General features: G+C 42.8%; 2 protein-coding genes and 1 pseudogene across 3 annotated transcripts; 1 reads left to right on the top strand and 2 right to left on the bottom strand.

Annotated features, from left to right (window-relative positions):
- Window positions 1-60,038: 60,038 nt before the first annotated feature.
- Window positions 60,039-85,175, bottom strand: LOC311144980 (mevalonate kinase-like; annotated as a pseudogene). Its single transcript has 10 exons — window positions 85,097-85,175; window positions 70,800-70,963; window positions 70,309-70,456; window positions 69,338-69,493; window positions 66,571-66,674; window positions 66,155-66,200; window positions 65,602-65,692; window positions 63,862-63,980; window positions 63,500-63,653; window positions 60,039-60,190 (listed from the first exon to the last, which is right to left on the bottom strand). The product of its transcript is annotated as a mevalonate kinase-like (transcript).
- A 364-nt stretch (window positions 85,176-85,539) lies between these two features.
- On the top strand, window positions 85,540-91,133 carry LOC311144583 (corrinoid adenosyltransferase MMAB-like). The gene is made up of 9 exons (XM_084180615.1): window positions 85,540-85,698; window positions 86,062-86,126; window positions 86,212-86,305; window positions 86,393-86,450; window positions 86,540-86,612; window positions 86,717-86,814; window positions 90,260-90,324; window positions 90,439-90,498; window positions 90,596-91,133. Exons 1-9 carry the CDS (start codon window positions 85,592-85,594, stop codon window positions 90,678-90,680), a joined length of 705 nt encoding a protein of 234 aa, XP_084036741.1. The 5' UTR covers window positions 85,540-85,591; the 3' UTR covers window positions 90,681-91,133.
- Window positions 91,134-97,398: 6,265 nt separating this feature from the next.
- On the bottom strand, window positions 97,399-115,692 carry LOC311144770 (ubiquitin-protein ligase E3B-like). The gene is made up of 28 exons (XM_084180875.1): window positions 115,634-115,692; window positions 114,971-115,134; window positions 114,596-114,765; window positions 114,372-114,483; window positions 114,103-114,162; window positions 113,888-113,992; window positions 113,678-113,774; window positions 113,473-113,558; window positions 113,279-113,361; window positions 112,878-112,983; window positions 112,589-112,709; window positions 112,199-112,376; window positions 107,057-107,226; window positions 106,688-106,855; window positions 106,419-106,590; window positions 106,089-106,207; window positions 105,819-105,933; window positions 103,955-104,054; window positions 103,735-103,854; window positions 103,361-103,537; window positions 102,976-103,086; window positions 102,631-102,768; window positions 102,212-102,277; window positions 102,072-102,130; window positions 101,296-101,478; window positions 100,874-100,985; window positions 99,853-99,945; window positions 97,399-99,658 (listed from the first exon to the last, which is right to left on the bottom strand). Exons 3-28 carry the CDS (start codon window positions 114,754-114,756, stop codon window positions 99,467-99,469), a joined length of 3,204 nt encoding a protein of 1,067 aa, XP_084037001.1. The 5' UTR covers window positions 114,757-114,765; window positions 114,971-115,134; window positions 115,634-115,692; the 3' UTR covers window positions 97,399-99,466.
- Window positions 115,693-121,865: the final 6,173 nt, after the last annotated feature.

The following is a 121,865-nucleotide window of genomic DNA, read 5'->3' as shown; positions in this document are numbered from 1 at the left end:
TAAAAAATAAAATAAAAATTGTGCACTGAGCCTTTACTAGTATTAGCCGCCCGCCTATTGCGTGGGCTAACATATTTTTTCAGCATCTCCGCTTTGGCAAAAAAAGTAGGTGTATAATTAAGAACAGTATCTTGCAGGATTCAATAGTTGGAATTGTAAGAGTTGTTGCCCTGTCCCTTTCTCTTTGATTGTCATTCTAATGGAATCCAGAAAGAACAAAACCTTGTCCTCAAACATTTACATCAAAAGGTGCAAAGTTATGGGCAAAGACACAAAACGTCCACATCAAATTACATTTATTTATTGATCAAATAACATGGAAAACAACCACTTTTTGTGCAATATTAATTTACCATCCTTACAAACCACTTAATGTAAATGTACGTTACTGTATTGTACATAGGCTGGTCATCTAGAGTTGTACCTGTAGTCTTTCCATCACCGTGAAGAAAAACAAGTGGTTTGTGATGATGTGGCTCAGTTGGTAGAGCATTGCGCTTGCAATGCTTGGGTTGTGGGTTTGATTCCCATGGGGGACCAGTACGAAAAAGTATGACAATGTATGCACTCATAAGATAAGAGCATCTACTAAAATGGAAAAGGAATGAGTTAAAATGCCACTAAGTTAAAATGTTTTTCACAAAAGTAGTGCACTGGGCCTTTACTAGTCATGTATTAGCGGACCGATATAGACGTCTTCAGCGCAGGCAAAGAAATCGTGTGCCCCCTCACCCGCAAACTACTTCCTGCGGCTATGCCCACTGAAGGCCTAGGTCCTATAGCCACGATTCGCCACTGGCTTTTTTCATTGTCTATAATAGATATAAAGACTGGGGCACAGCCATGGGTGGGCCTGGGAGGGCAAAAGCCCACCTACTTGGGAGCCAGGCCCACCCACTGGGGAGCCAGGCCCAGCCAATCAGAATGAGTTTTTCCCCATAAAAGGGCTTTATTACAGACAGAAATACTCCTCCGTTTCATCAGCTGTCCAGGTGGCTGGTCTCAGATTATCCCGGAGGTGAAGAAGCCGGATGTGGAGGTCCTGGGCTGGTGTGGTTACACGTGGTCTGCGGTTGTGAGGCCGGTTGGACGTACTGCCAAATTCTCTAAAACGACGTTGGAGGCGGCTTATGGTGAAGAAATTAACATAAAATTATCTGGCAACAGCTCTGGTGCACATTCCTGCAGTCAGCATGCCAATTGCGCTCTCCCTCAAAATTTAGACATCTGTGGCATTGTGTTGTGTGACAAAACTGCACATTTAAGAGTGGCCTTTTATTGTCCCCAGCACAAGGTGCACCTGTGTAATGATCATGCTGTTTAATCAGCTTCTTGATATGCCACACCTGTCAAGTGGATAGATTATCTTGGCAAAGGAGAAATGCTCACCAACAGGGATGTAAACAAATTAGTGCCCAAAATTTTAAAGAAATAAGCTTTTTGTGCGTATGGAACATTTCTGGGATTTTTTATTTCAGCTCATGAAACATGGGACCAACACTTTACATGTTGCGTTTATATTTTTGTTCAGTACAATAGTGAACGCACAACTTTCAAATAATTCCTCCCACTCTTTACTACCAGAAAACTCTGATGAGTTTGAGGATATTTTTCAACTAAAGTAAAGACAAGTAATGTTATGAGTAAATAGGCGATAAGATATGAATGATTCATGAAAGGAGTGTATATATTTGGCCTGGCGAAGCGGTTTTATGCTCTGACTGAATGGAAGCTGATAGTTATTGTATGAGTTTTTTACTCCTCTGGTCTCGGCTGGTCTCTGGAAGAAATTACAAGTGCTCTCTGTCCGAGACTGAGTCAAGAACCGAGTAAAAATGTATCAGACACTGAGACAAGACCGAGACAATAATGTCTCGAGACCGGACTCGTCTCGAGTACTACAATACTTATCAACATTACAAAATAACAAAATAGTAAAAAGTGTTAATCATTCATTAATCATATATCAATATTGTTTAAAATTTCCTCTAAAAGGCGGTTGTAAATTCCACAAATGTTCTCCTTGTTAGATGCTTACAATTATGGTTCAGAACCCTGAGGCCTACGAGTCCACAAACCCAGTCTGAAAGAGAGGAGAAATCTCCTATCATATCAAGTGAAATTACTCGGAGCTTTTCTCAGCCTAATCCGATAAGATATAGATCAGCAGAATAGATTGGCTTTTTTCATTATCTGTTTGGAGATCTTGGAAAGCATTGGGTAGATAATTTGCTATTGTTTCCTGTGACCTCCCCAGATTTAAATGATCTTTGGCTACATGTCAACCCAATCCTCATGTTTAGCAGAGAGTATACATTTCTCAGCGCTGTGTACATTTTAGGACATTTTCCGCTCTAAGCCTCACCCCTACTTGAGTCCATCGTGCGAGGCTTGAGGCTGAGGATGTCCTAAAATATACACCATATCCCAGAGCCATTCATGACAACATACATTATTACTGTCCTATATATGTTTGCTGTTATATGAGACTGTAAGAAGATGTCTGCATTCCACATGAAGGGTATGAATTGAGCAGGTAGAGTGACCTATTGACCTTGTGGGTGTTTGGTAGACAGGCGGACAGAGAACCAGTGTGATGTATGAAGAGGTGGGGAGAGGAGGAGGAGAAGGAGGAGGAGGAGGAGAAGAGGGAGGAGGTGGTGGAGGAGGTGGAAGAGGAGAAGGGGGAGGAGGTAGTGGAGGAGGAGGAGCAGGAGCAGGGGAGGAGGTGGAGGAGGATAAGGGAATGATAATGAATCATAGAAAGTGGAAATTCACTTTCAGCTGAGTGAAATGTCATGGCAAATGATTCAAAACTCAATTCACAATTTAAAGACCAACTGAACGTAATAAGCAACTTCTCCTTTTGAAAACGGCCTATGTGGCATCGATAATGAGTCAGAAACATTTATTCTAGTGTCAAAATTGACTACAAAGTGAAAATAGGATACTTTTGGTCATAAAGTCAGTCTCATCCAAAACTGAGATTTGCGAGATAATTAGGAAAAAATTGTATGTCACGGAATGAAGGGTAGCGTAACAATTTTCCTTAGGTTGGGTTTATTTCTGGTTTTATTTGTCACATGCACTAGTACAGTGAAATGCTTAACTTGCGAACCCTACCCGACAGTGCAGCAATATAAAAAAAAGTATAACTAATAATAAAATATAAATAAATAAAAACCAGAGAAAAAATAAATGAGAGGCAGCATTTTACAGGGTCAGTGCCAGCACTAAATGTACAATGTGCAGGGATACTGGAGTAGTTGAGGTAGATATGTACATGTAGGCAGGAAAAGTGACTGGTAGCAGGATAAATAATAATAATAATAATAATAGTAATCAGTATGGCAGCAGCATAAGTGGTGGATGGGTGTGTATATGTAAGTGTAAGTGTGTGGGTGTAAGTGTTAGTTTGTGTGTGTGTGTGTGTGTGTGTGTGTGTGTGTGTGTGTGTGTACAAGAGTGTCAGTGTAGATGTGATAGGTGGATATACAGTTGAAGTCGGAAGTTTACATACACCTTAGCCAAATACATTTAAACTCAGTTTTTCACAATTCCTGACATTTAATCCTCTTAGGTCAGTTAGGATCACCACTTTATTTTAAGAATGTGAAATGTCAGAATAATTTATTTCAGCTTTTATTCCTTTCATCACATTCCCAGTGGGTCAGAAGTTTACATACACTCAATTAGTATTTGGTAGCATTTCCTTTAAATTGTTTAACTTGGGTCAAACGTTTCGGGTAGCCTTCCACAAGCTTCCCACAATAAGTTGGGTGAATTTTGGCCCATTCCTCCTGAGAGAGCTGGTGTAACTGAGTCAGGTATGTAGGCCTCCTTGCTCGCACACACTTTTTCAGTTCTGCCCACACATTTTCTAGAGGATTGAGGTCAGGGCTTTGTGATGGCCACTCCAATACCTTGACTTTGTTGTCCTTAAGCCATTTTTCCACAACTTTGGAAGTATGCTTGGGGTCATTGTCCATTTGGAAGACCCATTTGCGACCAAGCTTTAACTTCTGACTGATGTCTTGAGATGTTGCTTCAATATATCCACATAATTTTCCTTCCTCATGATGCCATCTATTTTGTGAAGTGCACCAGTCCCTCCAAACAGTTTCATCAGACCAGAGGAACCAAAAAGTACGATCTTTGTCCCCATGTGCAGTTGCAAACCGTAGTCTGTCTTTTTAATGGTCGTTTTGGAGCAGTGGCTTCTTCCTTGCTGAGCGGCATTTCAGGTTATATCGATATAGGACTCGTTTTACTGTGGATATAGATACTTTTGTACCCGTTTCCTCCAGCATCTTCACAAGGTCCTTTGCTGTTGTTCTGGGATTGATTTGCACTTTTTGCACCAAAGTACGTTAATCTCTAGGAGACAGAACGCGTCTCCTTCCTGAGCGGTATGACGGCTGCGTGGTCCCATGGGGTTTATACTTGCATACTATTGTTTGTACAGATGAACGTGGTACCTTCAGGCGTTTGGAAATTGCTCCCAAGGATGAACCAGACTTGTGGAGGTCTACAATTCTTTTTCTGAGGTCTTGGCTGATTTCTTTTGATTTTCCGATGATGTCAAGCAAAGAGGCACTGAGTTTGAATGTAGGCCTTGAAATACATCCACAGGTACACCTCCAATTGACTCAAATGATGTCAATTAGCCTATCAGAAGCTTCTAAAGCCATGACATCATTTTCTGGAATTTCCCAAGCTGTTTAAAGGCACAGTCAACTTAGTGTATGTAAACTTCTGACCCACTGGAATTATGATACAGTGAATTATAAGTGAAATAATCTGTCTGTAAACAATTGTTGGAAAAATGACTTGTGTCATGCACAAAGTAGATGCCCTAACCGACTTGCCAAAACTATAGTTTGTTAACAAGAAATGTATGGAGTGGTTGAAAAACGAGTTTTAATGACTCCAACCTAAGTGTATGTAAACTTCCGACTTCAACTGTACATGTAAACAGGGCTGAAAAGTGACTGGTAGAAGGAATATATACTTATGGTAAATGGCATATTATATTATTATATTATTTATGGTAATATACTAATGGTATATACAGTACATGTAAACGGGAGTCATAGTGACCAGTAGCAGGATAAATAGATAGATACTAATGGTAATGGCAAACAATAATCAATGAACAGCAGCATAGTGGTCAGTGGCGGCTCCTGAAAAAATTCTCAGGGGGGGCAATTCTTCTGATGATTTAGGTGACCTACACACATTTTAAAAAAGATATGTCCAGCAACAACATGAAGACAGGGGCAGCATATAAGTCAATACCAGAAGCATTTATTGACTGATCTCAAAAGTGTTGGCTTACCAGGGTTGGTGGAGCCCTCAGTTTCATCTTTGCCTCGCAAAGCTAACTCAAACACTCCGCAAAACTTCACACACTGGATTAGCCGGCTGAGGATGTGGCGGTTCTTGCTAATGTCGTAGTAAATATATTTGTTATAGTGAATATGGAATATGATATGTTGAGTAAAATGTTGTGCTAAGATCTATTTAGGTCAGGAGCTGGTTATAAGTTCTGTTCCTATCCAATAACAATGGACAAAAGGGTCCTATCTTGTCAGCCTTGTCAGCAGGTGGCCAAGGACAACACCCACGCCATAGGCCTCTCAGTTCTTCCAACTCACGAGTTCTTGCTCTGAGGACACACACACACACACACACAAACACACACACACACACATCATCACTGTTAAACACACACACACACACACACACACACACACACACACATCATCACTGTTAAACACACACACACACACACACACACAAAAATCCCCTCTCTTAGGCTGAACATTTGAAGACAGAGAACCCGACTCAGAGCCAATGCAACAGTGACAGTAGCCTGGAGGGGACCTCGCCCAACTCATCAGGACCAATCAGAAGATCAGAACTACTAGATTCAACCTACTTCATTTATTGCATAAAATGTCTGCACACAATGTTTCGGGGCTCTCTTCAGATAATAATAATAATAATAATAATATGCCATTTAGCAGACGCTTTTATCCAAAGCGACTTACAGTCATGCGTGCATACATTTTTGTGTATGGGTGGTCCCGGGGATCGAACCCACTACCTTGGCGTTACAAGCGCCATGCTCTACCAGCTGAGCTACAGAAAGTGGATACTCATGGATGCGCATCGCAATTGTAAAATGTCAACACAATTGGAGACACCACGTCATTTTTGGAGACATGTTATTGACAGTAAACTATTGTAGATGCGACTGCTAACTAAATAAAACATTTTAGCTGGCTAGCTAATCATCTTAGCTAAATGTGGGGCAAACAATTCAGTTATTTACCGTTAATTTGAGGGATTGGGGTGAAAGAAATCGAGTTACATAGTGATACTTTACGATATACTGTATTGACAATATCGCAATATTTTAGCGCTAGTTGGCTGTACCTGCACCAAAACACCATTATTGTTCCTTCATAGCTTGTTCTCAATCTTTTCACATTGGGAGCCAATTTGTTTTCAGCACTTTTATTTCCATGACTGATCAAAACTCGTTCTCATGGCTTTCTGATCCCTCTGCAACAGACATATGGTGCGCAATAAAATCACAGTATCGAATCGCAATACGTATAGAATCATGAGACTCGCAATGCTGATGCATATATCTTATCGTGAGGTTCCTGGCAATTCCCAGCCCAAGTTCATTTGCCACAACAAATCTCTTCGCTAGCAAACGCGATGTCTTCTCCAAAACGGCAATGTGTCTCCAGCAATGTTTACTTTTTTGACGTTCTATGGCATCTCCACTTTCCAAGCATATATGACCACATGTAATATTTTGGTAAGTGATGCAAATAGTGAACTATGTAGGGCCAGGATGTAAAATATATGTAGCTGCAGCAATTTCTCTTATCTGATATGGTAAGTAATGGGGCTTAATTTATAGCTCCCTAAGAGTTTGACGAACGGGTCCGTGCACGCGATTCCAGATATCTTTAACTCTGAATAAACTGCCTTTATTATACCATATCCACCCTGTCCAAAGTCTCTACTTGGTCTCAGTTCTCCAGTAAACGTGTGATTATCAACACTAACCTCATCGTTGTGGCGGCGGACAGCTAGCCTGTATCCCTCATCAAGTTGAGTGGCAATGTTATTTTTCCGTTCGTACCAATTTTTGGAAAATCCTCGGGTGTAGGACTTTCCGCCTTTAGTAGAAACCTGTTGAATTATTAAATTTGGTCTGGGAGGTCCTAATTGTTTCGTTGCCAATTTATCTTAATTTGTTCGCCGACAAAAAGGAACTTCTTTCAAAGACACAATCCGCTCTTTTCTCAGTTACGTTCATGGTTACGTTATGTTACGTATGACGAAAGCGCGTAAGTGCAAGCCCTCAGACACCCATAGAGATTGTATTGAAGGCTCTGAAATTTGAAAAAAATAGATTTTACATTAGAGGCTATGAGAGACTTCTGGGCGATTTTCAACCTGACTGAAATCGCCCCAAAAGGGGGGGGAGCCATTTGAAGCACGACTTTAGCCTGATTCGACATTTAGTGGCAGTGTGGCACTGTGGCAGATCAGACGTATAGATTACAACACTGATAACTACTGTTGCCGTGATATAATTGATTAGAAAAAAAATCCCTTCCTTTTCCCGTTTGGCAGTGCGTCGCCCATATCGCCCTATTGAACAGGCCGCCCCTGATAGTGGTAGTAATAAATCTAATCAATAATCCATGAGAGGCCATGCCAAATTGTTTCAGCTCCTTGGTCTTGCTGACGTTGAGGGAGAGGTTGTTGTCCTGGCACCACACTGCCAGGTCTGTGACCTCCTCCCTGTAGGCTGTCTCATCACTGTTGGTGATTAGGCCTACCACCGTCGTGTCATCAGCAAACTTGATGATGGAGTTGGAGTCATGCGTGGCCACACAGTTGGGTATTTGGTATTTTATTAGGATGTTGCGAAAGCCGCAGCTACTCTTCCTGGGGTCCACACAGAACATGAAACATGACATAATTCAGAACATTTATAGACAAGAACAGCTCAAGGACAGAACTACTGTACATTTAAAAACGGCACACATAGCCTACATATCAATACATACACACAAAATATCAATTTCCAAATGTCTGAAGGTACCATGTTCATCTGTACAAACAATAGTACGCAAGTATAAACACCATGGGACCACACAGCCGTCATACCGCTCAGGAAGGAGACGCGCTCTGTTTCCTAGAGATGAAAGTGCAAATCAATCCCAGAACAACAGCAAAGGACCTTGTGAAGAAGCTGGAGGAAACAGGTACAAAAGTAGCTATATCCACAGTAAAACGAGTCCTATATCGAGATAACCTGAAAGGCCGCTCAGCAAAGAAGAAGCCACTGCTCCAAAACCGCCATAAAAAAGCCAGACTACGGTTTGCAACTGCACATGGGGACAAAGATTGTACTTTTTGGAGAAATGTCCTCTGGTCTGATGAAACAAAAATAGAACTGTTTGGCCATAATGACCATCGTTATGTTTGGAGGAAAAAGGTGGTAGCTTGCAAGCTGAAGATTACCATCCCAACCGTGGGGTGGCGTTATCATGCTGTGGGGGTGCTTTGCTGCAGGAGGGACTGGTGCACTTCACAAAATAGATGGCATCATGAGGAAGGAACATTATGTGGATATATTGAAGCAACATCTCAAGACATCAGTCAGGAAGTTAAAGCTTGGTCGCAAATGTGTCTTTCAAATGGACAATGACCCAAGCATACTTCCAGAGTTGTGGCGAAATGGCTTAAGGACAACAAAGTCAAGGTATTGGAGTGGCCATCACAAAGCCCTGACCTCAATCCTATAGAAAATTTGTGGGCAGAACTGAAAAAGTGTGTGTGCGAGCAAGGAGGCTTACAAACCTGACTCAGACACAACCAGCTCTGTCAGGAGGAATGGGCCAAAATTCACCCAACTTATTGTGGGAAGCTTGTGGAAGGCTACCCGAAACGTTTGACCCAAGTTAAACAATTTAAAGGCAATGCTACCAAATACTAATTGAGTATATGTAAACTTCTGACCCACTGGGAATGTGATGAAAGAAATAAAAGGTGAAAGAAATAATTCTCTCTACTATTCTGACATTTCACATTCTTAAAATAAAGTGGTGATTCTAACTGACCTAAGACAGGGAATTTGTACTAGGATTAAATGTCAGGAATTGTGAAAAACTGAGTTTAAATGTATTTGGCTAAGGTGTATGTAAACTTCAGACTTCAACTGTACATATCTCCCCTCTCAGTTCCCACACACGGCTAAATACTTTTCCCAGGCTTAGCCAGCGCACAGTTGAATGGTACAACAAGTCCTGGTGCTCTGCCTCTGTGTCATTGAGCAGCTGAATGAACTGACGATGGTTAAGCCCCCTTGCCCGTATAAAGTTGACAAGTTTTACAACCACTTGGACAACATTTTCCAGCTTTAACACACTTTTACACAGGGCTTCCTGATGAATAATACAGTGAAGAAATATAAATTATTATTTTACTTTGTTTTGTAATCTTTTTAGTAGGCCAATGTTTTTACCGGTTAGATTTGGTGATCCATCTGTTGTGACGTTTGTCAGTTTGCTCCACGGTAGATACATTTTTTCCAAGCAGGCAGACACCCTGTCATATAAGTCAGAGCCCCTGATTGATCCCATCATTGATTCCATCGCAAGAAGTTCCTCTGTTAGTTCAAAGTTCTCATTTATTCCTCTGACAAAAATTAAAAGTTGAGCGGTGTCTCTGATGTCAGTACTCTCATCCAGTGCTATAGAAAAAAGATCAAAGCCATCTGCTTTTTTTCTTCAACTCTGAGATTAGCTCCTCACCTATCACTTCCACGCGCCTGGTGATGGTTCTGCATGATAAGCTAATTTTCTCGAATTGGCTTTTACTCTCAGGACAAAGTATACCAGCAGTCTCCACCATACACTCTTTCAAAAGTATTTTTGCTGTCCATTTTTCTTTAAACACACGACATTCAGAGTCCACTTTTCTAATTTTCACAGCTCTCATTTATCACGTCAAATGTCATCAAGCATGAAGTGGCTATGATGACTGAGCGCATTCTGAATCTGACTGTAGGCCCAAATACAGAGCGCACTGCCAGGCTACAGCGCCATCTATTGGAGGTTGTATGTATATCATGGAATTAGTAATTTTACGCCAAAAATCGTAACTCAAATATAATATTTTATACATGTAAACAATGTCTCGCGGGCCGGATTGAAGTGCCCGGCGGGCCAGATACGGCCCACGGGCCGTACTTTGCCCGCCCTTGATCTAAGGTAACGTCAAGTAATTTGGTCTCCTCAACTTGTTCAACAGCCACATCATTCATTACCAGATTCAGCTGAGGTTTAGATGTTAGGGAATTATTTGTACCAAATACAATGCTCTTATTTTTAGAGATGTTCAGGACCAGTTTATTACTGGCCACCCATTCTAAAACTGACTGCAACTCCTTGCTAAGGGTTTCAGTGAATTCATTAGCTGTGTTTGCTGACACGTACAGTGCATTCGGAAACTTTTTCCACATTTTGTAACATTACAGCCTTATTCTAAAATTGATTAAATCGTTTTTTCCCGCTCATCAATCTACACACAATACCCTATAATGACAAAGCAAAAACAGGATGTAAGAAATGTTTTTTATTTTTTTTATGCAATATTAAATTTTTATAAGTATTCAGACCCTTTACTCAGGACTTTGTTGAATCACCTTTGGCAGCGATTACAGCCTCAATTCTTCTTGGGTATGACACTACAAGCTTGGCACACCTCTCAAGCTCTGTCAGGTTGGATGGGGGAGCTTCGCTGTACGGATATTTTCAGGTCTCTCCAGAGATGTTCGATCGGGTTCAAGTCCGGTCTCTGGCTGGACATTCAGAGACTTGTCCCAAAGCCATTCCTGCATTGTCTTGGCTGTGTGCTTAGGGTCGTTGTCCTGTTGGAAGGTGAACCTTCACCCCAGTCTGAGGTCCTGAGTGCTCTGGAGCAGGTTTTCATCAAGGATTTATCTGTACTTTGCTCCGTTCATCTTTCCCTCGATCTTGACTAGTCTCCCAGTCCCTGCCGCTGAGAAACATCCCCACAGCATGATGCTGCCACCACCATGCTTCACCGTACGGATGGTGCCAGGTTTCCTCCAGACGTGACGCTTGGTATTCAGGCTAAAGAGTTCAATCTTGGTTTCATCAGACCAGAGAATCATGTTTCTCATGGTCTGAGTCCTTTAGGTGTCTTTTGGCAAACTCCAAGCGAGCTGTCATGTGCCTTTTATTGAGGAGTGGCTTCCGTCTGGCCACTCTACCATAAAGGCCTGATTGGTGGAGTGCTGCAGAGATGGTTGTCCTTCTGGAAGGTTCTCCCATCTCCACAGAGGAACTCTAGAGCTCTGTCAGAGTGACCATCCCCCTGACCAAGGCCCTTCTCCCCCAATTGCTCAGTTTGGCCGGGCGGCCAGCTCTAGGAAGAGTCTTGGTGGTTCCAAACTTCTTCCATTTAAGAATGATGGAGGCCACTGTGTTCTTGGGGACCTTCAATGCTGCAGAAATGTTTTGGTACCCTTCCCCAGATCTGTGCCTTAACACAATCCTGTCTCGGAGCTCTACGGACAATTCCTTCGACCTCATGGCTTGGTTTTTGCACTGACATGCATTGTCAACTGTGGGACCTTAAATAGACAGGTGTGTGCCTTTCCAAATCATGTCCAATCAATTACATGTACCACAGGTGGACTCCAATCAAGTTGTAGAAACATCTCAAGGATAATCAATGGAAACAGGATGCACCTGAGCTCAATTTCGAGTCTCATAGCAAAGGGTCTGAATATTAGGTATTTCAGTTTTTTATTTGGAATATATTTGCAAAAATGTCTGAAAACCTGTTTTCGCTTTGTCATTATGGGGTATTGTGTGTAGTTTGATGAGGAAATTGTTTTATTTAATACATTTTGAATAAGGCTGTCACGTAACAAAGTGTGGAAAATGGGAAGGGGTCTGAACACTTTCCGAATGCACTGTATATGGTTGAATCATCAACATACATGGACACACAGGCTTTGGTAAATGCCAGTGGCATGACATCGGTAAAAATAGAAAAAAGTAGAGGGCCTAGAAAACTGCCCTGCGGTACACCACACCCTACATGTTTGACATTAGAGAAGCTTTCATTAAATAAAACCCTTTTTTGAGTTAGATAGATAGCTCTGCATCCACGATATGGCAGAGGTTGAAAAGCCATAAAACATATGTTTTCTCAACAACAGGTTATGGTCAATAAAATCAAAGGCTGCACTGAAATCTAACAGTACAGCTCCCACAATCTTCTTATTATAAATGTATTTCAACCAATCATCAGTCATTTGTGTCAGTGCAGTACATGTTGAGTGCCCCTCTCTATAAGCATGCTGAATGTCTTTCACCTTTCTCTAGACTCCTCTAGATATGACAGATAGGAGTGGCCATAGAGTCAGCTACCATCCTCAGTAGCCTTCCGTCTAAGTTATCAATGCCAGGAGGTTTGTCATTTTTGATCGATAACAATAATTTTTCCACCTGTCCCACACTAACTTTACAAAATTCAAACTTACAATGCTTTTCTTTCATTATTAGTTTGTTTATGCATGAATACGATAGCTCACTGTTCATTGTTGGCATTTCCTGCTTAAGTTTGCCCACTTTGCCAATGAAGTAATCATTCAAATAATTGGCAACATCAAACGGTTTTGTGATGAATAAGCCATCTGACTTGATGAAAGATGGAGTTGAATTGGTCTTTCTGCCAATAATTTCATTTAAAGTTTTTTTCCATCATTCTTTATATCATTGATCTTGGCTTCATAATACAGTTTCTTCTTCTTTTTGTTAAGTTTAGTCACATCATTTCTGAATTTGCAGTAAGTCAGCCAGTCAGCTGTGCAGCCAAACTTATTAGCCACTCGTTTTGCCCCATCTCTTTCGACCATACAATTTTTCAATTCCTCATCAATCCATGGAGCCATAACAGTTCTAATAATTGGAAGAAGCAATTTCATAAATCTATCAAGTGCAGCATCTGGATGCTCCTTATTAATCACATCAGACCAACAAATATGTTTTACATCATCCCCATAAGAGTCACAGCAAAAACTTTTGTATGATCTCTTATATACTATTTTAGGCCCAGCTTTTGGAACCTTGGTTCTCCTACAGTGCCTTCGGAAAGTATTCAGACCCCTTGACTTTTTCCAAATTTTGTTACGTTACAGCCTTAACCTAAAATGTATCAGCAATCTACACAAAATACCCCATAATGACAAAGCGAACACAGGTTTTCAGACATTTTTGCAAATGTATTCAAAATAAAAAACAGAAATACCTTATTTACATAAGTATTCAGACCCTTTGCTATGAGACTCGAAATTGAGCTCAAGTGCATCCTGTTTCTATTGATTATCCTTGAGATGTCCACCTGTGGTAAGTTTAATTGATTGGACATGATTTGGAAAGGCACACACCTGTCTATTTAAGGTCCCACAGTTGACAATGCATGTCAGAGCAAAAACCAAGCCATGAGGTCGAAGGAATTGTCCGTAGAGCTCCGAGACAGGATTGTGTCGAGGCACAGATCTGGGGAAGGGTACCAAAACATTTCTGCAGCATTGAAGGTCCCCAAGAACACAGTGGCCTCCATCATTCTAAAATGGAACAAGTTTGTAACCACCAAGACTCTTCCTAGAGCTGGCCGCCCAGCCAAACTGAGCAATTGGGGGAGAAGGGCCTTGGTCAGGGAGGTGACCAAGAACCCGATGGTCACTCTGACAGAGCTCTAGAGTTCCTCTGTGGAGATGGGAGAACCTTCCAGAAGGACAACCATCTCTGCAGCACTCCACCAATCAGGCCTTAATGGTAGAGTGGCCTTTGGGACAAATCTCTGAATGTCCTTGAGTGTCCCAGTCAGAGCCCGGACTTGAACCCGATTGAACATCTCTGGAGAGACCTGAAAATAGCTGTGCAGTAACGCTCCCCATCCAACCTGATAGAGCTTGAGTGGATCTGCAGAGCAGAATGGGAGAAACTCCCGAAATACAGGTGTGCCAATCTTGTAGCGTAATACCCAAGAAGACTCAAGGCTGTAATTGCTGCCAAAGGTGCTTCAACAAAGTACTGAGTAAAGGGTCTGAATGCTTATGTAAATGTAATATTAACTGGGGATTTTTAAATATAAATTAGATACAATTTCTTACAACTTGTTTTTGCTTTGTCATTATGGGGTATTGTGTGTAGATTGATGAGGGGAAAAAACAATTTAATCAATTTTAGGAAAAGGTTGTAACTTAACAAAATGTGGATAAAGTCAAGGGGTTTGAATAGTTTCTTAAGGCACTGTATAGCCACTATATTGTGATCACTGCATCCAATGGGTATGGATACAGCTTTAGAACAGAGTTTTACAGTATTAGTAAAAATGTTATCAATACATGTGGATGATCTGTTCCTGTAGTGTTCGTAAACACCCTGGTAGGTTGATTTATAACCTGAACCAGATTACAGGCCCTGGTTACAGTGATAAGCTTCCTCTTAAGAGGACAGCTTGATGAAAACCAGTCAATAATCAGGTCCCCAAGAAAGTAGACCTCTCTGTTTACATCACATACACTATCTAGAATTTCACACATATTATTTAGATACTGACTGTTAGCACTTGTTGGCCTATACCAACACCCCAAAATAATAGGCTTTAGATGAGGCAGGTGAACCTGCAGCCACAGTACTTCAATAACACTTGACATGAGATTTTCTCTAAACATTACTGGGATATGGCTCTGAATATACTGTATATAGCAACACCACCCCCATAAGCATTCCTGTCTCTTCTATATATGTTATATCCTTGAATTGCTACTGCTGTATCATCAAAATAATTATCTAAGTGAGTCTCAGAAATGGCTAATATGTGAATGTTATCTGATGTTAGCAAGTTATTGATTTCATGAACCTTATTTCTAAGGCTACATACAGTCAGGTCCATAAGTATTTGGACAGTGACACAATTTGCATCATTTTGGCTTTGTACGCCACCACAATGGATTTGAAAGGAAACAATCAAAATGTGCTTTAAGTGTAGACTTTCATCTTTAATTTAAAATTATTGTATGAACCATGTAGGAATTACAACCATTTTTATACATAGCCCCCCAATTTTAGGGGCTCAAAAGTAATTGGACAAACTAACATAATCATAAATTAAATTGTGAGTTTTAATACTTGGTTGCAAATCCTTTGCAGTCAATGACTGCCTGAAGTCTGGAACCCATAGACATCACCAGATGCTGGGTTTCTTCCCTGGTGATGCTCTGCCAGGCCTTTACCGCATCTGTCTTCAGTTCCTGCTTGTTCTTGGGGCGTTTTGCCTTCAGTTTTGCCTTCAGCAAGTGAAATGCATGCTCAATTGGATTCAGGTCAGATGATTGACTTGCCATTGCAGAACATTCCACTTCTTTGCCTTAAAAAAGTATTGGGTTGCTTTCGCAGTATGCTACGGGTCATTGTCCATCTGCACTGTGAAGCACCGTCCAATGAGTTTTGAAGCATTTGGCTGAATCTGAGCAGATAATATAGCCCTAAACATTTCAGAATTCATCCTGCTGCTTTTGTCAGCAGTCAAATCATCAATAAATATAAGGGAACCAGTTCCATTGGCAGCCATACGTGCTTACGCCATAACACTACCTCCACCATGCTTCACAGATGAGGTGGTATGCTTCGGATCATGAGCAGTTCCTTCCCTTCTCCATACTCTTCTCTTCCCATCTTTCTGGTACAAGTTGATATTTGTCTCATCTCTCCATAGGATGTTGTTCCAGAACTGTACAGGCTTTTTTAGATGTTTTTTGGCAAACTCTAATCTGGTCTTCCTGTTTTTGAGGCTTACCAATGGTTTACATCTTGTGGTAAACCATCTGTATTTACTCTGGTGAAGTCTTCTCTTGATTGTTGACTTTGACACAGATAAGCCTACCTCCTGGAGGGATCTGGCCAACTGTTGTGAAGGGGTTTTTCTTCACCAGGGAAATAATTATTTTGTCATCCACCGCAGTTGTTTTCCTGTTCCTGAGCTCACCAGTGTGTTCTTTCTTTTTAAGAATGTACCAAATAGTTGATTTGGCCACACCTAATGTTTTTGCTATCTCTCTGATGGGTTTGTTTTGATTTTTCAGCCTAATGATGGCTTGCTTCACTGGCAGTGACAGCTCTTTGGACTTCATATTGAGGGTTAACAGCAACACATTCCAAATGCAAATGCCACACTTGCAATCAACTCTAGACCTTATATCTGCATACTTGTAAATGAACTAATGAGGGAATAACACACACCTGGCCATGGAACAGCTGAGCAGCCAATTGTCCAATTACTTTTAGTCCCTTAAAAAGGGGGGGACCACATATAAAAGTGCTATAATTCCTACACCGTTCACCCAATTTGGATGTAAATACCCTCAAATTAAAGCTGAAAGTCTGCACTTTCAGCTCATATTCATGATTTAATTTTAACTCCAATATGCTGTGGTAGACAGCTAAAATAATTAAAACTTGGTCAATGTCCAAATATTTATGGACCTCACTGTATATTAATATGGGCTATTTCCAGCCCTTTCCTGGATAGCTTCTCAGAGATAGACATAATAAGGGGGCTAAGCACATACCCTTGGGGGGCCCCCGTGCTGGGGATTAGCGTGGCGGATGTGTTATTGCCTACTCTTACCACCCTGGGTCGGCCAGTCAGGAAATCCAGGACCCAGTTGCAGAGGGAGGTGTTCAGTCCCAGGGTCCCGAGCTTGGTGACGAGCTTGGAAGCAACAATGGTGTTGAATGCTGAGCTGTAGTTGATGAACAACATCCTCACATGGACCTTTAATTGCACATCTAACGAGTGAGGAATGTGCCGTCTAATGTGCCGGTCTAGCGATGGTTCTGTACTGCTGCTGCTCATTTCATAGCAAAGTTTGCAAATAACAAATAATAGACACAAATAATATACTTCTGACACATAAGCCTACTTTGCAGTTAACATTTAATTGAGAAGGTTTTGGGGTATTTCTGTCAACCCACAAGACGGTTATCACATCAACTGGCTACACACAGAGTGATAGACAAACGTGCGCACCACACAGACAGACAGGGGCAATATTGCTGGAAATGAATTGGCAGATATTGTGTTAGGTTTGGCTTTTAAGCCAATAGTGGCTAAACAGGGAGGGATAATGTCAAAGTTGCGTTGATTAGATAGTAGATGGGAGCTTGCGGTGTTTGATACTTGTGAGATTTGTTTATGACAGGTTGCGGTGGAACACGTGAAAATTGCATGTCCTTTCAGAATTGTTTGGCGAGCTACTCATAGGTTGGCTGCGTGCAACTGGTAGCTTGTGATCGACCTGTTGGAGACCCCTGCCTTAGAGTTTTTGGGAACAGCAATGATAGTAGTCAGCTTGAAACGTTTGGATTACAGACCGGGTCAAGGAGAGGTTGAAAATGTCAGTTATGATGCCTGCCGGCTGGTTTGCACATGCCCTGAGGACACGCCCTGTAATACCATCTGGGCAGATCATCGTTGGGCAGATCATGGCTTCCTTTGTAGTCCGTAATGTACTGTAGTCCCTGCCACATGCGTCGAGTGTCAGGGCCGGTATAATAGGATTGCACCTTCTTCCGATATTGTCCTTTTGCCTGTTTGATGGCTGTGCTGAGGTTGTAGCGGGAGTTCTTGTACCCGTTTGTGTCCTCAGCCATAGCCTCTGGATTGGCTGCGATAGCCCTGTGAGGGGTAGCTCTGTCCTTTAGTTTAGTGCGCACCTCGGTGTTAATCCAGGGCTTTTGATTGGGGAAGCAGCAAACCTTCACTGTGAGGACAACGTCAGAGATGCATTTCCTGATGAAGCCGGTGACGGAGGTGGTTAGCTTGTCGATGGTATCGGTGGAGTCCAGGAACATATTCCAGTCAGCGCTAGCAAAGTAGTCCTGCAGTATAGCCTCTGGTTCGGTAGACCCTTTTTCTACGGAGCGCGTCATGGTTACTTCCTGTTTGAGCTTTTGTTTGTAAACAGGAAGCAGGAGTATGGAGTCGTGATCTGATTTGCCGAAGGGGGAACGAGGGAGGGCCTTGTATGCTTGCTTGTGGGTTGAGTAACGGTGGTCTAGGACTTTATTGCCCATAGTGGCAAAGGAGAGGTGTTGATAGAAATTGGGCATCACGTGTCAAAGTGATGCAGAATTAAAATCAGCAGCAAAAAGAAAAGCAGCTTCCGAGTGCATACTTTCCTGCTTGTTTATAGCCTCGTACAGTTCGTCAAGATTCTGTTGCCTAGTCACTTTACCCCTACCTATTAGGGTTGTCACGATACCAGTACAGCGATACTCTGAAATACCGTGGCAAGGAAACAAAACAGCATTATGATGTCACCTAGAGTCACATTTGTTTATTTTGAAAGCTATAGCTCACACAATTTTACATAAAGTAGTTTTTATAGGACCGACCATAGAGTTTAGTCTAGTCTAATTCGTGTTTTCTTTTTTGCCATGGAAAATCTGGTATCGTAGCATCGTGATACTGGTATAATGACAATCCTACTACCTATATGTACATACAGTTGAAGTCGGAAGTTTACATACACCTTAGCCAAATACATTTAAACTCAGTTTTTCACAATTCCTGACATTTAATCCTAGTAAAAATGTCCTGTCTTAGGTCAGTTAGGATCACCACTTTATTTTAAGAATGTGAAATGTCAGAATAATAGTAGAGAGAAAGATTTATTTAAGCTTTTATTTATTTCATCACATTCCCAGTGGGTCAGAAGTTTACATACACTCAATTAGTATTTGGTAGCATTGCCTTTAAATTGTTTAACTTGGGTCAAACGTTTCAGGTAGCCTTCCACAAGCTTCCCACAATAAGTTGGGTGAATTTTGGCCCATTCCTCCTGACAGAGCTGGTGTAACGGAGTCAGGTTTGTAGGCCTCCTTGCTCGCACACGCTTTTTCAGTTCTGCCCACAAATGTTCTATAGGATTGAGGTCAGGGCTTTGTGATGGCCACTCCAACACCTTGACTTTGTTGTCCTTAAGCCATTTTGCAACAACTATGGAAGTATGCTTGGGGTCATTGTCCATTTGGAAGACACATTTGCTACCAAGCTTTAACTTCCTGACTGATGTCTTGAGATGTTGCTTCAATATATCCACATAATTTTCCTTTCTCATGATGCCATCTACAGTGGGGAAAAAAAGTATTTAGTCAGCCACCAATTGTGCAAGTTCTCCCACTTAAAAAGATGAGAGAGGCCTGTAATTTTCATCATAGGTACATGTCAACTATGACAGACAAAATGAGAAAAGAAAATCCAGAAACTCACATTGTAGGATTTTTAATGAATTTATTTGCAAATTATGGTGGAAAATAAGTATTTGGTCAATAACAAAAGTTTCTCAATACTTTGTTATATACCCTTTGTTGGCAATGACACAGGTCAAATGTTTTCTGTAAGTCTTCACAAGGTTTTCACACACTGTTGCTGGTATTTTGGCCCATTCCTCTATGCAGATCTCCTCTAGAGCAGTGATGTTTTGGGGCTGTCGCTGGGCAACACGGACTTTCAACTCCCTCCAAAGATTTTCTATGGGGTTGAGATCTGGAGACTGGCTAGGCCACTCCAGGACCTTGAAATGCTTCTTACGAAGCCACTCCCTCGTTGCCCCGGGCGGTGTGTTTGGGATCATTGTCATGCTGAAAGACCCAGCCACGTTTCATCTTCAATGCCCTTGCTGATGGAAGGAGGTTTTCACTCAAAATCTCACGATACATGGCCCCATTCATTCTTTCCTTTACACGGATCAGTCGTCCTGGTCCCTTTGCAGAAAACCAGCCCCAAAGCATGATGTTTCCACCCCCATGCTTCACAGTAGGTATGGTGTTCTTTGGATGCAACTCAGGATTCTTTGTCCTCCAAACACGACGAGTTGAGTTTTTACCAAAAAGTTATATTTTGGTTTCATCTGACCATATGACATTCTCCCAATCCTCTTCTGGATCATCCAAATGCACTCTTCAGACGGGCCTGGACATGTACTGGCTTAAGCAGGGGGACACGTCTGGCACTGCAGGATTTGAGTCCCTGGCGGCGTAGTGTGTTACTGATGGTAGGCTTTGTTACTTTGGTCCCAGCTCTCTGCAGGTCATTCACTAGGTCCCCCCGTGTGGTTCTGGGATTTTTGCTCACCGTTCTTGTGATCATTTTGACCCCACGGGGTGAGATCTTGCGTGGAGCCCCAGATCGAGGGAGATTATCAGTGGTCTTGTATGTCTTCCATTTCCTAATAATTGCTCCCACAGTTGATTTCTTCAAACCAAGCTGCTTACCTATTGCAGATTCAGTCTTCCTAGCCTGGTGCAGGTCTACAATTTTGTTTCTGGTGTCCTTTGACAGCTCTTTGGTCTTGGCCATAGTGGAGTTTGGAGTGTGACTGTTTGAGGTTGTGGACAGGTGTCTTTTATACTGATAACAAGTTCAAACAGGTGCCATTAATACAGGTAACGAGTGGAGAACAGAGGAGCCTCTTAAAGAAGAAGTTACAGGTCTGTGAGAGCCAGAAATCTTGCTTATTTGTAGGTGACCAAATACTTATTTTCCACCATAATTTGCAAATAAATTCATAACAAAAATCCTACAATGTGATTTTCTGGAGAAAAAAAATCTCAATTTGTCTGTCATAGTTGACGTGTACCTATGATGAAAATTACAGGCCTCTCTCATCTTTTTAAGTGGGAGAACTTGCACAATTGGTGGCTGACTAAATACTTTTTCCCCACTGTATTTTGTGAAGTGTGGAAGCACTGCAGCAAAGCACCCCCACCGCATGATGCTGCCACCCCCGTGCTTCACGGTTGGGAGGGTGTTCTTCGGCTTGCAAGCTTCCCCCTTTTTCCTCCAAACATAACGATGGTCATTATGGCCAAACAGTTCTATTTTTGTTTCATCAGAGCAGAGGATATTTCTCCAAAAAGTACAATCTTTGTCCCCATGCGCAGTTGCAAACCGTAGTCTGGCTTTTTTATGGCGGTTTTGGAGCAGTGGCTTCTTCCTTGCTGAGCGGCCTTTCAGGTTATGTCGATATAGGACTCGTTTTACTGTGGATATAGATACTTTTGTAACCGTTTCCTCCAGCATCTTCACAAGGTCCTTTGCTGTTGTTCTGGGATTGATTTGCACTTTTCGCACCAAAGTACTTTCATCTTTAGGAGACAGAACGCGTCTCCTTCCTGAGCGGTATGACGGCTGCGTGGTCCCATAGTGTGTATACCTGCGTACTATTGTTTGTACAGATGAACATGGTACCTTCAGGCATTTGGAAATTGCTCCCAAGGATGAACCAGACTTGTGGAGGTGTACAATCTTTTTTCTGAGGTCTTGGCTGATTTCTTTTGATTTTCCCATGATGTCAAGCAAAGAGGCACTGAGTTTGAAGGTAGGCCTTGAAATACATCCACAGGTACACCTCCAATTGATCAAATGATGTCAATTAGCCTATCAGAAGCTTCTAAAGCCATGACATCCTTTTCTGGAATTTTCCGAGCTGTTTAAAGGCACAGTCAACTTAGTGTATGTAAACTTCTGACCCACTGGAATTGTGATACAGTGAATTAAACAATTGTTGGAAAAATTACTTGTGTCATGCACAAAGTAGATGTCCTAACCGACTTGCCAAAACTATAGTTTGTTAACAAGAAATTTGTGGAGTGGTTGAAAAACGAGTTTTAATGACTCTAACCTAAGTGTATGTAAATATAGTATATAGCAGTCACGATGAAAACTCTCGGGAGGTAGAAGGGTCGGCATTTGACCATCAGATATTCCAAGACTGTTTTCATCAGCGTTGTAAACATTGAAATTAGGGTAAAACATCAACTTAAATACATTGACTTAACCTGACTAACAGGTTGTTACAATCAATCTAATTTCAATATAATCATCAGAACTATGTATACATTGACATTGTGTAGAAAATTCCACATAGAAATGTCAAAAATAGTTTTCATCTTACACTGAACAAAAATATAAACGCAACATGTAAAGTTTTTGTCCCATGTTTCATAAACTTAAATAAAATATCCATTAATTTTCCATACGCACATAACGCGTATTTCTCTCAAATTCTGTGCACAAATTTGTTTACATCCCTGTTAGTGAGCACTTCTCGTTTGCCAAGATAATCCATCCACCTGACAGGTGTGGCATATCAAGAAGCTGATTAAACAGCATGATTATTACACATGTGCACCTTGTGCTGGGGACAATAAAAGGCCTCTCTAAAATGTGGTTTATTGGGATGTCTCAAGTTTTGAGGGAGCGTGCAATTGGCATGCTGACAGTTTTTTTTCCCACCAGAGCTGTTTCCAGAGAATTGAATGTTAATTTCTCTAACGTCATTTTAGAGAATTTGCCAGTACGTCCAACCAGCCTCACAACCGCAGACCACGTGTATTGCGTTGTGGGGGCGAGCATTTTGCTGATGTCAACGTTGTGAACAGAGTGCCCCATTGTTGAGGTGGGGTTATGGTATGGGCAGGCATAAGCTACGGACAACAAACACAATTGCATTTTATCGATGGCAATAAAAGGCCACCCTAAAATGTGCCGTTTTGTCACACAACACAATGCCACAGATGTCTCAAGTTTTGAGGGAGTGTGCAGTTGGCATGCTGACTGCAGGAATGTCCACCAGAGCTGAATGCACAGAGATACCGTGACGCGATCCTGAGGCCCATTGTCGTGCCATTCATCCACCGCCATCACCTCATGTTTCAGCATGATAATGCACAGCCCCATGTTGCAAGTATCTGTACTCAATTCCTGGAAGCTGAAAATGTCCCAGTTCTTCCATGGCCTGCATACTCACTAGACATGTCACCCATTGAGCATGTTTGGGATGCTCTGGATTGACATGTATGACAGCGTGTTCCAGTTCCCGCCAATATCCAGCAACTTCGCACAGCCATTGAAGAGGAGTGGGACAACATTCCACAGGCCACAATCAACAGCCTGATCAACTCTATGCAAAAGAGATGTGCCGTGCTGCATGAGGCAAATGGTGGTCACACCAGATACTGACTGGTTTTCTGATCCACGCTCCTACTTTTTTTTTTAAGGTATCGGTGACCAACAGATGCATATCTGTATTCCCAGTCATGTGAAATTCATAGATTAGGGCCTAATTAATTTATTTCAATTGACTGATTTCCTTATATGAACTGTAACTCAGTAAAATCTTTGAAATTGTTGCATGTTGTGTTTATATTTTTGTTAAGAATATATTCAATATGCAGTTTATTGGGTGGTTGAAATTAAGTAGAATTTTAGATTTGAAAGGGACATTTTATTTGACCTTGTTTCAATGTTGACAGTGAAATTGTATGTTTGAATCAAAGCCATTGTTTCAACATCATGCTATCAACCTAAATAAAAAGGTATATTGAAATAAAATGTGAAGCCACAGTCCAACGATTTCTGCCTGAACAGTGACTCCTACTGGAATATGAGGGCTAATGCACTTTAGTGAGAACGAGTCTAACAAAGGACACCATCATTTCAATGTGTAGCTAGATATACTATCATTCATCCATGGTTGATTGGATCTTTGGAAGTTTAGAAGTACCTTTAGCCCTATAAATAGGATGCCAAATTCATGATATTAATAATACACTTTTACCTTTGGATGTTGTCTATTCTTTACATTGTTTGTCAACTACTGCTTTAGACTGCCTACTATTGCACAGTTATGCTGCAATATCGTAGAGAGAGTTGCTGAAAAAATAACTAGCCAATGTTTGCAATGATGAGAAAATAAAAGCTATTTCTACTGCCTGTATGTGTCTTGCTTGTGTTCAATCTGCTTGCCTAAATATACTGTTACAACAGACAACAAAGTTTGTAAGGAACATGTCAATGACTTTTGTGTAGGCTACAACATGAAAAAAGAACATGAAATGGCGCTTGAGGCACGGAATGCATAGTTCGAACATGTCGACCATATCTTTAGTGTACAACGAAGTTTCCCCCTCCATATCAATGAGAGGGAAGCGGCAGTGGAGCAGTGGGAGCACTGAGCAGAAGCTATGTAGGCAGCAGAGTGGGCATCAGCTACGTAAAATAATTACCTGCACATGCCAGAAATCTCCGTATCAATAGCCACGTCAAGTCGGCATCCAGAAAATCCGGAACAGCAGCCACTAAAAAGGGCCCGACATTAACTGAGTGACAGCCAAAACTCAGGCGACTTGTAATACACCGAGAGAGAATAGGCGCATTTACCAAAGAAACGAGGGCAACTGCCATTTCATCCGGCAATCATAGTTTTTCAAGCCGGTGCTCAAATTTTCATTTAGCCCAGCACCATCCCCCACTACACCCCCTGTCCCCAGAGTTATTAAATCAGCAGGAAGCAGTGCAGCTCTGTCACACGCTGTATTAGAATGCCAACCCCCCTCCCATTACCAGGTGCAGTGCCTGTGATTTAAAGCTTTGATTCTGTTAAAATGACAACAAAGGCGAGCCCAGCGCTGACGCTCCCAATTCATCATTTCCTGCTTGATAAGAGTGGGGATTAATGCGTCTAATGCGGCGGGCGCAGGCAGTCATCCATTCTAGCCCAGAGAGGGTCCCTGGAGGATGCTGGTAAAAAGGGAGAACACCTGAAACACCAAGCTGGCGGAGTGTAGAGTCAGGATGTGTCTGAAATGGCATCCTATTCCCTATAATGTGCACAACATTTGACCACTTCCCGCCTAGGGAACATTTCAGACACCCTCAGAGCGGGGCTGATCTCAACTTTACTCTCTCTCTCTCTCTCTCTCTCTCTCTCTCTCTCTCTCTCTCTCTCTCTCTCTCTCTCTCCTCTCTCTCTCTCCTCTCTCTCTCTCTCTCTCTCTCTCTGTGTGTCAGTCAGTCAGTCAGTGGCGTGTATTCTTTGTTTCATAATTTTCCTTCAATTCGCAAGAGGCTGAATGTATCTCTCCGGAGAAAGCATCCAAGTGAGAGAAACAGTGCCCCTCTGTCTAGGTCATCTATCTGATGCTGTCTGGTCCAAAAGAGTATGAACCAGACAGTCGCAAACATTAACTTGCTTGACCATGCTGTAGGTCATGTAACTGTTTGTTATATGCAATATGCTTTGTGAACTTCACCGGAAAGAGGTTGCTCTCCAGTTCTGTGATTAAACAAAGATGTGGTTGAATTTATTCGGCCACTGTGTTTTCTTATTGTCTCTGCCTTTAGGCCTATATATCACGGTCGCAAGGCATATGAACTAACAAGTTACAGAGCAAGCAACACAATTATTACAACACATATGGCATATGTAATATGGCTTTTTTTTCTGGCTTCCACAGTGATCTTACCCACGCACCGCTACTGCTCTCACTCACTCTCAGAGCCTGTTCGTCCTCCCAGCTCCCTGGGATGCATGGTGGCGTCCTCCTCCAGAGGGCCAGCGCTCTTCCTGCCTGCCTGCCCTGTGGCCTTTCCTTGGCCCCCATCCCAAGAGCAGATGGTCAGCGGCCTGGGGTGAGGTTTGACCTAAAATGATGAAAACGCCAAATTCAACCAGCACAGGATCACCCCACAAACACACACAAACCCTCTCCCTCACCAGGACTCCTCTCTGAAGGGTGAAAGCATTTTGTGGAGTAACCCCTTTAGTTGGCCATGTGGCACTGCTCCCCCTCCCCCTGTCCTTAACAGTTCATTATGCATTCACTCCAAATTTAATTTAACATATCCTGTCTCCCTCCATTCCCTGCTCTACTCCCCCTAACTTGTGCAAACGCATCAGCGATGGAATGAGAACGATCCATTATCCACATGTGCCTGAGCAGAGCGAGCTGTCTGTCCCAGCTGTTTCTCCCTGTCGCTCTGAGCATCACGTTATTACACACTGAACCGGCTCCAAACACGCTACTCTCCAGCATGATGAGATGTCAACTGTTGAATTGACAAAAATAGACTGGGTGCAACCTGAAATTGTCTGCCACCCCCCTCCCTCTTTCTTCTCCCTGCCCCGCTCTGCTCCCATTGTGCCAATGAGAATATCACCTAATTGCATTACTGCAGAGAGCAATGAAGGGGATTGGTTTAAGCAGAGCTCGTCTGAGTGCCCACGTACATTATCAATGGAATCTGTGATTTCCAATGTGATTCTCACAGACGCCTTAGTGGAACAATCATGTACACACAGTGTGGTGGCATTATCATCTAATAGTGCTGCTTTAATGAGGCTGCGGAAACAATGGAGCGTTAAAATCAAACTGGGTTAGCGTTATGCTCCTCAAATGTGCTATTCCACAAAAGCCCATTTTAGGGCTCACATGAATTTTTTCATAATGATAAAGAAGAACGGGGGGGAAATGGCAAGAAATAATGTACATTAATGATGCAACAAGAAATAAACTAGTGTCATGGAACAAATGGGAGGATTAAGCAGTACAATATTGTATTTGAAGGTCTGCTTAGATATATTTTATATTTGAGATTCTTCAAATAGCCACCCTTCGCCTTGATGACAGATTTGCACACTCTTGGCATTCTCTCAACCAGCTTCACCTGGAATGCTTTTCCAATAGTCTTGAAGGAGTTCCCACATATATTGAGCACTTGTTGGCTGCTTTTCCTTCACTCTGTGGTCTGACTCATCCCAAACCATCTCAATTTGGTTGAGGTCGGGGGGTTGTGGAGGCCAGGTCATCTGATGCAGCACTCCATCACTCTCTTTCTTGGTAAAATAGCCCTTACACAACCTGGAGGTGTGTTGGGTCATTGTCCTATTGAAAAACAAATATATATTGATTTGTTTAACACTTTTTTGGTTACTACATGATTCCATGTGTTATTTCATAGTTTTGATGTCTTCACTATTATTCTACAATGTAGAAAATATTAAAAAGAAAGAAAAACCCTTGAATGAGTAGGTTTTCTAAAACTTTTGACCGGTAATGTAGTTTGTTAACCATTCAATTAAGTATATACATGTACATGGCCTGCTTCTCATTATTAATATTTTATAACAGGTCCTTAAGCTAGAGATGTCTGTTTTTGTGCATTGGCTGCATCTCAATCCACCGCATCTGTCAATGTCGGCCTCACACATCTGCAGTGGAAGGTGGCAGAGCTAGAGCGGTCTTTGTCAGAGCAGGAGACATACCGAAAATCGCTCTTCTCATGAAAACATCTGTAGCATCCGAAAGGTTTGGTGTTCTCAGTTTTGCTCTACGACCCCAACAAAATCGGTACCGCCGATGTGCCAACTTCTATCTGTAGCGTCCAAACGGTTTGGGTTACACACTAATATGACCCCACCATTGAAAAGGTGGCACTCTCATGAACACGTACGTCAGTTGTTTTGCTCTACAGCCTGAATTTAAAATGGAATAAATATATATTTGGGGGGCACTGGCCTACACACAATACCTCATAATGTCAAAGTGGAATAATGTTTTTAGAAATTTTTACAAATTAATTAAAAATGAAAAACTGAAATGTCTTGAGTCAATAAGTATTCAACCCCTTTGTTATGGCAAGCCAAAATAAGTTCAGGAGTAAAAATGTGCTTAAGAAGTCACATAATAAGCTGCATGGACTCTCTCGGTGTGCAATAATAGTGTTTAACATGACTTTTGAATGCCTCGCAAAGAAGGGCACCTATTGGTAGATACCAAATAGCTGCCAAAGGGGATGTATTGACTGTGAAAGCTTATGTAAATTAGATGTTTCTGTATTCCATTTTAAATACATTTGCTAACATTTCTAAAAAACATGTTTTAACTTTTTTGATTCTGGCTGTAACACAACAAAATGCGGAATAAGTCAAGGGGTATGAATACTTTTTGAAGGCACTGTAAGTCAAAACTGTAACTCGGCCACTCAGGAACATTCACTGTCTTCAGTGTAGATTTGACCTTGTGTTTTAGGTTATTGTCCTGCTGCAAGGTGAATTCATCTCCCAGTGTCTGGTGGAAAGCAGACTGAACCAGGTTTTCCTCTAGGATTTTGCCTGTGCATAGCTCCATTCCATTTCTTTTTTATCCTGAAAAACTCCCCAGTCCTTAACGATTACAAGCATACCCACAACATGATGCAGTCACCACTATGCTTAAAAAATTGGATAGTGGTACTCAGTGATGTGTTGTATTGGATTTGCCCCAAACATAGCACTTTGTATTCAGGACAAAGTTAATTGCTTTGCCACATGTTTTGCAGTATTACTTTAGTGCATTGTTGCAAACAGGATGCATGTTTTGGAATATTTTTTATTCTGTACAGGCTTCCTTCTTTTAATTCTGTTATTTAGGTTAGTATTGTGGAGTAACTACAATGTTGTTGATCCATCCTCAGTTTTCTCCTATCACAGCCATTCAACTCTTTTAAAGTCACCATTGGCCTCATGGTGAAATCCCTGAGCAGTTTCCTTCCTCTCCGGTAACCGAGTTAGGAAGGACGCCTGTATCTTTGTAGTGACTGGGTGTATTGATTCACCATCTAAAGTGCAATTAATAACTTCACCATGCTCAAAGGGATATTCAATGTCTGCATATTTATTTTTACCCATCTACCAATAGGTTCACTTCTTTGCGAGGCATTGGAACACCTCCCTGGTCTTTGTGGTTGAATCTGTGTTTAGAATTCACTACTCGACTGAGGGGACCTTACAGATAATTGTATGTGTGGGGTACAGAGATTAAGGTAGTCATTCAGAAATCATGTTAAACACTATTATTGCACACAGAGTGAATCCATACAACTTACTATTTGACTTGTTAAGCACATTTTTACTCCTGAACTTATTTAGACTTTCCATAACAAAGGGGTTGAATACTTATTGACTCAAGACATTTCAGCTTTTCATTTTTTATTAATTTGTAAAAAATTAGAAAAACATAATTCCACTTTGACATTATGGGGTATTGTGTGTAGGTCAGTGACCAAAAAAAATCTCAATTTAATCCATTTTAAATTCAGGCTGTAACACAACAAAATGTGGAAAAAGTCAAGGGGTGTGAATACTTTCTGAAGGCGCTGTACACACTACACATATAGTATAACATCTGAATAATTCAAAAATAAACCTATTAGATGAAACAGGAATGATATCCCTCAATATTTCAATGTAATACTAGGGGTGAAACAGTGGAACTAAGGCAACACACCCTCTCCCTCCTCCCTCTGCAGGACAAGTATTTCCCTCTGCTCTAAACACACTATTGGATTAGAATGTGGAAATTAGGGGGGGGGGGGGGGGTTGTTTAACCTATAGGGACCAGGTTGTGTTCTGTATTGGTATTCTGTGGGCCTTGGGGATGCCTATTCTCTAGTCTACACGATTTCTCTGACTTACCCTTTTATGGTATTGGCCTCTGTGTAAACCAACCAGGGATGTGTTTCAACTTATTTCGCTCGACCACCAGGCCCCTACCCAGCCACCTAGCCGTGAGACAGTAACAATAGTACAAATCTTCTGTGAGTGAACGAACAACGTTCGTCAAATGAAGCACTTAGTTGAAAGAAGTAAAGTAGCACATTACTGTTGCTACAAAGCTTTGGGGAAATTCCCTGGTCTCCCCACATACAGAAGTGTCATACTACTTCTATTTAGGGGTAGCTTACATAGGAAGAGGCTTGAACACATCACATGAAGATCATCAATCTGAAATCTAAAAACAAGTTTATCATTCTAAAAGACTCAAATCTAAAGTAGTGGGTATGTTAGTTCACAGTAATTGTTTCCTCCAAAGAGCTGGGAAAGATATGTGGTTAAAACTAGGGCAGGGAATTGCCAGGGACCTCACGATACGATATTATCATGATACTTAGGTGCCGATACAATATGTATTGCGATTCGATACTATGATTTTTATTGTGATTCGATGCTCCAAACATATTGCTCACCATATGTCTGCTGCAGAGGGACAAGAGAGAGCTATGAAAAAACGAGTTTTGATCAGTCATGGAAATAAAAGTGCTGAAAATAATATTGCGATATTGTCAAAATGAGACGATACGATACATCGTCAAAAATTATATCCTGATATGTAACTGTATCGATTTTATCCCCCTCATCGCTAATGAGGCCCCGTGTAGCTCAGTTGGTAGAGCATGGCGTTTGCCACGCCAGGGTTGTGGGTTTGATTCCCACGGGGGGCCAGTATGAAAAATGTATGCACTCACTAACTGTAAGTCGCTCTTGATAAGAGCGTCTGCTAAATGCCTAAAATGTAAATGTTAAAACAAATGTTTTTATACGGATGTGGGAGATCTGAGTGTGCACTCTTTCAGTTCCCCCACAGCCCATATTGGCTCGCTCAGCAGCTCAAGCTGGAAAATCTGAATTAGTTTCCTACTCATCTTGCATCACATGCACTCCAAAGCTTTTAGTTGGAATTGTAGTGGGTTCATTTCAGAAGCCACTACAGTAATAATAATACAGTATGCTGTTCATGGGTTCTGACGGATATGTACAGTGTGTGTGTGTGTGTACATGTCTGTGGGTATCGGTGTACGTGTGCATGTGAGTGTTTCGTGTGCCTGTTTCGACCTGCCCTCTCAGTGGCCCCACTCCAACACAGACGCCGTTGGGTCGTTCACAAACTAAGGAGATCCAACAATAAGACAGGCGGTTTCATCCCAAAGCCAGGTTAACGTTTCAGTCCATCCTCCCTCCCTATCTTTAGTGGACGTTGGAATGATGTAGAATTGGTATTCCTATTTGTGTAAAGCATAAGTACATCTAGTGATTCTCTGTGGTGCTTGTTTCCACTCACAAACCCCCTAAATTACAGCTACCCCAATTCCCTCTCATCTAGTCTCTGTTCTTCTGTGTATTGTATTTTCAAGTGGTTTTGCAACATATAGTAAATAGAAAATATAGGGTGTAGTGTAGCAGACGTTGTGAGCATCAGACAATACTCAGTGGGTAAGGATAGGTCGTTGCATGGGAACTGGGTCAGTATCCGAGTCCACCGGGATGTGTCTACTGTTTCGAGTGACTATTGATTTTCTGACTAAAGCAATGGCTTCATTAATCTCAGCATTAGTCTGCCATCTGACACTGATGGCTGGGGGGGGGGGGGGGGGGGGGCATGCAGACAATAACACATTTCACTCAAAGATGTTATTGGACGTATTAAATCCAACAGACATTTTACAGTGTAAAGTATTATGCACATAAGATTTAGAATAGATCTCGGGCTGATTTCCTCTTCTTCTGATGCAGAACGGTGTTCAAAAAGAAATCCGGCCAAAAACAATATCGACTAAGCAGAGCCAAAAAGGAGATTTGCAAAATAAACAAAACCTAAAACCCATAACGTAAAACAATGTCAACATTACCCCTGCCTTAGCACGCACAAGCATAAACAGACATTAGCCTCAAATTCTCCTTCAATTTCAACTTAAACTGAAAGCCTGCTTTAAAAAAACAACAACAATGAATTAAATATTATTTTCCCTTTAATCCGGGGGCACCAGTTTAGCAAAAAGAAAAGCAAGACCATGGGAACGCACTGAGGAATGAGACGGCTCACTCTATCCACCGATCCCAGCAAACCACAAAATAAGAACAAAGAGAGAGGGAGAGAGAAGAGAGAGAGAGGGATAGGAAAGGGGATTTTAGATTTATATTAAAACTGCAAATAGCTGTGAAAGATTAGTGACGGGCAGAATGAGGTGACAGCAATGGGATATGTGAAATGTGGATTGTCACTCGTTTTTTGATAGCAGTAGGGTTGGCACGCATCAACTTGAGTGTAAATATGCAACGCACACTGAAAAGCCTTGACAAGTTTCTTTGAGGCATTTTTTGGTGACTGAATAGAACACTAATCGGGATTATGAATTACATAGCGCTGCTCAAACAGCTGGCATTGGGAGCTGATGTATATTTTGGCAAGATACTTCAAGGATGGATGTCTCTGTGTGTCTATGTAATTACTGAGATCTGTGCCTTTGGAAAATCAGCTTGGTCAGATTTTTTGCTTTTGTTTTTAACTGATATTCCACTGACTGACTATATAGTGAAACTCTAAAATGAATCACTAATTAGATCTAGTTCATGACTCTGTCATTACAATGTAGGATTTTGTACAAATTCAAAATAAACATCTCAATTTCCCTTTGTATTTTCAGCCTAGCAATGCAAAGCATCCTGAGATTTGCGTGGGCGTCCTGTGCCTTACACTTCTTTAAACTGATCACCATGGTCATCACAGTCTGTGCAGTTTGCTCTGTTGTCAGAGAGGCGTTTCACTCTGCAGCATTTGTCAGGATTATACAGGGGTAATCCCCAACCAAACTCTAGAGGATGTAATTTGGAGATATGCGCTGGCAACAAAACTGTGTCGGCTTACCCCCCAAAAAAACCATCTTCCATCCCATCTCAGTCTAGATCCATGCCCTTGCCAGGCCTAAAAAATGTCAGTGATAAAAAGTAAAACATTTAAAAAGATGTCACAAGTGGAACTGTCAACTGCCCTTCAACCCACTCTCTCATCCCTCTCTCGCAGTCTCCCTCCCACCCCTCCCCACACCCATACACTCCCTCCTCCAGGCAGGCAGACAGGCAGGCAGGAGGGAGGGAAAGAGAGACACTCATGAAGGGGGGGGGGGGCAAGAGGCCCCGTCGCTGACATCCATTCCAATAATCCTCAAAACTTCACCGCCCGACATTAAGTCCATCGCATGTGTTCCACATAGGGGCTGCTCTGTGGTCCCTGCCCCTCTCCCAGACAGCCCTGTGCCTTTATCACACCCCGGCCCCTCTGTGACAGACAGCGCTGATCTCCTCAGCAGCACTCCTCTCTCTCTCTGCCAGTAAAAGGACAGCCAGTGGAAGAAAGCCCCCCAGGGCCCACTGAGGATGGCCTCATGAATCAAACATGTGCCTGAAGCCTCCCCTCTTATCGCCAAGGTCAGTGCAGGCATTAATACGCCGTGGCTTGGGGGAGCTACCTACTGTGACCTCCCATGGCTTCCCCCGAGCAGAAGGGCACAGTCCTCAGGAGCTGGAGTCAGCCCTGAGAGTGCCTCTCTCCACCACAGTCACTTCATATTACATCCACACAGAGAGAGTGGGAAGGAGAGGGACAGAGAGAGAGGGTGAGAAGGGGGGTAGAGAGAGAGAGAGCAGAGAGAAGAGGATAGATAGAAAAAGGAAGAATATACAGAAAAACCAAAAGAATGAAAAGGAGAAGCAAAAGCAACTAAAAATGTCCTCCTCAGTCCAGGGTAGCAGGCAGGCAGTAACCCATGGGTAAAATCGACTGTACACAGACCCTTTCAAACATCACCAATCTTCATCGGCCAAACGGGGGGTGATATATGTGACTGTCTGCCAACGTAAATTAGACAGTCCAGCCCGCTGTGTGGTAAAGCATGACGGGAGCCGGAGAGTGCACTAACTCCGGCGGCCCGGTGCCATGCGCACCGGCTCCTCCCGGTGCCTTCTGCCGGCCCATAAATCAACGGCTGGGTGAAATGAATCGGCGGCCATCAGTGCTGGACGCACCAGCTGGCACCGCCATCACCTGACCAGCAGGAAGCCTGTGCAGAGAAAGAAAAATGAGGCGAGGAGGCCGACGGAGCCGAGCCTCTGTTCTCTCTCATTAGTCTACTCTGGGCCTCCTCCTCCTCCTCGCTGAGGAGAAACTCGGGCTGCTCGCCGCTCACTCTTCCTCCAACAAAAGGGCACCCAGATTGTATTTCAGAGTCACTCGAGGGAAGGAGGAAAAACCTCCCGAAATTATCACCCCTGTGCTCCCCAGTCTTCTATGTAGAGAGGCCTGTCTGCTGCAAGACAGCATTTCACACGTCTTAAGTAAGAAGTCTGGAGTCTGGGAGACAGCAGGCTAGGGGAAAAGCACGGGGCCTTCAAGGGGGACGGACCTTCAAGCTTTGTATTCACAGTGATTCTAATGGGGTTATTTTACAGACAGTAACTGCTTGACCCAACTGGGGATTCCGCTCTGCATTCAGATGAACGTTAATTAATAGATTTTTTTCGCTTCGCAATTTTGCTGTGTTGCAGGTGGAGAGCCCACTTATATGCTGACCACTGTGATTATGAGGAGCCGAGTGGGTGTCAGAAGCGAGGCACTCATCAGGAAAACGGGAGGAAAGTACATCAATATACAGCCCTACAGAGAAAGTAGCAGAACCCTGAAACAACACTAACTTTAACCTCTTTGATGGGTGATGATGCCATGTCTGTACCCATGAAAGAAACCCAAATGATCAGAGAAGACAAACACCATTATCTTTTCCACATGACTTGCAATGAAACTGGGTTTAAAAAATGTTCTTTCAATTAGTCAGAGTTAGCCAGAGGCGTCTAAAATTGACAGGTTGACATTTATTGTCATGAATCTTGCCCTGGAGGCATAACTGAACAATTGTCGCTAGATGAGCCAGCTGCAAAGTCAAAATTGTCTATATCGTAAATACAAAAATGTGCTTTTTGGTCTTAATTTAAGGTTAGGGTTAGCAGTGTGGTTAAGGTTAGGTTTAAAATCAGATGTTATGACTTTCTGGGTGTGCTAGCTAGTGACCACTCTGCAGAGCTGCCTCCAGGTCAAGATTCACAACGATAAATGACAACCAGCCTAAAATTGCAATTAAAATTTGACCGGTGCTACTGTATGTTACTCATCGTGACTGACACAGCCAATTTCCTGTAGTCTCCACCACACACCACCAGTAGTTTTAACCTAATTTCCATCCTACTGCACTGGTCCTCTGGAGCACCCAGTCTATCACTGTCTGGATGAGAGGATTAGCTAGTCTAGCCCCCTCTCTCCTCCCAACCTGGACTCGGAGGCAGACCTAACATAGTAAACATCCATTTAGTATGATATGTTAAGTTTCGTATGGTATGTATTAATTTGTGGATCTCCATCACCCATTTTGTATATGTTACAAATTACAATTCGTACAATATTTTATGAATTTGCAATACGTATGATACAGTGCATTCGGAAAGTAATCAGACCCCTTGACTTTTTCCACATTTTGTTACGTTACAGCCTTATTCTAAAATGGATTAAATCATTTTACCCCCCTCATCAATCTACCACAATACCCCATATTGACGAAGCAAAAACAGGTTATTAGACATTTTTGCAAATTAAAAAAATAATAATAACGGAAATATCACATTTACATAAGTATTCAGACCCTTTACTCAGTACTTTGTTGAAGCACCTTTGGCAGCGATAACCGCTTCGAGTCTTCTTGGGTATGACGCTACAAGCTTGGCACACCTGTATTTGGGGAGTTTCTCACATTCTTCTCTGCAGATCCTCTCAAGCTCTGTCAGGTTGGATGGGGAGCATCGCTGCACAGCTATTTTCAGGTCTCTCCAGAGATGTTCGATCGAGTTCAAGTCCAGGCTCTGGCTGGGCCACTCAAGGACATTCAGAGACTTGTCCCAAAGCCACTCCTGCGTTGTCTTGGCTGTGTGCTTAGGGTCGTTGTCCTGTTGCCCCAGTCTGAGGTCCTGAGCGCTCTGGAGCAGGTTTTCATCAAGGATCTCTCTGTACTTTGCTCTGTTCATCTTTCCCTCGATCCTGACTAATCTCCCAGTCCCTGCCGCTGAAAAACATACCCACACCATGATGCTGCCACCACCATGCTTCACCGTAGGGATTGTGCCAGGTTTCCTACAAACGTAACACTTGGCATTCAGGCCAAAGAGTTCCATCTTGGTTTCATCAGACCAGAGAATCTTGTTTCTCATGGTCTGAGAGTCCTTTAGGTGTCTTTTGGCAAACTGCAAGCGGGCTGTCATGTGCCTTTTACTGAGGAGTGGCTTCTGTCTGGCCACTCTGGCCTGATTGGTGGAGTGCTGCCGAGATGGTTGTCCTTCTGGAAGGTTCTCCCATCTCCACAGAGGAACTCTGGAGCTCTATCAGAGTGACCATCGGGTTCTTGGTCACCTCCCTGACCAAGGCCCTTCTCCCCCAATTGCTCAGTTTGGCTGGGCGGCCAGCTCTAGGAAGAGTCTTGGTGGGTCCAAACTTCTTCAATTTAAGAATGATGGAGGCCACTGTTTTCTTGGGGACCTTCAATGTTGCAGAAATGTTTTGGTACCCTTCCCCAGATCTGTGCCTTGACACAATCCTGTCTCAGAGCTCTACGGACAATTCCTTTGATCTCATGGCTTGGTTTTTGCTCTGACATGCACTCTCAACTGTGGGACCTTATATAGACAGGTGTATGCCTTTCCAAATCATGTCCAATCAATTGAATTTACCACAGCTGGACTCCAATCAAGTTGTAGAAACATCTCAGGGATGATCAATGGAAACAGGATGCACCTGAGCTCAAGTCTCATAGCAAAGGGTCTGAATACAAAAATTTCTAAAAACCTGTTTTTGCTTTGTCATTATTGGGTATTGTGTGTAGATTGATGAGGAACATTAAAAAATATATATATTTCAGAATAAGGCTGTAATGTAACAAAATGTGGAAAAAGGGAAGGGTTCTGAATACTTTCTGAATGCACTGTATGCTATGAATTCCAATTTCTTGTGGCTAACGTTAGCTAGGTGGATAGGTGGCTAACATTAGCTAGGCTAGTGGTTAGGGGTTAAGGTTAGAGTTAGGGTTAGGGTTAGGGGTTAAGGTTAGGGTTAGGGGAAGGGTTAGCTAACATGCTAAGTAATTGCAAAGTAGCTAAAAAGTAGTAAGTAGATGAAAAGTTACTAATTAGCTAATTGCTAAAATTGGCACTATAGCTCAGACACACCAGTAGGATTGTCAAACGTTTGCCTGTCAACAGTACTTAGCATCTATGAACAGAGGGTCGGCAGTCAATCTCTTTCGTGTTCACACAGCAAAGACCTTGAAGTCGTCAGCCACTCAGCCTTTTTAAAATACTCCAAACCAGAAGGTGGCAGTAGCGTTGTTTGGCAATGCATGTCCGTGTGTGTTGCTTTATGGTCTAGTCAACGTTAGCTAGCTTGCTAGCGGCGCTAATGTTGCTACTGTTGTAGAAAGCCTTTGTTGATATTAGCCAGATGGCCACAGCTAGATAACTAGCTAGCAAGATGACAAAGAGATAATTGAATTCACTCTCCATAATCGCATACAGCCCAAAAGAGAAATGTTTAGCTAGCTGGCTAATGTTAGCATGATTCACTAGCTAGCTAGCTGTTGTGCTAGCTAGGTAAAGTAAAGACATTGCATTGACTCTCAGCAGCCAGCTACAGGCAGCTGCTTCATGGAAACGAATCCATTGTGATTGAATTACAATGTTACTAGCTACAGTGGCCAGATAGCTAGCTTGGTAAAGCATTTAGTGTTGTGTGCATTGTGTTGCACTCACCACCCCATTCGTTTCAGAAATGTGTGTGACTGCCTTGCTTGGTTAGCAAGCTAACGTTAGCTAGCTAGTTAAGTAATATTATTTTTTTTTATTTTTTTTAATAAGCTAGTGCACATTATCAAACCTAATGAAAAAATCCTTCTTCAAGCACAAAACTCCTTAGCTAGACATAAAATACTTAAAGACTTGCTCTAGAAAAAAATATGTATTATGCGGCTTTATTGTTTTAGTCAGAACAATTCTGATTAAGAGGGTGGATTAAACTGGAAAAAGTGCCCTATTTTTTCATTTTTCTTGTCGGCTCCCCCATGTGGAGGTTCGTGCTCTCTGATTGGCTCAAAGTCAAGTTGTCGGCCACTGACGAGCATTGCGATTCTACAAGTAAACACAGCAGGTACGTATTTTGTTCTAGCAAGAGAAGGAATGGCCTCCTACTGTGATAAGTACCTATCGGCAGTCTATCGGCAGTCAGATTCTTGGTGTGTTTCATGCTTTATACGCCCACCCATCTTCCCCCGACCAACCTCCCTCCTTTCGTTTTTGGCTTAAGTAACCTCTGTCTTACGTAACCATACCAAACGTAACATATCATACTAATTGGAGGGTCACACATTTATGTTTACTATGTTACGTCTAGTCTTTGAGGCAAGGCTGCTCTTCCTGCTCAAATGAATTTGCCTGTCATGGCCACCTCATGATGAATGGTAGGAAATGTGAGGTAAATGGACTCTGGGATCAGTTGGGGTGGCAAGGTGAAGTCCGACCTGGCAGACTGCCCCTGTCTTCCACCTCACCTCTTCATCCACCCACGCCACTGGCCCAGGCAGTGACCCCCTGTGGGGTTTCCAGGTGCACATCTAATACACACACCTGCAGCCCGCCAGCACGCCAGTCAGCCAGCCTACCTACATCATCAGCCGGGCGTCTGTTTTGACAAGGTGCCTAATTTGATCATCACGTCAGGGTTGTGGGTTCGTTTCCCACGGGGGGGCCAGTATGAAAAATGTATGCACTCACTAACTGTAAGTCGCTCTGGATAAGAGTGTCTGCTAAATGACGTAAATGTAAGTCTAGTGTCTATTGCTCTCCCATCCATATCAAAGGTAGTCAGACCTAACACGAAGTATCCTGCACCTGCCTGAAAAGCAATGCACATTATATTTTTGTCACCAAAGCCCCATATACTACCCACCACTGTGACCTGTACGCTCTTGTTGGCTGGTCCTCACTACATATTCGTCGCCAAACCCACTGGCTCCAGGCCATCTATAAATCACTGCTAGGCAAATCCCCGCCTTATCTTAGCTCATTGGTCACCATAGCAACACCCACCCGTAGTATGCGCTCCAGCAGGTATATCTCACTGGTCATCCCCAAAGCCAACACCTCCTTTGGCTGCCATTCCTTCCAGTTCTCTGCTGCCAATGACTGGAACGAATTGCAAAAATCTCTGAAGCTGGAGACTCTTATCTCCCTCACTAACTTTAAGCATCAGTTGTCAGAGCACCTTACCTATCACTGCACCTGTACACAGCCCATCTGAAATTAGCCCACCCAACTACCTCATCCCCATATTGTTAATTATTTTGCTCATTTGCACCCCAGTATCTCTATTTGCACATCATCTCTTGCACATCTATCATTCCAGTGTTAATACTAATTGTAATTATTTTGCACTATAGCCTATTTATTGCCTTACCTCCATAACTTTTGCACACACTGTATATATATTTTCTGTTGTATTTTTGACTTTATGTTTTGTTTTACCCCATATGTAACTCTGTGTTGTTGTTTTTATCGCACTGCTTTGCTTTATCTTGGCCAGGTCGCAGTTGTAAATGAGAACTTGTTCTCAACTGGCTTACCTGGTTAAATAAAGGTTAAATAAAAATAAAATATATATATATCAGCTTATATCGGCTTTTTTCATCACACTAAAATATACATTATATGAAACCACACGTCTGTCTTTAAGGAAGCTACAGTACAAATGAGTAGAAACAGTAGCTTAAATACAGTATTATCTAGACCAGAGGTTCTCAAAGTGGGGTCCGCGGACCCCTGGGGGTCCTCCCGCGAAGGTACTGCAGGGGGTCTGCGGCCAGATCTCAAAATGTATAAAGAAATATATATAAATGAGGGAGAGAGAGAGAGATTTATTTAAACAAATTTAATGAACAGATTAAATGACTTTTGGCCAAGGGTTCTGTGGAATGTGTTTAAAGTGTGTAATACAATAAAATACAATACAATACAATGTAAAGAATACAATGAATTCATCTACATGTTATGTTCTTAACCTTGGGCAACATGGGCCTGGGAGGCTCACAGGGATATTGGTATCCACAATACTCCACCAAATGTTTTATTCCCCCAAAAATGATATAAATATTTGTTTACATACAGTGGGGGGGAAAAGTATTTAGTCAGCCACCAATTGTGCAAGTTCTCCCACTTAAAAAGATGAGAGAGGCCTGTAATTTTCATCATAGGTACACGTCAACTATGACAGACAAAATGAGAAAAAAAAATCCAGAAAGTCACATTGTAGGATTTATAATGAATTTATTTGCAAATTATGGTGGAAAATAAGTATTTGGTCAATAACAATTGTTTCTCAATACTTTGTTATATACCCTTTGTTGGCAATGACACAGGTCAAACATTTTCTGTAAGTCTTCACAAGGTTTTCACACACTGTTGCTGGTATTTTGGCCCATTCCTCCATGCAGATCTCCTCTAGAGCAGTGATGTTTTGGGGCTGTCGCTGGGCAACACGGACTTTCAACTCCCTCCAAAGATTTTCTATGGGGTTGAGATCTGGAGACTGGCTAGGCCACTCCAGGACCTTGAAATGCTTCTTACGAAGCCACTCCCTCGTTGCCCGGGCGGTGTGTTTGGGATCATTGTCATGCTGAAAGACCCAGCCACGTTTCATCTTCAATGCCCTTGCTGATGGAAGGAGGTTTTCACTCAAAATCTCACGATACATGGCCCTATTCATTCTTTCCTTTACACGGATCAGTCGTCCTGGTCCCTTTGCAGAAAAACAGCACCAAAGCATGATGTTTCCACCCCCATGCTTCACAGTAGGTATGGTGTTCTTTGGATGCAACTCAGCATTCTTTGTCCTCCAAACACGACGAGTTGAGTTTTTACCAAAAAGTTATATTTTGGTTTCATCTGACCATATGACATTCTCCCAATCCTCTTCTGGATCATCCAAATGCACTCTAGCAAACTTCAGACGGGCCTGGACATGTACTGGCTTAAGCAGGGGGACACGTCTGGCACTGCAGGATTTGAGTCCCTGGCGGCGTAGTGTGTTACTGATGGTAGGCTTTGTTACTTTGGTCCCAGCTCTCTGCAGGTAATTCACTAGGTCCCCCTGTGTGGTTCTGGGATTTTTGCTCACCGTTCTTGTGATAATTTTGACCCCACGGGGTGAGATCTTGCGTGGAGCCCCAGATCGAGGGAGATTATCAGTGGTCTTGTATGTCTTCCATTTCCTAATAATTGCTCCCACAGTTGATTTCTTCAAACCAAGCTGCTTACCTATTGCAGATTCAGTCTTCCCAGCCTGGTGCAGGTCTACAATTTTGTTTCTGGTGTCCTTTGACAGCTCTTTGGTCTTGGCCGTAGTGGAGTTTGAAGTGTGACTGTTTGAGGTTGTGGACAGGTGTCTTTTAAACTGATAACAAGTTCAAACAGGTGCCATTAATACAGGTAACGAGTGGAGGACAGAGGAGCCTCTTAAAGAAGAAGTTACAGGTCTGTGAGAGCCAGAAATCTTGCTTGTTTGTAGGTGACCAAATACTTATTTTCCACCATAATTTGCAAATAAATTCATAAAAAATCCTACAATGTGATTTTCCTGAAAAAAGTAGTTGACGTGTACCTATGATGATAATTACAGGCCTCTCTCATCTTTTTAAGTGGGAGAACTTGCACAATTGGTGGCTGACTAAATACTTTTTTTCCCCACTGTAAATGCACTGTAATTTAAGCTTTAAAACTGTTTCTCTCTGACAAAATGGTCAGATATGGATGATCTTAGCTTTAAAGCTGCAACAACAAAAAATGTCTCTGCCCCATGACAAAATTTGTAGAATTGCAGGAACTTAGCTTGGAAAATGCATCATTTTCTCTCTGATGCCAAGATGGGCCTTTAAAATTGATTCCCAGGGCCCTGAGACTTTGTTCGTCCTGCCATGCACTGCCAAAGTCAGTAAAACTCCTTATATGCTATTTGTATCTCACTCGCGTTGTATTCTGATTATGAAGGGTTCCCTGATTAATTTGCTATCACAAAAGGGGTCCCCAAAAAGTTTGGGAACCTCTGATCTAGACCGTAGAAAGTTGCTCAACTCCACTCTTGAACCAGAACCTGCACTTACAGGAGTCATTGAATATGCCGATTCTCCTTTAAGCCCAGGAAGCAGTCATTCAATTTGCCATTCACCAGCTTTTCAAGCTTAATAATGTCAAAATATGAGTTTTGCTGAGCACCTATCGTCATTACTGCCGTCACGGCCGGTATATACTTCCAAAAAAGGTCCAAATAAAACTGGAACTGAAAAAAATCATTTTCTGGAAATAATAGGTATTGTTTTTGACCAAGTGCACGTGCCAAATCCACCTCTCCTTCACCTCCAGGTCAGCTGATCCAGCAGCAGGCTGATCCATTTTTGACCTGCACTGTTGGAGCTCGGCGCATGAGAATTCACTGTACCCTACGATTACATCTGCGACCCTGTGCATGTGACTAATAAACTAATCTAATCTAAGGAAAGGTCATTGATTTTATCCAGAGAGGAAGAGGCGAAAATAAGCCCAATGCGTTTCTATGGACTTATTTTGAACCTAAACTTGTCACTGGCCTTCCCACCTTTGGGACAACGACTCCCATTGTTAGAGCGGAGACAATGAGAATCTCAGTTTTATCACCCACAACCGTGTATGAACATCATATCAATCTGTTATTTTACCCACGCTATTCGGAATGCAATAATATTTAATGTGAGTATATTAAGTAGACAATATAGGGATTGTATAATTCTATATAGGCTTTATTTAGTGTATTTTAATTCCATTACTAATATTGCAGGAGGTGCAGAAGAGGTGGATTTGGCGAATGTGCACATGGTCAAAAACAATACATTGTTCTTTCCAGACAAGGCATTTTTTTGGTTGCATGTAACTTTTTATTTATACTTTTTTTGGAAGTACATACCACCCGTGACGGCAGTAATGGCGATAGTTGCTCAGCGAAACTCCATTCTTTGGTGTGTACCGAACGTATTTTGACATTATTAAGCTTGAAAAGCTGGTTAATGGCAAGTTGAATGGCTGCTTCCTGGGCTTAAAGGAGAATCGCCATATTCAAAGTCTCCTATGAGTCCAGGTTCTGGTTCACTTCTCTTCTTCCCCTCTCATCTTGACTAGTAGACGAGGCTCAGCAGCGACCAAAAAACTGCTCTAATTTCTTGTGGGTCCCTGGTCTCTGCAGCTGTTGCAGTCACTCCCTCCCCCTTCCATTTCAACTGTAATCATGTAGCCATGCAAATGCTGTGCGGTGAGAGATTTGCGTTCCCCTCTCCGGAACATTATTCCCAGCTGCCGGAGCCCTTGACTTGACCACCCAGGGGAGGGGAGAACGGGAAGTCATCAGCACGATCACAGCCCAAGCGGGTGCACTCTTCATACCGCCAGGCAGCCGCTCCAACTCGTAAAGTCCTTGACGACTTGACTAAAACATCCAATTTGCAGTCAGACCCCATTTGGAAATGACAAATAGAAATCAATCAAGTTTTTAAAATATAATTTATATGCTTGTTTGGCTGACCGAAATGGTACCGGAGAAAAGGGAACCTTTTTCTCACATTGCGCTGCTATTCTACCCACATATCCAGATATTCATAATTCATCATATTCGATCCCTGACATCTGCCGCTGATTGTGTTGGTGGGGCTGGCTGGAATTAGCAACTCCTGGGAGCCGGCGCTAATGTGCCGGTGGGCATGCTAGCACGCGCACCCCAGCAGGGAGGGAAGGGGGTTGGGGGGGCCTTTCACACTCCTAATGTGTAATTAGGAGCCATTTTGGAGCACTGCCTTCCACCACCGAAATTAGCTGCCTTTTATTAATCAGGCAGGCCAGCACAATGGCACGCTGGGTCCCCCTATAATCTAACACCAAATGTTGTTCTTAATTACAGGGCTGGGGGAGAGGCAGCAAGGAAAGGGCTGGAGCTCTTATGTGTATGCCTCTCCCCCCCCTATATTCTGCTTCCCAACGCTATGCAGAACACACAAACATCCGATAGACTGAACACACACACACTCCATACCCAGACATACAGAAAGCAAAATGAACCTCACACATGCATGGTCCATGCATTAAACACATTTGCATGCGTTGAATGGCAGCTCCACTTGTGAATGAGATCTTCATATACAGTCAGGTCCATAATTATTGGCACCCTTGATAAAGATGAGCAAAAAATAAATAAGACAAATACTGAGCTATATTTCATGCTCCAAAAAAATGGGGAAATTATATTATTTTATACTACTACAATTGTTCAGAGAAAGAAATGTTGTTTAACAAGTAATATATACAGTACCAGTCAAGAGTTTGGACACACCTACTCATTCAAGGGTTTTTCTTTATTTTTTACTATTTTCTACATTGTACACATATGGAATCATGTATTAACCAAAAAACTGTTAAACAAATCAAAATATATTATATATTTGAGATTCTTCAAAGTAGCCACCCTTTGCCTTGATGACAGCTTTGCACACTTTTGGCATTCTCTCAACCAGCTATATGAGGTAGTCATCTGGAATGCATTTCAATTAACAGGTGTGCCTTGTTAAAAGTTAATTTGTGGAATTTGTTTCCTTCTTAATGCGTTTGAGCCAATCAGTTGTGTTGTGACAACGTAGGGGTGGTATACAGAAGATAGCCCTATTTGGTAAAAGACCAAGTCCATATTATGGCAAGAACAGCTCAAATAAGCAAAGAGAAATGACAGTCCATCATTACTTTAAGACATGAAGGTCAGTCAATACGGATCATTTCAAGAACTTTTAAAGTTTCTTTAAGTGCTGTCGCAAAAACCATCAAGCACTATGATGAAACTGGCTCTCATGAGGACCACCACAGGAAAGGAAGACCCAGAGTTACCTCTGCTGCAGACGATAAGTTCATTAGAGTTACCAGCCTCAGATATTGCAGCCCAAATGCTTCACAGAGTTCAAGTAACAGACACATCTCAACATCAACTGTTCAGAGGAGACTGTGTGAATCAGGCCTTCATGGTCGAATTGCTGCAAAGAAACCACTACTAAAGGACACCAATAAGAAGAAGAGACTTGCTTGGGCCAAGAAACACGAGCAATGGACATTAGACCGGTGGAAATCTGTCCTTTGGTCTGATGAGTCCAAATGTGAGATATTTGGTTTCAACCGCCATGTCTTTGTGAGACGCAGAGTAGGTGAATGGATGATCTCCGCATGTGTGGTTCCCACCGTGAAGAATGGAGGAGGAGGTGTGATGGTGTGGGGGTGCTTTGCTGGTGACACTGTCTGGGATTTATTTAGAATTCAAGGCACACTTAACCAGCATGGCTACCACAGCATTCTGCAGCGATACGCCATCCCATCTGGTTTGCGCATAGTGGGACTATCATTTGTTTTTCAACAGGACAATGACCCAAAACACACCTCCAGGCTGTGTAAGGGCTATTTGACCAAGGAGAGTGATGGAGTTCTGCATCAGATGACCTGGCCTCCACAATCACCAACCTCAACCCAATTGAGATGGTTTGGGATGAGTTCGACCACAGAGTGAAGGAAAAGCAGCCAACAAGTGCTCAGCATATGTGGGAACTCCTTCAAGACTGTTGGAAAAGCATTCCTTATGAAGCTGGTTGAGAGAATGCCAAGAGTGTGCAAAGCTGTCATCAAGGCGTGTCTACTTCGAAGAATCTCAAATATAAAATATATTTTGATTTGTTTAACACTTTTTTGGTTCCTACATGATTCCATATGTGTTATTTCATAGTTTTGATGTCTTCACTATTATTCTACAATGTAGAAAATAGTAAAAATATAGAAAAACCCTTGAATGAGTAGGTGTGTCCAAACTTTGGACTGGTACTGTATATATATTTATATTAAGATAGGGGTCAAAACGATTTGCACCCATTTTCAGTGCTCCAGTATCCTACACTTGCGAGAATAACGACACTGACAGTTTTTCTAAAATGTGTGCGTGGCCAAAGAGCTATATTTTCATGTCATCTGACCATAGCACTACCTGGAGTTTGATAAACGGCATTGGGACTTGGATTGGAACCGGTGCTATGGTCAGATGACATGAAAATAGAGCTCTTTGGCCATGCATACCAGTGGTGGGTTTGGCGTTGAAAAACAGAAGCATATGCAGAAAAGTACCTAATACCTATGGTAAAATATGGGGGTGGATCTTTGATATTATGGGGCTATTTTGCTTAAACTGGTCCTGGGGCCCTTGTTAAGGTCAACGGCATTATGAATTTTACCAAGTACCAGGACATTTTAGCCAAAAACCTGATTGCCTCTGCCAGGAGGCTGACACTTGGCCGCAAATGCAAATGAATCTTCCAGCAAGACAATAACCACAAGCATTAATCAAAATCCACAATGAAATGGTTAACCACAAAATCAACATTTTGCAATGGCCATCTCAGTCTCCGGACTTAAATCCCATTGAAAACCTGTGGTTTGAATTGAAAAGGGCAGTCCATAAGAGCAGACAAAGGATATCAAGGATCTGGAAATATTCTGTATAGAGGAATGGTCTAAGATCCCTCCCAACGTGTTCTCCAATCTATTGAAACATTTTAGAAAAAGGCTATGTCGTTATCCTCGCAAGGGGACAGTGCTAGAGTATTGAAAACAGGGTTGCCAATAATTCTGACCCCTATCTCTTGGAGATAGTTTATTACTTGTTAAACAAAATCTCTTTCTCTGATCAATTGTATTAGTATAAAATATATATAGTATACAATATAGCTCAGTATTTGGTTTCTTTATTTCATAGTCTGTTTTGCTCATCTTTATCAAGGGTGACAATAATTATGGACTTGACTGTATATGTGATGTGATTACAAGTACTGGGCATCCATGTTTACTGTAAGTGCTGTGACCCTGACTGTGTGTGCCCATCAATGCTGATGCACTCATGACTAGTGATGAGTACAAACATGTGTGTGTCTTCTAGGCTCATGTGGGATACATCGAGTATATTCCTGTAGCAACGGGGCCCAGTGAATAATTAATGGACATGGCAAAACATTACCATTCCAGGAGTACTTCAGTCATAGGGGGAGAGCTAGGGCAAAGTTGGAGTGGCTGGGTCACTCAAGGACATTCAGAGATTTGTCCCGAAGCCATTCCTGCGTTGTGTGCTTAGGGTCGTTGTCTTGTTGGAAGGTGAACCTTCGCCCCAGTCTGAGATCCTGATCACTGGAGCAGGTTTTCATCAAGGATCTCTCTGTACTTTGCGGCGTTCATCATTTCCTCGATCCTGACTAGTCGCCCAGTCCCTGCCGCTGAAAAACATCCCCACAGCATGATGCTGCCACCACCATGCTTCCCCGTACGGATGGTGCCAGGTTTCCTCCAGACGTGACGCTTGGCATTCAGGCCAAAAAGTTCAGTCTTGGTTTCATCCAACCAGAGAATCTTGTTTCTCATGGTCTGAATCCTTTAGGTGCCTTTTGGCAAACTCCAAGTGGGCTGTCATGTGCCTTTTACTGAGGAGTGGCTTCCGTCTGGCCACTCTACCATAAAGGCCTGATTGGGTATTACGCTACAAGATTGGCACACCTGTATTTCGGGAGTTTCTCCCATTCTGCTCTGCAGATCCACTCAAGCTCTATCAGGTTGGATGGGGAGCGTTACTGCACAGCTATTTTCAGGTGTCTCCAGAGATGTTCAATCGGGTTCAAGTCCGGGCTCTGACTGGGACACTCAAGGACATTCAGAGACTTGTCCCAAAGGCCACTCTACCATAAAGGCCTGATTGGTGGAGTGCTGCAGAGATGGTTGTCCTTCTGGAAGGTTCTCCCATCTCCACAGAGGAACTCTGGAGCTCTGTCAGAGTGACCATCGGGTTCTTGGTCACCTCCCTGACCAAGGCCCTTCTCCCCCAATTGCTCCGTTTGGCCAGGCGGCCAGCTCTAGGAAGAGCCTTGGTGGCTCCAAACTTCTTCCATTTAAGAATGATGGCGGCCACTGTGTTCTTGGGGACCTTCAATGCTGCCGAAATGTTTTGGTACCCTACCCCAGATCTGTGCCTCGACACAATCCTGTCTCGGAGCTCTACAGACAATTCCTTTGACCTCATGGCTTGGTTTTTACACTGACATGCACTGTCAACTTATATAGACAGACAGGTGTGTGCCTTTCCAAATATATGTCCAATCATTTGAATTTACCACAGGTGGACTCCAATGAAGTTGTAGAAACATTTCAAGGATGATCAATGGAAACAGGATGCCCCTGAGCTAAATTTCAAGTCTCATAACAAATGGTCTGAATTCTTACGTAAATAAGGTATTTCTGTTTTTAGTTTTTATACATTTGCAAACATTTCTAAAAACCTGTTTTCGCTTTGTCATTATGGGGTATTGTGTGTAGATTGATAAAAAAAATATATATACAGTGGGGAGAACAAGTATTTGATACACTGCCGATTTTGCAGGTTTTCCTACTTACAAAGCATGTAGAGGTCTGTAATTTTTATCATAGGTACACTTCAACTGTGAGAGACGGAATCTAAAACAAAAATCCAGAAAATCACATTGTATGATTTTTAAGTAATTAATTTGCATTTTATTGCATGACATAAGTATTTGATCACCTACCAACCAGTAAGAATTCCGGCTCTCACAGACCTGTTGGTTTTTCTTTAAGAACCCCTCCTGTTCTCCACTCATTACCTGTATTAACTGCACCTGTTTGAACTCGTTACCTGTATAAAAGACACCTGTCCACACACAATCAAACAGACTCCAACCTCTCCACAATGGCCAAGACCAGAGAGCTGTGTAAGGACATCAGGGATAAAATTGTAGACCTGCACAAGGCTGGGATGGGCTACAGGACAATAGGCAAGCAGCTTGGTGAGAAGGCAACAACTGTTGGCACAATTATTAGAAAATGGAAGAAGTTCAAGATGACGGTCAATCACCCTCGGTCTGGGGCTCCATCCAAGATCTCACCTCGTGGGGCATCAATGATCATGACGAAGGTGAGGGATCAGCCCAGAACTACACGGCAGGACCTGGTCAATGACCTGAAGAGAGCTGGGACCACAGTCTCAAAGAAAACCATTAGTAACACACTACGCCGTCATGGATTAAAATCCTGCAGCGCACGCAAGGTCCCCCTGCTCAAGCCAGCGCATGTCCAGGCCCGTCTGAAGTTTGCCAATGACCATCTGGATGATCCAGAGGAGGAATGGGAGAAGGTCATGTGGTCTGATGAGACAAAAATAGAGCTTTTTGGTCTAAACTCCACTTGCCGTGTTTGGAGGAAGAAGAAGGATGAGTACAACCCCAAGAACACCATCCCAACCGTGAAGCATGGAGGTGGAAACATAATTCTTTGGGGATGCTTTTCTGCAAATGGGACAGGACGACTGCACCGTATTGAGGGGAGGATGGATGGGGCCATTTACCGCGAGATCTTGGCCAACAACCTCCTTCCCTCAGTAAGAGCATTGAAGATGGGTCGTGGCTGGGTCTTCCAGCATGACAACGACCCGAAACACACAGCCAGGGCAACTAAGGAGTGGCTCCGTAAGAAGCATCTCAAGTTCCTGGAGTGGCCTAGCCAGTCTCCAGACCTGAACCCAATAGAAAATCTTTGGAGGGAGCTGAAAGTCCGTATTGCCCAGCGACAGCCCCGAAACCTGAAGGATCTGGAGAAGGTCTGTATGGAGGAGAGGGCCAAAATCCCTGCTGCAGCGTGTGCAAACCTGGTCAAGGCCTACGGGAAACGTATGATCTCTGTAATTACAAACAAAGGTTTCTGTACCAAATATTAAGTTCTGCTTTTCTGATGTATCAAATACTTATGTCATGCAATAAAATGCAAATTAATTACTTAAAAATCATACAATGTGATTTTCTGGATTTTTGTTTTAGATTCCGTCTCTCACAGTTGAAGTGTACCTATGATAAAAATTACAGACCTCTACATGCTTTGTAAGTAGGAAAACCTGCAAAATAGGCAGTGTATCAAATACTTGTTCTCCCCACTGTATATATATATTTAATCCATTTTAGAATAAGGCTGTAACGTAACAAAATATGGAAAAAGTCAAGGAGTCTGAATATTTCCGAATGCACCACAGATAGTGACATATAGTGCTTATTCTGAATCGCTAGCACCTACAAAAATACCTCCCACCAACCTCTCCCAAATGCCCTTCATTGCACTGCATCAGAAAAACACCATCCTCTCTTTCATTCCGAGAAGAGCATCTGATTGCTTTCAACAGGCAGGCAGTGGATGACACTGGCCCTTCCTTCATCCGCTAGCTGCACTGCAGTGAGCGGTGTCACATCACAGAGGTCAATAATTCCTGTAAAACCTATAGTCTGCATCTCAAATGGCACCATATTCCCTACATAGTGCACTATATAGGGAATAAGGTTTTATTTGGGACATACCCATAGTCTGCTTTGGGATTCATCAGACAGCTCACGTGACAAGAGAGCCTCTCACTCAAAGCATTATTGACTGGGTGAAAAGAACTGGGAGCAGCGTGTCAATGAGTGCCAGAGGTGTCTCTGGTATTATGATCACAATGGAGTGCCAATGGAGCAGCTGCAATCACAGAGAGCACAGGGACTAGGAGGATACTGGTGTAGAACGACGTTATACACTAAGCATATGCAGGTATAGAAAGACCAAATTGTAAAATAATAAATAAAATAAAATAATAAAGATCTGGGTCCGTATTCACAAAAAGTTTCAGAGTAGGAGTGTTGATATAGGATCAGATTTCCCTTTTAGATCATAATGAATACAATTATATGGACCTGATCCTAGATCAGCACACCTTCTCTGAGACGCTTTGTGAATACAGGCTCTGCTTTTCCCTCACCAAGAAAGAAAAAATACACGTTATAACATAGTTACTTTCTAAAATGGTCAGAACCCATAGTTTATAAGCATGTTCTGTAGGTCTATATAGATTTGCAAATACTTTGATGCTGTGATCAGGGTAGACTTTCCAGCAAGTTTTAATATTGCATCGACTGTAGTGCTTCCAAGTGTGCCCCCATATTGTCACCCACCTCAGGTCTCCTCAGGGTTCCCTGGTAAGGCAGGTAAGGGAGAAAAAGGTCTGGGCTGTCTCTCTGACTGTGAGCCACTGGGGATCGGAGGCAAGCTATGCGACCGACGGTGCTCTGAAGCCTGAGTGTGACACCTGGGCTGTCTGTCACAGGGCGACAAACCCAGGCTTATGTGGCACATGACAGGACAGCAGTTGAGGCTGCTGCACTAGAAATAAAGCCCTGGGTGACAGCGTGGAGGAGGTGCACGCGGCTAAACTCCATAACAACCCTGCCTCGACCACTGGAATCCCAGCCTCTCTCTCTCTCGCCTTCTCTCTCTCTTAAAACATGTCAGGTTCCTGCTGGGTTCAGGCCCACAGCCATAGGCGTCTGAAGGGACTGCCTGTGAAGTGTGACTGGCTCAGAGGAAGGGAGCTGTTGTGCTGCAGTCAGACAAAGAGAGCTTCACGAGGAAACTGAGACGAACGGGCTCTTAAGATGAATTTCCCTCTCCGCATTACTAAACTAAACTGATATCCAATTATGTTCCCCACATTGACAGGCTAACCGAGCGGTGGCGAGCCGCTCCAGCTCTGCAGCCGGCACAGCGTGGGCCCGGAGTGACAGAATTGGCCAGGCGCGAGGCAGGACCTTGAAACCCCAGGACCTTGAAGGAGATGTCACGAGGAGGCCGAAGTAAGTCAGCCAATTGACTGAGCGATGGTCCACACGCTTGTCTGAAAGCATGACATTGCCGACGGGGGAAAGACACAATTTTATCATTCAGTACCATTCGCACCCTCTCTCCCTGTCAAGCATGCCATATGTCCCCATCACAGGTTGCCCTGCTGGCTTATCGAGTGTGACAGGGCTATTCACACAATGCTCCCAATCAGACAGAATCTTCTGCAGAAAGAAAGGGGGGTAACGAAAACGCTGCCACCATGGCACAGTGACGGGCTGTCAGACAGAGGGCACCAACCTCCACAGGGCTCTGGCTGAGGACCTGCCAGCTGAGGGAGAGGGGCAAAGGTCAGGGGTCAAGATTTGAAGACACAAGGTACACAACCACACGCACGCACACACACACACACACACACACACACACACACACACACACACAGTCAAGTCACTGTATAATGGGTTCATGTGAGGGCATGCGTGTGTGTAACAATGGCACTCTAGTCACCAGTCCATTTTCCTAACCACTGGACCATACCAGCCCTTTAATATGCTTCATACCAATCTTTCTACATGCTGGGATAACTAAAGGTCAAACATCAAGGAGGGAAACTTAAAGGATTGTATCAGGATGCTATCTTCCTTTTCCTGGGTTGTGGGAAATGTTTACTTTGATATTAAATCATCCCTGCGGTGCTTAGCCAGACACAATAACACTGCAGATTAACATATTCCCCCGATGATTATATGCATGGACAAACAAATCAGAGAGCAGAGCAAGAGGGAACATAGAAGAGAGACAGACGTTGGAGAGACAGTATCACCTGATCTGTCATATCTTAAAAAGCGGAGGGATGTGTCACCTCAAGTCTTCAAAAAAAGAGAGCGATCGAACCCTCCTGGCACATTTTGATATGAAAGGTTTCTGTGAAATGATTGCTAATCTATGCAAAAAAGCAATCAGCGACTCATTCATAATGCATGAAAAAAAAAGAGATATCAATTTTGCAACGCTTTCAGATTATTAGATGTTATCATGAATGCAGCGGATGAAATATGAACATTCCTACCTGTCCCATAGTAATTACATGAGCGGAGTGGTCTAAACAGGCAGTGGGAGAGAGAGAGAAGGGTTGGGGAGAAAGGGGAGGGGGAGGGGGAGGGGGGGGGAGAAAGTAATTGTGTGTGTGTGTGTGTGTGTGTGTTTGTGTGTGGCCCCCAGTGGAGCACAGAACAGCGGGATATAGGGATGTGGACACAGAGCTTGTAATGGGGATGAATGGGTTTCCCCTTTCTATGATCCAGTTTTGATCCCCCCCCCCCTCAGATCCCCCCCCCCCCCTCAGACCACTTGCAGACAGTCTTAGCAAAATTATTGCTTGAGAAAGTTTTTGGATAAAAAGCTATTTTTATCAATTTTAACGGAAATCTATTACTGTAAGGTACTTAATTTTGAAATGATTTTATATTTATAAAAAAATGGCTCCATTGGGCCTTTAATGCTGTCTTGACATAGGGTTTTTATTGTCCATCAATCACACTGTGGTGGCACGTGATTAAATATGAATATCATCCTCTACCTTTCAAAACCTCGGAGACAATCTGAGACACACAGCAGGATTCAATGAATTGTCAACCACCACAGGGAAAATTATGAGTGTATTTTCAACTCAAAAGGCAGTTCAAAGTATGCATGTTAGATAAGCTGTCTCTTATTAAATGAATGCTAATCAAATTTCTGCTTGGATATTTTGGTTCTTTAGAGCCAATTGTAACTGCATTGAGTTCTTCTTAACGCGGGGTGGTAGCATGACAAAATAATTGGCATCAAAGTTTGCGTCGCTGGATTTAGAATAATAGATTCAATGAAGTGTACATATTTCTGATTGAAGCTTAATAACAGAGAGATCAAGATAAATCACTTAAATTGATTGAATAATATCACAAGTGAGCAAGTTCAATATTCACCCAAATTCTAAAGTAGATACCATTAAATTCTACAGAAGACAACCACACAACCTGAAAAAAATCATTATTGGCAAAGTTTTGGGGGGGGGATTTCGACAGGGTCAGTTCATTTAACCATAACAACAGGAGCATAGCTGCTTTAGAGTTGAGGTGAACTTGACTCGTTCAGTAGAAGCCTTAATATATATTTTTTAACAGAGCTGATGATGAGTTAGCCTTGAGCGGCCCATTCTACGACACAGACAGGGAATAAAATACAGCCTCAGTACATCCTCGCACTCTTTTTAAAAAGCAGAGTAGCCAGATTTTTCTAAACTTCAATGTCAAGACGTCACCTGAAAGCTGCTGACAGATTCCACGTTACTACATTCCCGGCAACTTCGCCATAAGGGATTTGCTCTTAAAACAAGCAGAGCAGGGATGAGGGGTGGTATACAAATCAATGAGGCTCTTGAAAGGCAACAAGAAAAAGCGAGGCCTTAGCCTGCAATCAAAGAAGAGAGCTGCTCTCTGCACTAAGGGGATGACGTACTACTGTTCAGGTGTGCTTCACTTCTTCACACAATCAATTACCCGATCGATGCAATGACATGATACAATTCCATGATGGAATATGGTATGTGGAGTGGACAACAGTCATGTACTGTGGTGGATCAACGCTCTCTATATTGATGTGGTTCTGGTAGCTCTGTCTAGGTTGAACACAGATTAACTCTAGTACTCATGTGATAGTCACAAGAGTGACCCATTGCTTTTCCACAAAGTGGCACCAAGCGCGGGGCGTTTTGTCACAGATTCCACCACACCCCGCTGGCCTTAATAGGGTCAGCAGACCCCTGCTTTCACCACAGCCAGTTGCCCCCTGCCCCCCTCCGCCCCTGTCACTTCCCCAAATGGGCAACCTCCCCGCAGGAGGGTCACAGAGAACGTAATGAGTGAGAGAGGTCGCAGGGCAGACCCGCGAGGGCTTTCAGAGGCTGAGGTCTGTCAGCCCTGTCTGTCGGTCTGGAGGGGGTGGGAGAGGATGGCCATGGGGCCGGCTAGCACACACACACACACACACACACACACACACACACACACACTATCAACTCTCACCCTGACATATAGATCTACTCATATACTGTATTACACAAAATACACATAAACATATGCATGTAAATGACCACATACTGTACTCAAAATCTCCAACTAACATATACTGAACAAAAATATAAACGCAACATGCAACAACTTCATTGATTTTACTGAGTTACAGTTCATATGAGGAAATCAAGTCAATTGAAATACATTCATTAGGCCCTAATATATGGATTTCACATGACTGGGAATACAGATATGCATCTGTTGGTCACAGATACCTTAAAAAAAATTAGCCACACAATGGGCCTCAGGATATCATCACGGTATTTTTGTACAGTCGTGGTCAAAAGTTTTGAGAATGACACAAATACTAATTTTCTGCTGCCTCAGTTTTGATGATGGCAATTTGCATATACTCCAGAATGTCATGAAGAGTGATCAGATGAATTACAATTAATTGCAAAGTCCCTCTTTGCCATGAAAATTAACTTAATCCCAAAAAAACATTTCCACTGCATTTCAGCCCTGCCACAAAAGGACCAGCTGCAATCATGTCAGTGATTCTCTCGTTAACACAGGTGAGAGTGTTGATGAGGAAGGCTGGAGATCACTCTGTCATGCTGATTGAGGTAGAATAACAGACTGGAAGCTTTAAAAAGGAAGGTGGTGCTTGAAATCATTGTTCTTCCTCTGTTAACCATGGTTACCTGCAAGGAAACACATGCCGTCATCATTGCTTTGCACAAAAAGGGCTTCACAGGCAAGGATATTGCAGCTTGTAAGATTGCACCTAAATCAACCATTTATCGGATCATCAAGAACTACACGTTTTGTGTGTATGGAACATTTCTAGGATATTTTATTTCAGCTCATGAAACATGGGACCAACACTTTACATGTTGCGTTTATATTTTTGTTCAGTGTAGATACCGATATAATGAACTGCGAAGAAAAACATGCATATGCAAATATTAGTCATGGTCAAGAACTAAGTGACATCTTGTCAGTCAGTTCCAATTGTGTGTTGAAAGTGAATGGATCTTGACAACATTTCACCAGCTTGTTGAGACCAGAGGGATGATGGTGCCACAGTGATCATGATTCATGACCACTCCATTTCACACACAAAATTAACCATTGCATTATTCTTACATGAGCAGCAAGATTTCTGTATTCCTTACTACTCTCCCACAATGATTCAAACTGCACATTATGAAAACACACCATCAAAAAAATTACAATTTTACATCTCTCATCTCCTGGGACAACTCTTTTAGGCTTGGGTAGTGTTTTCATTTCATCTCCAGTGCTGACATTCTCCCTCTATCCTTGACCCCCTTTCCGTGCTCCCTCTGTTATCTGAAATAATGTCAGGGCCTCCTTAGAATCTATTCATCAGAGCAGAAAGAAGCGGTGCGCTGACATTGATAAAAAAAAAACATCTGTGCCACAGGGGTAAAAGAGAGAGGAGAGAGAGCGATAAGAAAGAGGGTCTTCAAATGAAACGGGCGTGACTGGGCTGCTTTCTTCCTCTTGGCCCCCCTTGTCAATGCCATTTCAATTGAAAAGCGCAGTGGTACTTAAATTGCAGCGGGGGTTAGGGGCGACTGTGCTGAGCAGTGGCGGGGGCTGCCCTGACATATAGATGACACAATTCAGGGGGACGGAAGGGGCGACAGGCGGAAAGGGGGGGGGTGTGGTGGTGGGGGAATCTGACAAATGCTGTTCATTCATACACAATGCCAGGTCCACACTACTCAATCTTCATGACATTTAAAATAAAATAAAATGGAGATTCAAGACTCAGACATCCCCAACTGACCTTTTCGAAAATGAGAGGTTTTCTATATTAGGCTAATCCATATTTTACTGTATATGCAGCATAGGCAGAAAAAAAGTATGTTATGCTTAGGGGATGATTTGAAGGTGTGTGTGTCAGAACAAATGTAAGCGTGAGTCATTGCACGCCACAGAGCTGTTGATCCACAGAGGGACAGTATTCCAGAGGCTCCCTGAAAAGCCTTCCCGATCCAGCCTTCCCTTCCTCATGTCCTACACCCCCTTTCTCACTCAACATTAAAAATGATCAAAAACAAACTAAGACCAATTACTTTCCTACCTTTGAAAAGACATCACGAGAAACATGGGATGCATATGTACTGCAATACATTTAGCAATTCAAGATTCACTTTTCCCCTATGACAATTACAGTGGGTATCATAAGTATTAACCTCCCTTGGATTTCTTCACATTTTATTGTGTTACAAAGTGGGATTAAAATGAATTTAATTGTACTTTTTTGTCAATGATTTACACCAAACACTTTAATGCCAAAGTGGAAGATTTTTTAAAACATTTTTTAAAGATGAATGAAAAATCACCCACAAGTCAATTCACCTTTGGCAGCGAATACAGCTGGTAGTCTTCTTGGGTTAGTCTCTAAGAACTTTACACACCTGGATTGTGCAATATTTGCCCATTATTCTTTTCAACATTCTTCAAGCTCTGTCAAGAGATCATGACTAGACAGCCATTTTCAAGTCCTGCCAGAGATTTTCAAGCAGATTTAAATCGAAACTGTAACTTGGCCACTCAGGAACATTCTGTTTTCTTGGTAAGCAACTCCAGTGTAGATTTGGCCTTGTGTTGTATGTTATTTTCCTGCTGAAAGGTGAATTCCTCTCCCACGTCTGGTGTAAAGCAGGTTTTCCCCTAGGATTCTTCCTGTGCTTAGATCCATCCCTTTTCCTTTTATCCTGAAAAACTCCCCCGTCTTTACCATACTTGAAAATAAGGAGGCAGTTATGCCAAAAGTGTACTCCTTTGCCGTGTTTTTCTTTTTTCAGTATTACTTTAGTGCCTTATTGCATACATCCTGTTTTGGAATAAATTTGAATTCAGTATATTTATGCTTCTTCTAGGTCATTATTGTGGAGTCACTACAATGTTGTTGATCCATTGTCAGTTCTCCCATCACAGCCATTGAACTCCGTAGCGGTTTTAAAATGACGATGGTGACATCCCTGAGCAGTTTCCTTCCTGTCATGCAGCTCAGTTCAGAAGGACAACAGTATATTTGTCTGGGTAGTTTAATAAATCATCCACAGCATAATTATTAACTTGACCATGCTTGAAGTGATATTCAATGTCAGATTTGCTATTGTTGCCCATCTACCAATCACTGCCCTTCTTTATGAGGCTTCCTGGTCTTTGTAGTTGAATCTGCACTTTCAATTCTATACTTGACGGAGGGACCATGTAACTTTGTGATTTGTGAAGTCAAATTTGACTCCTGAACTAATTTAGGCTTGCCCAAACGAAGGTGAATACTTATGTGACGACTACATTTTAGTTATTTATTTTTTATTAATTTGTAGAATGTTCTTTTCACTTTGACAGAGTATTTTGTGTAGAGCAATGACAAAAACAAAAATCACAAATCTATTTAAATCCCAGCATATCATGGTTCATATACACTCAGCGGCCAGTTTATTAGGTACATACATTTTGTACCGGGTCGGACCCCCCTTTGTTCGGGCATGGAAACATTACTCAAATGATGTCAAGGGACCTAACGTGTGCCAGGAAAACAATCCCCACATTACACCACCAGCCTGTACCGTTGACACCAGGCAGGATGGGACCCATGGACTAATGCTGCTTATGCCAAATCCTGACTCTGCCGTCAGCAACAGGAACCGGGATTCATCGGACCAGGCAAGGTTTTTCCACTCCTCAATTGTCCAGTGTTGGTGATCTCGTGCCCACTGGAGCCTCTTCTTGTTTTTTGCTGATAGGCGTGGAACCCGGTGTGGTCGTCTGCTGCAATTGCCCATCCATGACAAGGACCGACGAGTTGTTCATTCCAAGATGCCATCCTGCACTGTTTGTGGCCCGCCTGTTAGCTTGCACAATTCTTGCCATTCTCCTTCAACCTCTCATCAACGAGCTGTTTTCGCCAACTGAACTGCCGCTGACCAGATTTTTTTTGTCGCACCATTCTCGGTAAACCCTAGACACTGTTGTGCGTGAAAAGCCCAGGAGGCCGGCCGTTTCTGAGATACTGGAACCGGCGCGCCTGGCACCGATGATCATACCATGCTCAAAGTCGCTTAGGTCACTCGTTTTGCCCATTCTAACACACTCAAACAATAACTGAACGCCTCGATGCCTGTCTGCCGGCCACGTGGCTCACTGTCTGTAGGAGCGAACCATTTTCTTGGAACGGAGTACCTAATAAACTGGCCACTGAGTGTATATTACAACTGTGAACACCAATGTGAAAGGCAGAGAAGTAGCCTACTTACCAATAGTTATTTTTAAAGGCCTTGCAATTCTTGGTCTGTGGCATGATGTGTCACACATATTTGATGACCAAAGAAAATCAGAGAAAGGCTGTCATTTTCAAGTTCATACTCATCTCTTGGAAAGGAGAGCTTGAGGAGCTGTCTTCAAAAGATGGTCTCTCACCACCAAAAATATGGAGGAATTACATTTTCGCTTTGGACCTTGAGAAAACAATTACCTGCTATGCTTCTTGAGAAAGTGGTTTCCATTTTTATTCTATGAATTCACTATAACTAGTCTTGGATGGAGGCCAAGTGTGCAATAGCTCACTTAAAATAGTGCAATAGCTCCTTCGAGATAATACACACATCACTTATATGTGACACAGAAAATGATGCACAGTTTATTTTCAGTTTTAAAAGGATTGTTTAACAAGTAATGCATTGGCATTGTATTGACACCTAAAGCAAACACTGAATGACAATCTCTTCGCTCTGATTCGCTCAGTCTGTTATGAGAGGTTAGTCAATTCTTACATTTTGCTGCCATCTATAGGACAAATGGCTCACAGCACCCTAATTTGAAATGACGAACAAGAAGTCAACCAAGGTATTGATATTCAAAAACAAGGGTATCTCCCAAACGGAAGAAAAAAAACAGGCGACCAACTTTGAGTTTGATGCACTGCAAATATTAAAAACAAAAACACACTAGAGTCAAGGTCGGTCGCCTGTCTTTTTTCGATGCGGTTTTGACTTATTTTTTAATACTAGTTGTTCCTGCCAAAACCAGCACCTAGACACAATGCTATGCACTGGGTTTATCTTGCTTTTTTGTAACATCTTCTTTTGAAGTTTCATGATAAGCTCATGCTAAACCTAAAACAGTTTAAATCCACATTTGTAAACAATCATTTCTGAAAACTAGAAAACCACTTATTTCAAAGGGAGGTGTGATCACCTGTCTAGTGCCCCTACAATCTTAGTTCCATGACCTCATGAAATGGCAGAAAAAGAAATGATGAGTGGGTGATTAGCAATTGTCCTCCCCTGAAACAAAGAGTCTGTCTTGACGGTTGGTCGTTAGAGAAGCGCTATTAGCATTTACACATGTCCCATACTGTATTGTGTTGTAGCCAACTCTTCTATTGGTCGTTGTCAGGCTTTAACAATAGAAGACTTGGTAGGGCAGAGTCATGGAGCAAAGCGCCACCTGTTCACCCATAGGAAGGACACACCCATGGCCAGTGGGTCTCAGTAACGTGCTAAAACCTCCAGGACCTCCTCTTTCACAGCGAGGGGAGAGTGCTGCTGCACGCCTGCTGCACCGATACTGGTCTCCCAGCAGTCATAGCCACAGTCTCTCAAGTCCTGGATAGTGTCCTGGACCACCAAGCACTCCGTTTCTACCAGAAGAAATCACAAAGTAAAACAAACAAAACAATCACATACAGTGAGCTACATTCAAACACACAACTCCTCCGTTTTTACCCCTCCGTTCGTGCCTACTGTGCTAGAGGATTTGTTTACATCTGCTGAGGTTTTTACCTAATTCATCTCTGAGAATGACTACGTCTGCTACTCAAATGGCACCCTATACCCTGGACGCACCCTAGAGCTCTGTGCTGGGACACTTCCACTAGGAGGTGGAGGGTGAGTGTCTGATGGCCGCTGTGAGAGCAGCTCACAAAGCCCTCTCTAGCAAACAGCAGAAGGGCACACACCAGGGGTGCCAAATAATGGGACAAAACAAATAACTGGATTTAAAAATGTGTAAAACACAGGTTAGGGCTAAAACACTTAGGGTGTGAATGTGTCAAATAAGGGAGAGCGGAGAGCCTCTCCATGCAGCAAAGGAAATGTTTGCATGACCAGGGCTTTGAGAAACTGACTTTGGAGGAGGGCATTTAACCTGAACCGCCTCAGGATATCTGTGGTCATGTGTGGCTAATGCTGGGCTTCTAAAGTCTTAACAACTTGGACATGCCCACATCTCCCGATTTCCTTGTCCCAAATCTTTCATTCCATCCATCCTCAACCCCAGGATGTGGGTGCTCACATTACACAATGGTCCCCTAGTTGATCTTGCCCTACGTTTTTTGGTTGTCATACGAAAAAAATGCCGTCACGCAAACAGCGAGCTGCTTTATAAGTGTATACATTATTATGTGCTGAAACGTCAAAAAGAGATATGGATAGATCTGCAAATGGTTGGGCAGACGTGGACAATTTTACTTATATTCTACAGAGGGAATTGGAGGTGAAAACGTTTAATGTTGAAAAGACAGCTGCATTCTCTCCACAGCTCCACCAATCTGTCATAATTATGGCTAACCCCCGTCTATTTAAAAAATGTCTCTTCTTAAAATATTATTTGAAACCTAACCACTGCTAACATTATGCCTAACCTTAACCCTCTAGAGTCTACGACCGGTCTAAGCCAGGGGAGCGGGGGTTCTAAGCTAACATATGGAATGTTTTAAGATGGTCATACCAAGGATCCTTCAGCCATTTGATTTTGAATTTTAAGATCCCTTAAGGTATCAAAAAAGTATATAAAAAATGTTGGGGGATTAAACATTGAATTTGGCATTACTGCTATTAGCCAATAGAAACGCATTGAATAACAGATTCACTACATGGAACAACAGATAGTCCCCAAAAAAATCAAAAGGGAGTTTGTTCTGAAGTGTCTGTCCTATATCTGAAAGATCAAGAAACTATTATTATAATTTATTTTAGGCACTAAACTATCTCCATATATACTTCCATATTTTTTTAAAAACTGGCACTGGGGGCCTTCAGATGAGTCTTGTGAGCATCCTAGGGAGAACACCATTGTGTTCGTGAGAGTCTCAGCTTTCCACAGAGGGGTCATATTAGTGTGTATCCCAAACCGTTCTGAAGCTACAGACAGAAGTTGGCAGAAGAGCCTGTACCAACTTCAGACGAGTCTTGTGAGGCTTGTGGGGTTCTAGAGCAAAACAGAGAACATCGTGTTCGTGAGAGTCTCAGCTTTCAATAGAGTGGTCCTAATAGTTTCCAGGCCAAACCCTTCGGACGCTACAGACGTTTTCGTGAGAAGACCAATTTTCGGGATGATTCATGGTCTGAGACAAACACCACTCTAGCTCTGCCACCTTTCACCGCAGATGCGGAAGGGCGATATCCGCGGATATGGTGGATTGAGACGCGGCCCATGCACATATCTCTAGCTTAAACAGATGGATTTTAATGGGGATTAAAAATTAAAAATTAAAAATATTTCATTGTAGGCCAAGGGTTAAATGAAGACAAAAATATAAAAATAAAAATGTACAGAAATGTATACAATATAGACAATTTTGACTGTGGCTGTGGTAACTAGTGACAACCTGCATGTTGTTGCTTTCCTCTTAGCCATCATTGTTTTGGTCTCACATGCTGAGTGCTCATTGGCTATTAGAAGTAGTCCTTGTCTAATCGCGTCGTAGCACTGCTCATACTACAGGATGCACAACAACATTTCGGGCATGTCAGAAAATTATCGGGACAGAAAAGCCATCATCGGTGAGTCCTTGATCCGCTCAAACTACGCAAGTCCCGACGTACTGATCCTAGTCCAAGTTCATAGGGTTTCACCCTGATCATGAAAATTCGCATGGGATGGCAACAACTTGGCAAATTTGTGGTGAAATCGTGTAGTGTATGCCCGGCATAAGTTGGGAAGAGCGTGGCACTAGCAATGCCATGGTTGTGTGGGTTCAATTCCCGTAGGTGTCAAATATACAAAACAATTTATGCTCTCACTGTCTGTACTGTGTACAGTAAGTCGCTTTGGATGAAAGCATCTGCAAAATAGCACATACTGTATTATTAGTAATAGTAGTATTTATTTAGCTGAAGAGCCAACTGTAAGCTAAAGTACATCTCTGTGGAGAAAAAAACATTACAATGCTCATCAGCAAAGAAATGATACATATTTAGCACGTCACCAGACAGTGGTGGATTTGAACAAGGCAGGAGGATAGCAGGTTACTTTGCTGCATGCTCGTCCCTGCTCTACCTCAAATCAAAGCCTTTCAGCCCAAAGCTGATCTGAGAGCACTGGGGAGGGAAAACAGACACTTGAGTAAACTTTTTGGAAAACAGCTTCAAACCACAAAAATGTGCAACACTTGCTTGCTAGTACAACAAAGCATATCAACATCAGTTGGGGATATATTTAGGAGATCTTTAGCTGATTTAAAATTCAATGTGTTACAGGCTGCAGGCATAAACAAAGAAGGCAGTGGATTCAGACAGGTTCTCTGCCCGTTTTGTTTTTGTGGAAGATAGTGACAAACAGGATCCTCTTGTCGTACTGAAATAGCCCCACTTCTCTATGCCGTGGGTTTGACACTACAGAGATGAGGATGACTATGGTAGAGATTTCCAAGCAGGAAAGAACCCCCCCCCATCTTTTGGCTCTCCGTCCAATCAATACAATGGAGCCAAATCTACTGAAGTTTCGCCATACAATCAGCATGCAGAAGTCATTTCACAGATCTCGCACTTTTAAAAGGTCACACGATTCATTACAAATAGAAATGGCAACTGGGCCGTCAGCAACTCTCTAACCCAAAATGAAGGTGAGGACCAAAGATGATGGCGATGCGTGTAACAATAAATAGGGGCATCCCCACTTGACTACTGTAAGCCAGATAGGGAGGTAAGTAGATAGTGAGCTACATTACCTGGTCTAAGCAGGGTGATGCCACAGCCCCCTCCGCCGGCACCAGTCAGCTTGCTGTGTAGCCCTCTTGCCAGGGTGACCCGGCACAGGGTGTCCAGGGCCGGGTGTCCTACACCCATCACGTTCAGGTGGTGCTGGTTGATGTCAATGAGTTCCTACAGGAGACAGAATAGCAGCTGTAGTTTTTATTGTTGCATGAAAATACTATTTTGTTCTATATTATGTATTTTCATGCAGCTGTAGTCTTTACCATGTGTAAGAGGAAGGGAATCATTCCTACACTGTGTCACACTGATAGTGTGTCTGCACCACCAGAACACACTGTCCATAGGCAACATGTGTGCATGTGTTTCCATACCGCACCTCCAGGACATTGTAGTGCTGGGTGTGGGGGTGTCGCTGGCCATCTCTGATAAGGTCTGCTCGCAGGTGCAGGAGACTGCATTCACAGATTCCAGTACAGGTTTTATAATAGAGGGAAACTGGGGGGAGAACAGCAAATAAACATAGAATTAATACTTTTTACAAATAATTGGGAATTCAATGTAAAGGAATTTAACAACACTAAATATACTAAAGGAAGTCAACAGTGCAGACTAAAGCAGCAAATGTCCATATCATCTCATCTAGTGATCATATTCATTAAAACAGTCTGTAGATACTGTACAGCAGCAGTGGCACAATAAGCCAGTCACTCAGTGCTGAGTGAAAACATTGCTCTCCCCCCCCCCCCAATCCTAACACTGCCAGTAACACCACCTATGTCGATCTAACGGTACTGCACCCCTTTAGATTTGAACAAAACCTTCCAAACATGTTTGCCCCTGGTAGAAGTGGTCAGACAGTGACTTTATGAACCTGAATGCCCAAAACATTCAGGAGATTGTTCACCAGTTTTGCATACCCCACCTTACCATGAGACATCCATGTCTTTATCACTGAAAAGATAAACGGTTGAGTTTGATAGCATTTGAAAGCTTACAAAAAGGGTTGTGAAATAATTTTAGAATTTCTAGATAATTTTTTTAATAAAAAATGTATGTGTGTTGTCATCAGTTGAGACACAGCATTCTCTTGAATACAGGGTGGGTGTCATTTCAGTCATAGAAACAGAATTCATAGAATGGACCTATTTCCATATAAATTACTACCAGAAAGATAGTCGCCAGTCCACCCACCGTCGAATGTCAACTTGAATGGGAAAGTCTATTCTATAATCTATAGTTCTATGATTTCAATAGGTTTCCTGTGGAAGATTGACAGTTAATTTTAAAACAATGGATATTCCCACTCGAGTCAACATTCTCTGATGTATGGACCTCCAACCATCTTTGTGGTACCATTTGAAAGTAGACATTTAAATTGTATTGACTTTTTTTTAATTATATCAGTCAAAACATGACACCCACGCTGTATTCAAGAGCATGCTGTCTCAACCAATGGTGGACACATCCCAAACACCTCTGATGATGTAAAATTGGGTCTAAGCTACAACAGATATGAACATGAAAAAAAATCATGTTTTTAGATAATTGATTTTAAAAAGGTACAAAAAAGACTTTTTACAAATATTTTTTGAAATAAATTATAAAATAGTTTGACAACCCCGTTTGTAAACTTTCAGATTATATCAAACTCAACCATTTCTCTTTTTCAGTGATGAACACATGGTAGGGTAGTTTACGCAAAATGGGTCAACTTTGAGCACCTCTATCTCCTGAATGTTTGGGCATTCACTTTCTGACCACTTCTACCAGGGGCAAACATGTTCGGAAGGTTTTGTTCAAATCAAAAGGGGTGCAGTCAGAAAGTGATTGAAATGACATGGAATGACCCAAAGGCACTCAATGCCTTTCCCATACAAATGAAAGCACTGGCGATTACATTTACATTTGAGTAATTTAGCAGACGCTCTTATCCAGAGCGACTTACAGTTAGTGAGTGCATACATTTTTCATACTGGCCCCCCGTGGAAATCGAACCCACAACCCTGGCGTTGCAAGCGCCATGCTCTACCAACTGAGCTACACAGGGCCCTAATTACACTAATTACAGGGCTGGGGAGGTGAACACAGGGGAGACAAGATGGCAGCCATTTAGTACCTTGTTCATTTTGTCCTTCACTCCAGCAACAAGTACCTTGGTGCTGCGAGGGACCTTGGTGTTTGTGAGTAGGATCCTTAACATTGGGACCCTGCAAATGGGAAAATAAAAAAGGCAAGTTAGCAATATCATACCACATGGTGCACCTGTAATTGTTCAGGTGTTGTTATTGTTTCCCTCATATGAGTGGCAATAGTAGAGTGGAGTCCATAGAGAGCGAGCATTGCCTATCTTTTCCATTGATCACTTTTGTGACAGCAGGGGCAACGCCATGGAGGGCCGTCTTCATTCTAAAGTAGTCCATTTCAACTTCACTTGGGGATTTAATTCCACCTGCCGTGCTGGAATGTTCGCTCAAGTGTATAATTCATTGGCTGATCCCAGCCACTGACCTGGATGACATTCTGGGATCCCTTCCCAACCCCAGTAGACTACTTTAAAATGATGCCTGCTATCACAGTCTGTAAATCTGTCAATGTAAATTAGGCCCATTGAGCATATTCACTTGACTTAAATGGAAAGGGGATTTGTTAAGCTAAACACTGTTCAATACCTGCTTATGGGTGTTATCTTCCCAGACTGGTATCTCAATATGCCACCTAAAAGAGTCAAGGCAAAGTGAAAGAAATGGGCATTAGATGAAAATAAAGAACACAAAAGAGCAAACATTTTCTGACCGCAGCCCTCGCAACACACAAAGGACTACTGCAGCACATTTCCCCTCTGTTTCCTGTAATATCCGCATAAATAACGTCTGCCTTCTCGCAGAGATCATTAAACAAGATAAATCCCAACAATACTGTGAGTTTTGCAGACAACAAATGTTGCCAGATTGTATCATATCATTCCATTGTATTGTCCACATACACAGTTGCATCATTCATAGCATCATACATCACAACACAAAGCTGTATGGTACTGTGGTGTCTGTGCTGTTGCGTGCACAAGGCAGAGGGATCCAGGTCTTACCCCATGTCCCCACAGCGTTGTCCACCCCTGACGGGTTCCCATGGATTATCCTCTCACCCTGAAACGCCCACCTGTCGATCAGCTCCATCTCCACCTCACCCCACCTGTTGAAACATAATGAAACATAATGAAATCAAGGAGAGATGATTACAATGAGGATTTACACTGGGCATTCAAGCCCTATCTGCATTGCCCTGCTGTCCCTCACTCTGTGCTTGTGATGAGCCCAGCCCCACCCATACTAACATGTGAGGACATCAGTAACAAAGTCCTAACTGATTTTCAGAATCCTCCAGTGGCGGCAGTACCCAATACATTTAGGATAAATCGGGATCTGAAAACTATCTAAATCTGTGAAGATGACTGTAAAACAATATGTAGGACCCACTGTACTAACACTAACTCAACATAATGGCAAGAATTCTGCTGGAAAAACATTGTACCATTTTTCATAACCCTAAAACTACAGATGAATTACTCATGCTGGGGAAACTGTGGCCAAACGGAAGCAAATCATATATAAATCAATATATTAGGACATACTAGTTACTGTGAGAGAACCATGCATTGTCTGACTGTCTGGAAGGTGGAATAACATATCCCAGGACTCTGCTAGTGGTGCAAGTACTCTAAATAAACTACAGTGCATGCAGACTAAGACAAATTGTTCCAATAAACAACATTTACATTACATTTACGTCATTTAGCAGACGCTCTTATCCAGACCGACTTACAAATTGGTGTATTCACCTTATGATAGCCAGTGGGACAACCACTTACAAAGTTTTTTATTGTTTTATTTTTGTTATTTTTTTATTTAAAAAAAAAACAATTTTTCCATTATAATTATATATATATATATATATATATATATATATATATATATATATATTTTTTTTTTATATATATATTTTGTGGGGGTGGGGTGGGGGGGGTAGAAGGATTACTTTTATACTATCCCAGGTATTCCTTAAAGAGGTAGGCTTTCAAGTGTCTCCAGGAAGGTGGTCAGTGACTCCGTTGTCCTGGCGTCATGAGGGAGCTTGTTCCACCATTGGGGTGCCAGAGCAGTGAACAGTTTTGACTGGGCTGAGCGGGAACTGTGCTTCCGCAGAGGTAGGGGGACCAGCAGGCCAGAGGCCAGAGCACCATGGTCTTGTAGCAGATGCGAGCTTCAACTGGAAGCCAGTGGAGTGTGCGGAGGAGTGGGGTGACGTGAGAGAACTTGGGAAGGTTGAACACCAGACGGGCTGCAGCGTTCTGGAGGAGTTGTAGGGGTTTAATGGCACAGGCAGGGAGCCCAGCCAACAGTGAGTTGCAGTAATCCAGACGGGAGATGACAAGTGCCTGGATTAGGACCTGTGCCGCTTCCTGTGTAAGGTAGGGTCGTACTCTGCGAATGTTGTAGAGCATGAACCTACAGGATCGGGTCACCGCTTTGATGTTAGCAGAGAACGACAGGGTGTTGTCCAGGGTCACGCCAAGGTTCTTTGCTCTCTGGGAGGAGGACACAATGAAGTTGTCAACCGCGATGGCGAGATCATGGAGCGGGCAGTCCTTCCCTGAGAGGAAGAGCAGCTCCGTCTTGCCGAGGTTCAGCTTGAGGTGGTGATCCGACATCCACACTGATATGTCTGCTAGACATGCAGAGATGCGATTCGCCACCTGGTTATCAGAAGGGGGAAAGGAGAAGATTAATTGTGTGTTGTCTGCGTAGCAATGATAGGAGAGACCATGTGAGGATATGACAGAGCCAAGTGACTTGGTGTATAGAGAGAATAGGAGAGGGCCTAGAACTGAGCCCTGGGGGACACCAGTGGTGAGAGAACGTGGTGCGGCGACAGATTCTCGCCACGCCACCTGGTAGGAGCGACCTGTCAGGTAGGACGCAATCCAAGAGTGAGCCGCGCCGGAGATGCCCAACTCGGAGAGGGTGGAGAGGAGGATCTGATGGTTCACAGTATCAAAGGCAGCAAATAGGTCTAGAAGGATGAGAGCAGAGGAGAGAGAGTTAGCTTTAGCAGTGCGGAGAGCCTCCGTGACACAGAGAAGAGCAGTCTCAGTTGAATGACCAGTCTTGAAACCTGACTGGTTTGGATCAAGAAGGTCATTCTGTGAGAGATAGCAGGAGAGTTGGCTATAGACGGCACGCTCAAGAATTTTGGAGAGAAAAGAAAGAAGGGATACTGGTCTGTAGTTGTTGGAGGGATCGAGTGTAGGTTTTTTGAGGAGGGGTGCAACTCTCGCTTCTTTGAAGATGGAAGGGACATAGCCAGCGGACAAGAATGAGTTGATGAGCGAGGTGAGGTAAGGGAAAAGGTCTCCGGAAATGGTCTGGAGAAGAGAGGAGGGGATAGGCTCAAGCGGTCAGGTTGTTGGGCGGCCGGCCGTCACAAGTCGCAAGATTTCATCTGGAGAGAGAGGGGAGAAAGAAGTCAAAGCATAGGGTAGGTCAGTGCGAGCAGGACCAGCGGTGTCATTTGACTTAATAAATGAGGATCTTCTTTTCAAAATTGACTAAGTCATTCACAGAGAGGGAGGAGGGAGGGGGAGGAGGAGGAGGATTCAGCAGGGAGGAGAAGGTGGCAAATAGCTTCCTAGGGTTAGAGGCAGAGGCTTGACATTTAGAGTGGTAGAAAGTGGCTTTAGCAGCAGAAACGGAGGAAGAGAATGTAGAGAGGAGGGAGTGGAAAGATGACAGGTCAACAACAATTTAAATGTTGCAATGTTATTAGATCTAGTAGACAATTTGTTGTGAAGTCATTACCTGGCTGTGCTTTCCTGGTCACTCAGTTGAGAAGGGATGGTTCCACTGGCAGAGAGCAGAGCTGCAGCCAGGCACACAGAGTAGGCAGCACTGGACCCCAGACCCACTCCAGTTGGCAACTCTGACCACACAGACACCGTCAGGCTGGGTATCTCCCTGAGATTGAACAGAACCATGAACCAAATTCAATTACTGCAAACATTCTCAGTTTAGATGTGCTTATATCTAGGAATAGGAATGTAGTATGATTTTATTCAGCCTATTTAGATAGGCTAGGGGGAAAACTATATAATTTGGGTGAAAAAGATACAATAAATAAACACTTTCCATGAAATCACTTTAAAACTGTGCTATTTTTTTGTACCTACTACTGTTTGTAAGAAGCTTTTGGGCAACCATCTCACACAAAAACCTTATACTTTGCAACAGCTCATACAGCAAAAATATCCAGAAAGCACACTTCCTGTGATCTTAATCAAACTGGCCAAAGGACCTAGGCACAGCAGTCCTTCTCATTGTGAACGACTAGTGTGGTGTACATATGTGCATGGGTGTGAGCTGAGTAGACTTGCTCCGCTGTCAATGTCCATGACAGTCAGGCTCCTTTTGGGAAGACAGGAAACGAGGATGCTCTAAACTAATTGTGGAGCTCCCCTCCCCAGGGACAAACACTTCCAGACTTGTTAAGGCTGCAGCGTTGGCCCAGTGCCAGCCTCTAATTAGCGGCTGTCCGTCCTGTCAGAGCCTGTCCACTCCTCTCTCAAACACGCTAGCCTAGCAACGCCCACGTCAACCCCGATTAGGCCTACTCCTTAGCATCTGCCCAGCTCCCAGCTGCCCAAGTCTTCCTCACTAGCATGGGGTCTGTCATGTTCATTAGGGCATTAGAGATTTGGTTCTTGGGTGCCAAGATTAGTATTACCCTATGTTAACACTCCTATATAATTCCCTCTATCAATTTTCAATCTTACCCTGACCCAGCAAAGACGGAGAGGTAGATGTAGAGGAAGGCTAAGATGGCCATGCTGCAAGTATCCAAGGTTCCATTTGATACACCAACAAAGTCATGCAGCCTCCTGACAAGCTCAGCATCAAGCTCATTCACATTCGTCAGCTCTGCTGTAAGCAGAATTACAAAAATAGACAACATTACCATAGAAGAATAAATCAAAGAAAACAAACACAATTATATTTTGAGCTGTTTTACAACTTTGCCAATAGTTTTGGGGTTCAAGTCCAGTTCAGGCTCTCTCCCAAATTCCCTACATTGTTGTCAGAAGTGGAATGGAGCTGCTGGGAGGCCATTATGTGCCATAGCACGGACACAAGGATAGCACTTTCCAAGGGGTAGTGTAGCAAACTTAGTACAACAAGCCTCTTGGTGTAATGGCTAAGGTGTTGGACTGACAGTCACAGGGACCAGGGTTCAAATCCCACACGGGCTACCCTTCAAATTCACTACAGTACATTTCAATCCTCCAGCCAGAGAGGAAGCAGCTGCTTCAACTCGGTCACATCCCAGCTGAGGAAAGTGTTGATGTTGGGGAGATTGATGCAGACTTTACTGGTGGATGTGGCTTGCAACCGTAGGTATGTGCACAGGTTCAAACTCACAGCCAGAGCCCCCTAGCAGGGGTTGGAGAAAACAGACCTCTGAATTATTGTTGTCGTTACAGTCAAATCAATTTCATTTCAACAACCAATCTTCTTTCAGTGCAAACATAGAATAGAATAGACTGTCTGTGTCAGTACTGGGGGTCATATGATGAACAACTCTCATGAATACATGAGTGCATAAAGATGTTGTATTAGCCTGGGGGCAATTCCACAGTAACAAAATTGTGCTCAGACTCAGGTTGTTCACTTAAAATGTAACCTATGCTAAATAAAAACCATTGTTTTCTAAGTTTAACAAACCATACAAATCTATGCACAATGACTACTTTCAACAATTTACACTGAACATTTTACAAAAGCACATTTACTAGAAGAACTGCGCAGATGCAACTTTTGGTAACAGAATTTCAGTAAAATCTCCCTCCGTTTTTTGTGACAATTTTACAAAAACTCTTAAATATCTGCTCCGAATTAAGATTCAAATATGTCTGCAGAAAGAATTGGGTGTCAGCTATGATATGACACCTTGACTTAGAAAAAAAACTATTTTGGTTATTGAACTACAATAAGTGAACTGGATTTTCACCCGGTAACAGAATTGCGGTAAAGAATTTCATCATGGGTCCCTGATCTGTACTACACAGAAATGAATAATTATGGATATGAAAGTCATGCTCTTCATGGGGATGTATCCTAAATAGGTACACAAAGGCAGAAATATGCAATATCCTTATTTTGCATATTTGGGTATTAGTTTAATGAGTTCTGCCACCAAACAAGACCAAATGTGGTTGGTAAGGACAAAATCTGAACCAATCATAGACGTCTATATGTTTCACAAGTTTGGACAGCACAGTATAGATCAGTACAGTAGAGTAGTAAAGTACAGTAGTAAAGTACAGTATAGTGTACTCAACTCTAGTGGGCTCTACTGTGTACTAGGGCTGTGACGTTTAAACGAAATTTGGATCGTTAACGTTTAGAGAAAATCCCTAACCGATCGTTTTTGTTTTTTCACAAAATTAAAATCACAGTGCAGTTATCACAAACCTACCACTAACAGGTCCCGATCATCATCATAAACAAATACCTAATGCAACAATGCTGTAACGTTAGAAGATATGTATCTTTCAAATTATTTGCCACGGATAGTCGGTAACATTTGGAAAAATGGCAGAGAGTGAGACACTGAAACGACAGCAGCGAAGTCCTGTATGGGAATACTTTAAGAAGTGAAATGAGAAGGTGGTGAAATCTGTAAACTTTACGAGGTGAAATTGGTGGTAGTGGTAGTACCGATGCAATGCTGAAAGGGAGTCAACGTGTCTACCAACCCGTTGCTGGCAGCAGTGCAATAAGGGACGAGAAAAGAGTGACAAAATCACAGCGCTGATTACAGAAATTATTGCTATTGATATGCAGACATTGTCAATGGTAGAGGATGACGGCTTCAATGCCCTACTGGCATATCTAGAACCAGACTACAAGATGCCGAAAAAACGTGACGGCCCGGATGGGGAAATTGTACAATGATTGCTCAGCAAGTACAAAGCGCGAGCTCTCAAACACCGTACGTGGCGTTAACAACAGATTGAACACGCTGTCTATGAACACGCTGTCATGCATCACTGCAACGAGACATCACATAGTCCCATGTACTGACAACTGAGAACATGGAGGAGAGGCACACAGCAGGAAACCTAAAACGGCATTAACTACCATATTTGCTGAGTGGGTGGGAGACAGCAGTAAGAGTGCAGTCTGGTAGGTAGCCAGGACTTCGGTAGATTGAACTGCATTGCCACCTAGCGGTCATTCAAATCAAATCAAATTTTATTGGCCACATGCGCCGAATACAACAGGTGCAGACATTACAGTGAAATGCTTACTTACAGCCCTTAACCAACAGTGCATTTATTTTTATATAAAAAAGTACAATAAAACAACAAAAAAGTGTTGAGAAAAAAAGAGCAGAAGTAAAATAAAATAACAGTAGGGAGGCTATATATACAGGGGGGTACCGGTGCAGAGTCAATGTGCGGGGGCACCGGCTAGTTGAGGTAGTTGAAGTAATATGTACATGTTGGTAGAGTTAAAGTGACTATGCATATATAATAACAGAGTAGCAGCAGTGTAAAAGGATGGGGTGGGGGTGGAAGGGCAGTGCAAATAGTCTGGGTAGCCATGATTAGCTGTTCAGGAGTCTTATGGCTTGGGGGTAGAAGCTGTTGAGAAGTCTTTTGGACCTAGACTTGGCACTCCGGTACCGCTTGCCACAGTCTATGACTAGGGTGGCTGGAGTCTTTGACAATTTTGAGGGCCTTCCTCTGACACCGCCTGGTATAGAGGTCCTGGATGGCAGGAAGCTTGGCCCCAGTGATGTACTGGGCCGTACGCACTACCCTCTGTAGTGCCTTGCGGTCGGAGGCCGAGCAGTTTCCATACCAGGCGGTGATGCAACCAGTCAGGATGCTCTCGATGGTGCAGCTGTAGAATTTCTTGAGAATCTGAGGACACGTGCCAAATCTTTTCAGTCTCCTGAGGGGGAATAGGCTTTGTCGTGCCCTCTTAACGACTGTCTTGGTGTGTTTGGACCATGATAGTTCGTTGGTGATGTGGACGCCAAGGAACTTGAAGCTCTCAACCTGTTCCACTACAGCCCCGTCGATGAGAAATTTTTTCTCCCCTGTAGTCCACAATCATCTCCTTTGTCTTGGTCACGTTGAGGGAGAGGTTGTTATCCTGGCACCACACGGCCAGGTCTCTGACCTCCTCCCTATAGGCTGTCTCATCGTTGTCGGTGATCAGGCCTACCACTGTTGTGTTGTCGGCAAACTTAATGATGGTGTTGGAGTCGTGCCTGGCCATGCAGTCATGGGTGAACAGGGAGTACAGGAGGGGACTGAGCACGCACCCCTGAGGGGCCCCCGTGTTGAGGATCAGTGTGGCAGATGTGTTGTTACCTACCCTTACCACCTGGGGGCGGCCCGTCAGGAAGTCCAGGATCCAGTTGCAGAGGGAGGTGTTAGTCCCAGGATCCTTAGATTAGTGATGAGCTTTGAGGGCACTATGGTGTTGAATGCTGAGCTGTAGTCAATGAATAGCATTCTCACGTAGGTGTTCCTCTTGTCCAGGTGGGAAAGGGCAGTGTGGAGTGCAATAGAGATTGCATTTTAACTGCCATAAATGTTATTCATGTCATTATTAATGTTATTCATGTCATTATTAATAGGTTTTACATAATATCATTATTATTTGTACAACTTGTATTTTGAATATTGATTTTGCTTGTATTTATGTGATAGGAACTATCTGTACATTCTATGTTGTGTTGGGACGCTTTTAGTGGTGACAAGTTCCAGACATCGCGGTAAAGTAGCGGCGGTAAAGTTTAGTACTCTGAAAGATAAGTTAAATTAACGCCGTGTTTATTTACAAGTATTCTTGTTTCTAAGTGGACCCATTTCCCTCTCAGTTGTGTGCAGCCAGCGAGGTATGTTCATTATGTTAATTATTTGTCGCACATATTTACGTGCAAGGTTTCTGTAACGTGAACGCCAACTTGTTTTTTGTGCATGTGTTGAAATGTATTTAAACAGTTCGACGGTGGATTGATGACGGTGGAGAATTTAGTAGAAGAATAAATCCATCAGTAACCAGAACAGCGGCGTCGTGTATTTCCTGGAGGGAGTGATAGTCGAACTCGAGTCTGCGTGATCGTTTCCTGACCTGCTCTGCAAGACGGCTCGTCAAGACGGACTCACAGATAAGCCACTGGTCAGTGTTAAAGGACTCACACAAGTTCATCCGTTTTTTTTTTCATGAAGACGTCCGTAAGTCAGACACTTAAGTTTGTGTTCTGAAAAGGTGACACAAGGATTGGAAAATATAAAGGACTTCAAAGGGCTGTGTGTAGCCAAGTAACATAACAGTGTGTAACAAGATATTAAGAGACATTAATGTAAGTGATTTAGCGATATTGATAATTCTTTATTTCATTGAATATAAGTCATTGATTTACTTAAGAAGAGGATTTATGTTTGTGCATTTAAGAAAGCTGTTATTTTGAGTGATTCTGCAACATTTCAAAATCTTTATAATGCCTGCCTTTATTCTGAAGGGTTAATTTCAAAGACAATAACTTAACTTGGCATATTCTATTCTCTTGAGTATTTATTTTTGTAAAATGTTTGTTGTAAACTCTACTGTTTATTTAAGACAACTGTCTTGTGTACAGGTTACTTTCAAATAAGTTAATATGTCACATAGAAGTAAAGAGAGTCAGTGTAAAGGATCACTCGTAGAGCCAGTAGAAGAGACAGAGCAGACAGATGAGTCTAGCGTTGTACAAGAAGCAGTACAGTCTGAAGAGCCTCGACAGAGTGGAAGAGCCCGTACATAAACGGAAAAGGGAAAAGAATTTCAGAAAGAAAAAACAAAAGAACTACTAATTCGCTTTGACAGCATTTATGAACGCTGGAAAGTTTTAACTAAGGTGGCTAAGAAATCAGTTACAAAACAAGATCCAAGCAACATCCTACACGAACACAGCAGCACTATTCAAAGAGAGTTATCTGAACTGAATAATGTTTATGAAGAATATCGCAGGATTGACAGCCCAGCTCACGAGATGCGCCGCAAGCTGGATAAATGTATATCAGTCACCAAGATTGTTGTACACAACGCGCAATCTCAAATTCAAGGAACAAAGGAGGAACTGATTTGGCCGGATGCAAGCTCCGTATTCGAATCTACGATTTCCAGTGTGTCATCTCCAGACTTTAAGTCTTCTAAGGCCACTTCCATTCGCTCTAATGTATCCTCAGTTAAACGACAAGAAGCCGCTGCTGAGTATGCAGCCACAAAGGCTGTGTTGAAGATTATGGCTGAGCAAGAGTGCCACCAAGAGAAACTCCAAAGACTTGAAGTTGAGGACAAGAAGATAGTTGCAGAGCAAGAAGTAGCTGCAGTAACTCGTCGTCTTCAAGGCGAAAGAGAAGAGACTGAACGCAAGATAGAAAAGGAGAGACAAGAAGCTTTGCTCTTAAAGAAACAGCAAGAAGAGAATGCTGCAAGGAAAAGATCTGTAGAAGACTTAAAAAGAGAGCTTGGACGTTTAGAGGAGATAAAAAGACTGAACGCGGCCAGAGCAAGGCTTCAAGTCTATGACGAAAATGAGTTGTATCCAGACCAAAGGCTTACTCCACATAAGTCTGAGCTGCCTACATTTGAGCAACTAATTGATCAGGTGAATCCTGTGTATCAGCACCCACAACCACTAAGGGATGTGGCTCCAAGAAGTGTGCTTCAAAACGACACAAGAGAGCTTGTGAAAGTCCTGGCTGAGGCTATATCAGCAAATAGGCTTCCCATTCCAGAGCCTACAATTTTTAGTGGGGATCCACTCAAGTTTAACCATTGGAAGTCTTCCTTTCAGACACTGATTGAGAGAAAAAATATTCCAGCTGCAGAGAAAATCTTCTTCCTTCAGAAATATGTGGGAGGAGCAGCTAAAGAAGCAGTAGAAGGTTATTTTCTGATTTTCTGATTTTCTGAAGATTCATATCATGCAGCATGGGACCTGCTCAAGGAACGTTATGGTGAGCCGTTTGTGATTGCCAAGGCCTTCCGAGACAAATTACATGCTTGGCCAAAACTAGCTCCTAAGGAGAGTGCAGACTTAAGAAAATGTGTAGACTTTCTACGTAGTTGTGAATTCGCTATTGCTCACAATGAGAGTCTAAAGGTTCTTAATGATGATATTGAGAATCAAAAACTAGCTGCCAAACTACCCGACTGGTTAAGTAGCAGATGGAACCGAAGGGCCACACAATACCAACTGGAACACAGAAAGTTCCCAAGCTTTAACTATTTTGTGACATTCCTGTCGATGGAAGCTAGTATTGCGTGCAACCCTATAACATCCTACAACGCATTACGACAAAGTGAACCTGATAAAGCAAAGATCAAGAACCAAACTGTAGGTGCCAAGATCTTCACAACTAACATCAGTGAGAGGAACATAGTCACATGTGTGTTATGTAAGAAATTAGGACACAGTTTACACAAGTGCTTCAAATTCATTGAAAGGACAGTCGCCGAACGAGTCAAGTTCATTCAGAATGAAAGACTGTGCTTCGGATGTTTAAGTCCTGGCCATCAATCCAAGAGCTGCAGTAGCCGGATGGTCTGTGACACCTGCTCAAAACGTCATCCCACATGCCTACACGAAGATCGCTCAAAACAAGAACCAAAAGGGGAAACATCTAAAGACATAAGTTATGGCAAGGAAAGAAAGCTACTGTCAACACAAGAGGTTATCAAGGAAACCACATCCAACAGAGTTGTGCAAGATGGCAATACTACACAGACTTCAGCGATAGTACCTGTCTATGTGTCAACGCAAAGTGATTCAAGTAAGGAAGTTCTTGTCTATGCTCTGCTAGATTCACAAAGTGATTCTTCCTTCATTCTTGAGGAAGTAGCAAACATTCTAGATACGAACACGGAACAAGTGAAGCTGAAACTATCTACAATGTCGTCAAAAAGGACAATTGTACCCTGTAAAAGACTCAAATACCTACAAATAAGAGGTCTATTCTCCTCTAAGAAGATCACAGTGCCAACAACGTACACTCGTGAATTTATCCCTGCCAATCGGACACACATTCCAACTTCAGAGACCGCTAAAGCATGGCCTCATTTGGAGCATCTTGCAGAACACATTGCACCGCCAAAGGAACGTGAAATTGGTCTGCTAATCGGATACAATTGCCCACAAGCGCTAATGCCCAGAGAAGTCGTATGTGGAGAAGAAAACGAACCCTTTGCTCAGAGAACTGATCTAGGTTGGAGCATAGTGAGTTATGGTGACCCACAAGAGCACTACAGTGATGCAATTGGAGTAAGTCACCGCATCATTGTAAGGAAAGTGACACCTGAACCCAAACCAACAATCAAGCTCAAAGGTGAAGTTCACTATGTTTGCAAGACTCAGATCAAGGAAATGATCAGTCCAAATTATGTAATTAAGGTACTAGAATCTGATTTCAGTGAAAGAGTTGAAGAAGATGCAACCGTCTCTCAGGAAGATCTCCACTTCTTGACTAAGCTGAGAGATGAAATCAAACACAAACAAGATGGTCATTATGAAATGCCCTTACCTTTCAAACAAGACAGACCAAATCTACCCAATAATAAGTCATGTTCTGTTCAGCGTCTAAGAGGCTTGGAACGAAGGCTCAAGAGAGACCAGAAATACTGCTCAGACTACATGAACTTCATGAAAGATATCATTGCTCGTGGTGATGCTGAGAAGGTTCCCGAAAAGGAACTCAACAATCATCCAGCCTGGTATATTCCCCACCACGGGGTATACCACCCTCAAAAGCCTGGGAAGATACGCGTCGTCTTCGATTGCTCAGCAAGATTCCAAGACACGTCATTGAATGACCACCTTCTTACTGGGCCAGAGCTCACAAATACCTTGGTGGGAGTTCTCTGCAGGTTTCGCAAGGGCCCAATTGCTATTATGTGTGATGTGGAGCGAATGTTCCATCAGTTCCATGTAAGACCGGAAGACCAAGACTACCTGAGGTTCTTATAGTGGGAGAATGGTGACCTGATGTCTCCGCCATCAACTTTCCGGATGAAAGTCCATCTGTTTGGGGCAGCCTCCTCACCCGGCTGTGCCAATTTTGGTCTCAAACATCTAGCCGCTAAAGGTCAGGATCAATTTAACCAAAACGCTGTTAAATTCATCCAAAGGAATTTTTATGTTGACGATGGACTGGTGAGTGTAACGTCTGATGCTGAGGCAATTCAACTCATCAAGGAAGCAAGAGGTCTTTGCAGCACAGGCAAGCTAAGACTACATAAGTTCGTCTCCAACAGCAAGCATGTATTGAAATCAATACCAAAGGAAGAGTGCGCTGAAAGTGTCAAAAACCTTGATATGGCTTTGGGAGAGCCACTCATGGAAAGAGCTCTCGGAGTGCAATGGTGCGTGTCCTCTGATGACATTCAGCTCAGAGTTACAGTCAAGGAACACCCGTTGACCAGAAGAGGAGTGCTATCAACAGTAGCTTCCATCTACGACCCATTGGGGTTCGTAGCCCCATTCATTCTCCTAGGAAAGCAGATATTGCAACAACTGTGTCGAGACAAGGCCGGTTGGGATGAACCACTCTCAGAGGAGCTCAAGACACAGTGGGAATCTTGGCTACAAGATCTACAAAACTTGTCTAATGTAAGGATCAGAAGGTGCTATATTCCAGCAAACTTCATAGATGTCAAACAGTACGAGCTTCACCACTTCTCAGATGCCAGCGTCACAGGCTATGGGGAGTGTACTTATCTCAGAACAATCAACACCAATGGGGATGTCCATTGTTCGTTAGTCATGGGGAAAGCACGTGTTGCCCCCACCAAAGTGACCACAATACCACGCCTTGAGTTATCTGCAGCAGTGGTAGCAGCAAGGACAAGTGTTAGGGTTAGGGTTAGGGTTAGGGTCTTCAAGAACATTTTTGGACAGACTCAAAGGTTGGCCTTGGATATATAAACAATGATGCAAGACGATTCCACGTCTTTGTGGCTAACAGAATCCAAAGAATCAAGTCCACTACAGATTCAAAGCAATGGCGATTTGTACGTTCTGAAGATAATCCTGCGGATCATGCTTCAAGAGGCCTAAAGGCAGATCAGCTTGTAGCTTCAACTTGGTTTAATGGGCCAGATTTTCTGTGGAAAAGAGAGCTGCCCATAGAAGACGTCAAAGTAAGTGAGGTCATTGACAATGATCCAGAACTTCGAAAGGCCCAGGTGCTCAACACAAAAGCAAAAGAGGACAGGACATTGTTAGACCGCCTGACAAGGTTTTCTGACTGGAAAAGAGCCGTCAAAGCTATTGCTCGTCTTAAGCGCCATGCTAAGCAAATCAAGGGTCTCAAACTTAAAACAAATGAAGCCACAAGTGTTGAGGAAAGACAGGAAGCAGAGCTTTTCATCATCAAATTGGTTCAAACGGAAGTATTCAGCACTGAAATCAAAGGTATAAAGCAATGCAAGGAAGTAAAACCCAAAGACAAAACAAACAAGCTACACAAACTAAGTCCCTTTGTCGATGAGTACGGTGTGCTCAGGGTTGGAGGACGTTTGACAAGATCTGCCCTTCATCCACATGTAAAGCATCCTGCCATTGTACCTAAGGCAAGTCATGTGTCTTCTTTACTCATCAAGCACTACCATGAAAAGGTGCATCATCAAGGAAGAGGAATAACTGTCAATGAATTGCGATCCAATGGTATATGGGTTACAGGTTGCAGCAGCGCAGTTGCCTCGCACATCTACAAATGCACAACATGCAGAAAGTATAGAAGGAACACACAGGAACCAAAGATGGCAGACTTGCCAGACGAGAGACTGGAAATGACCCCTCCATTCACATATTGTGGTATAGATTGCTTCGGACCATTCTATGTGAAAGAAGCGAGAAAGGAACTGAAAAGATATGGTCTTCTTTTCACTTGTATGTGTTCTAGAGCCATACATATTGAAATGCTTGATGATCTAACTACAGATGCTTTCATCAATGCACTGCGTGCATTCATTGCAATACGTGGAAATGTAAGACAGTTGAGATGTGATCAAGGCACCAACTTTGTTGGCGCTAAAGGAGAGTTCATGAATGCAATGAAGGACCTGGATCATGAACAGGTAAAGGAACATGGATGTGAGTTTGTTATGAACTTCCCATCATCAAGTCACATGGGAGGTGTATGGGAGAGACAAATTAGGACCATCAGAAGCGTTCTAACAGCGATCCTTGACCAATCTGCTAGAAGACTTGACAGTGCATCACTTAGAACCTTCCTGTATGAAGTGATGGCTATCGTAAATAGCAGACCTCTGACAACAGAGCACTTAAATGATCCAACAAGTCTTGAACCTCTCACTCCCAACCATATCCTCATGATGAAGTCAAAGATAACAACTCCCCCTCCTGGTCAGTTTGTGAGTCAGGATCTCTACCTCCGCAAGAGATGGCGACAGGTACAGTTCTTGGCAAACGAATTCTGGACACGGTGGAAGAAGGAGTACCTCCTTAATCTTCAGCAAAGACAAATATGGCAAAAGGATAAGAGAAATACGAAGGTTAATGACATTGTCATCCTACAAGAGGACTGCTCTCCACGAAATCAATGGAGATTAGCAAGAGTAGCACAGGTGTACCCTAGCACTGATGGAAGAGTCAGAAAGGTAAAACTGTTAATTAGTGACTCAACCTTAGATAACCAGGGAAAACGCACTACAAAGCCAGTCTATCTTGACAGGCCTGTATACAAGACAGTTTTACTGCTTGAAGCAGAATGAATGTTATGGTTATTTTTGTGAGGTGAAATCCCAAAGGATGTGATTTGGTGGGAGTTTAACTGCCATAAATGTTATTCATGTCATTATTAATGTTATTCATGTCATTATTAATAGGTTTTACATAATATCATTATTATTTGTACAACTTGTATTTTGAATATTGATTTTGCTTGTATTTATGTGATAGGAACTATCTGTACATTCTATGTTGTGTTGGGACGCTTTTAGTGGTGACAAGTTCCAGACATCGCGGTAAAGTAGCGGCGGTAAAGTTTAGTACTCTGAAAGATAAGTTAAATTAACGACGTGTTTATTTACAAGTATTCTTGTTTCTAAGTGGACCCATTTCCCTCTCAGTTGTGTGCAGCCAGCGAGGTATGTTCATTATGTTAATTATTTGTCGCACATATTTACGTGCAAGGTTTCTGTAACGTGAACGCCAACTAGTTTTTTGTGCATGTGTTGAAATGTATTTAAACAGTTCGACGGTGGATTGATGACGGTGGAGAATTTAGTAGAAGAATAAATCCATCAGTAACCAGAACAGCGGCGTCGTGTATTTCCTGGAGGGAGTGATATGCATCATCTGTGGATCTGTTGAGGCGGTATGCAAATTGGAGTGGGTCTAGGGTTTCTGGGATAATGGTGTTGATGTGAGCCATGACCAGCCTTTCAAAGCACTTCATGGCAACAGACGTCAGTGCTACGGGTCGGTAGTCATTTAGGCAGGTTATCTTAGTGTCCTTGGGCACGGGGACTATGGTAGTCTGCTTGAAACATGTTGGTATTACAGACTCAGTCAGGGATATGTTGAAAATGTCAGTGAAGACACTTGCCAGTTGGTCAGCACATGCTCGGAGTACACGTCCTGGTAATCCGTCTGGCCCTGCGGCCTTGAGAATGTTGACCTGCTTAAAAGTCTTACTCACATTGGCAGGACCATATCTGAATTCATGTCATTTTATGATTTTTCTTATGGTTTAAATTATTAAAAAAATTGATGTTTAAACATTAAGAAAAATTGTACACTTGTCACATCCCTACCACAGATTGAACAATGAGACAGATATTTCACTGTGATGTATAAATGTGAAGCATCCGCTTGGCATTTCCACTCACTAACAAATATGGTAGTGAGAGGAAGCCCACTGGCGGGCAGGGGGAGAAGATGGAACGAGATGGATTTTGTCCGACATTCTGCACATTTTCTTATCGATTAAACATTTGCTCTCAATACAGTTCTGTTCACAAAACTATAATATGTTATGAACAGAGTGCACTAAGTTTTGTAGAATTTACCCTTTCGCGCTGTGTAGATGGAGTGCAAAGGCTAATTAGGTTATTGCACATGTGCACTTCACAATGTACTGTACTGAACTTTATTGTACAGGACTATACTCTACTTTTCTTTACTGTAGTCTACTGTGCTCTACTGTACTTTTCTTTACTGTACTGTCAGGATACCAGAATTTTGACTTCGATACCAGGTTAAGGTTTAGTATCACGACACTCGATAAAAAAACGATACCAAGGCAAAAAAAATAACGCATATTAGCCAAAGTCACAGAATGGCACTTGTAGCTCAGTTGGTAGAGCATGGTGCTTGCAACACCAGGGTTGTGGGTTTGTATTCCCACGGGGGGCCAGTATGAAAAATGTATGCACTCACTAAACTGTAAGTCGCTCTGGATAAGAGCGTCTGCTAAATGACTTAAATGTAAATGTGTCCAGACAGAAATTCAGCTACTGCTCTGGCAATTGTTGGGCATCTTTTGAGTTCATTATTATTATAATTTTTCTGAGAAAGCCATGTATGCATTAGTGAATTGTTTTTAACAAACTACATAACAACACAATAGTCATCATTTATACTGAACAAAAATAAAACGCAACATGCAACAACTTAATTGATTTTACTGAGTTACAGTTCATATGAGGAAATCAGTAAATGTATATAAATTCATTAGATCCTAATCTATTGATTTCACAAATGGGAATACAGATATGCATCTTTTAGTCACAGACGGAGATGGAATTAAATTGACAAAATGTAAAGTTAAAGGAGAAGGATAGGCTACAACGACCATGAACCAACAGGTAGGCTGCTACTTAATATTCTGAATGGAGTTGTTATTTGTAACTCTAGAATTAGAAAGTGAATGCACTGCAGCCTCGGTTAGCCTACCTAGCTAACTTCTCCCGGTTTGATGCAGTCGAGACAGATACTACGTAATCATACGATGAAAAATAATCTAGCTATGGTAGCGATTAGTCTACTATAGCGCGAGTCAGCTTGGTTGGTTGCTGTCTCATCTCTCGCTTCTTCCTCCCCGTGTCACTCGCTCACAGTACGGCCCCTCCCTGCCTGCTAGAGCGGCACCTCTTTCCCTCCTCTCGCGCTCTATCTGCTCCCGTTAATTAAAAACAATTATTTTCTGCTGCTTCCCTCATTCGGATCAGATCGGACCGGGTCTGGATCCGACCAGGTCTATACAGAATGGGTCTAGTTGTCCTCGGGTCCGTTCGGAACGGGTCTCTATATTAAATGTATTTATTTATGCATATCGGCTATGGGTGGGAAAGCCCCAGGTCCATTTTGGAACGGATCCAACTTAGAATTGTGATGAGTCATATATCTGGGGAAGGGTATACAACAATTTCTAGAGTGTTGAACATTTCCAAGAGCACAGTGGTCTGCATCATTGGGAAATTGAAAAAATATGTCACTACCCAGACTCTGCCTAGAGCTGGCCATCCGACCAAACTGAACCGGGCAAGAAGGACCTTGGTCAGGTAGGTGACCAAGAACCCAATGAACACTGACAAAACTACAGAGTTCCTTGGCTGAGATGGGAGAATCTGACAGAAGGACAACAGTCTCTACAGCACTTCACCAATCTGGGATTTAGGGGAGAGTGGTCAGCCAGAAGCCACTCCTGAGAAAAAGGCACATGACAGCACGCCTGGAGTTTACAAAAAGGTATGTGAAAGACAGGTAAAATATTCTGGTCTGATGAGACAAAAATGTAACTCTTTGGCCTGAATGCAAAGCCCATCTAACGCCATCCCTACTGTAAAGCATGGTGGGGGCAGCATCATGCTATGGGGATGCTTTTCAGTGGTATGGACTGGGAGGATAGAGGGAACAATGTCTGGAGCCAAATACAGACAAATCCTTGATGAGAAACTGCTTCTGAGTGCAAACGACCTTAGCCTGGGCCAAATATGTACATTCAAACAGGGCAATGACCCCAAGCATACAGCCAAAGCAACGCTGGAATGGCTTCAGAACAAGAATGTTTAAGTCCTTGAGTGGCCCAGCCAAAGCCCAGACTTGAATCCCACTGAAAATCTGTGGAAAGACTTCAAGATTGCGGTTCACCGCCGCTCCCCATCTATCTTAACAGAGCTTGAGAAAATGTGCAAGGAAGAATGGGAGAAAATTCCCATATCCAGATGTGCAAAGCTGATACAGACATGCTCAAGACGACTCAAAGCTGTAATCGCCGCCAAAGGTGCTTCTAGAAAGAATTGACTCAGGGGTGTGACTACTTATGTAAATGATATTTCTGTAATTCATTCTCAATAAATTTGCAAAAATGTCTAAACATGTTTTCACTTTGTCATTATGGGGTATTTTGTGTAGATGGGTGAGAAATTATATTGAATCCATTTTGAATTCAGGCTGTAACACAACAAAGTGTGGAATAAGGCAGGCCCTAGCTAGGTGGTCCACTGATGATACTGTAACTAGAGCTCAAACGTTACTGTTGCCATGCACGACAGCGTGTTCTCCGTGGAGGATAGCTTTCACAGGTGCAGACATTATACATTCCTTGATTTGCATTCTGATAGCAAGCTAGCTTCCAGTTAATTCGCCAGGAGAACGTTCTGTAGCTATTATTATTAATACCTCAAACACTCCGAATGATGAGGGGTCGTCTATACAAAATCCCAATGTATTTTTAAAAGGGATAAAACGTCATTATGAAGCTGTCGCCACTTAAATAGCTAGCAACCATAATAAACTTGGAAACATCATGCCACAGTTAACTGTCAACACAACGCACGCAGCCAGCGGGCCATATCTCTGCTTCATGTCCAATCAGCGCTAGAGGTAAGACGTACAGATATTTTGCTAGCCAATCAACATCCTACTCTCTCCTTCGTGCCATTGGTCGTGCGATAAGATGTCCAACCCACTCACATACGGATACCGCTGATAAACAAGAGGCACAACGCGCGTTTTTATTTTACGTAAACATGGCTTCAATGATTACCAAACCATCTCACCTACGTTCTATCCTAGCAAGGACTGGCAAATGTTTAGCTGTGAATTGGACAAAGACATCATTTGGATCAGAAAGAAGGTAGCTGTATGGACCTTGCTTCTTATACTAATATGATATCTTGTTTGGTTGGTAGCTAGCTAGCGATGTGTCACAGTTATTTGACACACAGCTAGCTAATTAGCTACACATCAGTGGAGCCATTACAATGAGTCAGTCCTCCAATAGCTCCTCCCATCAGCCTCCTCTGCTTCACATGTAGTACTAGTCACACAGGTAGTGGAAGAGAATGGGATGAATAAGAAACACACCTGAAATTATTGTAGATGACAGCTAGCTATGCTAGCCAATAATGTTGCCTACAGACAGACAGCTGAAATTATCTTGCCTGCAGTGATAGCCAAGCTAGCATAAAGCTCTTGATTATCTTTTTCTCCTGGAAAGTTATGCCTCCAAAACTGATGGAGAAAGCAGGATCCCCAAAATATACACCAAAACTGGTGATAAAGGTGAATATGCAAGCAAGTCATTGCACATCATATGGTCATTTCAACGAAGAACGCTTTGCTTATCATCTTCCTGTCATTGCCAAAGGTTTCTCTAGCACTTACACTGGAGAGAGAAGACCCAAGGAAGATCATGTGTTTGAAGCATTGGGAACAACAGATGAATTGTCATCAGCAATAGGGTAATGTGATGTCCATTCCATCTATTAGGTATAATGCTTTGTTTCCCCTGACTGAATTTATTAACTGTCTTGTGTTGTCTTCTACAGCTTGGCCAGAGAATTTTGTATCGACAAAGGCCATACATTCACAGATCAGCTAGACAAGGTCTGAGTTTGAACTTTTTCATTTCATTTTGGGAGAGTAATGATAAACATGTTATCTTTTACTCAATGTTTACCCTTCTGATCCCACAGATTCAGTGTGTATTACAAGATGTGGGATCCAACATTGCCACACCTCGGTCATCTGCAAGAGAAATTCATATTAGTAAATGGCTTTCTGTAAATCATTTTGAAGAATCATTCCACACAGCTTACCCCAGTCAGTGGTCTTCTCATTCTCCTTATACTCTCTCTCACTCTTGCCAACAGAGAAAACAAAGTTCAGTTCCCAACCAGTGGCAGACCTGGAAATCTGGATTGATGAGTTCACAGAGAAGCTACCACCACTGACAAACTTCATATTACCTGTAAGCACTCACCCACTGGATGAACCTTTTAGAAAACTGAACTTTTATTTATAATGTGATGTGGAATTTTGAGAAAGGCTTACAGTTTCATATTCCAAATACATGAGCTAACAATACTTTCAAGGTAAAACAGCATGAGGCAGATGAGGTACTGTAATTGTATATGTGAATCCATGTGTAAAGCAACTCAATGCATGTGTATGGACTTGTACTACAGTGCATTCGGAAAGCCTTATTCTAAAATTGATTAAATTATTATTTTCCCTCATCAATCTACACGCAAAACCCCATAATGACAAAGCAAAAACAGTTTTTTAGAAATTTTGGCAAATGTATAAAAAACTAAAGACGGAAATAACACATTTACATAAGTATTCAGACCCTTTACTCAGTACTTTGTTGAAGCACCTTTGGCAGCGATTACAGCCTTGAGTCTTCTTTGGTATGACACAAAGCTTGGAACACCTGTATTTGGGGAGTTTCTCCCATTCTTCTTTGCAGATCCTCTCAAGCTCATCTGTCAGGTTGGATGGGGAGCGTCGCTGCGCAACTATTTTCAGGTCTCTCCAAAGATGTTAGCTAGGGTTCAAGTCTGGGCTCTGGCTGGGCCACTCAAGGACATTCAGAGACTTGTCCCGAAGCCAGTCCTGCGTTGTCCTGTTGCAATGTGAACCTTCGCCCCAGTCTGAGGTCCTGAGCGCTCTGGAGTAGGTTTTCATCAAGGATTACTCTGTACTTTGCTCCGTTCATCTTTCCCTCTCCTGACTAGTCTTCCAGTCCGTGCCACTGAAAAACATCCCCACAGCATGATGCTGCCACCACCATGCTTCACCGTAGGGATGATGCCAGGTTTCCTCCAGACGTGACGCTTGGCATTCAGGCCAAAGAGTTAAATCTTGGTTTCATCAGACCAGATAATCTTGTTTCTCATGATCTGAGAGTCCTTTAGGTGCCTTTTGGCAAACTCCAAGCGGGCTGTCATGTGCCTTTTACTGAGGAGTGGCTTCCGTCTGGCCACACTACCATAAAATAATAATAGTGCTGCAGAGATGGTTGTCCTTCTGGAAGGTTCTTCCATCTCCACAGAGGAACTCTGGAGCTCTGTCAGAGTGACCATTGGGTTCTTGGTCACCTCCCTGACCAAGGCCCTTCTCCCCCGATTGCTCAGTTTGGCCTGGCGGCCAGCTCTAGGAAGAGTCTTGGTGGTTCCAAACTTCTTCCATTTAAGAATGACGGAGGCCATTGTGTTCTTGGGGACCTTCAATGCTGTAGAAATGTTTTTGTACCCTTCCCCAGATCTGTGCCTCAACATAATCCTGTCTCGGAGCTCTACAGACAATTACTTAGACCTCATGACTTATGCTTTGAGATGCACTGTCAACTGTGGGACCTTATATACAGTGGGGAGAACAAGTATTTGATACACTGCCGATTTTGCAGGTTTTCCTACTTACAAAGCATGTAGAGGTCTGTAATTTTTGTCATAGGTACACTTCAACTGTGAGAGACGGAATCTAAAACAAAAATCCAGAAAATCACATTGTATGATTTTTAAGTAATTCATTTGCATTTTATTACATGACATAAGTATTTGATCACCTACCAACCAGTAAGAATTCCGGCTCTCACAGACCTGTTAGTTTTTCTTTTAGAAGCCCTCCTGTTCTCCACTCATTACCTGTATTAACTGCACCTGTTTGAACTCGTTACCTGTATAAAAGACACCTGTCCACACACTCAATCAAACAGACTCCAATCTCTCCACAATGGCCAAGACCAGAGAGCTGTGTAAGGACATCAGGGATAAAATTGTAGACCTGCACAAGGCTGGGATGGGCTACAGGACAATAGGCAAGCAGCTTGGTGAGAAGGCAACAACTGTTGGAGCAATTATTAGAAAATGGAAGAAGTTCAAGATGATGGTCAATCACCCTCGGTCTGGGGCTCCATGCAAGATCTCACCTCGTGGGGCATCAATGATCATGAGGAAGGTGAGGGATCAGCCCAGAACTACACGGCAGGACCTTGTCAATGACCTGAAGAGAGCTGGGACCACAGTCTCAAAGAAAACCATTAGTAACACACTACGCCGTCATGGATTAAAATCCTGCAGCGCACGCAAGGTCCCCCTGCTCAAGCCAGCACATGTCCAGGCCCGTCTGAAGTTTGCCAATGACCATCTGGATGATCCAGAGGAGGAATGAGAGAAGGTCATGTGGTCTGATGAGACAAAAATATAGCTTTTTGGTCTAAACTCCACTCGCCGTGTTTGGAGGAAGAAGAAGGATGAGTACAACCCCAAGAACACCATCCCAACCGTGAAGCATGGAGGTGGAAACATAATTCTTTGGGGATGCTTTTCTGCAAAGGGGACAGGACGACTGCACCGTATTGAGGGGAGGATGGATGGGGCCATGTATCGCGAGATCTTGGCCAACAACCTCCTTCCCTCAGTAAGAGCATTGAAGATGGGTCGTGGCTTGGTCTTCCAGCATGACAACGACCCGAAACACACAGCCAGGGCAACTAAGGAGTGGCTCCGTAAGAAGCATCTCAAGGTCCTGGAGTGGCCTAGCCAGTCTCCAGACATGAACCCAATAGAACATTTTTGGAGGGAGCTGAAAGTCCGTATTGTCCAGCGACAACCCCGAAACCTGAAGGATCTGGAGAAGGTCTGTATGGAGGAGTGGGCCAAAATCCCTGCTGCAGTGTGTGCAAACCTGGTCAAGACCTACAGGAAACATATGATCTCTGTAATTGCAAACAAAGGTTTCTGTACCAAATATTAAGTTCTGCTTTTCTGATGTATCAAATAGTTATGTCATGCAATAAAATGCAAATTAATTACTTAAAAATCATACAATGTGATTTTCTGGATTTTTGTTTTAGATTCCGTCTCTCACAGTTGAAGAGTACCTATAATAAAAATGACAGACCTCTACATGCTTTGTAAGTAGGAAACACTGCCGATTTTGCAGGTTATCAAATACTTGTTCTCCCCACTGTAGACAGGTGTGTGCCTTTCCAAATCATGTTCAATCAATTGGGTTTACCACAGGTGGACTCCAATCAAGTTGTAGAAACATCTCAAGGATGATCAATGGAAACAGGATGCACCTGAGCTCAATTTCGAGTCTCATAGCAAAGGGTCTCAACACTTATGTAAATAAGGTATTCGTTTTTTGATTTTAATACATTTGCAAACATTTTGAAAAACTGTTTTTTACTTTGTCATTATGGAGTATTGTGTATAGATGGATGAGGGAAACAATTTAATCAATTTTAGAATAAGGCTGCAACGTAACAAAATGTGGAAAAAGCCAAGGGGTCTGAATACTTTCCGAATGCACTGTATGTAGTGGTGTTATTTATAAGGTCCCTTTGTGGGTGAAGACATTGTCTATGCATATTGGTTTTATCTTAACTTCTCTGTCTGGTTACATAGTCTGGAGGAAAGAGCAGTGCGGCCCTCCACATAGCACGGACAGTGTGTCGCCGAGCAGAACGCAGGTCAGTTCCAACGAATCATAAGGTTGTTTAGACCCACCACGGTAAAACATTGTGATCCTGAACATAGCCACAGAAACAGCCATATTAGCCATAACACTTGTCTTATGTTTCCAGCGTTTCCCCTATTGTACGGTCAGGTGAGGCCGATCCTGATGTTGCCAAATATTTGAACAGGTATGTTCCTTGTATAAATGTGCAGATGTATTATCATGCGTTTTTAAGAAAGTAGTGTACTCTTGCTGATAAACATTTACCTCACGTCTTCCCATAGATTGAGCGACTACCTGTTCACAGTGGCCAGGTACACAGCCATGAAAGAAGGCAACGAGGAGACAATCTACAAAAGACCTGAGTGACACACGTCTACACATGAAAGAACAAACCGGGGACCTTTGTGGAACAACCTTTGTTCGGCTTCCAGGTTGAATTAATCAGTCATCGGCATTGGTTTATGTGAAAGACAGTTCAATGGATCCAAGTTTAAATACTGTATCTCATGATGGAACTTTTCCTAGATTTCACATAAAGACTCGAATCCAAGTTCGACTTTGCTGGAGGCAAAATCTAAACGTGCTGACACTTTACTTTTAATGTCATGATTTCTTTATCAAGTATTCCAGAGAGAACTGGATGACTAGCTTTTATCTATCACCCAGCGTCAGAAAGGACACATTTCTAATGAAAACTTTAGATGAGACTCCATATTGAATGATAATAAACCTATATATTTGTATAGCATATAAGATAGCCCATTTGTAGAAATGCTATGATCTGATGCTGCAGTAAATAAATAAAAATGTCAGCACGTTACCACATTGTTCTACATCTCAAACGTAAAGTGCTGAATGTCATATTGAAGACCTATCACAGCTGGTTCTCAGAACTGTATTGTAGGTTCAGATGTCATTTCACACAGGGCTTTCCAACATCGCTTCGTACAGCTCAGCCCGGCTCAGTATTGTGAAAAGGGCGCCGTCTTCCAATTCACACACAGTCACAGTATCTGGCACCAGCCCTGGCTCTTCTGGGAAATGCTACTGGCCCAGGTCATAAGAGACAGATTGTGGTCCTCATATGGCAGGTAACACAGGTAGGTGACACACTCGATGCACATGCTTCTGAGCAGGCATGATTTCCTGTGTGAGAAGGTATCAAAGCTATTGCGCCCATGGTAGGAACTCATTCTACTGGCACCTGTCAAGTGGAGTTAAAAAAGATGGAGGATTATTGCACTTAACCCTCATTTGCTCCAGGGTCACTGTACTACTATGGCTGACCCTGTAAAACACATTTCACTGTATGTGACAATACAATATATATTTTCTATTATATATTTATTAATGTACTATGGTGCTGCTTACCAGACCTTATTATGGAAGTCCAGGGTTGTCCAATAAGATATTTGTTTTCTGCTGCAAAAACGTTTTGCCTTACTGAACATGACCCATGTCTCCGCACTGAGAAGAGATGAAGACCCGAGGCAGCGATCTGACCCAGACTGTTCTAGAACCTACCTACGCCCCGAAAAGGCAGGACCACCATCAGGCTCTGCAGGACCCTGTCATTGGAGCAGCGTATAGTATGTGTATAATCAGTGCCTTTTCTAGGAACAAGCGGCCGCTAGCAAGACGGCAATCTAGCAAGACGGCAATATTTTATTAATGTAGTGTTTCCCCTCTAGAAAGCTATGACCTGGAATTGTTTATTTACGTATGTCTTTAGAAGAAAATAAAAATCTACCCATATGATCTAGTACACAAAATAATAAAACATATACAAATATGATTTTAAAAATTGTGAATGAATAAGCCTTTCATATTTTATAATAATACACCACATGACCAAAAGTATTATGACACCTGCTCGTCGAACATCTCATTCCAAAATCATGGGCATTAATATGGAGTTGGTCTCCCCTTTGCTGCTATAACAGCCTCCACTTTTCTGGGAAGGATTTCCACTACATGTTGGAACATTGCTGCGGTGACTTGCTTCCATTCAGCCACAAGAGCATTAGTGAGGTCGGGCACTGATGTTGGGCGATTAGGCCTGGCTCGCAGACGGAATTCCAATTCATCCCAAAGGCGTTAGATCGGGTTGAGGTCAGGGCTCCGTACAGGCCAGTCAAGTTCTTCCACACCGATCTCGACAAACCACTTCTGTATGGACCTCGCTTTGTGCACGGGGGTATTGTCATGCTGAAACATGAAAGGGCCTTCCCCAAACTGTTGGCACAAAGTTGGAAGCACAGAATCGTGTAGAATGTCATTCATTGTATGCTGTAGCATTAAGATCTCTCTTCACTGGTACTAAGGGTACTAGTCCGAACCATGAAAAACAGTCCCAGACCATTACTCCTCCACCAAACTCTACAGTTGGCACTATGCATTCGGGCAGGTAGCGTTCTCCTGACATCCGCCAAACCCAGATGAGTCCGTTGGACTGCCAGATGGTGAAGCGTCATTCATCACTCCAGAGAACGCGTTTCCACTGCTCCAGAGTCCAATGGCAGCGAGCTTTACACCACTCCAGCCGACGCTTGGCAATGCGCATGGTGATCTTAGGCTTGTGTGCGGCTGCTCGGCCATGGAAACCCATTTCCTGAAGCTCCCGATGAACAGTTATTGTGCTGACGTTGCTCGGTAGTGAGTGTTGCAACGGAGGACAGACAATTTTTACGCGCTAAAGCACTCGTCCGTCCCGTTCTGTGAGCTTGTGTGGCCTACCACTTCGCGGCTGAGCCGTTGTTGCTCCTAGACGTTTCCACTTCACAATAACAGCACTTACAGTTGACCGGGGCAGCTCTAGCAGGGCAAACATTTGACGAACTGACTTGTTGTAAAGGTGGCCTCCTATGACGGTGCCATGTTGAAAGTCACAGAGCTCTTGAGTATGGGCCATTCTACTGCCAATGTTTGTCTATGGAGATTGCATGGCTGTGTGCTCGATTTTATACACCTGTCAGCAACGTGTGACTGAAATAGCCAAATACACTAATTTGAAGGGGTGTCCACATACTTTTGGCCGTGTAGTGTACATACATATACGTACACACTGAGGGTACAAAACATTAAGAACACCTTCCTAATATTGAGTTGCACCCCCTTTTGCCCTCAGAACAGCCTCAATTCGTTGGGGCATGGACTCTACAAGGTGTCGAAAGCGTTCCACAGGGATGCTGTCCCATGTTGACTGCAATGCGTCCCACAGTTGTGTCAAGTCGGCTGGATGTCCTTTGGGTGGTGGACCATTCTTGATACACACAGGAAACTGTTGAGCGTGAAAAACCCAGCAGCGTTGCAGTTCTTGACACAAACCGGTTCCTCTGGCACCTACTACCATACCCCGTTGCCCATTCACCCTCCACACATTCTAAAAGATAAGTCTTCATGCAGAGATCCCCCAGCCTGGTCCTGCAACACATAGACAAAAGCCAGTGTATTCTTATGTGTAAACCAAACAAGTGATGTAGTTACTGTAGTAGTCCATAACAAATCATAATTCAGTACACCTTCTGCGTGTTAGGCGACCTTTCCTCTTGCATGCATAGCATGCTCTTGCTTTCCCACTAATGCTGTAGAATGTTTACCTCTCGAACAGGCTTACAGATATAAGCCTGCTGAAAAGTTTGTACTAAACAGAGGTCAGCCCCTGGGCGGTAAGCATACCATTAAACCCCCAGTATCAGAGGGAAATGACTCCAAATCAGGCAATGAATAAGTAAATCAGTCAAAGATGTGATTGATATATAAAGAAATTCAAGTTGTTCGATCTGGTCTCCTTAACTTTCTGAAAGTAATATTGATCTCAAAGATGAACAAAGTTGAACAATATTCCTTGAGCTGGAGTAACAAAAGTAAATCAATAAAACATTACAGATTGTTATTACTACCAAAGTAATTAAAGTGAATTTTGACAGCAACTATCGATGCGTCTGACTAGTTTTAATGCACTTACCTCCGCATCGCTTTGAACCAGCGCCTTGGAGAAGGACTTGGAAGGGTACTCATGGTTTTTGAGATACAATGATCGTAAAACAAACTATTGTTTATGAAAAGGATGCACTGATATTCATGCTCACGACCCAAACTTCAGAGTCGACTGACAGATTGGGGTGCTTCGGGCGTGCGCAGTATAAACCAGCATGTGACACAATCAAACTTTGCAGATAGTAATGTCATTAATAGAGAACTGACCATGGAGAACGATAGAAGTTTCTAGTGGCCAAAAGGCAATTTTAGCATGGGCAGCGCCACTGAAGGCTTCCACCATTTTAATGTAGTCAACTGGGTGGGACTTCCAACTTCATTGGCTGATCCCTTCTGAATACCTGGTTGGAGTCATGTCCAACCGGGTCATCAGGAAGGATCAGCCAATCGTGAAGAAGAAAATGTACTACTTTAAAATGGAGATAGCCTCAATGGCGATGCCCATGGTGTGTCAGATGCTATAATGGCAGATACAAAGATGAATCCTCGCTCTATGGGACTGACACAGGACCCCATGACAGAACCTGTTCTTCACAACTGTTATATCATTATTTAATTAATAAATACCGCTCTATACAGAGCTTGTCCTGAAGTGAGAGAAAATAATAGCATTCCTGAAGAAATAAAACCAAGACACTCACTTTAGTTGATAAGTAAAGTTTTTAGAATAATTATGGTTAACATGACAACAATTATGTTATTGTTTTACAGCAGAAATTGTATCTTACACATGGACATGTTTTACATGGAAATAGAGTTTTCAATAACCTGTATTTCACATAGTGCAACCAGTTTCAAAGATACTTTTAAAAAATTGGGAGGGGACAGTACTTTCATAGGAGTATGTTGCACATTTCCTGGATTTCTTTTCTTCTAATTCATAAAAAGATATAGCAAGATTTCATGACATCATTTAAAACTGAGGCGTGCCCTCTAACACCAGACAGAGCTTGTGAGGTATCTTCCAGTCTTCTCTGGGACACTGAGCATTTCCATTCCATTACTCATTTTTAACCCATTTCAGGCTGTTGAAACAATTTATTGAAAGAAATTATGTGTAACCTTTAGTCAGACTGGCACCACTGAAGTCATCCCTTATGAAAAAAATTGCAGTCAGATTGCAGTATAACTGCAGTATGCTGCAAATACTGCATTTAAAATAACACTTTTTTTACTGCAGTAATGTTGCAGTGTAACAGCAGTTCACTGCACTTATTCTGCAATTACTGTGTCCAAAATACCAGTCGACTGCAGTTACTGCACTTTTACTGCAGTTTCAAAACTGCAATCTTTTTTTGTAAGGGATTGAGCACTGATTAGTCCTTGAGAATGAAGGAAATATTTCGCAGTGATCCCAACAGACTGAAAATTGAGTTAAGGTCTTCCCATACAGTCACTAAGACAAGTTGTCATTTCGATTTGTCAATGAGATTGATGGCATTCATAACTGGGGGGGGGGGGGGGGATGCCTGTACAGGTAGGTTGTACCCCATAATATTACTATACACAGACAAATAGATCACAGATTTCAGTTCATGGGTAGATTTTAGATAGCAAAGCAATACAAAACCATATAGAACCTTGTTTAGTGGCCATAAAATGCCTGTATAATCATCAGAAATGTGTTTTTCTGTTAACTAGTGGCCAGGATATACAGTACCAGTCAAAAGTTTGGACACACCTACTCATTCCAGGTTTTTTTCTCTTTATTTTTACTATTTTCTACATTGTAGAATAATGGTAAAGACATCAAAACTATGAAATAACACATATGAATCAGGTAGTAACCAATAAAGTGTTAAACAAATTCTTCAAAGTAGCCACCCTTTGCCTTGATGACAGCTTTGCACACTTTTGGGATTCTCTCAACCAGCGTCATGAGATAGTCACCTGGAATGCATTTCAATTAACAGGTTTGCCTTGATAAAAGTTAATTTGTGGAATTTATTTCCTTCTTAATGGGTTTGAACCAATCAGTTGTGTTGTGACAAGGTAGGGGTGGTATACAGAATATAGCCCTATTTGGTAAAAGACCAAGTCCATATTATGGCAAGAACAGCTCAAATAAGCAAAGAGAAACGACAGTCCATCATTACTTTAAGACATGAAGGTCAGTGAATCCGGAAAATGTCAACAAAGTTTCTTCAAGTGCAGTCGCAAAAACCATCAAGCACTATGATGAAACTGGCTCTCATGAGGACCGCCACAGGAAAGGAAGACCCAGAGTTACCTCTGCTGCAGAGGATAAGTTCAGTAGAGTTAACTGCACCTCAGATTGCAGCCCAAATAAATGCTTCACAGAGTTCAAGTAACAGACACATCTCAACATCAACTGTTCAGAGGAGACTGTGTGAATCAAGCATTCATGGTCAAATTGCTACAAAGAAACCACTACTAAAGGACACCAATAAGAAGAAGAGACTTGCTTGGGCCAAGAAACACGAGCAATGGACATTAGACCGGTGGAAATCTGTCCTTTGGTCTGATGAGTCCAAATGTGAGATATTTGGTTCCAACCGCCATGTCTTTGTGAGACGCAGAGTAGGTGAACGGATGATCTCCGCATGTGTGGTTCCCACCGTGAAGCATGGAGGAGGAGGTGTGATGGTGCTTTGCTGGTGACACTGTCAGTGATTTATTTAGAATTCAAGGCACACTTAACCAGCATGGCTACCACAGCATTCTGCAGCGATACGCCATCCCATCTGGTTTACGCTTAGTGGGACTATCATTTGTTTTTCAACAGGGCAATGACCCAAAACACACCCCCAGGCTGTGTAAGGGCTATTTGACCAAGAAGGAGAGTGATGGAGTGCTGCATCAGATGACCTGGCCTCCACAATCACCCGACCTCAACCCAATTGAGATGGTTTGGGATGAGTTGGACCGCAGAGTGAAGGAAAAGCAGCCAACAAGTGCTCAGCATATGTGGGAACTCCTTCAAGACTGTTGGAAAAGCATTCCTCATGAAGCTGGTTGAGAGAATGCCAAGAGTGTGCAAAGCTGTCATCAAGGCAAAGGGTGGCTACTTTGAAGAATCTCAAATATAAAATATATTTTGATTTAACACTTTTTTGGTTACTACATGATTCCATAGGTGTTATTTCATCGTTTTGATGTCTTCACTATTATTCTACAATGTAGAAAATAGGAAAACAAAGAAAAACCCTTGAATGAGTAGGTGTGTCCAAACCTTTGACGGGTACTGTATAAGATACATTATTAATGGTGCTTAAAAAGTCTTAATTCCTTCTTTTTTTTTTATGACCACAACCAGATCCATGTCTATGGTTCTGACAACCACTCAGTGCAAACATGTACACCCCTCATGAAACAGGTTCGCATTAAATACTGAATCAACCAATAGGCTATTACTTTTTATCAGCCTGTTCATCTTTCACATAATTAAAACTCAACACCCTTTGCTGCCTTGTCTCCAACCACCTTGACATTGGAACTACATGTCACTAACAACTCCGCCAAATTGTCTCTTTTTATTTGACCCTGTTAATGCAACCTTTGCATGGTATAATTATTTCCGATCCTTCGTTTTTTTTTCTCTCACAGAAAGAGCAGGGTTTTCTGTGCAAGAGAGAGTGGGTAAGAAAGGAGAGGGGAGATAGACACAAAAGCAATGCTTTCAGATTCAGATGATCAACCAACCCATGACATATAGTATGGTTTGCTCCCTGTGTAACCCCTTTCCACATGGCTGTAAGGTCACCAGACACAAGGGAGAATCCTTACAGGCTTGGCATGCACAGCCAGTGAGAAATGACACCAAACCTTCCTGAGTTGGTTGGTTCAGTATGGCGGAAAAGGGAGCATGGGAATTCAATTGTCTGTAAGCAGGCTCAAGTCCTTATAAATACCTTGTCCTATGTGTTTATGGCTTGATTCCATTCCAAGAGGCATGGCCAGTCCTAGTGGATATAGAGAAATGTTCATGATTGACTTCACTGTAACAGATTAGTTTGGGAATGTCACAATTAAGGAAATACAAAGTGGGAAAAAACAATGGTTGTCAACGTGTCTGCTGTAGTTATATATGACCCAGATATTTCACAGCAAATCATATAAAACATTCCAGAGCCACTGTATTATCCATTTTCAAACGCAACAAGAAAAGAGAATCCGGAACCATGACAGAAGATAACGGAACATCTGGTATCAAATAACAGCATGGAGTTTAGTGAAAGTATTGATGGCATCACTTTGGGTCACAAATGCATTGTTGTGTAACATGAATTCTAATTTGAATACATTAGAGAACAGAGACATACAGGCTCCAAAGCTTTTGTCAGGTGACTGACTGTAGTGTGTGTATGAGGAGAGAGAGAGACAGATCGTCAGGACAATATACAGATATGAAACAGGCGTCAACACGTGACCACATCTCCGTGGTCAGAACTTGTTGTTGAACATGAGGCAGTGCTTTGTTGTCCCTTTATAAAAAGGTGCTTTCGTCATGTTCAACAAGGTTATTAAGACTCACCGAATGACAGCGGAAAGTTGCTTGGATAACATCCTATTCCAACAGGTAGAACAAAGCTTCCTATGATTTTGCTCCAGTGAGGAGTCTATCGCGTGTAATGGCTTGCATTGCATCTATATTGCTTTCCAGTTCGTTTGACGTGGGAGTGCTAGATCCAAGTATCGTTCTGTTAAGCCTGAGAAGAAATAGTAAGACATGGAGCCATTTTAGTTCAGCAATGTGTTAGGTTACACATTCCTCCTTGTTATGATTATTAGCATGGGGTTGGTTTTCGGGAGTGTTAGAGTAGAGCGTGACCGTTCCAATTGTGCTGCTCCCACAGTTTCTTTAGCTACTTGTCTATAAAAAAGTAAAATAAACTCGCATAGGCAATGACTGCCACTGGTCAGAAAATAAGTTAACATGGTTGCACAGGCAGCAAATAGGCTTCATAGCCCTTGGGGGTGAGTGTTTCCAGAATCCAGACTGATTGGAGTAAAAGAAGGTGGAGCTCTTCTGGTTTCCTAGGCTGGGATAAAGGATTTGTTTCGCCTTCAGCTTTGGTGAATTTCCACTGACTTGACCGGCTGCCGCCCCTAGCCTGGGTAAGGAGGGCGCTCTTTAGTTGTTTGTCCTTTAGTTTTGCAGGCAGCAGACCACAAGCAGGGGGGAGTTTATTTTAGGAGAGCTCAAAACCTGTGTTCATACTGATGGCGTAGCGGAGCTTGTCACGCAGGATGCTCTTCTTGCTGTAGTTAGGCAGCTTGAGCAGGTTGAAGCAGGTGGACGAGGTGGGGAGGCGACCGCCAGGCTCCTTCTTCCGGATGGTGAAGAAACCCCGCAGGACACTTCCCAGGGTGTCCCCCGTGTCCTAGAGAGAGACAGGCGACAGGAGCGCACACACATAAACCCACAGAGAACCAAAGTAATCCCAAGGGACTGACTTCCCAAAGCTATGTTCTTCAACTAAAAGGCCAAAGTGTAATGGAGAGTAATAGGCGTGCTGGTGTCGCGTACTGTATAAACATCTGGCTTAAGACTTTCCAATGATCCAAGTGTTCTCACCTGATCGTCGGACACCTCCACACAGCGAATGGAGAAAGGGGGCTTGAGGTAGGCAAAACCCAGGAGGGGTGGTCTTGAACAGCTGGTGACAAACTGTAAAAGTAGAACAACAACAAAGGACGATCCCATAACAGGTCTATACAAGTGTAAGTGCGTTCTAGAGCAGGGGTCTCAAACTGGCAGCCCCGCAAGCCGGCGTAATGCAGTTAACGCATGAACAGTAAAATAACATTTTATACTGAACAAAAATCTAAACGCAAATTGCAACAATTTCAAAGAATTTACTGAGTTACAGTACATAGAATGAAAATCAGTCAATTGAAATGAATTCATTAGGCCCTAATTTATGGATTTCACATGATTGGGCAGGGGCGCAGCCTTGGGTGGGCCTGGGGAGCCAGGCCCAGCCAATCAAAATGAGTTTTTCCCTCCACAAAAGGGCTTTATTAAAGACAGAAATACTCCTCAGACGATCCATCAGGTGAAGAAGCTGGGTGTGGAGATCCTGGGCTGGCATGGTTACACGTGGTCTGCGGTTGTGAGGCTGGTTGGATGTACTGCCAAATTCTACAAAACGACATTGGAGGCAGCTTATGGTAGAGAAATAAACATTAAATTCTCTGGCAACAGCTCTGGTGGAAATTCCTGCAGTCAGCATGCCAATTGCACGCTCCCTCAACTTGAGACATCTGTGGCATTGTGTTGTGTGACAAAACTGCACATTTTAGAGTGGCCTTTTATTGTCCCCAGCACAAGATGCGCCTGTGTAATGATCATGTTGTTTAATCAGCTTCTTGATATGCCACACCTGCCAGGTGGATGGATTATCTTGGCAAAGGAGAAATGCTCACCAACAGGGATGTAAACAAATTTGTGCACAAGATTTGAGAAAAATACGCTTTTTGTACGTATGGAACATTTCTGGGATCTTTTATTTCAGCTCATGAAACACGGGACCAACACTTTACATGTTGCGTTTATATCTTTGTTCAGTATAGTAACATTTGGGGGTTGTTATTACCTTGAGGAACATGGCCCTTTCCTCAGAGGAGAAGTCACTGGACAGGATGTCCCACAGCCAGATGATGACCCGATGGCTGCTGTGGAAACCTCCATAGTACACTGTGTGTTTCCTGCCAACAGGAGAGAGAGAGCGAGAGAGAAAGACAGAGACAGAGAGACAGACAGAGCGAGAGAAAGAAAAAGAAAGAGGGCAGGAAAGAGAGAGTGAGAGAGACCATGTCAGCAAGCACCTTCACCTTGGCTTTACAACCTTACAGTCAACTCATTGTCTGTTACCCAATCAAATGGGACATTCAAACCATTTGGACACGGTGGATACTAGGATTTCAGGATTTCCCTCAAATGTTTGGGAACTGGCAGGTCGAAAAGCTGTCAAGTGGAGGAGCTGATCGGGGGAAAAGAGGGTCGAAGGTCACGCACTTGAGGTCGTCCAAGTCTATCTCGGCGTTGTCCCCGGAGACGAGGCGCTGGACCTCGGGAGTGGAGAACATGTGCAGCCACTCCGGGTTGATGATGCTGCGGAACCCTCGGATGAAAGCTGCCGTTTGCTCTTTTATCTGCGTGTGCATGCGGAAGTGCGCCATCAGGTGGATGTAGCTGATCCTGCAGCACGGGGAAGGTCAAAGGTGAGTTTAAGTCAGACTCGGAACACCATGGGTCTCAGGGTTCTCCCCAGCATTTTTTAACAAGGTGGTGTTGCCGAGTACTGCAGGGCGAGACCCGGCGGGGGGCAGTGAGATTTGAGAATTGTTTTAACACCTATAACTGCCATTTCCTGCAATCTAGAGCCAAACATTTCCTTTTTTATTTTTTCATAGTGGAGGACAGAATGGAGCATTCTTTGGGGAGAACCCTGGGCCTGTCTAGAAACAACCATCCAGCCCTTCCTGCCTAGGTACTTGTGGAGAACTGAAAGGTTTTGATAGGTATAATAAGGAATATGCTAGTACATTTACCTTGCCCTGTGATAGGCTTGGTAGGACATACACCATATTGCTTATACCTATCAGATCTCCAGAAGTGTCAAAGGGCCGGGTTAGGGGTTGTTTCTGGACGGGACCCATGTCATCATCCAACCCAACTTGTTATAACTACCTGGACAATAAATAAATATTGTATTTAGTGAACGAGGGTGTGAACATCAAAATGACATCAATAAATGTTTGTTCTAGATACTGAATCTGCATCTTGCTCACTTGTTTTCATTGGTGACCGTCATCGTCTTTCCTCCAGGAATCAGCTCATGACAGACCAGCTGCGATGACACGAAGACAGTATTAAGAGACGAGAGTAGAGTTCTGTTTTTCTACATTCAGAAAAAAACTATAGCTTCTACCTGTCCCATAACATCCTCGTCATACGATAGCGTCAGTCCCAGATCACCAACATCCCCGTCGTAGCGCTGGAAAAGGACAAGACGAAGATAAAACAACTATTTTGAGTCGACTTCCACAACTTGGAGTGATATTGATCACAGAAAGTAGCGACGGATAACAGCAAAGCAAAAACAACTTCGCAAATCAAAATAGCGGTAACCATAAACCAGGGTCGTGTTCATCAGGCACCAAGCGGAATAAAACAGACTGAAACAGGGAGAAAGGACCACCTGGACTTATACAATAAGAAACGCTCCCTTTCATTTTCAGTTGCAAATTGTTTTGAGACGTTTTCCGTTGCGTGCTGTAATGAACACGATCCCAGGGACTACATGACTATCAGTGTGTGTGTGTGTGTGGGGGGGGGGGTCTTTCTGACCTTGATGGAGGTGAGGTTCTTGTAGAACTCAGAGTCCAGGGAGGGCAGTTCGTCGATGGAGCTGTAGAAGGTGCTGTGGTGGTGACCCATGACCTGGCTGAGGAAGAAGGAGGCGAAGGGTACGTCTACCACGATACCCTGAAACACACACACATTGATCTCATGGACTATCAGGCTTTGCATCGATAGCTCCATCTATAAATTGTGGTTACATTTCTCCAGACCCATCCATCAGCATTATAGGGGAAAAAGTGGCGAGTTGGGCTTGTGGCTTTAAAATGAGTCATTCTTGTTACATATATGGTCATTTCACATGAATAACATCCTCTGTGAGCGCAGACACACCTCATACATGGCTTTGCCGAGCATCTTCCCCACAAACTCAAAGAGCTGCAGGTGGTTCTCGTGGATGTAGGACGTAGGGGAGGGGTACAGTCTCTCGTTGCCACTGGTGGTCTATTGGGGGGGGGGGGGGAGAGACATCAGCAAAATCAGCAGCAGTAGTAGCAGCATTGTTCACAGAAAATGGCTAAAAGTACCTTGAGAGACTATTTGAAATCTTTCAAAGACTATGACCGTTAGCTTTAGCCAGGTGGTGCCAGGTGGACAGGGTATGCACTTTTGAGACTTGTCTATTGGTTCCAGTACAACAGGCAAGCTCCATCAAGCACAGATACAGTATAACAAAATTATTTCAAAAAGTATTTGAAGCAAGGTCTGGAGAGCAAACCTTAAAGAGGTTGAGTGCCGGATTGAAGACTTTCTTGATGATCTCTTCCAGGAACTCCTTGAAGACGCCGTCCTGGTCGATGCCGGCCTCGTCCACACCCAGGTCATTGACAAACTTCACGCGGATCACACCTTTGATGGAGTTGACGGGCAACCGGCGGAGCTGGTCGTAACCATCCTTAAGAGAGAGTTCAGACACAAAGAGTTTGGGTGATCAGTTTGGGCTGCAGTCACAGCCACCATACCTGACTGTATTTGACATCAGGCTCTGTGCCAATATGTACCCATGCATACCACTGTTTTGAGAATGCATTCTTAGAGAGATATGCTAGTGTGGGGGAAAACATGCAAAAGCTCGATACATCCATTTCATACCTCTAACATCCGCGAGCGGCGAATGGTGATATGGGTGACATGCGGAGAGGCGGAGCTGGTCTCCACCAATCCCAAGGTTTCCTTCTCCTTGGTGACAATGTTCCGGAACAGCAGGACCCTCTGAAGTGGGGAGGACGACGAATGGGAGTGAGACACTACGTGCATATTGGGTATAGTGAAACTACAACTACAGATCAATATGATTTCTGTGCCGACTCACGTTTTTGTGTGGAATGACGTGTGGGATGTACTGAAGTAACAGCTGAGCTCTCCTCTTGCCCTTCTCCAGTTCTTGGAACAAAAGGCTCGGCTTCAGATCCCTGGACACAAGGGGTGAACGAGTGAGTCAGTGAGTGTACCTTTTCCAACATCACAATTGTCTCCTACAGATCAGACCTGGGACAAATACAGTGCCTTCAGAAAGTATTCACCCCTTGACTTTTTCCACATTTTGTTGTGTTACAAAGTGGGATTAAAGTGGATTTAATTGTATTTTTTGGGTCAACGATCTACACAAAATACTAATGTCAAAGTGGAAGAAATATTATTTTAAAATATTAAAATTTATGGATAATAAAACACTAATATATCTTGATTAGATAAGTATTCAACCCCCTGAGTCAATTCATTACAGCTGTTATTCTTTCTGGGTAAATCTCAGAGCTTTGCACACCTGGATTGTACAATATTTGCATATTCAAAAAATCTTCAAGCTCTGTCAAGTTGGTTGTTGATCATTGCTAGACAGCCATTTTCAAGTCTTGACATAGATATTCAAGCAGATTTAAGTCAAAACTGTAACTAGGCCACTCAGAAACATTCAATGTCGTCTTAGTAAGCAACTCCAGTGTATATTTGGCCTTGTGGTTTTAGGTTATTGTCCTGCTGAAAGGTGAATTTGTCTCCCAGTGTCTGTTGGAAAGCAGACCGAACAAAGTCATCCTCTAGGATGTTGCCTGTGCTTAGCTCTATTCCATTAATTTTTTTCCTAAAAAAACTCCCTAGTCCTTGCTGATGACAAGCATACCCATAACATGATACAGCCAACACCATGTTTGAAAATATGAAGAGTGGTACTCAGATGTGTCGTGTTGGAATTAACCCAAACATAACACTTTGTATTCAGGACAAAAAGTGCATTTCTTTGCCACATTTTTAGCAGTATTACTTTAGTGGCTTATTGCAAACAGGATGCATGTTTTGGAAATATTTTATTCTGTACAGGCTTCCTTCTTTTCACTCTGTCAATTAGGTTAGCATTAGGAGTAACTACAATGTCGTTTTAAAATCACCTTTGGCCTCATGATGAAATCCCTGAGCAGTTTCCTTCCTCTCCGGCAACTGAGTTAGGAAGGACGCCTGTATCTTTGTAGTGACCGGGTGTATTGATACGCCATCCAAAGTGTAATTAATAACTGCACCATGCTCCAAGGGATATTAAATGTCTGCTTTTTTTTTTTTTTACCCATCTACCAATAGGTGACCTTCATTGGAAAACCTCCCTGGTCTTTGTGGTTGAATCTGTGTTTGAAATTCACTGCTCGACTGAGGGACCTTACAGATAATTGTATGTGTGGGGTACAGAGATGGGGTAATATTTAAAAAATCATGTTAAACACTATTAATGCACACAGAGTGAGTCCATGCAACTTATTATGGGACTTGTTAAGCACATTTTTACTCTTGAACTTATTTAGGCTTGCCATAAGAAAATAGTTGAATACTTATTGACTCAAGACATTTCAGCTTCTCATTTTAATGAATTTGTAAAGATTTCTAAAAACATAATTCCACTGATATTATGGGGTATTGTGTGTGACACAAAACCTCAATTTTCAATTTAGTCAAATACTTCCAAGTACTGGAGTTGGGCCCAATATGGCTTGCCCGGCGTACAGGGTGGTCAAAGTTGGCACTAACATTCCATTGGTTCCATTGTAGTGGGCCAGCTTCATCAAGCGCTCCTCAAGTATTTGACCGCTACTGATCACTAGGATCACCTTAGCAGGTATTGGGCAGTGCAGACTTCTAATTATGGGAAGGATTAGGGATTAGGATAAGTATGTTTCCGGAGGGGCACTTACTTGCGCAGCCAGTTGTCATCAGGGGAGAACCTCCTCCTGCAGTCCCGCTCGTAAAGCACCATCAGCCAGCCGTGAACGCTGTGGAACAGGTCCAGCTTCTCTCCCTTAGCATTCTCTGTCACAGACAACAACACACTAAGGTAATGCAAACACTCACCTACCCTATCCCCAAGCCATTTCTCATGGTGCCGGAACCTGGGATTGGCAATTCTGTCTATCAAATCGCCTTCGAGTTTGACAAGAGCTCAACAGAGGGAGGAGGAGACTCACCTAAGATGCCGTCCCAGACCATCTTGTAAACAAACGTGTTGAGAAACGAGGAGATGGTGACGAGCTCTTCCGTCTTAAACGAGATCTGCTCCTCATAAACCTCAATGTCATCCAGGATCCTGTGTAACACACCAAGGATGGTCAGCAAATAACATGTATAAGTAAGCACAGAGATCGGATATTGTATTTAGGGCTAGTTTCCTGGACACATTAGTACTGAAAGAGGTTCTCCATTGAAAGTGCTTCTTAGTCTAGGACTGGACTTAATCTATACTTGGGAAACCAACCCATACTGTATCAAGTTATATGGTAGCAGTTTATGGAGCTCACGTGATGAGGTGTCTGGAGCAGTCGCAGAACAGCATGAGCATGGCCAGCAGCTGCTTAGACTCCTCTGTGTCGTTGTTCAGGCACTCCATGAACAGCTTGAGCCCTCCTTGGGGTCCTAGCTCGCAGATGAAGGCCCACAGCTTAGGCAGCAGGTCGTCCAGGTAGGTTAGGCCTGAGGGGGACAGCACCGGACACAACATGAGAGAACATTAATGTGTGTGTGGGTGTGTGTCTGTGCCTGAGTCAAATGGAACTAGGCAGAGACCCACCAGTGAGGATTTGCAGTCGTATCTGGGTGAGCGTGGTGAGGGCTGTCTGGTACAGTACACAGATGCTGCACACTTTCTGAACCTCAGCGGAGTCCACCCGTCTCCCGCCAACTGGCTTCAGGATGTTTCGCACTGAGGCAGACTTCTGAAATGCCCGCTTGAAGAGACCTAAGAGAAAACCGATCCGATAAGGTTAGTTCATTGATAGGGTTCGTTCATTGTTTTAAAACACAACTATCTGGATCAATCGACAACAATCCAGGTGATAATACATCTGATAATGGTGTCAAAATAATTAACCCTTGACATTAAACAATTAAGTGCCTGGGGGGAAAACACAAGAGAAACTGAAATACAAATTTGACTTACTCTTCACTGGCAGGTTGTTTTGCGACGTGGTAGGCTGTGGCTGTGGTGGAGGCGTGGGCTCTTGGGTCTCCAGCTTTTTGCTAAGGACGTCACTGAAGAGCGTCCGGATCACAGGCATGCCCCACAGGTACTGCAGCTGCTTGGTGACCAGTGGCATGGACTCATTCAGACTGGAGGGATGAAGAGAAGGTTGAGTGGGGCAGGAAGGGAAGGTTGTGTGTGTGTGTGAGAAAGAGAGAGTGAGTTGGTCCCCCCTTTGCTGCTATAACAGCCTCCACTTTCTGGGAAGGATTTCCACTACATGTTGGAACATTGCTGCGGTGACTTGCTTCCATTCAGCCACAAGAGCATTAGTGAGGTAGGGCACTGATGTTGGGCGATTAGGCCTGGCTCTAAGTCAGCGTTCCAATTCATCCCAAAGGTGTTTGATTGGGTTGTGGTCATGGCTCTGTGCAGGCCAGTCAAGTTCTTCCACACCGATCTCGACAAACCATTTCTGTATGGACCTCGCTTTGTGGACGGGAAAGTATTGTGCATTTGGAAAGTATTCAGACCCCTTGACCTTTTCCATATTTTGTTACGTTACAGCCTTATTCTGAAATTGATTAAATCATTTTTTTCCTCATCAATTTACAAACAATACCCCATAATGATGAAGCAAAAACAGGTTTAGACATTTTTGCAAATGTATTAAAATAAAAAAACTTAAATATCACATTTACATAAGTATTCAGACCCTTTACTCAGTACTTTGTTAAAGCACCTTCGGCAGCGATTACAGCCTCGAGTCTTCTTGAGTATGACGCTTCAAGCTTGGCACACCTGTATTTGGGGAGTTCCTCCCATTCTTCTCCGCAGATCCTTTCAAGCTCTGTCAGGTTGGATGGGGAGAGTCGCTGCACAGCTAATTTCAGGTCTCTCCAGAGATGTTAGATCGGGTTCAAGTCCGGGCTCTGGCTGGGCCACTCAAGGACATTCAGAGACTTGTCCCGAAGTCACTCCTGCGTTGTTTTGGCTGTGTGCTTCGGGTCGTTGCCCTGTTGGAAGGTGAACCGTCGCCCCAGTTTGTGGTCCTGAGCGCTCTGGAGCAGGATTTCATCAAGGATCTCTCTGTACTTTGCTCCGTTCATCTTTCCCTCGATCCTAACTAGTCTCCATGTCACTGCTGCTGAAAAACATCCCCACAGCATGATGCTGCCACCACAATGCTTTACCGTAGGGATGGTATTGGCCAGGTGATGAGCGGCGCCAGGTTTCCTCCAGACGCGACGCTTGGCATTCAGGCCAAAGAGTTCAATCTTGGTTTCATCCAACCAGAGAATCTTGTTTCTCATGGTCTGAATCCTTTAGGTGCCTTTTGGCAAACTCCAAGTGGGCTGTCATGTGCCTTTTACTGAGGAGTGGCTTCAGTCTGGCCACTCTACCATAAAATAATAATAATCATAAAGGCCTGATTGGTGGAGTGCTGCAGAGATGGTTGTCCTTCTGGAAGGTTCTCCCATCTCCACAGAGGAACTCTAGGAAGAGTCTTGGTGGTTCCAAACTTCTTCTATTGAAGACACAAACCTGTCTCGGAGTTCTACGGACAATTCCTTTGACCTCATGGCTTGGTTTTTGCTCTGACATGCACTGTCAACTGTGGGACCTTGTATAGACAGGTGTGTGCCTTTCCAAATCAAGTCCAATCAATTGAATTTACCACAGGTGGACACCAATCAAGTTGTAGAAACATCTCAAGGATCATCAATGGAAACAGGATGCACCTGAGCTCAATTTCGATTGTCATAGCAAAGGGTCTGAATACTGTAAATAAGGTATCTGTTTTTTTATTTTTAATACATTTGCTACAATTTCTAAAAACCTTTTTTCGCTTGGTCAGTATGTGGTATTGTGTGTAGATTGATGAGGGAAAGAAACGCTAGAATAAGGCTGTAACGTAACAGAATGTGGAAAAAGTGAATGGGTCTTTCCGAATGCACTGTATGCTGTAGCTGGAACTAAGGGGCCTAGCCCGAACCATGAAAACCAGCCCTAGACCATGATTCCTCATCCACCAAACTTTACAGTTTGCACTCCGTATTCGGGCAGGTAGCGTTCTCCTGGCATCCGCCAAACCCAGATTCGTCCATCAGAATGCCAGATGGTGAAGCATGATTAATCACTCCAGAGAATGCGTTTCCACTGCTCTAAAATCCAATGGTGGCAAGCTTTACACCACTCAAGCCGACGCTTGGCATTGCGCATGGTGATCTTAGGCTTGTGTGCGGCTGATTGGCCATGGAAACCCATTTCATGAAGCTCCAGACGAACAGTTGTGCTGACGTTGCTTCCAGAGGCAGTTTGGAACTCTGTAGTGAGTGTTGCAACTGAGGACAGACAATTCTTACGCGCTTCAGTGGTCCCATTCTGTGAGCTTGTGTTGCCTACCACTTCGCGGCTGGGCCATTGTTGCTCCTAGACGTTTCCACTTTACAATAACAGCACTTACAGTTGACCGGGGCAGCTCTAGCAGGGCAGAAATTTTACGAACTGACTTGTTGGAAAGGTGGCCTCCTATGACGGTGCCACGTTGAATGTCACTGAGCTCTTCAGTACGGGCCATTCTACTGCCAATGTTTGTCGATGTTCTCGATTTTATACACCTCTCAGCAACGGGTGTGGCTGAAATAGCCAAATCCACTAATTTGAAGGGATGTCCACAGTTTTGTATATATAGTGTAGCTGAATAAAATAAAGGATATTTTCTCCAAACAATTTGACGGAGTGCGCACATGCGGCTATTCTGTGTTGAGCGGTTAACAAAGAAACAGGTCCTCCTACATTTAGAGTTATTTATGCAACTTTAGTTATGATACAAACGTTGGGCTATATGTTTAGATTTTTTTATACATTCTAAGGCTGCTTGATGCAACTAATTATGATTATTTTTTGCATGAAAGGCATGAGCTCTGCTTTATTTAGTTTTTTGCTCAGGCTGCACACACTTCATCAGTCTCTCATTCACAATTTGACAAGCACTTGATAATGCCTAGAATTTCCCGGCGGCATCCCCTTTGTGTGGCCGTAATGAAAAGAATCCATGCCTTTTGCGGCCAGTGGCCGTTGTGCCCTTGGGCTGAATATAATAATTATAATTCCTTCTCCCAGCTGAGTGCTCCGAAGCACCTCTCACTCACGTGGCTCTATCAGATATCGCAATTCTTATTAGCCAATGCCCGTCACGTGATCAGGTTCTTCTCACAGGCTACAAGTTAAGACAGACACATCAGGGACGCAACTGCACGCGTCCTTATCAAATTCCGAGGCGCATATTGAAGATGTTGGAAGAACTTTTCGTCAGCCAACAAGGCCTAACAAACAGCAAAAGCACTAGCCTATGTCAATCTACTATCCCCCATAGTACAAACAAGTATAACAACTTGTCCTTCTGTGCCAGAAATAAATATTCCAAACAGATCTGGAACAGTTGTGGGATGCGATAGATCCCAAATTAATACAACCACTAGCATCAAACATTTTTTTTAAAGCAATGAGGCTGATGCAACAGATCAGAATGTTTAGCTCAGGGATCATCAACTAGATTAAGCCGCGGGCCAATTTTTTCTTGAGCGGAAGGTTCGGGGGGCCAGAACATAATTACAAATCATTTGTAGACTACAAATTGACCGCAAGAAGCCCAAACCGATATAATGTTTGACTAAAACATAATCATTTCAAACCTTGCTTACATTTGTATACGATCACGTGTCGCTCTATTATACGTTGGAATACTTGGGAACAGACTTCTTAAATTAAAATCACTTGGAGCTGATTTCCTGGTGTTTTTACAGTCTTATGTCCAACAATTAATAAAAATTTAAAAAGTTTGTATTTTTTTGCTCAGAAAACCTGGGGAGCCAAATAAAACCACCCACGGACCACCAGTTGGGGAACCCTGGTTTATCTTAAAATGTTGATAAATTATTAGGCTATTTCTTCACATTATAAGCACAGCAATGCGCACACGGCAGTAGGCTATAAGCGTGAATGTCAATTAATTAGCGGGAAAACACCATTCTCAAAAGTGGCCGCAAACGCGATTATGAATGTAATGCTTTATTATAAAGGTTCATTTTTATGGTGACAATTATCTTCCCCAAACTTGAAACTCACACACCGCCTATGTATGCCAGTTAGGCTCTACACCCCTTGTAAAGCAGATTAATGTGCTTAATTTTAAGAAGTTATTTGGCCACTTTAGTTGTGATACAAACCTTATCAAAACATATAGGCCTATGGGCTAGGCTACATGAGGTGTGCGACTATGATTTGAAAAAGTCGTTAAAAAAGGCATGTGTTGTTTGTTGCCTTACTGCACACAAGCAGGGCATTATTCACAAGTGATAGGCTAATATTGTCACCCATCAGACTATTCTTGATTTAATATTGTATTTACATATACTAAATAATATATATATGTGTGAAATTTGTTTTGATTTAGAATGGACCATTATCATGCACCTGTCTCGAAACAGGGGCATGGGAAAAAAATACATCTATGCACTTAAATAGCGAATGGAGGACACTTTTCCCGTGGTTCATTTTCATGCCAGCCAGGTTGGCTATACTCCTGTTGTAAAGAAAAGCAATGTGCTTAATATTAGGAAAGTTGAGAAATGAATATTGTAAGCCTATAGAAAGCTGATGGGATCCTCCTCTTTTTAATAGAGGCCATGAAAACTCTGTTTTCTCAATTGCATAGCCTATAGAAATGTTGCGCAACATGAGCCCTCATGAAGTGTTTGATTAGATTTTCGATTACATTTGCATTGATGTCAGAGTGATTAGAGGGACAATAGAGTGCTGAGTACCAGGCAGTTAGCAAGTTTGGTAGGCTACTAATGACCATCAGCAGCATCAGAGCTTGGAGAAGACTAATTACTGTGACTAAACGGTCACGTGGAATTTGACTGCGGTCATGACTCGTGACCGCCGGTGTGGCGGTAATGCGGTTACCGTAACAGTCCTAGTTGAGATCCCATTTCGGTTTGTGCTGTTTTGCTCCTATGGTCATTGTCATGATTTTGGGATGACAACAACCATAAGAGTCGGCAAGAGAGCACAAACCGATCTGGGATCAGGCTATGAGGATGTCTCACTGACCCATAGTCTACGGTTTGGGAGAACCAGCCCAGGACGGGGTGCCAGTGGGTGAGGTTAGATTTCTTCTGGGACACGTATCTCTGGCAGTAGGACAGCATGTCCGTCAGGTCCTTCACAAAGTGGTTGGCCTCCTCCTCCAGTACTTTCTCGTTGAGGTAGCCCAGGTGAATCAGGTTACCTACAGTACAACAGGATGAAACAGAGGCCACGCAGAGCAGCAACCCCAAATAACTGATTCAGTATGCTTCCCACAGCACCGCACAGAGAAAGACAAGAAAGAGTGAGACAAAAAAAGGCAACTCAAACATGAACACTCACAGTAGTCTATAGTAAAGAATAAAAAAAATATTGCCATAGAATAGATATGCGAGTCAGTTTAAACAGCCCTACCCAGTAAGCACAGTGTGTGGCTCCCCTCCAGGCAGACACAGATGTCGACACACTGCTCCTCGCGGCTAAGGAACAGGATGAACTTCCTCAACAGGTCGTGGGTCTGGATGGTGGTCATGCACTGCACAGAGACAAGGACACACTCAGAGGCCTTGTCATTGTACAAGCTATTATATATGTCTATACAATAAAGACCTAGGGTGTGTCTGAAATGGCACCCTATACCCTAGATAGTGCACTAGGTAGAGAATAGGCTGTAATTTCTTCATTTTGAGTGTTTAGCGTTTACCTCTGGGGTGATGGTGTAGATGTGGGAGACGACTGCTGGGACAGACATGATGTGGATGAGGAGAGACCTCAGCAGGTTGTCAGAGAAGTGAGCAGCAATGACAGGTCTGTAAAATAAAGACAAGTTACACTAATGGATCCCAAGACTTCTTCAGCTCCAAGCATTCTAAAGAGGTAACCAAGCAGATCATACACTTTGATAAGATAGGACTTCATATTCCATTAAGCTAAGACACAATTTTATTAGATTTTTTCTACAACAAACCCAGTTACAGAGGGAAACGTGAGCAAGCAGAACCGTAGGTATCTACTACAATAGAACTGCCCCAGGCTCTAGTGATACAGAGACAATTGATCCGTGGTGGTCGAATGGGAATGAGAGAGCTTCCAGTGGCCACTCACCTTAATGCCAAAGTGAATACTGCTGTGAGTGTGCCCTTGGTAAGAGAGGGCCTGGAGCGTGCCAATCCGTTGGTGAGTAGAATCTACAAGTGAATTCAAAATTGCAGAAACCACCAATAAACGTCAGCAACGTCATAATAATCGTTCTGAAAGCCCTGGTGAAAAGATGGAAGATGTCGTATGTGTCACAGTACCTGCAGTATTGAATAAAATCCCTTTTGATTGAGATGCCCCATGATGTTCTCACAGATCCGGGTCAACGCTGGTCTGAGGGCCTCGCCTACCACAGAGGGAGATTTTTGGGGGGAGGATTACACTTTATGTATTTTCCTTTCAACATCAAGACACTTATATAGAGGATGTGTGTGCACTGCTGCAGTGGTTTGACCTGAGACCGACCTTTCCCTCTCACTATCTTCCAGGTTGATGTGTCTGTGAAGGTCACCAGCATGGTGAGGTACAGAGTCACCAGCTTATTGTCCTGCATGATGTCAGGCTACAAGAGAAAGAAGGAAGGTGGGGGGTAAAGATACAATTATAACATTTCAATATTTAAAATGATACACCTGTTATCTTAAAGAAGGTTATTATCAGAGCATTCAGATTTACCTTTAATTTTTTCAGGAACTGACAGGAGACCCACAGAACATCTTTAATCTGCTTGATCCAAGGAATGGTGAGGTCTTTAGAAAGGGCTAATGACACATACCAAACCTGATAACAAAGAACACAATAAATTACTATATATCAAGTCAGAGTCAATCACACTGAGTTAATTAAAAATCTGTTCTCACTGATGATTCCTTAATTATAATCATACTCACTTTGGGCTCATTTTCAACCTCCATACTGCCAAGAATGGAGCGACAAAGCTTCTCAAACATCTGTAGTTAAAAGCATCATAGCTTGTTAGTTATATGTACACTAAGCAATCTGCACTAAATCTCAAGTACTATATTGATATGTAATCATTCATATGCCTTTCAATTAGTAAATAAATAAGAAACATCATCCAGTAAAAGACGATTAATAACAATGTACAAAACATACATTCAAATCAGTGAGGGTAAAGCGTAGGTGTTAAAGAACTTACCAGCTTATCATCTTGGCAAAAAATGAATAACAACTTCCGTGCAATTTTAAAAATGGATAGTGCGTTTCTTTTTGTGGTCCCGGCATCTTGGAAAAAGTCATCAACTTCTTTCCTAGTAAGAAAAAGCGAATTCACACATTACTTCAAAGGTTTATTCACAAACTAGTCTCAAGAAAGATTATGTCTACTAATGCATAACGGCAAGCATTGCTTGTAAAGCAAACCTTATTTGTTTCTGGAGTCTGCAGCGACAGAGGAATCTCCTAACCAGCGCTTGAATTAGGGTGGCTGCTCGGTCCCTTTCTTTGTACCCCTTCCTCTCCTCACGCGCCTGCCTGGCTTTGTCCAGGAACTCAGACTTGGAACTCTGAGTTGCACTAAACATTGTGAACCCCTAAGGTCAAGCAAAATGGACAGACTTAGTTTATGCAAAAACATAGTGATATATATATATATATATATTCATTCATGGTCAAATTAACACATCTATATTCTCTGTGGGAAAAGGGGAGGGGGAAGAACCATACACTGTAATAGAATAAGAATACATTCAAATGAAGGTAATGACATCACACATAGAAATCAATGGCGCGTTATACCTGTGTTTCCTCTGGTGATCTTGCCTAGACCTTTGCAACTCAGTATGCGCTATGCTTCTCCAGTCATTTGAACATCCTCGAGATCCAACTTTCAAGACACCCTTCGAGAGCTATAGCTAGCTGCGCTTCGGTTAGCCCAGCAAAAGCTGCTCAAATTGTCATCTCTAGGAAAATAACAATTTAAATAACATATGTAGCATTAACATGTTAGCACATCATTACAACTTGAGACCACTTTAACTAGCTAACGTTAGCTAAATTCGCTAGCTAGCTAAATTGACGATGTTGTCTGGTCTCAAACGTTGACATTCCTAATGAAGCTAGCAACATACACCATGTTTTTATCCAATGGACAAACTGACAATGTGGTACCAATCAAGTGTATCAGTTAGTTAGCTTACTACAGTAGCTAGATAACTAGACCCGACAAATAACTCGCTAGCTTTTGTAGCCAGCCAGCTAGCTATTATGGTTAGCATAGCAGACTAGCTAGCTACTTCGTCACCACCAACTGATTGATATACTTGTCAACGCAATTTACGAACATGAAAAACGAAGTAAAACTTGACTCAATAATAACTTAAAGTTCACTGGCAATGACACCCTCATTAAGTAGAGGCCGTATGCTGTTTCAAAATGTAAACAATAACAGGAGATCCGTACATTGACTGCCTCCAATTCAGCCATTAATCCTTGCACTGAAAAGATTCCGAGTGGGATGTAATTGTGTGAGAGTAGACACTTACATAATCATTTCCATATTGATACATTGTATGTATACTGAACTATTTGCATTAATTTTGTCACAATTACTGTTGTTCGAACTCGATCTCTTCAATTAAAGCATTTCATGCAATTTATAGGAACTATAGGTATGGCTATAGAAAGGGGGGAGCTATTATTGGTTACTCCTTTGTGGGGCGGAAGCTAATTAATGACGTATAACAGTCGAACGTGCTGTTTTCTTGATGACCTGGCTATTTATGGGCTATAAAGAATGACTTGGTGAATATTTTACTTTGTGTTGAAGTGTTTCTTGTATCAAGAATAATAAACTAAGAGTAAACTATAAACTTTCTCGTGCAAAATGGGTAATTCCATTGTAGCAGTTTTAACCAATTCTGTCTTTATCAATTCTCTCACCAATTTAGGAATAAATGACGTAACCCAAGCGCCAATTAAAAGGGAACCTGATACTTTTGTTGGCGCACACTTTCCTTACCTGGAATGACGTCATCAAAGGTTTGCTGGTCGGGAAGATTAGGCTACCATTCTCATAGCAGCAGGATATTATGCTGCCAGCACGATAGCGTATTTATTTTTCTCTAAATAACAGTCTCCCTACAAAGACATGATAAACTTTGGGTATATAGATTTTTTTGGGGGGGGGGCACTCTAGTGGAGTACAACTGTTTTTCACAGCATTGCAAACACCTTTGAAAAAAATTCTGGATAGTTTGACATACTTTTCTTTTTAATATAGTATTATTTATACCAGCATTTCTTTAGAAAGTTTACACCACTGGTATGTTGAAAGCTATTGTGTAGGCTATATTTAAAGAATTACACTTTTAATAAAATACAAATATATGTAATTGGAATTACTCAATAGAGTCTGCAAAACCTAAATTGGTCTCTTGAACTGGGCAACGGGTTTAAAACAGAGTGCTGGTGACTCCTCACTCCACCCACTCCATTCACTGCAATGCAATTTACTGTATACAAATTACATATTGGCTTATAGAGAAAAACAATATTTTATGGTAAAAGTGTGATTGGGATTACTCGGTAGGGTCTGTAGAATCTATATATGCTGTTATTTCATGGGGGACTGAGGTCTAAATTCCAAGCAGCACTTTATTCTCCGCCCACTCCATTGGTCCCAATGCAATAGGCCTATAAATTCCATATTGGCTTATAGAGAAAAATGTCTATAAGCCTAACCCTATAAACAACCCTTAGTATTTAAACTACTTAATATGAACATTGCAGGTAAAACAACCTTAAAATGACCCGATGCTATCCATAGTCCTGAAGTCAATGCCTATGCCTAGTGTACACACTAAACTATCAACACACAAAAAAATACACATCAGGCAAACTTTTTTTGTCAAAACGAGAATCGTATTTATTAACAAGTTAAACATAATGAATATTAACCAGGCTATTAGTAAACAGTATAATCACGCTTTCAGAACAGCAATGGAGACAATTACTTACAGCTTAGAGGCCTATATTTGTTGTGCTTATCTAACAAGGTTAGCAGTATACAGTAAAGGTCTATTACCTAGTTTCCAAAAACAATATCAGAGATATTATTATTAAACAATAAGATTATTTACAAGTTATATTATGATGGTTATCAATCAAGGTCAGCAAAGGCATTTTGGGGGGGGGGGGGGTACTAAGCTAACATATGGAATTGTTTTAAGATGGTCATACCATGGATCATTTAGCTATTTGATTTGGAATGTTAAGATCTCTTTAGGTATCAAAACAAATATTTAAAAATTAATTGATAAAATATTGAATTTAGCCCATAGAAACGCATTGAATAACACATTCATAAAACGCATTGAATAACACATTCATAAATGACAAAAAAGACAGTCAAAAAATTAATCATAAGGAATAAGGTTTTGAAGTGTCTTTCCTGTATCTAGGAGATATAAGAAAGCTCAGGAAAGGTATATAATATTTGTATACACATTTTACTTTTACATGTTTAAATGTTGGTAAAGTTTATTTTAGTATTCATTTTTAACTGTTTTTTGTTTTTGTTTTTTTTACCCCTTTTTCTCCCCAATTGGTAGTTACAGTCTTGTCCCATTGCTGCCAAGCCGCACTGCTTCTTGACACACTGCTCGCTTAACCCGGAAGCCAGCCTCACCAATGTGTTGGAGGAAACACTGTTCAACTGGCAACCGTGTCATGCGCCCGGCCCGCCACAGGAGTCGCTAGAGCGTGATGGGACAAGGACATCCCGGCCGGACAAATTCTCCCCTAACCCGGACGACGCTGGGCCAATTGTGCATCGCATCATGGGTCTCCCGGTCTCGGCTGGCTGCGACACAGCCCGGGATTGAACCCAGATCTGTAGTGACGCCTCAAGCACTGCAGTGCCTTAGACCGCTGCGCCACTCGGGAGGCCCTTTATACACATATTTAACCCCTTATTTCTGTTGGTACAAAAATACCTCCATACCTTCATACCTCCATTTGTTTGTATGGGTTACCTTCAGACGAGTCCTGTGATACTTGTGAGGGTCATAGAGCAAAATGGACAAACTGTTCGGACTCTACATACATTCATGTTCTGACAAACATTGCTGTAGCTCGGCCACCTTCCATCGCAGATGAGGAAGGCCGACGGATTTTGATGGGGATTTTTTTATTATGTTAGTTAGATTGATGCACGGGTGCGTCAATAGACTCTTAAGGATTTTAATGGTCTACACACTATAATACATTCATTCACTATATTCACCAATTTCATAAAATGAGTCAGTTAAAATTCATGGCATAACACACTAGCATACATTCATTCATTTCAGTCCCCCATTTCATAAAATGTTTCAGCAAAGAATTCATGGTCTAATGTGTAAGTAAAAAATTAAATCACTCAATGAATAAATCCTTTAAATTAGTGATGGGCAATGATATGGACATCCAGTTGCATTTTTTCAATTTGATATAGATATCATATCGGTTTGTAGAAAATACATTGCAACTGTGTTTAATGTTCACTTTTCTGTGAAGTCCGACAACTGCTTGCGGATTGCCCATTGGGCCAGGTGTGTTCTGGGGACATAAACCTACCTAACCAGTTTTAAATAGTGTCTGCTAAATGACTAAAATGTAAAATATAAATACAATGGAAGCCCATCAACAGTTGATGGTCCATCAGCAGGCAATTAAGTATGCTAAGCAGCCTGTTTTAGTTTTAGTGTTGGTTTTTTAAAGTATGCTAGGCAGCCTGTGAGAAGGTATGTGAGAGGGTTTTGTCCATGTAGGAACAGTCATGTATGCTTTTTTGGAAGATGGCGCCGACAGACATGGCAGCTCTGCTTCTAGCTCCTAAGCAACATTGCAGTATTTAGCTTTTTTGTGTGTCATTTCTTACATTATTAACCCAGAAAGTTTTTTGTGTTATTACATACAGCCAGAAAAAACTTTTGGATATCAGAGCGGTGGTAACTCACCAGTATTACGACCAGAAATACGACTTTCCCGAATTGGATTCTTTGTTCGTATCCCCCCAGGACAATTGAACTTATCCCAGAGGCTGCTCCAAGTCGCCGCCGGCGGAGAAGAGGTATTCAGAGTGGACTCAGGAGGCGTGCACACCATCCACCACTTCCGAGTATTTTACTCGCTGATGTTCAGTCCATGGACAATAAAGTAGACAAGCTCAGGACGAGGATCTCCTTCCAGAGAGACATCAGGGACTGTAACGTACTCTTTTTCACGGAATCATGGCTCTCTCTGGATATACTGTCTCCATCCATACAGCCAGCTGGGTTCTCAGTACATCGTGCAGACAGGAATAAAGAACTCTCAGAGAAGAAGAAAGGTGGTGGTGTATGTTTCATGATTAACTACTCATGGTGTGATTGTGATAATGTACAGGAACGCAAGTCCTTTTGTTCACCCAACCTAGAATATCTCACAATCAAATGTCGACCATATTACCTCCCAAGAGAATTCTCTTCGGGTTATAGTCACAGCCATGTATATTCCCCCTCAAGCCGATACCACGACGGCCCTCAAGGAACTACACTGGACATTGTGCAAACTGGAAACCACATATCCTGAGGCCGCATTTATTGTAGCTGGGGATTTTAACAAAGCAAATGTGAGGAAAACGCTACCGAAGTTCATTGAACACATTGCCTATAGTACTTGTGCTGCTAAAACGCTCGACCACTGTTACTCCCCCTTCCGGGTCTATTCAACGCTGGTCTGACCAATCAGAATCTATGCTTCAAGATTGTTTTGATCACCTGGACTGGGATATGTTCCGGGTAGCCTCTGAGAATAACACTGACGTATGCACGGACACGGTGACTGAGTTCATCAGGAAGTGTATAGGGGATGTTGTTCCCACTGTGACTATTAAAACCTACCCAAACCAGAAACCGTGGATAGATGGCAGCATTCGCGCAAAACTGAAAGCGAGAACCACCGCATTTAACCATGGCAAGGTGACTGGGAATATGGTTGAATACAAACAGTGTAATTACTCCCTCCGTAAGGCAATCAAATAGGCAAAATGTCAGCACAGAGACAAAGTGGAGTCGCAATTCAACGGCTCAGACACGAGACGTGTGTGGCAGGGTCTACAGACAATCACGGATTACAAAGGGAAAACCAGCTACATCACAGGCACCGAGGTCTTGCTCCCGAACAAGCTAAACACCTTCTTCGCCCACATTGAGGATAACACAGTGCCACCGACGCGGTCCACTCTCAAGGACTGTGGGCTCTCGTTCTCCGTGGCCGACGTGAGTAAGACATTTAAGCATGTTAACCCTGGCATGTTAACCCCACTTGCTTCAAGATGTCCACCATTGTTCCTGTACCCAAGAAAGCGAAGGTAACTGAACTAAATGACTATCGACCCGTAGCACTCACTTCTGTCATCATGAAGTGCTTTGAGAGGCTAGTTAAGGATCATATCACTTCCACCTTACCTGACACCCTAGACCCACTTCAATTTGCATACCGCCCCAATAGATCCACAGATGATGCAATCGCCATTGCACTGCACACTGTCCTATCCCATCTGGACAAGAGGAATACCAATGTAAGAAAGCTGTTCATTGACTATAGCTCAGCCTTCAACACCATAGTACCCTCCAAGCTCATCATTAAGCCAGGGAGCCCTGGGTCTGAACCCCGGCCTGTGCAACTGGGTCCTGGACTTCCTGACGGGCCGCCCCCAGGTGGTGAAGGTAGGAAACAACACATCCACTACGCCGATCCTCAACACAGGGGCCTCACAAGGGTGCGTGCTCAGCACCGTTCTGTACTCCCTGTTCACCCATGACTGCGTGGCCACACACGCCTCCAACTCAATCATTAAGTTTGCAGATGACACAACAGTGGTAGGCCTGACTACCAACAACAACGAGAGAGCCTACTGGGAGGAGGTGAGGCCCTGGCAGAGTGGTGCCAGGCAAATAGCCCCTCCCTCGACATCAACAAAACGAAGGAGCTGATCGTGGACTTCAGGAGACAGCAGAGGGAGCATGCCCCCATCCACATTGATTGGGCCACAAGGGAGAAGGTGAAAAGCTTCAAGTTCCTCTGTGTACACATCACTGACAATCTGAAATGGTCCACCCACACAGAAGAAGGTGGCTGAACAAATTAGACCCTCACAAACTTTTACTGATGCATCATTGAGAGCATCCTGTCGGGCTGTATCACCGCCTGGTACGGCAACTGCACTGTCCGCAACTGCAGGGCTCTCCAGAGGGTGGTGTGGTCTGCCCAATACATCACCGGGGGCACACTGCCTGTCCTCCAAGACATCTACAGCACCCGGTGTCACAGGAAGGCCAAGAAGGTCATTGAGGACCTCAGCCACCCGAGCCACCGCCTTTTCACCCCGCTATCATCCAGAAGGCGAGGTCAGTACAGGTGCATCAAAGCTGGGACCAAGAGACTGAAGAACAGCTTCTATCTCAAGGCCATCAGCAATTTAAACATCCATCACTGGTCGGCCTCCACCGAGTACCCTGCCCTGAACTTCGTCACTGTCACTAGCCGGATACAACCTGGTTACTCAACCCTGCACCTTAGATGCTGCTGCCCTATGTACATAGACATGGAACACTGGTCACTTTAATAATGGAACACTGGTCAATTTAATAATGTATACATACTGTTT

The sequence above is a fragment of the Coregonus lavaretus genome (genome assembly GCF_964263955.1).
Source record: "Coregonus lavaretus genome assembly, chromosome: 17".
In the NCBI taxonomy this organism is placed as follows: Eukaryota; Metazoa; Chordata; class Actinopteri; order Salmoniformes; family Salmonidae; genus Coregonus; species Coregonus lavaretus.
The sequence above is the reverse complement of the archived record's forward strand: the minus strand, read 5'-3'. Positions and strand labels throughout refer to the sequence as shown.

Bases quoted from the DNA above. Each gene is read 5' to 3' on its own strand.
- LOC311144583 (XM_084180615.1), top strand. From the start codon at position 85,592: ATGGCTTCAATGATTACCAAACCATCTCACCTACGTTCTATCCTAGCA. The intron at 86,127-86,211 runs GTGAATATGCAA...TCATTGCCAAAG, and splicing joins CACCAAAACTGGTGATAAAG to GTTTCTCTAGCACTTACACT. The intron at 86,613-86,716 runs GTAAATGGCTTT...TCTTGCCAACAG, and splicing joins TGCAAGAGAAATTCATATTA to AGAAAACAAAGTTCAGTTCC.
- LOC311144770 (XM_084180875.1), bottom strand. From the start codon at position 114,756: ATGTTTAGTGCAACTCAGAGTTCCAAGTCTGAGTTCCTGGACAAAGCC. The intron at 113,362-113,472 runs GTACTGTGACAC...ATTCACTTGTAG, and splicing joins GATTTTATTCAATACTGCAG to ATTCTACTCACCAACGGATT. The intron at 102,278-102,630 runs GTCAGAAAGACC...GTCCTTTTCCAG, and splicing joins AGAACCTCACCTCCATCAAG to CGCTACGACGGGGATGTTGG.